Source organism: Periophthalmus magnuspinnatus, chromosome 9 (genome assembly GCF_009829125.3).
Source record: "Periophthalmus magnuspinnatus isolate fPerMag1 chromosome 9, fPerMag1.2.pri, whole genome shotgun sequence".
Classification (NCBI taxonomy): Eukaryota; Metazoa; Chordata; class Actinopteri; order Gobiiformes; family Gobiidae; genus Periophthalmus; species Periophthalmus magnuspinnatus.
In genome coordinates this window covers 20,325,082-20,458,823 of record NC_047134.1, presented here as the reverse complement: position 1 = coordinate 20,458,823, position 133,742 = coordinate 20,325,082, and the positions used below count along the sequence as shown (strand labels likewise).

The following is a 133,742-nucleotide window of genomic DNA, read 5'->3' as shown; positions in this document are numbered from 1 at the left end:
GTCAACATGGTAGTACTTTTGTACAAACATTTGTCCTGTAACCAAAGGAGTAGGCTTATCATTTTGCAAGATAACCTAACTATAATCCTTAGCTGTTTAAGTCACTGTCGGCATGTTACCGAAGTCTTCCTCCTAAGTGACAGAGTATCCAAATAATCTACTTCCAACCCCATGTGTCACCCATGACCTAATCCATGCTGTTGCTCAGAGTTGCGTCACCTGTTGCTGGCTGCTGTTGGATATATGTGGCACGCTGTTGACATACTGTCAATTATAAATAGGTTTAGACACTAGCAAATCCTACCACGTGTGATATCACCAGGACAAGGCCTGTATGGAAACAAACAGCATTTCTTTATCTAGAATTCAATGTTATAGGCTTAAATGGCTTATGGCTTAAAATGTGAATGTCCTATACATAATAAGATATATGCAATTCCAAACTAATCATACAATGTAACCTATTGTACATTAATATAGGCTATAATAATGTATGTATGTATGTATGTATGTATGTATGTATGTATGTATGTATGCATGTATGTTCATTATTATTATTATTATTATTATTATTATTATTATTATTATTATTATTATTATTATTATTATTATTGTTATTATTATTATTACAGTTATTATTATTATTATTATTATTATTATTATTATTATTATTATTATTATTATTATTATTATTATTATTACAGTTATTATTATTATTACAGTTATTATTATTACAGTTATTATTATTATTATTATTATTATTATTATTATTATTATTATTATTATTAATTTATTTGCATTCATTTATATTTATTTATATTTATTTGTGTTTATTCATTTACTTAGATCTTAACTTCTTTGGGCACATAAGTTTTATCTCTCAGATTATTTCATTATTACCCAAAATGTCACCTTCTCCATCAAGATTTTCACTTCTTGACATTAGAAGAGGCCTGCACTTGTTTTGGTTGCATGTTATTTTTTGTCGTATTTATTACCAGCAAAATCCCAAAGAAAACATTACAGATGTGTTAAGTGCCCCCACCTTTATATAGGGTTCTTTTTAGTTGTATTAACATTTTCCATATGACAAGTTGCATTGCATCATGCAGTAATTTATAGTGTAAGACGACAATGAGCTCTCTCATCAAAAAGGTCGACCCTCCGGAGCTGAATAAAAGTGTTGAAGTCATTGTCATCAGTATGACATATGTTTTTTGCTTTTCCATCTTTTTATCCAAAGACACGTCTTCCATCACTGGTCAGTTGGCAGCAGAAACACAAGTAGACAAGTCATTCAGATCAGTAAAAGATGCAATTAAACAGTTATACTTACACTACACTATTATTTAGACCTTAATATGTCCATTTTGACCCTGGTACAGGCTGCTCCAACTCTCTACTGACTGCAAATAAGAACCAATGTCCAGCCATCCCAGTCCTATTACGTTTTCATAGAACTCAGGTAATTTGTTCTCTTATAGACGGTTCCGGATACTTTAGATCTAGTTTAGACCCAGTTTGATTTCCTGAGGAGCTACTTCTGAGAAGCAACGAAAGCAGAAGTAATATTTAGAGAGTGTTCCATCCGTCTGCTGAAGATGGGGGCAGTTTGCATGAAATGAAATGAATTGAGTTTGAATTTAAAACAGCAGCATGTTGATGTGCTTAGTCAAGTAAGTCGACTGCACAAGCACTTCTGCAGCCTGGCAAAAGATATTCAGAAATGTGCACTGCTACACTATCCAAGTATTTACATTTGAGGTTTGAGAGTGAACTAGTGCCAACCAACTACACTTACATTATATTTTTTATGCAAATTCATTGTATGTTTTAGTGAGTGTATTTGATTATTATTTGCATGTTATTTTTAACGTTATAGGCCAAATTCATTTAATACCACACTATGTAACTTTTATCCCAAAATTTAAAAAAAGTATATTTTTGTTTATGTTTTTTTATTTCATTTTGTATGTTTTTATTGTGCTGAAAAACTTCCTTCTGCCTGATTCCATGGCAATGTTCCTTTTGCTCTAATCTTCCACAGTATGCAATAAACTCACCTATCTTCATGGAGAATGTTCCAGAGTATGGTTTTAATTTTCTATCTCCATGGAATCCTGCAGGTGATGTGCCAACTCCAGAAAGTTACATATATGTTCTTTTAAATCTAGCCTGACATCAGTGTGATTTAGCTGCAGTGGGAAGGGCAGAATTCATCACTACACACTGTGGCAAATCCAAATGAAATAAAAGGGAAAGTAAAGTATACAACCATTGGATTTGTGGGTGTTATAATGTGGGAACATCATCCTGTTTTATTTCTCTGTGGTAATGTGGGAGTTTTTCAGTTGTAAAAGGAGACAGTTTGGGGTTTCCTTAGAGAAGCAACATAATAATTCATGAGCACTGCAGTCTTCTGATCTGTGTTTAACTTGTAGATTTATAAATGACATACATGTGTTTATCCCGTGCATCCCTCTTTGTATGGAAAACAACAAGTAACAAGTAGGTAAGGTGGGGGCAACAATTAATTCTCATAAGAATGAGCAAATTCATACTTTTTAAGGCTATTTACTGAATAAGAAGAAATTCATTAAGTGCAAAAGTTAGCTTCTGTGGTCACTGTCATGTAGCTTTGCGGAGATTCCATTACCTGCTTATCTCCATGGAGATGTCATTGTTTTATTTGGTTTGTTCCACAGTATGGCATTAAACTTATATATCACCACAGTCACAAGCTCATAACAGCAAAAGACCAAGTGCTGGGTCAAATTGTTGGAGGCCAACCTTGCAATAAAATACCCAGTTGATCATGTGTAAGGTAGATCAGTTTAATGCTGTACTGTGCAAAATTCAGGCTAAGCAAAACATCTCCATGGTGACAAACAGATGGCATACTGTCCACCAGAAAGTATTTACAATGCACCTTTATGTGTGTAAACATAAGCATTGCAGGAGAACTTTCTCACAATTTATAAGATAGTGCTAAATGCTAAAAGTGACACTGCTCTAGAAACCTTTTAATAACTACTTTTAAAAACTCCAAACAGTTTAGCACCTCTTCAATCAGAAAACTTTTATAAACTCTTTAAATATTCAAAGCATTCCACGCACAAGACCTGTGTGTGTCATTAAAGTAAAAGTTACTGTTTTGTAAAAATAAAACACTATATTTAAATTCTCAGTGCTGCTCGACATTCATTCGGGGCACATTGATTCTTTCACTTTCATAAAATTACAATTCTAAATAGGTTGACCACAGAATAATTAGTTGAACCTACTCTGACCTAGAGAAATGTAATCTAAATAACTGTATCACAAAACAGTGTATTAGACTTGTCTTTGATTCGGGAAGGTCATTCAGGTGTAATAGAGTTGAAAACTTAGCAGCTTGGTGGAAATTGCTTAAATTGCTTACATATTTCTATTATCTTGATTTTGGTCCAATTTTATTTTCACAAGACCCTCATGCTCTCTGCGGAAACAACCTCCAACTCCAAAACTTCTTCAGTATATTGCTAAAGGAGCCGTAGTAATGTTGAAAACAATAGTAAATTCACATTTGCAGACTTTACCATCTGGAAAATCCTGTGTGGATTCTGTAATGTCTCTGACTTTGGGCAAGGTAAAGCAAATACTTAAGTCAGAGAGAACTGTATTATAAAACAAATGCCTTGTTTGTATATGGGCCTGATTATAGTGTCATTTCTGTTCTCTTAGTGGAATGGTGAGAAAGTGCCTATGCATTTTAATAGGTATTTTATGGGATGAAAACTGTAGTGAAACTCTTATTTTGGCCAAACGTATTACGTGAAAATCATGGGGATGCAACTTCCCAGGACTATCCCACACAGTGCATGTCCTTTAAAACTCATTTAATACTTATAAACAGCAATGTAAAGTACATAATTGATTAGGAAACAAAAACTTTTTTTTTAGCAGATTAAAAAAAATGTATAAATTTAATGAGTTATTGTGAGTTAATTTTGGGTCTGATAAGTATCACTTAAACTACTGATTTTTTTTCCTAACTTGTTTATAGACTTTTGGGGTATAAAATAGACAATGGGGGAACTCCATATGGGAAACACTGCATAAAGCCATTATCTTTTTTACAGTCACCTGCTGTATTTGTGCATCTTAGTCATGCATCTCATCTGATCTTCAAACTAGAAGTAATAAAAACATTAAACAAAATCTCCAGACTCAGGGGAAAGTCCCTCACTGTCCCTCCACATGTTTCAAAGTCAGACCATATTTAAACTGTCTTTTCTAATGAAACCAAACTACTTTCCAAATGTAATACTCTGAAGATGAATGGACTGAATCTCAGACCAAAGTGACAAATGCTCCTGTAATGGTTTTGAGAGAACGTGAAATGGATTTTTAATGGGGTTTACACTTTGGAGAGACCAGGGCAGTGCTGCGAACACGATTAACAATTGTACAGAAATAAAAAAAGATATTGGAAATCTAACTATATTATAAGTTTATTTTATAAGAGGAGACTTTTATAATCAGGTGGAAATGAGGCAGGTGTAGTAATTGCTTGGATATATGTATGATAGATTTGAATGTAAAAAATATGTCGCCTCATATAAAGAAGAGGAGCAGAATTGAGAGGTTGAGGTGGCTGGTGGTTCTGCTGAGGCGGTGGAGAGGTTATCATAAGGGTTGCTGTGATGATACATAGGTGAAATATCTGAAATCTGGAGGAGATTGAGAGTTTAATGGACATGGTTTGATTTTGAAACTTTTTTTTTTTTAAGGAATCACTCAAAATATGATCTTTATCTCTCCTCCTCTCAAAACATCTGCCCCTGACTGCTTTACATCAAGCAAACTATGGATTCAATGTGGAGAAGAAATAGGAGTTGGGCTATTGCCATCTGGTGGCATTTTTATCGGCTTAGTCTATTTTCTCTACATAAATAATTTTAATTAAAGAAAATACCACGGCAATGGTGCAGTAGGTACTGTATAAAATAGGCTCTTTATATTTATTAGAATTTATTTAGATTATTTACTTAATAATTCATATGTTGAAACAATGTTTATAGTTAATATTTAATCACCTATCAAAAGATAAAGTATTGCGTTTTGAACTGGTAATTGCTATAACAACGGTTCCAACTCATCACTCCTCAAGACTACTCATTGTTTGAATACATAATATTTTGATTGATTTAACTATCTATGGATTTCAATAGTCAAATCAACCAAAATATTATGGATTCAAGCAACAAGTAGTCTTGTGGAGCAGCACAAGAAATGCAATCACACATTTAAGACAATGCATAAAAAAACATAATATTTTTTATAGCAAAGAAGAGCTCTAAATTATCAACCAGTGCTGTAACTACTTTGTTAATATGTAAAATTGCTTCCTTATGAATATTATGAGGTTTACACAACTTGATAATGCATGCACAGAAACCATGCACAACATGGGTGTCTGAATAAATAAGTATTACTTCATCTTTGTTTTCCCTTTTGAGCGAAGCGACTTGTTTGAATCCAATTTTGTAAATGTGATACATTAAAAGTACATCAAATAAATCATCATCAAGTATTCAGTATAAAAGCATAATTATGTATCAGAATAGGCAGTTTATTGTTGCTGTTAGATGCATTTATCTGAGTGCTTTCGAGGGCGAGACAGTGAAATATGGTGCGCTGTTGCATGGCCTTCCACGTTATTGAGAGTGACCCGTAATTTCATGGCAGTAGTTTTTCAGTGAAATGAGAATAATGTGTTTGAGGGCTACGCAAGACAATAATATAGTGACACCCGAAGCTCTATGTTTTCACAAAACACTTTTAATGTTGTCTATGTCGACTCTAGTGCACCAGCGGACTCAACATCAGGATAATACAACCATTTTCTAATACGCATAGGCTACAGTGGGAGAGACAATTGAGTGAAGTGTAATTATTAGCTTTGTGTAAAGGTATGGGTGAAGATGTTCCGTTCACTTTCTACAATTTGAAATTGTTTGTTTGTTATTAGGAACTATTAATGTTAATAATTTCTGAGCTACTGTGTCCAAGTAATTTGCCAGTTTGTGAGTCAATAAAGTTTGTCGAAGTCTGAGGACCTGCGATATTGAATGCTTGCAGTCTATATTTGTCACTGACCACTTTTTTATGCTGTAGTGGTGGGAGATAGAACTGCCAGGCCAGCCAGCTATATACCGAACAATAGTAGCTGTTAGAATGTTCGCCACTGATCCGAAGGTTGGTGGTTTGAATCCCACTCTCACATAAACATCATTCATTGGTTGAGTGGTCAGATCCATTGACCCACTGGATGGTGATGTGCGTGAATGGGTGAGTGGTTCCTTGATGTAAAGTACTTTGAGTGCCTTGGAGGTAGAAAAGTGCTATATAAAAATGTGACCACCATTTACCATTACTTTTCTTACTGGAAGTGTAGTCTGGGCCCGGGTCAGTCAGAGTGCAGATGGATGTGATTCATAGATGGTTTAGCCAGTCAGAGAAATGCAGTATTTGCAGGTGTAACTAGGGGAACAAACTTGTAAAAAGTCACACGATGTCCAATGGTGGTGCATCAGTAAACACACCAGCGGCATGGTGTACTTACATCCAGCATCAACTCTTAAAAGGTGTGCATGCCAGTGTGCTAGTCATTTTTGGGGCTGTTGTGTTGGCTAGTCATGTCTGGTTGAATACTAAGGTAAATTCTTTTGCTCATCTTGTGGTTGTGGCTTAATATTATCGTATTAAGGCCACTGCTGTTGGATTTTGCTCTCATTTCTCCCTCAATGATATTGGATTTAGTGTTTGTACTTGCTGTAGTTTTATAGTTGCTTATTTATAATGTCGGAAATTAGTAGTACAATGTGGGATAGCTTGTTTCAGAGTTAGTAAGACACTTTATACTTGGTAGGTTCGCAACACGAGGCACTTTAAACATCTAAAACCCAGTGCACTTTAGCCAAGTTACACTTGAGCACTTTATACATTGAAGACCAACTACAGCACTTTAAATTGCATTTTGCACAGCATTAGCACTTTGGTCTACTGGAATAGAGATTTATTTTTTTTTGTTTGTTTGATTAATTTTTGGTTTTGCATTGCTAATTTTTGTTTAGTTTTGTTGTAATTTCCTTTTAGTAAGATTTGGTTAAATTTTATATTTCAGATCTTATTTTGTCCTTGTATCATGATTGGGTAAATAAACTTTGTATGCTTACGTTGACTCTCAAGATGGCGTCAGCTTGTTAGGTTCATTTTTCGCTCTCTCTCTGCCTGTCTCCTGAAATCATAGCTGTGATTCATCCAATTACATTTTTTCCCACACAGTAACATGCAACTTGCACAATGTCTAAAGGTATAACACACAAACAAACATGGGCTGAACCGTCTCATGAGTCTACAGAGGATGTTTTTCAAGACAATGCCAGCTCCACCATCACCACGGCTGAACTTTTCAACTGAGGCCTTGCTAAAGCACATTTCTGACACGATTGTGGCAGAAGCAACGCATACTCAGACTGTTATTGCTAAGTTATAATTGTCACTAGATGGCAATATTGACAACATTATTAAATGTATTGATGAGATTGCTGCTTCTTGTCACTCCATTGGAAGTCGCCAATGTCATATAATAAAATTATGGAGCTTGAAAGCTGTTGAGACGGGATAATATTCGCCTCGTGAACCTAAGGGGGGGGCTGCGGAAGGGGCAAACCCTATAGCATTTTTTGAAAAGTTCATCCCCGCACTCCTGCAGCTGCCCGTTTCCAAGATCTCCTTTGACCGGGCACACCAAGGATTTGGTTCCCCCCACAGCAGATGGCCGCCCTCACCCCGCCATTATCAAGTTCCACCGCTCCTATGGGTGATTTGCATCATGAGGATTGTCCTCTCCGCATCGTACCGGAAAACCACCTCCTGTATAATTCGCCAGGAGAGCTTTCAACTCAGTCTGTACTGATCTCATCAAGGGGAATATTCAGTTTCGTATGGCATTCCCTGGAGTTTTGTCCTTGGAGATGAATGGGGTTAAGAAGTCTTTCACAGAGCCCAAACAGACCAGGGCTTTTTTGAGAGCTCTATGAATCGCAGTGATGATGAATAATGTCACTATGTGGTACGTGCAGTGATGGTGAGTGTTTAACTGACTTTTATGATCTATGGACTATGTTTTGATGTTCTTTCTTGTAAATTTCTATATTCATTTGCAATTTGAATAGCACTGAATCATAGTAAAACAGGGAAGGGATACTTAATGTTGTGGTTAAAAGTAACTTCTTCTGAATTGTGTTTTGTTGTAATGCCCTATCTTCATAGAGATAGACTTTTATATACTCTTTGTATGACAGGCAGGAAAGAGTGATTTATGTAGGTTTGGGATCCTTTTGTTTGTTTTTTTTATAAGCATAGCCTGTTTGTAGGGGTGCTTTTTTCCCCTCCTCCATGGGAGTGTTAGATATGGTTGATCCTTATGCTCTCCTCATTTTTTGTTTGTATTACTGTATGGTCCATGCTCATATTTTCGTCATGTGTTTTGTTCTGGTCAGGTCCAAGACTTTTTTTTTTACAATGTAATCAGTGCTCTGATGTTCTCACTTTACTACTTAAATGTCTAATACCACTTATTTGAAAATATCAACTCTTAATCTAGGGGGTCTAAATAATCCAGTAAAATGAGTGGCTATTTTAAATTATCTTCATAGTCAAGGTGTCCAAATTGCAAGGCTTCAAGAGAACGGGATATAAACCGTCTAGCAAACAAATTTTATAAGGTTATAGCTTTTTATTTCACATCCAATAAGTCTAACGGTGCGTTCACACCGGGGCGTCAGGGGCGTCCAGTTTACATTCAAAGTCTATGGTGGACGTGCATCTTGGGCGTCCTGCGTTTTTGCGGCTTGAGTGTCCAGGCATCGGACACTCATGACGCATAAAGCTTTAGGTATACTCATTAATAAATGCTCTGTGAAACAATCTTAATGCAGACATTGGTATGACAGAGGTATATATTCAGAGGTATAACAGCTGTTTAAAGTTTCAGTGCAGGTTAAACCCTCTCTTCAGATAGATATAAGGCCGTGTCCACCAGCAATCTGACCAGAACTGAAGAAGCAGCTTGGATGAGCCGCGAAACATCTTCAATCCTACAATGTTTTGTCCAGTTGACAGATTTAACTTTGTTTTTTACTAATGATATTGTTTATTTAGAGTTGTCCACAGAGCGCATGCATAAGCCACCTTGTTGTGATATATATAATAGGCCATTGAGTGGTTAAGTCATATTGTTATCAAAGTTTGTCTAAGTCTAAGTTTAATGTGGTATGTGCAGATGTGCACAAATATCCTTTTTTAAATTATTTTTGTCTTGGACCTGTTATGGTTATGTTTATGTTTGTTTGTATATGGTTTAGTTGTTATACCAAAAATCAATAAGCATGTGGTAACAAAAAAAAAAAAAAAAAAAAAACCTTGTACGTTTACCACTGTATTCTCCCTTTGTCCTTTGTTTTGCCAGACTTGCCTGTTATTTATTTTAAGGGGACCTTAACCGGGCTGCACAGGTAAAAAAGAAAAGGGAAAAACAACAAAACAAACAACACAACACTAAATGCCAATGAGGTTGTTTTTCCAAATTAGAGTGGCAACCATATTGTAAACCTCCCATAGAAGATTGCATTCTGGATTTACCAGGCAAGAAAGAGAGAGAAAGTGCAGAGTGCAGCTGACAAAGACAAGTTATAGGGTAGGAACAAAAAATGGGAATATTGTCTGAAATACAGTTTGAATTTATTGTTTAGACTGCCTTTTAGCATTTATTTACATCTCAATAACTGTCAGACTATGTGATTTGTCTAGAATTCTGCCAGAAATGTGCTCTGAAAAGTACATTTAACAAGTCACTCAAGTAAATGTAACTAAGTACCCACTTCTGCTATTGACACAGCATATAGTTTTACTTGGAATATTAAATTGTTCCGATCAGTGTTTCTCACTGTATGACAGTCACAAAACTGAACGCTGTTGTCCTTGGCTAAAATTATGTAGTAAAAACAAGCCTTCTTTTATGGAGGAGGATTCTGGACACAACATTGTAGAGGAAATAGGGACAGGAAGTTGTGTAGGAGACAGCAGGAGAAATGGCGGCGCCGGCACTAATAGAGCTGTACTTTTAATTAAATATAGAAACTTCCTCCACTAATGCTCATTATGGCTGTGGTTGCTCTGGTGCTTTTAAATGACCGTCGGTTACAAAGGAGAAACTGAAGTGAAAAAACAGGTCAACATACTCATTTTTGTCTTTGCCGGTTTTGTAAGAATAAATACATAATACATAACATAACTACACAATACATAACTAGCCAGTGTCTTTATTTTTTAAGGCAGCCATATTGTATAACTGATAAGTCATTATTTCACATTTTCTTCATTATACACAGCAATAAACTGATTCTGTTACCTGGCAAGTTCAGAAGTTCTGCATTTATACAGAGGGATATCAGTCTAGTCACCACTCGTTCCTCAATCCAGGCTCAAACACAGCCATGGAGTCAGTTTATTTGAGTGACACATGTGAAATGAAGGAGCTCATTGGACATCTGTTATTTTGAACAAAATCAGATCTCACCTCACATTTACAGAGTTTAGTGTGTCACTCATTGATTCTGCAGAAATCCGTGATGTTTTTCAGTCCCCAATGATATTATATTTCCTTTCTTTTTTCCTTGTAAACAGACATATTTGCTTTGATACATATGCACTAATTTAATTAAAAAACATTGTGACAAAACACTGTGGAACATTTGACCCAGGGTCCAAATTTTTCCTAGTTTAGAAGTAAATACAAGCTTTTTGTGCTTGAAATCAGTACAAAGAAAACAAAACAGCCACAGGAATCTAGAGCAGCTCAACATAAAATGTTGAGATGTGGTGCAAGAGCAAGTAGAAAAATTACCTGGGCACTATTATTGATCAAACAACAGATGGATCTCACAAGACTGGAGCCCAACTGGGAGCAGCAAGATCTGCCCTAAGGTCCCTCACCTCTTGGTGGTGCGATGAAGGTCTGTACAAGAGCACCAAACTTAGACTTCGGAGAATGCTGGTGTGGCCTGTGGCACTGTATCACTGTATGAGACTTTGACCCTACATGCTGCTTTCAAAACTACATGCTACAGATGCATCCTGAGGATCCCATAGACTATCCACCAAACAAATGAGTGCAACACTCATATCAGCTTTAAGAAAAACAAAAATAGAGTACTTTGGCCATATCATCAGGGCTCAAAATCTCTGCACCTATACTGGGTACATGGATGGCAAGAGGACGAGAGGGAGACAAAGGAGACAATGGAGGCAATGGAGCCATGAGTCTAGTAACGCAGTTCATGGAGGAAGCTTGTCGAGATGTTCATGATCCCCAACCCTCAGAAATGAGTATGGGCAAAACAAATGCAAGCTTGGAATAATACAAGGTTCTATTGGTTAGTTTATTGCATGTTATTATGATTTTTTTTTTTGTTTTTTAATAAATTGTAAATTTGTGCATATATAAAAAAACAACTTACTGACACCTTAATGATCTATTGGACAAAGAAGACATTGAAATACTTGAGCCATTATCAAAAAGATGACATAAGAGTGGTCAAGGGGCTTTTTATATCTCTGTAAAACTTTTGAACCAGGACAGAAGAAGTGGACAACCACCATGTTCTGTTAATACACTCAAACTTCACAGCTTAAATTGCCATGTCTCTTCCTCTTTTGGAGTGAGCTGATATTGAAAATGGTACTGCTACACAAAGGGTTTGGAGGAGGTACACGGGGTTCTGACTGCATGGTATGAAACAGTGCGAGCAGAGCAGCATAAAAGCATTAGCCCGCAGTCAAATGAATCACAAGTTATGGAGAGAACTGTGGCGTTTGTGAATCTTGGTGCGCCCTGTGAACCTAATGTGGTAAATGAAAGTCCACAGAGCATGAAAACAGCCGTCTGCTCATTTTCTGAAATATGTTTCCGATACAAAGCCACGGGCGCCTCTTTTGTTCTCAGCTGGAAGATGGAAAACGGAGAGGCTTGGGGTGAGTGCTTGTTGTTGGTTGAATTTGGTTTGTTAAATCAGAAACAAAAATGAAAGGGATTTCCTGAAGTCCCTGGTACAGTCGGGTTTACAGTGCACAGGTTTCCAAAGTTTGTGTCCAGAAAATATGTCCTTTGCAGTTGCGCAGTTTTTCTATCAGCTGCAGTGAACAGCATTGCGGCACTAAACTCCAGATATTTTAATGACTTGAACATGATTTGATTTGAACATGATACTGTGCCACACATCACTGAGAATAAAAAAAGTCAAGTAAATGTGAAGTGTTTTATTAGCTTAAAGGCTTGTACCTGAATTTTACTGTCTTAAAAATGTGATAAACAGAATTTGTTGTTATGCTTCACTTAGGTATTCTGAGCATCCTAATTATTCACCACGATGAGTTTACAAGCACTTTTCACAACTCTCAGAAACCAAAGCAGAGTTATGCTGGGACTATAAAGCTAACAATAACTTCCTGATTATTAGCCAATAAATCGCTTCATAATTAGATGCAAACAGCATGCAGCAGACTTTTTGACCTAAGGAGCTTCATATACAATATGTCTGTACTGAGCAAAAAAATTCTGCTCAAATACATGGGAAAAAACGGGTACAGGGCCTTTAATTCTTATGCAGAAATAGTGAATAATTGTAAAACAGTGATTTTTCTTTTCATAAAAACTGTAACCTGTAAAATTTGAATTTGTTACATCCATAATTGAGAACCATGTTTTTCACATAGTAAAAGTCTGAATAGTAGCGCGATGATGTACCAAGCCCAATCTATTTTGGAGCAGGTTCAGAAGGAGTACCTGTATGTTTTGGTCACAGAGCACCCTGATAAAACCTAATAGACTCAAAACATGTAAACTCACTAAGAAAGATTCTTTTGACAATCCTCATGGCCATTGTCTCCACAAGAACTCACCCACAGGAGCTGACAGGCAGACACACTGGTTTGAACCACCGTTTGACCTTTCTGGTTTTGGATAAGACAGGTGATAGGCCAGTACTTGCTATTTTCTTGGCATGCCTTATACATCCAACAACAACAACTTAAAACCACATAGTCTCTGAAATAAATCATTACTTATTGTTTCTAATGCCAAGAACACAAAATTTATGTATTTTCATGAGTCCATAGAGATGTTTCTGTTTTGCCCATAGGTGTTATACATTATGGCATTAAGCTTGTGAATCTTGCATTTAATCAATTACAGGTGTTTTTATGGCCGAAGAAAAGTTCCAAACTGTGCCTTTAACTTGAGTAATACCTGGAAGACTAAAGAAAAGAGCGAGGGGCCTGGTCCGGACATATGGGGAACAGTGTGATTGGTCGTCTAACCGATATCTACACTTCAAACTTTATCCTCTGCAGCCAAGTGTTTGCAATCAGAAACACCTAGCTGTAATTAGGGCAGTCCTGTGAGATGTCACATAGTACTTGAAATTGCAGTAGCCACTGGAGGCAGCATGCATTCAGCCTTTGCCTGTTTAATACAAAGCTGCAAATTTACCTAGTTTGGACTAGAAAATGACTAGGAAAAGTAGACAATGCTATTAAAACACCATGTGCACAGTTTAGTAGCAAAAAAGTTGGTCATGTGTTTAGTTCTACTTTAAGGAATCATGTACTTCAGCTTCCCTAATCATGGTTAGGGGGTTATAGACAGAGGCAAGAGTTTTCCCTGTTGATTACATATTTACACACATTTAAAAGGTAAATTCAAGGTAAATTCTGTTAGTGATTCAATAAGAAAATCTCAGTAAATCTTTAAAGCAGGTGTATGTGTATGTATATTATATGTAATGTATGCAGCCCTTTGAGCACATACATTGACAGTGAAGGAAATCTATCCTGTCAATCCAAGTGAGACATCTGTGAGAAAATCATTCATTATTCATTTCCTTCACAGCGATTTTCAGAACCAGGCCCCAAACATGTTTATACTGCGCTGTCGGATCAGCCACTTCCGCTTGCATATAAAAAAATATTAGGCCTCACATAACCTTCATTTGATACAGAGAATAAACAGGAATGATGGGGACGGGGGGAATGACATGAAAGAAAATGACTGAGCACTTATATGAACTGCAGTTTGTTAACTTTTGAACTGGTAAAAAGTATAAACACTAGACTAATTAATCCAGCTATTTTAATCTTATTACTAAATAAAGATGCCTTTTGTTGCCTGCATTACCAAAACAATATCTCTCTGCGATTTTATAATGAGTATCAGTCTGGTCCCAACTCCTCCGTCGCTTCTCGAGTCTTTTGCAATGTTTTTCAGTCCCTCCTAACATGTTTTTCCTTTTTCTTTTCCACATGAGTATCCATATTTGTTTTGGTATGAACGGGCCATGTCTGTCCCTTATCCGCTAATCCACCTGTCAATCACACCCATCTGAACTCAGGGAGATTCACTGGGGACCAGACTCACATCTTTGTAAAGTGTTGAAGAAGTGTGTGTTCTGGATCCCAGGCAAGATTTTTGCACTAGTTTTGTATGTCAGTGGCCTTATTCCTTGTGGCATGGTGGCATAGTGGTTTGCCTTTTGCCTCTCAGTGAGCTGGTCATTGGTTTTACAATGCTGGACCTTTCTGTATAGAGACCTGCTTAAAGAATGTGGAATTTTTAAAAGTGCACTATGTAACTTTTTGAGTAGAGAGTCTGCCGCATGCTTCTTTCCATAAAGCTGTTATTGTTTTGCCTAAAATGTTCTCTATGGAGACAAGCAGCATCTGAAACCACCAGGGCAAATTCCAGGTCAGATCTCTGGAGAGGCAAGCTCACTGACATTAAAATGCCTGTAATTGAACAATTATATGAATAGTGTAATGCTATTCTTGGGAACATTCCAGGTAAAACACATGTCTATGGAGACATACCAAAGTTACATAGCGCACTTTTAACAAAAATAAATAAATAAATAAATAAATAAATAAGGCACAAAACACAACAATACCTCAAAAGACTCCCTCTATTTTATGTCAATATTTAAAAACCTGTCTAGCCAAAAATGAGAATTCACTTCCCAGGGTGAACTGAACAATTCACAAGTCATGATAGAGGAATCGCTGAATGACAACAAAATTCAGTCCCCTGTGCTCCCTTTAAAAAAAGAAACAAACTGCTATTGCTTTTTAGATTTCCAAGAAGATGTGAATCTCTTCTAATGTGTTCCATCAATGTCTAAAGATCTCTCTCCTCCTCACGTCATGTGTCCCCCAGGGGCAGTGCTTCAGAGCCACGATGCCCACTGAACAAGCTCATTACAGATATGTGCGTGTGTCACCACCAGACCCTCTTAATGCTTTTATAACAGCCTCAAGAGGTCCTTCCTACACCTCATCGCCCATGTCATTATGATGTGCAGGAGCTTAAGTAACAGCAAGGGGTGAATATATAACAAACTAAAAAAGATTATTGATTTCTTGATTTCATCTAAAGGAAATTGAGTTATGTCCTTGTGGTGAGGAAGAGGAATAAAAATATCTCAAGGCAAGGATGACATGTAAGAGTTATATGATTAGATTAAATTAAAATATAATTACACAAGAAGCAAAAATGTCTTAACGTGTGGTGAAGCCTTGAATAAGGTTACAAACAAGTGAGGTGAAGTGACTTGTTCAATGTCCCTATAGTGTATTAAAATAAAACCCTTTAGTTATTGCACTCTTCAGATTGCTATACCAATGAGTTCATGGTTTAAATGTCATCTAATTGTAAATAAATGAGCAAAGCTGTGCATGTTTGTAAACGTAAACTGATTGTATAGCAGACATTAATACAATCTTGTATAAGGCATATAAGGCCTTATACAGTATATTGTGTAAGGCATACACTACATTCCTTAAAATGATTGCTTCCTAATTTAATTTCCTGCTCTTGTAACATGTACATGTACATGCATACGGTAATCAACTTACGTTTATACGTGCTTTTCAGAAATGTGGATCTCTTTGAGGGCTCTTTCCTTCACCTGTCTCCTAATTCACAGGTTATTCAGCGGAGCTCTCCTATTGGACACAGAGCTTCACTATTCACTTTTAGCACCGGGAGCAGGAGGAGCGAACACAGAGCTGCCACTAGAGCCGAAGAAGACAGAGCAGAGCGCGAACAGCGTCAGACACAGCCTGGACACGGAGAGCGAGACGCGTAAAAGGCACATTTTACGCACGGCGCGGACTGAACAGTTTGCGAGTAGATCGTAACCTGTTACCTTATATTTGAACTATTTCAGTCAAAGTCTGTTATTTCCGAGACAGTTATGTAGTGTATACTGTGCGTAATCCACTAAACGATTTAACAGCACATTCCTGTAACTTAAAAATGGACATTCTCTTCAACAGTACGGGGGCGCCTGTCTGGACCACCAGCAGCCCCAACGACACCCACAACGGGACCGAGTACTGGAACCAGTTCGTACAGCCGGTGTGGAGGATCGTGCTGTGGGCAATAGCGTACAGTTGTATTGTCATAGTCTCCGTGGTCGGTAACGTTACTGTGATTTGGATTATCATGGCACACAAGCGCATGAGGACCGTCACGAACTATTTCCTCCTGAATCTGGCGTTTGCCGAAGCGTCGATGTCTGCTTTCAACACCGTTATCAACTTTACTTACGCCGTGCACAACGAGTGGTACTTCGGGCTGGTGTACTGCCGTTTCCACAACTTCTTTCCCATCGCTGCGGTCTTCGCCAGCATCTACTCCATGACAGCCATCGCCTTGGACAGGTAACGCTCTCTTGATTCACGCACACCAGCAAGTAAATGAATTCATACTGTGATAAAGCTGGCTCTTGTCCTGAATTAGAACATTTCGCATGACAATTGTTCTTTTCAATCTATTTGGTTTTCACTCTATTTGGTATTTTTGGAGCTATTTAAGAGCCAATGGGGGAAAGCGTTTGTAGCGTTTGTTATAGGCCTAGAACTTAAACTTGTAGGAGACGCATCAAGGCTTAAGTGGAAAATGTAAAGATGCTTTTTCATCTAAGTTTAGATGATCAGTACATTTCCAGTTTTGTAACCATTTAAATAAAAATGGCTAATAGATCTACTGAATATTTTCGCTGCATGTGGTTGCTCTATTAAAAAAGAAAAAAAAAAAAAAAAAAATCCTGTTCTTGCACGTAGTCAGACATGGGTTGTCAAAAACAGGTCTATTAAAATCAGATCAGTACTAAAAAAACAGTACTGAGTCTAAATATTAATTTGATGTATCCATACAAAAATAAATTGTCATTTATCAGAGCTGGTAGGCATAAGCGCATGGTGAAATGGCAGTCAAGTCAACTGTTTAACAAAGAGCATGTTTAAATGATCATTGTGGCTGTCATTGGAAATCTGTATTGAGTCTTTTCCTTAACATCAAAAGCGAGTTTGATATTTTAGTACCAAACAAAGCTCAATTTTAAACATATTTTCTGAACGTTGAAATCCAAAATCTTCCCCCTCACTGCACTACGTCAATTTGCCTTGTATTGGCCAGTGCAGCTGTGAGAAAAGCTCTATCCTGTCCACACTGACTTGTAGTCTTCATTAATGGGCGGTTGCACGGTGGATTCACACTAGTTCAGCATGTGGCATCAGGCGTGCACTGGTAATTGTTCAGAGGCACAGCAGGATGTGGCTATAAAGGACAGCAACTGCAAATTTGTAACCTTATGTATGTATATGTCTTAGGAAATAGATCACGGTGTATAACAAAAATAATAATGCAGCAATGTGTCAAGATAGGGAAGAGGTGGGTTATGACAAAACATTTATATCAAAGACAGTTTTAGTTTAAGTTTTATTGCCATTATCAGTGAACACAATTTCAACCTGAAACAATGAATAATAATAGTAAATTGAAACTATGATAAATAAAATAAAGGGCCACACACAATGGTTGTTTGAAGAAATTCACTTTGACTGAAAATGAATGCAAATTATTCACATTTATTGGAGCAAGAAACAATTTTCATATCATGATTTCAATTTTATAATGATGATGATTTTTTTTTTTTCTCTATTGTATTTAAGAGAAAAGTCATCTGCGTGCTCTGAAAACTCACACTTCACTGTGATTGGATAAATCCACCTGTCACTCACTCAGAGCTTTACAGAGGATAGCCAATAGGAGAAGTGGGTGGGAAAAAGGTGACCAGAAATTGTCTTTTTTTGTTTGTCACCCAGGCATACATAAAGGGTATATATTAGCTATTGTATTACACTTTAATTGAGGTCTACATTACATTCTTTGGAGTGGAGTCTGCACGTCCTCACTGTTTTACGTGGCTTCCCAACACACGTAGCAAGAGAGTGATTTTGATTTCAAATTGTGGTACAGTTGAAATTCTGTTCATTTCATAATCTGTTTTATTACAGCTGAAATGAAAAATGTTGAAAATGTACTGCTCCTGGGTCTGCTTCACCACTGTTTTAGACCTGTTCTACCTGAATGTATTTGTAATTCACTGAAAACGATACATAAGAGCGATATATTTTCTGGGATGTAGTTGATGTAACTATGAATTCTTAAACATTTGAATGAACTGAAGAGACATCATGGCAGAGTGGTTAGCCAACAACAACCTTAGGGAGTTTGTAATGTTGTTCTTGATTCTTTCAGAGCAAAATACACACCAAAGACACACAAATTGTTGTTTAGTGAGAATTATTAACGCAACTGTCTCTCTCCATACCTTTTTTTTTTTGCACCCGAGGCCCATAGTTACAAGAAAAAGCTTTGACCAATCAAAACCTCACATGAACAGGTGAAAGCATTGCCTATGAGTCAACCAATGTACGAATGCTAGAGCAATGCTTTATGACAGTAGACAGACCTGACTTGTGTTACATAGCTAGTATTATGTAAAGGTTGTACAGCATAAAAATAAAACACCTTGAAACTGCTGGAAAAGTCATGGCTTCAAAGTAATTCCAAAATAATTTGCTGACATAAAAAAGTGGAAAATGTCTCCTTTGATGTGACTCCTGACTACAATAACAGGGTTGGTGCATATTTTACTGTGCCAACCTTTTCAAAATAAAACAGTTTTAATCAATTAGAAGTACAAAGTATTTATCCAGGGTATTCCAGTCCAGTATTTGGGGAATTACTAGTCAAGCATGAATAATTGTATAATAGTAACTGGATGTGATCTGATTTTATTTAATTGAAATGACAAAATATTAAAATGCATGTACCTGATTTTTTCCTTGTATTTGAGAAAAAATTGTCTTGCTCCAATACAGAGATAGCCTATTGCATAAGCATCTCTTTAGGTCAAAATAAGTCTGCTGGATTTAATTATACAGTAGCTCACTCAGTAGATGCTTATAAACTCTTTGCAGTTAACAATGAGGATGCTGGGAATTCATAAGGCAAGTGAGGAATGACCACTGCAAACCATTTAAACTAGTTTTGTTTTTTTTTATATTTGCAATAAAAATCAGGTAAAGCAACTTTAAATAATGCACAAATCTAGTGTTTTCAATGGATAGACTACAGTAATCCAAATAACTCAATCATATCTGAAGGACTGTAAAGGAAACACAATTCTTTATTGTCATCATAAAGCTTTTGTCACTTATAGACTTATCCCAGTACGAGTCTGATAACTACTTTGTTTTTCTCGTATCATGTAGCCATAGAATTATCTTCTTATGTGGACCCTTGTAGTGCATAAATAGCTTAGTTGTATTTCATGTAGATTATTGCGTATTCAGACTTCAGACTGTTATTATCTCTGTGGGAGTGATCATTAGTGTATAGTAGTTGAGGAGTTTAACAGTGGGGGATAGAGATGGGGTTTGATGCTGCTGTTTAGTCATTATTTTAAATAAATCTTTACTTGATGGATGTGGTGAAGAATGCTAATTATCCATATATAAATCCAAGAAAGTCTAGAGGTCTACAGAACTGGAAAAAGTTATGCTGACAAAGTTTTTTGCTGTAAGTATTCAAATAAAAGTGTGACTCTTTCTTAACAAGAAATTCAACTTGGTGGACTTGGGGTGGACAAATTGACTTTTTGTTATCCAAACCAAATGGCTGGAGTTGGAGAAGTACTTTCACTCACCAATAAATTGAATCTATTCGACTTGGCTGACAAAAAAGGCTTTAAAAGTGCATGCAACATTTATTTCTTTTTTTGAACATTATAATGCTTAATATATTCTAGATTTCTCCATCGGCTTATAAAAGATGTAACCCCCTTCACCCAAAATTATTAAAATGCATGTACATAAGCTGAACTATGGACTTATGGAGTGTCTACCACTTATCTTTATGGTTTGCCTGAAACATTCCACAGTATGGCATTAAACTTATTGATCTTACCTTTATTGAATTACAGCAAAAAAGTCATATAAAAACTCTTACTTGCAACTTATCAGGCTCGTGTCATCAGCTTGTTCATGGAGATACGTTTAATGTCATACTGTGGAACTTTCCATGCAAAGGAATAAGTATGTTGGACACATATTACATATTTACTTTTAGCTGTATTTCCATGATCGTTCAATTTGATTCATGCATGTTTGACTAATCCTTGAGTGTTACAAAAATTTAAGTTTTAACCTACCCCCTAACCCCACCCACATCCTTGTAAAACCTTGTCAAAACAAAATGGCTTTATTCTGACTGTATTTAGACACAAATATGTACTAAGAATAACAAACTCTATTGTGAAAACTACAGTGTCTACCATATCTGTCTTTACCATACAACACCATGTAGAAATTGAATCTAGTTAAAGGTCCATGTTGTCAAGCCATAATTCTAATTCGAAACCTTTTTCGTCTCTGTGCAGTGCCGCATTTTAGGTAATAATGGATCGAGATTTCCCAGCATGCATCACTGTTAATGCACAGCTGTGAACCTGACCTTTGCTTAAATTAAGTAAAATCTTAAGGAGGTGAGAAGAAAAGAGGAGGCTGCGTGCTATTACGATAACTGAAAAAGCAATGAGAAAAGTTATGTAAAGGTTTATGGAGTATAGAGTTGGAAGAGGGAAGCATTTAGTGGTATCTTATCAGGGTGAAGGAAATTCCTCAGTTCGTACTGTCAGCAGACGAGCCGTTTGGAAAATAAATGTAAACTGTTATCAAAGAGGTAGAAGGGCAGACACTGTCCTCCAGCATTTAAGATAAGGCTATAAATTAATCTAGAAAACCTGTATTCAAGCACTTACCTTATCATTGCTTTTTTGCATATTTAGGGAAAACAAGTATAAGTAATTCTAAGCAAACCAAGTGCTATGTTAGTGCAAGTACTGCCCCCCTGTTTGTGCACCGAGGAGAGCAGTTCAAATGAGACTGCCAACTAACAAACTGCCCACACTTCCTGTTTGAGATATTCTAATGAACTCGCCCCCATCCATTTGTTTGATCGGTTAATATGCCAGTCAATTTCGTCAATAGACATTAAATCCATTACCTTGTGTTATAAAAGGGGGGTAGAATTTTTATTACAAATCTCATAAGCATTACCTAAACATATCTGTGTCGCCGGATATGTTATGTTCAAATCAGATATAGCTTTTACTGTAATAATAATGTTTTCAATTAGTGTTTTGGTTTGGAAGACGATTATCCAGTCCGAAAGCAGAATGAACCCCACGCAAATCTCTCCTGAGAGCTGCCAGTTTCAATGCTGAAATTCATTTGGTTTAAACTGAAACTAAACTCTCTCTGATCTGAATCCTCACTACCTAAACCCCAGCACCTACAGCCCATCATAAATCTGTGCTAGTACAGCCTCTGCAGCTCAGTGAGTGAATTCTGGAGGCCCTGAGCTTTAACATGAGCCATGGCTTGTCCATATCCCTGGATTTCAGAATAATGAAAAATTAGGACCATTGCCGTAGTAATCAACAATTTATTTTTGAATCTGAAAAAGCTTTAAAAATGTTTTATGTAATAGCAAGCATAAAATTGTGAATGCTGAGAATGAAAAAAACTGGTGTGTGTCACTATATGCAGGTTTAATAACTGGCAACCCAGGTTCAGTTGTGATTGTAGTTTCTTTTTTAAAACTGTAAGAGCGCAGGCTATATACCTTTACCTTTAAAGCTGTATATTTTTACTACTCTATACCTTAAAGTTGTATATTTTTACTAGTCTATACCCAGCACACTTATTTCACATTTAATAAAGAGCTAAAACAGCAGCCAACAGCATCTTAATGGCTTGCTTATGGGCCAATGCACTCCTGCTAAACTGCTTATTAGTTCATTTATGTTTGTGAGTTAGCGCTTACTCACCAGCCAATTTAGGATTCATCAATTTATTGCCCTGTAAATTTGGTGCTGTAGGCTTAGAGGACACACTGATGGATATTATAATAGGACCAAAGCTTGGGTGTGCTGAGCGGGCTACAAAGCAAGATAAATAATACAAAATCATTATTATGTCATTTGGTGAAGTTGATTTGTCTGTTGTTCAGTGCTGACTCTGGGCCTTTTGATCGAACCGTGACCGACATCCTTCTGCGTTGCATATTGTTCATAACAGGTTCTGCTTGTCCACAATATCTGTGAGAATGCATGACTGCTCTTTTTTGAGTGTTTTAGATGCGCTCTTGATTAGCTGGAGGAGTGGCGCACACAGCCTCATGCAAATCACCGCATACAACATGGACAACAACATATTAGCATAATTATAGTGAGCAGAAAGCAATGTTCTCTTCAGTAGCGATAAAGGAAGCTAATACAAAAATGTTTTCTGCTTTAACGTGTTGCTTGAATTAACATGGGTGTGTTTACTCACTTGTAAGTGGTGACTATGGTAGTTCAAAGTGCATCACTCATTTGGTGCTCTTTAATGCAATTTATAATTAGATGCAAACAGCACACAGTGCACTTTATTTGACTTCAAAAGCTGCATATACAATATATCTGCACTGGAGATGGAGTAAAAAGTTTAACAGAGTTTATTACAATCAAGAAAACGTAAATGCTGGTTGGAGGAGCTGGTAGTAGGAAGCTGGATCAGAGGCTGACGTGTGCGAACCGGTCGTAGGAAGCTGGGTCGGAGGCGGAGGTGCAAGGTGGTCCAAGAAATGGGATCTGGCAAAAAAACTACTTTGAACATAACCAGAAAACAGACTGAGCCAAGCAGAACAGTACCACAGAGGATACACCGACGATCTGGCATCATGTGTAGCCATCAGCAGCCCCTTTGTACTCCAGAGGTTGTGGGCTTGTTTGCTGATCAGCTCCAGGTGTGTAGTGGGTGCTGCCAGAAACTCCGCCCAGCTCCAGGCACAGACACAGAATGGAGGGGGAAGACGGCACAGAAAACACAGAAAAAAACTCCAATTCTGATACAATCTCACATGAAAGAACTGTGTGAGTCACTATATGACACTTTGGGCCATATAATATGTATAGTGTATGTGTCAAAGAGTTTATGTGGAGTATAGAACAAGTTAGATATTTAAATAACTCCTTGAGCTTGATTGAACTGAAAATCAGGTACCACAGCTTTAAATACATGTGTTTTAAAACATGGTCATAATTATGGTTCTCATATTAGACGTGTGTGAGCAAAAACACACCAGGCTAAGCTGCTCTCCCCTCCCTCTATGTTCCTGTTGTAACGATCTACTGTTTCAGTCAACACAAATGTGAAAGAAAATACCAAGGAAAGTGCCCCATAATACAAATTATTAATAACACATTTTTATTTTGTAAAATCTTTTTTTTTTTTTTACTGTGCACAGATTTTCACATAGATCCTTTTTTTCCAAGTATTATGACATTAAAAGTAATGATAAGGTCACAAGTCAGTGGTATGTGGAGGAAACAAGAATGCATTCACAAACTTTTAAAGGTGCACTGTGTAACATTGGTGGAGGATATGTTCCCCATTGCTTTTTCTCTCCACAGATATGACCTGTGACTTAGCATGGCGGCATCACAAGCTTGTCTCGATGGAAATAGATGCCATACTGTGGAACATTCTATTAAAAGCAATAACATCCTCATAGAGACTAAGTGGAAAACCCCAAATGTTATTCCAAAACACAATGAATGGCACACTGATTGCACCAAATATAGCCTACTGCATCAACAATCAGACTTGGAAATACAATCAGTACTACAAAATATATGCAAAAATGTTAGATGCTTACTTTCCAATTTCAATAAATACATTGGTAAAGAAGGAGGCACTAATCCGATTATGTAACTTCTGTTGGAGGGTCTGTTACCTTCTTGTCTCCATGGAGATGTTGATGCTTTGCTTGGAAGGTTTCGCAATAAACTCATCTGCCTTCCGCTGTAGGTTTTATTAATAATCACTTGCTTTGTTTTTTTTAATCGAGACCTCCACAGCAATTCCTCTTTATAGTTGTGATGATTTTTTTTTTTTAAATGGTAATTATGGGGAATAAAAAATAGACAAAATATTATAGACAAAAGAAAAATGTCATAAAAAATTGTGATCAATCAACAAGGAAAAAAACTGGGGTATTTTTGTTTTGTCATATCGCCTTGCTCTACCTGTTTGTCCTCACAGATAAGTTTAATGCCATACTGCAAAGCAATAATATCGCCATGGAGACAAGTAGGTGGCAGACCCCTCCACTAAAAAAGGTACATATTACTCCTTTAAAATAACCAACACTTTCTAGAAAACACAGAACCATCCTTTTAATTTAGTGGGTGACAACACAACACAATGCTTCCATATTGCACATTATACCTTACAAAACAAAACTATATAAACAGCTGCAAAGGCCTGGACAGTGGTAACAAATCAAAGCGTGATTGGTGGAGACAGCCCTTTCTTTCTATTGAATAAAACAAAACAATCACTATACTACCATGCACCTCCTCCATCGCTGTGTTGGTCATGGTATATCTCATATAATGTGTATTCATGCCTCTTTATGTTCACCTGTCTTCTCTGGCTCATCCTGGCCAGCTGATTTACATTTCTCTGCACACTTTTCTTGCGGCTTCAGTGGTTCCCCAGAGGCATGATTTTAGTGAGATACAGTGGGTTCAGACCTGGGCTCAATCTGCTAAACTGTAATTCAGATCCACTGCATTAAAGGGCATAAGGAGTGGGAGCTAGAGGGATTTTGTGTCAGAAATACAGAGCAATGAGAGGTAGTGTTTAAAGCTGCTGCACCTGATTTTTACTGTCTTAAAAAAGTAGCTTAAACAGTTTGCAGTGGCTCGTAGTTATTTCTCACTTACCTTATGCATTTCACGCATCCTAATTACCCACCACGATGAGATTATAACCATAGTTTTGCCGTTACTGTAAAGCTAAAAACAACTAGCATGCTAACCTCGCACTTCCTGATTATTAGACAATACAACACTTTCTAATTAGATGCAGAAAATACTCAATAGACTTATTTTAACCCGGATATACATTATGGGAGGGCTCAGAGACATGGGGAAAAATTGAGTACAGGTCCTTTAATTAATAATGAAAATAATTTACTATATGTTTGTGTGACATTAATTGGCATCATCAACAAAATATGTCTTGTCCTCTAAGAATTATGTGGTGTATCTGACTTTTTTCTTGATATATTTTGTACACTAGGTTGTATCTTATAAGTTTTTTTTTTTATATATATATATATGAGCAAAACCTATTTACCGATTCCACTGTGCTCTGTATCCCCTCTTTATTGTGAGTAGCATGAAACAAGAAATATTCCAATCAGGACTCAACTACAGGGTAATTACAGTTTGAAGGATGGCAGTGGCTCAGTGGACAGAGAACTTCCACACTAACCCAAAGGTCACATGTTTGATCCTAGCTCAGATCAGTGCCGTTGTGTTCTCGAGCAAGACGCTTCATCCACATTCAGTTCTCTGTGTATGAATGTGGTTCATGAGTGATCAGTCTACTACAAGGCTTTTGAGGCTGCACGAGTAGCTTATGTAGTGAATGAATAATGACCACAGGGGAGCGCTCTGGGAGGCCTGTCAAGTGCAATACAAATGTGAGCTATTATGGACTAAAGTACAAGAATGTTTATATTAATTTGACTCTTTAGCTTTAATAGCCTCAAAGTTTACAACTAATACCATGCAACCTGTACATCAGTGGAGCGGAGACTTCAGAGTCATCCAAATTTTAGGCTTTTTACTTAAAATTAACACAATCTGAGACACAGCTATAGTCTCTAGTCTGTATGAGCAATATTGAGCTCACTTTTGGTGTCATAATATAGATTTTGTCTCTCTAATAATCCAAACCTAGCTTAAAGCCCCACTGTCTAATTTTTTAGCCAAATAAACTAATGCTAATATAAAAGCATATTTTTTCTTTTGGTTGTTTTTGTTGCACTAATATAAAGAAAAACATGCATCCTCACTGTGAGCGAGCTTGCATCTTCAAACCTGACTCACATTTGGCTTGGAGAAGGGCTTCCTCCTCCTTATTTTCAATGAAATCTTGCCCTGTTGGCTATAATATTCCACAGTATGGCACAAATGTCCATAGATAATATTTTAATGTATGGTTTTAACTTTCTGTTTCAATGGAATCATGTAGGTGAAGTGCCATTTCCTGAAAGGTACTGTTTGTGCTAATATTTAACCTGAAAATAGAGATGGGGAAGTTTGTATTAACAAATTCATTTTTAAATCTCTGCACGGTGCAATTTCATTTCAGTGTTTTTTTGTTTAGTTTTTTTTTTTATAACCTTTTAAGAAATTGATCCTATAAAAGTCATAAATTGAAGCTAGGCACTCATTTAGACCATGTTTTTTTTTTACTAAATAGTATACAGACTCTGCTTCATATCACTGTATATTTGTATCACATGCATATGTTGTTGAAAGACAGCATATGATGTGTGTTTGAGCAGATGCCTCACAGTCATATCACTGTGTAGTGTAAACAACAGTCTAATCAACACCTGTCGTTTCTGTCACATTGGTTCTGAGTGGAGCGAGATACAAGCCTGCAGGAGTGAAGGAGCCTGTTTAAGCTAATGGAAGGTGCCTTTGCCCTCGCTGTCTCTCTCCCTCTTCACAGCAGAAACTCAGTCCCTACAATCTACAAAAAATTGTTGAATAAAACTCACCTTTTCCATATTACATACAACCTCCAATAATGCATTGGTTATTTTGTGTATTTCGATGAACTGTGTTTTTCTTGCTTTTGTGGAGTGCACAAATGACAACAGTATAGGAAGAGACTGGTCAAGCTTATAAAGACTAAAATGTAAGTAGTAATGTAATAATACTGATTACAGGACAGTTGTAGAAACTGGATGAACAGTGGCGATAGACATTCAGCAACACTCAAATTTATCAAATAACACACTATAACAGTGTAGTGAAAAATGGTCTTGTCTTCTCCTCCAGCCATTTTATGTTATCGAATACAGTTGTGTCTATTGACTGTATACCAAACTGTGTCTGTGGCCTCTTGCCCTGAGCATAACCTTCATCTAATTTAAACCATAAATCAAGTCTTAACTGCAGCTCGGCGTAAACAGGATATTTCCATTAAGAGATAATAGTCTCACGGGCGAGAAGCAGATCTTGTTTATTTTAAAGGAACAATGCCTAGACGTACAAACAACCACTCTGAGCTACAACTCTGTGGACATTTCTATTGACTCTTTGTCATTTCCTGATGGATTAAAATAACAAGGAGACCCAATGAAATGATATTTTTCCTGCACATCCCATATTGTTTTATCTTGTTTGTTTATGCCAAAGACTGTCCTCCCACGGTAGGTTTATGTAAAGGTTTACTTCTAATCAATGGTAATTTTAACCTCAGGGCCATAGTTGCCACTCACAGTCCTTATGAGTTCAGTAAACACTGCATTTATATTACATTCTGATAGTGGTGTTGGTTAAAGCTATCGTTGCCACTTTAAAGGTGCAATATATCACTTTTCTGTTAGGTAGTCCACCACCTACTTCTATGCTTAGAAACCGTTTTGTTTTTCCTGGAATTTTTCATAGTATGGTATTAAACATCTTTGTAGCATTATATATAAAACATGCATTGTTTACAAGCAGGCTTGCCTCTCCACAGAACTATTCTGTAACTTGGCCTGGTGACTCTGCTGCTTGTCTCTATGGAAGATAATGTAATTAATACCAAATAACATCTCCATGGAAACAGGCAGGTGGCAGACCCCCCAATTTAGCACATCAGCAAGAGTGAGCCTCACATTCATAATTACTCACCCCAGTTTCAAAACCTATTTTATAATTTCGACTTGTCTGGATGGTGGAAGAAGGAGAGAAAGAAACGCAGCAAATGCTAACCACTCTGCCATTTTGTTTCTTCATCATTATCAATACATGTTTGTATATGTACAATAAGAAAACTGGCATAGCTGACACCCCAAACATTATGCCAGTAGGATAAATGTATATTCAAATACAAGAAGAAAATCAGGGAATATTTTCCATGATAAATTTGGCTGGTTGCAATATTGAAAAAGGAAAAACAGGGGAAAAACTCAAAATGTTTCTATAAAAAATAAGATGATTAAATGATGTAGGGTGGCATCTATAGATAGTAAATTTCCTCGACTGGCCTGTGTCTACCTTTAGGGCCACGTGTGCTCAGTGCATTATTTTATTTTTAGAGTGCATTTTTCTGAGAGTGCCGCAGCACACAAACAAACCTCTTTTTTCAATTTTCACCTTCAAACCAGGTGAAAATAACATAGGACACAATTCATGAAATTACAGCTCCACTTTGAACAGTAGTTGTGAGGAGACAACAGAGAAAACAATACATCAGGGAGGTGAAGGAAAGGTCTTTTAAGCTTTATAGCAAAATTCATGTTGTAAGTATGGAGTATCACAATCACAATCCAATAGCAGAAATATAAACTTAAAGGAACTGTATGTTTTGATTTCAAATATCCTAGACCTGTCACCCAATGTAGAACAATCATGTGATTAATTCTTAGTTACTAAAACACTGGACATTGGAGTTGTTTATGTTAGTTTAAGTTATAATTTTATGTATTGGTTCTTAAGACGACTCTCCAATCAGAAAGAAGAATGAGTCTCTCATTTTGGTTGCCAGTTTCAATGCTGAAAATCCAGTTGGTTTATACCTAAAAATACTGTCTCTGATCTAAACGTCACTGAAGCTCAGCACCTGCAGCCAGTCATTAATCAGTGCTAGTGCAGCTAAGTGAATTATGGAGATTCTGAGCTTCATCCTGTCCATATACACACATACACAGAGAATAAGAAAAATGTGCATGTGTCTTCTATTTGTAGGTTAAGGCACTGGCAGCCCAGGTTCCACTGAGATTGTATCTTTAAAACAGTAAAAGCGCAGGATACATGTAGTTCCTTTAAAGCAGGCATGTCCAAACTGCGGCCCGGGGGCCAAATGCGGCCCTCAGACCAATTTTTCTTGGCCCTCAAGCTTCCAGGTGAATTAGCCTGTATTTCTTTAAACAGTACTTTTTACTGTATATTTCTGAAAATCTGCTTTAACAAGCCCTTATCAAATATTTAATGTGTCCCATTGAGGATGTAAGCATGAATTAAGGTCTAGCGGTTCAGTCTAACTTGTAATAATAACACACATTTGAAGTATTCACTGTATTGGCGACCAGTCTATGGCCCTCAGTCGGCCCTCGGCTTTGTCTGTGATTTTATATGCGGCCCTTCATGAAAAAAGTTTGGACACCCCTGCTTTAAAGGGATATCCGATTTTGTCATGTAATAAAGTAAAAGATGTTCTTCCCTTGCACAGATATATTGTAAAAGCAGCTCTTAGGGTCAAAATGAGATTGTTGTGTGCTGTCTGTGTAATACTGCCTTCATGGGAATTGTGGTAAATACATCTTGTTGAGTGTAAATTGCACATGAATGCCCCCTCATGTCATATTTTCTCCTGGAGATCCCCGAGTTGCCAGAATGAAAATAACCTTTGACCTACCACCACTGCAGACAGGACTACATTTTAAAAACATGTTTTACATCACCTGGTTGTTTTTCATGCTTGAGTAATACTTCAATCGTCCAGGACTGATCCATGAAAAAGTCAATCTTGGACAAACTGGACAAAAAGTTGTAGATGTGAAGTGTGAGCAAATCATCTTCACTCCTAAAACTTTTTGTCGAGTTGACAGATTTATCTTTGTTTTTTTATGCTTATATAATTATGCGAATTCACAAGTCAGATGAAGGGAGCACAATTATTTATCCTCAGCAAACCAGGAACGGTACTGTTAGCATTCTAATTGTTGTTAGCATTTAAGTGATACATTATATATCAATTATATATGATGTGGCGATATACAGCAGCTAATGGTTATCTCATGAGGCATGTATCTCTGCTCCTGTTCTGTCTCCCTGTGTGCTCTCCCCCCTCCCTCACCTGCCTGAACCTGGAGCTGGGCGGGACTCTCGGCTCCTCCCGCACGCACCTGTGTCCCATCAGGGTAATCATCACCACCCGCCGTGGATAAGAGGAGCTCGGAGAAGACACTCGGTGCCAGATCATCCGCGTGTCCTCGTGAATATCTTGCCTGCTTTTTTCATGTATCCTTGCCTTTTTGCATCCTGCTCATTTTGGATTTTATTCTCACCCTCAGATCCTGTCTCCTGCACTGCTCCAGCTCCTGCACTCCCGGCTCTGCTCCCGCCTGGCTTCCCCGACCTGGTATGGTATTGTTTCACCTTGTCTCCTGCACACTACGCCCCTGGACCTCACCCTGCACCCTGCTCCTTTCCCTGGCTCTGGTCTACTGGTCTTTACCTTTGTGGCTCACGTTCCCGGATCCCGGCTCGCCCTCTGCACCGTGCTCCACTCCTGGATCCTGCCCTGGACTCTAGCCCCTGTCCCCTGCTGGATTAATTATTGTGTTTGAACTGAATTTCACTATTTTGTAAATAAACACTGTAAATCTGCCCCGAGTCTGCACGTCTTTGGTCCACCCAACCCCACTGGTTACGACTGATTAATTGAGCGATTGTATTTTAAAGCAGGAGAGTGGTAAATAAAGGCCTGTACCTGATTTTTACTGTCTTAAAAACCTGCAAAACAGAATTAACATGGTTCACTTTAAATGGTTTGCAGTGGTCCAAAGTTATTCCTCACTTACCTTTTGCATTTCAAACATTCTAATTACTCACCGTGATGAGTTTATAAGCACTTTTCACAACTTCCAGAGACCAGAGCAAAATTTTGCCGTGACGATAAAGTTAACTGATTACCAGACAGCAGACTTATTTTGACCTCAGGAGCTTCTTATAGAATATATGTGTGCTGGGGCAAGACATATTTATCTTGAATGCATGAGAAAAATCGTTTACAAGGCCTTTAACGTATTGAACCACAGTTAAAATAGACTCCTGCAAATTTACAAAGGAATTTACCACACTGGCTTCTCCACTGTGTTTTTCTCCAATCAAATTACTACTATTGCTCAAACAATGACCAGACTATATCAATAATACCACCATCTACGAACTATTATTTTCTACCTAGTACTTACAATGTTTCAGTCAATATCTTTTGGAAACAAGGAAGCCATTTTATGAAAACAGTCTTTTTCACAGACAGATCACTAAGGAAGCACTGCGATGTGCATGGGAAAAATATAATGAAAAGTGCACCGCAGCAGTTGTTCCCTGTCCATGCTGAGGCAGTGGCTTTTTGGTTAATGAAGCCGGTGATTTATAGCAGACAGGAGCAGACTCTGTGGACTGTTTGAAGGAGAGGGTCTAATCAAAAGTATAGGCTACCACTAGAACTCAGGCCAGGAAACAAGTGAGCAAAACTAAGATGACAGATGAGATAGTGGGAAATTTTAGGTTTGAATGAAGTAAAACAGGGATCCATTCACATAGAAAAACAAGCACTTTAAATGTTTGTACCAGTTAGTTGTATTTTGATTGCTGATGTTGCTGACAAGGTCCCTTAAACTACACACTTAGCTATTTTTGGTATTTTAACTTAAAAAGTCACTGAGTCATGAGTACAGTTCTAATTAAAACTTTCTTCAAGGTGAGCAAGAAATTGCAATTTGCATTTTAACAAAAGTAATAATCTTTTCCTGAATAAAATCAGTCTTATAGCGTGTTGTCATCAGCAATCCATATAGTGCATTTGTAGTTTCATTTTGTATCGTTTCATAAAATTTAAGCTTCACTATGTAACATGAACTATAACAAAAGCATTTATTTCTATTGCATAAAAATACCTTGACGTAATGTAACCTTGCTCTGGGCTTGCCTCGGCACAGACCTAACTTGTAATTAGGTCTATTAGTGGCAAAAGAATGTTATTTTAATTTTATCTGAAATGTTACACAGTGGGGCTTCAAGTAAACTATTAAATATTTACACCCAAGGCTATTTAAATCATTATTCAAAATGTGTTTTTAAAGGGCACCTTTGTGATTCTATTTGCAAATGCAAAACTTGAAAATTACCAGAATAGACTTAAATACATTTAACCAAAGCATTTGTGAATGAGGCTCCAGCTCACTATAAAACACCGGTTTATAGAGACAGAATGTGGAGGTGCACACTGACATTTTGGACCTTTTTCAGCCCGTAACTCTGCCTAATGTTCTGGCACCACACTGGATTTCAGCATTTCCATTTTAGGATCCCACTCGGATGTAGCTTTGGTCTCTATAGAAATAACAACTCATTTTGTGGTCTACCTGAATCCAATAGAAAGGAAGTCTGTCTGAAAGTTGGATTTTTTTTCTTTCTTCAAAATTCTTAATAATCTCCTTTTGAATATTTAGATTTTCTTTTCATTTATTTATTTATTTATTTATTTATTTATTATTTACATGGAATGTTCTTGCTGACACAATCCTAACAATTTGGTTTACTGTGGCAATCATAAAATTGGGTTCCATCCAAGCACAAAGAGTATATCTGGATCTTAATAAATGTTGACGGCAGTAACACAATGGGACACAGGATTAGCTGTTTTGTCAGAATAATTGAATTAGAGTGTATGTCTTTATCAATTTCAAAACCAAACTTGCCATGCCTTATCACAGTGTGCATCATGGTTGAGTTTATATAGGCCTGTCATGGTTCTACTTGAAAGCCATTAACTTGCCAGGAAACATTAAGAATCTTCAACATCTAGTATTGCTATCACAAATTGAGCACATAACTGGAATTGGAAGTTTCTGTTTAGCCTTGGGTACCTGATTTACAAAACTCAAAAGTAGAAAGTTGCTGTTTAAATCCATAACAATAAAAAATTAAATTAAATTAAAAAAAACTTGAATGCAGAGAACAATTTCTCAAATTAGCATGAATCCAAATGAAATACAACACATTTACACTGTTATAACATGGTTATAAACAAACAAATGTTGATTTTTTACTTAAGTCCTCTTTAAAGAAAACTTTCTTAAACTATTCAATTTTTATTGCCTAAAGCTTGCAGACTCTATTTGTTAACGAACCAAAAAAGTGCTAGTCCTGTGAGAATGCACTAATTGGTCTGAGACGTCCCTGTCTCATGCTGGTATCAAGCTTCAGGCTTCTCAAACTATTGAGACTTGAGTTGATTTTATTTGTTTACAGAAATAGAGACTTTGCCACTTAGGGAAAACCTCGAGGAAGAGCTGAAGATTCTTGGTAATGCTTTATTCAGGGGGGAATAGACTGGATTACAAATAAGAACCTCAGATGTTCGTGGACGTCTACAGAGGAGGACTTGTGGGAGAAGCACTAGTGCATTGCATCACTCCGACAACTCCATTTATACGTCTGGTTGCTTCAGGAAGGGCATCTGGAGGAGAAGAATGATACTCAAAGGTGCAACTTTTCTAATGTTATTGCTTTGCCTTTTTCACAGTATGGCATCAAGCTGTCTCAGTGGAGATAAATAAGTGTAATACCATGCACCGCCAGAAAAATTACATAGTGCACCTTTTAAAGGAACTGTATGTAGCCTGAATTCTAACAATTTTGTATTAAATCAGAGCAGAACCTGGCGTACCAGTGTCTGAACCATCTCCATATAGAGGACACATTCAAGTTTTTGTCAGTATATGGCCAGACCATGCATCATGTGAAAGCTCAAAACGTATAAAACTTCCTCACTGAGCTGCAGAGGCGGCACTAGCACTGATTCATGATGGGCTGCAGGTGCTGGGGCTTACATAGTGAGGAGTCAGGTCAGAGGGAGTTCTTTTAGGTTTAAACCAGATGGATTTCAGCATTGAAGCTGGCAACCCTAATGAGAGATTCATGTGAGGTTCATTCTACTTTCTGACTGAATAATTGTCTTGAGAACCAAAACACCAAATGTCCAAGCTTTTTGTAAATAAGAATAAATCAGCATTAAAATTGTTATCAGTAAAAGCTATGACTGATTTGAATATGTTCATATCTGTGAACACAGAAATATATTTTTTTACATAGAGTTCCTTTAAAACGATGAGTATTTTGTGTGGTCCTCAAAAGCCCTGTGTCCTGTTTTCACCTCTGTCCTCTGCTGTTTCTGATATCATCTGTTTTTGATGGTCCACTCACTTTTGGCTGCAGGTGTGCATTTGATCCAACCACCAGTGCACCCGCCTCACAAACCCAACTCTCAAAGCAGAGCACCCACACGCGCACACACAGACACACGCACACAAGGACACACATGCATGCACACACACGCGCACACACACGCACGCACACCCCCACATGTACACACACACACACAGAGCTTCATATCAAAGGCCCCTGATATAATTGAGTAGGGACGTCCATTTAGCAGATTAATTTGTCCTATTAGCAGCATTAAGCTGTTATTTACACCTTGTTAACTCTGTATGTCAGAGGCTCAAATGTGATCCAAACACATGTACAGACCTGACTGGCTGGTTTGATTTGATATGATATTCATAGATTTATAAATAGGCTTGTTTGATTTTTGTTTTTTTCCCCGAGGGCCATATTTATACCCAAGCATGTGGTGGACAGCCTGACCAACGCAATATATATAAATTATAGGTTACCTGTTACTATACGCTATACTAGTTATTGCTGGAGGGCTGGATTAAAACAAGCCCTTGGGTTGCAATTTACCCAGGTCTATTTTCAGTAAACAAGGTTTCTGACCAAAAGAAACCTTGAAATGGTTAGAAATATTTTATGTAAGAGGTAGTAGTAGCAATTCGAATAGTAAAAATTGTTGAAGTAATGCCTATACTGTGCAGAGCTGGTGGTTACTGGCAGTCCACAGTTGGTAAAGTGTTTGTAATTTTAATATTTTTTGCATACATAAAATGAACTGAATCTGCTTCTGTTTGATAAATATTTTTTCTTCTCCGAATAGATGGATGCTGCTTACTTTTTATTATGGCCTCCCAGGGTTGCAATGTATTGGTGACATTTCAAAAAAACTAAACAGAAACAATATTTAGAGGCTTCGCATATTAATTCTGTCTATTGTTACACTTGGTTGGTTGTAAACTGTTCTCAGTGACTTGTCTTTACTGCAGATTGTAAAATTGATTTAAGCCAGGAAGACCACCTTAAACTACATTGCGTTTTACTGTTATTTCAGATAATGGTTTTGCAATTTTGCAATTGCAAACTTTTAAAATTTGTACTTTTAAAAGTTTTTGTCTGCTATCTTGTTGACGTTGTTATTTTTTCTTTTGTATAATCTGTTCAGTCCTTGATCTGAATGTTACCTAATTTCAATATTTCCTGAAGTATTAAATTAAGAGTTTTAATTACCGTATTCCCTGGTGTTGGTAACATGGTCACAGCCTAATCTTGGTTTATTAAACGAGTGAAAATGGAATTAAAAGTTGAAGCCAGTGTGTTCTGATGAGGCCTGGTGTTAATGAAGTGAATGCAGAGGCTTTATTCATGCTGGTCTGATTGTCCCATGAATATTACATACCCAACTGATTGATTATAACATGATGAATAATTTAAGTAAATGCTAAGTTTAGACTTTGCAACTCAATTTTAGATAGTTGTTAGGGTATAGTTTTGGGTGGCAAAGTGGTTAGCAAAATTCCATGTGCAGTGTTGGGATGAATACTTTGAAAATGTATTTAATTACAGAATGCTGGATATCTGCATTAAACTGTATTTGCAATGTGTTCTGTTAGATAGCCGAATCAGAGTATTGTATTGTGAATGCTTGTGAATATTTTTACATTGAGTAGTATGGGTTGAAGGGTTTTTCTAGTGCAGAGAACACATTTCAATAGGATGAAATCTATATTAAATCCTACATCATAGATGTAGAACAAAAACACCTAAGTCGAGCTACCGCTGTCTGTATACAGTATTAAAGAAATCCATTATGTTTTGAGTAGCACATAGCAGTTATGTTTGGTTCACATTAAAATTCAACTAAACGTAACTCATCACAAAATCACATATTCTATTATTCATGTACATTGTCTATTCTCAGACCAATATAGACCAAAGGAGTCCATATCTGTTGTTTGTGTTGCAGCATGGGCGTGTGAGTCTTTCTTTCCTGCAGGTTTTGTCGCCTCTGATCCAATTTAACAGATCTCTATTTTAAGTTCATGACTTTCACACAGATTTGTATCTTTACACTTCATCTTCAGCAAGATGTTCACAGGCAGAACAAGGGAATACAGGCAGAACAAGGGAATCTTTCTATAAACTCACTCATCCTCAGCAGCTTGCCTAAACAGAACCATGGCCAATGCGTAACAATGCCGTAAAAACTAGCATGGTAACATGCACTTTCTGATATAATTAGATGTAGACTGCAAACATATTTCGACCTCAAGAGCTTCTTTCGGGGGAAGACAATTATTGCTCAAATACATAGGAAAATTCAGGTTTTCCCATGTATATATGCTCTTTCTGTTCACCCTCAAACCCAACCCAAAGTTTGATGGTTTCATCCCAGCTCAAATTAGATTGTGCTGTTGTTGTGTCCTTTGGCAAGACACTTCACCCACTTTGCCTTGCCTAATGAGTGATGGTGGTGGTTGATGGCACGGATTCGCAGCCTTGCTTACATCAGTCTATCCCAGGGCAGGGGCAAGGACTATAGAAGCGGTTTGTATATGGAGTGAATGAATAGTGTGAATATTAAGGCATTATATCAAAGTTATTATTATTTTTGTTATATTGTTAAGTGAAGTGTCTTGCCAAGGGATACAAGAGACAGATTAAATTGCATACCCAGTTAGTGGGTTTATACGTAACCTGCTGCACCACATTAGCCCCAAATGAAAACTGTTACTTAAATATTTGTTTGTACAATGTGCCTGACAGTGCAGTTACAGGATTGATAGCTAAGTCTTTGTTGTGTTAATCTGTATTTGTCCCTCAGCCCTCCTGTTTATCTGTCTGCAAGACTCAGAGGAAGGTTACAAGCACAAGGCGGCCCTAACAATTAGAGCTAATTAAAAAGTGTCAAATGTTCAGAATGGAGTCAGACATCCTTGAAAACTCAGTGAACTTGGATATCACCTTGAAACAAATAGTTGGCTGTGCTTTGTTTGACAGTCTGCTAGAAAGATAACAGTTGCCAGTTTTTTACAATTTCAGAATCAGAACGAGAACCAGTTTTATTGCCATTGTCAATGAACAAAATTCACAAACTAAGATTTTGTTTTGAGGTTATGTTGCAACGTTAAACAAAGAAATCATAACTGAACCTGGGTTATTTAGTGCCTTACCCTGCAGCCAGAGGACACTGGGAAAGATTTTCACATTCACAACATATGGACAGACCATGCCTCATGTGAAAGCTCAGAACCTGCAGACTCACTGAGGCTGCATGCATGTTTATGAGCATATAGTTTGTTTTAAGGCAAGCCCAGTTATTGTTATCTTAAAAATGTGGAAAAACAAACATGTTCATTTAAAACAGTTTGCAGCGGTCCAACATTATTACTCACTTTCCTAATGCATTCTTAGCATCCTAATTATTCACTACAACAACTTTATGAGAGCTTTTCACTACTTTCAGAGACCAGAGCAGAGTTTTGTGTCATGGTAATGCTAAAAACAACTAGCATGCTAGCAATGTACTTCCAGCTTATCAGACAATATCTCTTGATGCAATCAGCCTACAGTGGTTTCATAAAACAATTTTTGCTCAACTACATGAAGAATAAAGGAAACTCCCACACACTGTCTCACTCTTAATGCAATTTTATTCCACACAACGTTTCGGTTGCTCTGACCTTCCTCAGGTATGAGGACAGCCCCCTTTAGTTTAATCAACCAATAATAGTGAGACACATATATTCGCAATCAGACCCCAAAACACCCGCAAGATTGTGCATAATTCACTATACAAAGTTTTTTGTGAGTTAAAATGCATGGATAATAACTAGAAAAATATAATGATTATTATCGATCAGAAAAAATAGCAGATATATACCATGATTTTTAGATTTTTGTAAAAAAACAACATAAATGACATAACTGACACCCCCAACAAGTTCCATTTCATCTCCCTCATAACTCAGAGGGAGGGCAAAAAACAGCTCTCTACATGTCCACATCACAACATTACATTAAACAACAGTTCATCATCTAAACCCTTTGGATTAAGAGTTTGTAAGATAAAATCCAATAGGCTTCGCATCTCTTTAACGCGCAGTTGTGGTCGCCACCCCTCCGCGGAGCAGGCACCTGTTCAATCCCGCAAAAGTGAAGAGAAGACACATCATGTTTTACCAGGTTAAAATGGACAGCTACAGGAGAGTCCTCATCTTGGCGTCTTATCGCGCTTTTGTGTTCACTGATGCAGGTTTTTAGTTTTCGTGTGGTTTTTCCCACATATGCAAGACCACATGAGCAGCGCAACAAGTACACCACGTGGGTTGACGCACACGTGATGACACTTTTGATGGGAAACTTCTTTCCAGTCAAAGGATGGCAGAAATGAGTAGTATTATTAGTAGTATTATGGCACTGTGCGCAACTGCCACACCTATAGTTACCATTAGGAAGAGGGGCAATAAGAGTTTGCACGTTTGGTGTGTTTCTGCCAAGAGAGAAGTCTGAACGTACCAAGGTGTCTCTCAGATTTCTGCCTCTTCTATATGTGAACAGCAGTGGATCTTTGAATATTTGTGTCAATTCCAGATCAGTCTTTAAAATGTGCCAGTGCTCAACTACATGAACAATCAGGTACAGTCACTTTAAATCAGATAGTATACGGTTGATATTTCACTAACTTTGTCAAACTTCATTGCAATACAGCCTTTAATATAGCCTATTGAATTTCATCTTTATATTTGAGCTGCAGTACGTTATAGCTTTATGGTGCCTCTCAAGGCTACACCGCTTCACAGACACTGCTGTAAGGAACTGCATTACCGGGCACATATAGCAGAAGTTGTGCCCAGATACCGCAAACCTTGGTCACTACATTAGCCTGTGTTTTGTGTGACAGGTACATGGCCATCATCCACCCCCTGCAGCAGCGCATGTCGTCCACGGAGACCAAGGTGGTAGTGGCAGTGATCTGGGTCCTGGCTCTGCTCCTGGCCTTTCCGCAGTACTACTACTCCAACACTGACCAGCTGCCCGGCCGAGTGGTCTGCTACATCGACTGGCCCAATTACACCTTCTGTGACTTCAAGAAAATGTGAGTGAGCTATAGTCAAAGTGATTAATAAACCACAATGTGTACAGATGTTGATATGAAGAAATTAAACACAGAGAAAATGAATAAATACGTTGCCAAGTTGGTGGTCTATTGGGTGGTTTACGGCACATTTGGTAGGTTATGAGACTGAACCACAACTCATTTATAAAGAGGATTCAGAATGGGACTGCACAATGCCATTATCATTACAAATCAACTTCATTATGAGTACATTAACAAGGTGGTGGTCTCTAGTGGAAAGGTTGAAGCACAGAGTATGTTGCAAGACAATTTGGTGAATGTTTCTCCACACTCATCACCATATATATTATAGTACCATAATATGGTATATTATGGTATACATACATAATATATTATCACGTATGTCTAGGGAAGTTAAACAGAGATTCCCTAACTCTCTTGTCTCACCCCACTTCGGTGTGCTTTATTTTTCCAGAATGGGCAACTGACTCAACATAAAAATACACAAAGCAATAGCACCTTCAAAACCACTTGACATGACATTCATTTGCATGTACTTTGCTACGACTTCTGCTTTTTTTTTACAAGTTAATACATAAGAAAATTACTTGTTTCAAATTATATTGCACTTGAAATCCTTGAAGTCCACTCCCTTGCACTGTGGCTTTTCTCACTCTTGTCGTTATGTCCTTGCCTTCCATAGAGTCCCCCTGAGTAGCACTTTAAAAGCTTGTAATATATAGGTCTACTTAGCACACACTGGTGAAGGTGTAGACCATATGTACCCGTCTGCACAGATTTGGCTGCACCTGGCTGTCTGCATTTAGCAGGTGGGATCTGGCCAGGGAAATAACAGATTTCGCATTCAAAATTTGACCATGGTGCTTAGGCATTTAGGTTTTTGTGAAAGAAACAGCTTACATTCACAGGAAAGCAGCAATTTACAAAGCCAGGTTTTTATTGTCACCATCTGTTTTCTGTGTTGGGTTCAGACCTTGAACAATCTGCACTAATCCTCCTGTATGCACTAGAATGGCAACAATACATTTCTCTGGCTGGCAAAGGAATTTTAATATGTAACACTGATCATATTACGTAGCATTATAGAGTAGCTTTATGGAGAAAAGCGTTTTTGAAAGGAATAAACTGTACTACATCTTTACAATGCGCAAAAATAATCTAGCGACAACTAAAATGGTGACAGCAGAGAACTGTAAAATCCAATGGTCTTTCTACTGTCATATTTTTATAATCTTACTGAAGCAGGTATGAATTATGTGGGGAAAAATATATTGTAAGCATATTTCATGAGTCTTAAAATCGCAGTGAGCATTACAATTAAGATTAGATTTGGAATATATGTTTGGAAAATTCATTTAGTCTTTTTCTTATAACAAAGTGGTATTATCAGAAGGAAATGCAAGATTAGCTATTTTAAAAGTATATTTCTATTCACAGTAACACAAAACATGTTCAGGAGCATTAACATTTGAGAAAAGATTGAAATATGAACTTATAAGAAATCATAAAAGAATCACATGTATGTCAGAACGTCTTTGTAGAAATATAATCTATAAGGTATAATAAGACAGGATATTTTGCCGTTTACTGAGCAAATTATGAACTTATCTTACTTACTGTTTATAGTCATTCAAATTGAGATTTTAATTTGACTGCCATAAATCAGGGCTGTTTGATTAATTACAATCGAATAGAAATCAGAATTTGAATGGATGCTAGTAGCAAAACTGCCAACCCTGTAGTCCTGAAATGTGATTCTTGTGTTAGTTTCAGTTCATATTTCAGTCTTTTTGACAATTTTTCTGGATGTGTTTAAAATGAAAGATGAATGGAAAAATCGAATCACAATACTTGTCAAAAAAATCACAATTAAATATTTTACTCAAATGGTTCAGCCCTACCATAATCTGTAGTACAGTATAACAAACCAACTGGTTACATTATACAAGGATATATAAAGAGGTTACAAATATCTGGATGTCACAAGAGTATCCTTCCCTCTGTTCTATTCTTATTCATATGTACTGCCACATTATTATTATTATTATTTTTTTTTTTTTGTACTTCCAAGAATCAGCTCTTTTGAGTACCAAGACTAAATCAGAATTAAACATGTACTAAAAAAAAGCTGTAATGTGTCCAACTTAAACCCAGGACCAAAAATAAATAAATAAATAAAATTATATGATAAAATATCCACTGACAGAGTTCACATTTAGCCATGAAGTAATCAAAGTTTTTCACCAGCTATTATCCAAACTGCATAGTGCTGGTCCCTTGTAAAGCTGTGTACATTTATGTGACCCTGACTGGGCACGCACTCTTCTCCTGTCCCCTCTGCTCCAAATATCATGTTTCACTCACCACCCAAAATAGATCAGGACATATTTTTATATCGCACTTAATACACAGCGTTAAAGTTATGCAGACTACGATTTTTAAGAACTCCCTCCATAGTCCATTCTGAAGAACCATTTCTGAGTGGCACTGAAGGAGCTGATTGACCACTTTAAAAAGGCTTGTTCTTGATTACAGGCTGCACTGGTAAAAAGCTTCTTATATTCAGCAGAAAGGAGTGAAAAGAAAGGTTGTAGGAGTCAAAACAGGAGTACAATTGTAAAAATAATGATGTACTTTATTAAAACCACATGTAAATAAAGATGTAACTTTTCTGGTGGAGGGTTTGCCATTTCTTTGTCTCCGTGGAGCTGTTATTGCTTTGCCTGGAAACTTATCTGATTTCAAGTAGACTATAGTGTCAACAAGTTACAGGTTACAGTCTGCCTCAGTAAGATTGTATGTTTTTAAGGTTTTAGTAGTAATAACAAAGATAGACGTTTAATGCCATTCAGTGGGACATTCAAGACAAGCCAATAACATCTCCATGGAGAAATGACAGACCTTCCACAAGTTACATGATGCTTTAATAAAGGAAAGGAAAGTTTGAAGTTTTTTGGACCTGAATTGTTTGTGTGAGGTTCTATGTTTTACACACTGGAGGAGATGGAGAGACTGAGGTGGCTGATGGCTCTGCTGCTGCTGCATCTGTAGAGGTTTGAAGGGGAAATAAATGGTTTTGGAGATTGAAGTTTCGCACTTTCATTACTACATTCTAATACATCACTTTTATTGTGTCCTTTGGCAGAACTGTTATCGTAAATATCTTCAACATGTTCTGTATTGGATCAAAATCTTGCAGTCCAAACTTAACTCGTGTCACCACAGTACCTTTTTTATACAGTGTACTGTGAAAATTACAGGTGTAAACTATGAGTGTGTGGGGGCATTTGGCTCCTTGATCACTCAGACTCCTGAGTTTGTTTATGTAGCACAGAGAAAAACAGTCATAACCTCTTCTTTAATATGTTTGGTCTCTGCCCTAAGATGGATGATCAAAGCTGAGCAGGGAACGAGAATTGTTGTGTAAATGTTGTCGACTTAAACCTGTCCTACATCTTCCCGCTCCTCCTGTTTCCACAAACTACTCAGAAAAACACGATAAATGCATTTTGCCCCTGACATTTTCCAGGTAACCTAATCATATTTTATGACTGTGGAAAATCTCCTTCTTTGGTTTCTTAGTGGATTTGTCCTATTAAGATTTCAAGGGCATGCACAAGACGGAATAAATGGTATGATGATATTGCAGAACTGTTCTTGATTATGGTTAGTTTGAAAAGACTGCACAAGAACATATATTAGAAAACATATAAATTTGCTTGGACCTCTGACAAAGCACTTATATCTTGCCATGTTGAAGATATGGTTCTCTGAACATTATTTTGTGTTTACTTATGTATTTACAACAAGAACAGTGCCCAGATTACATTGATCTCAAAGAGAAGATATGCTCTGTGCCAGATTTTGCTTCAAGCTACTTTCCATCTGCAATACTTGCATAAAAGCACTTCTGACAACAACATTTCATCAATGGCAATCCTTCCTAAAAATCATCATGAAGCATTTCAAATAGTCTAAATTCATTAAAACTATTTCCCACAAGATAACAAGTTTCAAATTCGTCATTATCTTCTAAAAATACACAAAAAACAATTCATAGTTATCAATATCCTCTAAAAATTTACAGTTTAATCACTATTATTAGTGGCTGTAGTAGTATCAGTCATAATATTAAAAAGTAAGAAGCCTAATGTTGACCCGTCTGCCTGCTCAGAAGCCATTGTTTTAGCCTATGAGAAAAAGTCTGGTAGTTTGTACAAGTTTTGAGTTAAGCTGGAAACTATATTTCATTTTTTTCCCCACACATCATTTGAAGGGGCCAAGTCAAACCTGCATATATTTGCTTTTGCAAGACACTCCAATCCAAATGTTCAATCCTGTTTCCCTAACACTAACCCCAACAGCAATTTGACAAATAAAACTGAACTACAAGCCATACAAAACTTGTACAATTTTCTCTTGTCAAATCAAATTCTTGTCATTTGGAAGAAAATTACGTTTTACCAAATACATGAGTCAATTTATGACTCTACTGATAATATATATTCTATTGCAGTAATTAAAATGTTGTCTATTTAGTAAGCTCGGGGTTAGGTAACACTTTTGTATTTCTCATTTTATTTGATTCAAGAATGTTATTATTACTGAATGATTTCTCTTAGGATTCCAAGGACTGCTCGACCACTGCTGTCCATTGGCACAATAGTGAAGACTCCCACACACTGACGCACATATGCAGCGAGTCTGGTCAGCCGGCTCTGCTCCACGCTGTCGCTCCCAACCTCCTGTCTCTGTCTCTCAAAGAGGAAACCATTATGTGGCATACAAAAGCTGCAGCTATGTGCACAATGTGGTTACCGTCCACTAATTATGAATGTTTTAATGACACCTGAGGGAGTGAGTGAAAATGGCCTTAAATTGGAATTGGTACTAAAAGTTTGAGGATTAGGAGTGTATTATGTGGAAATGACTGGAGCTTTTAAGCATGATATAATGTTGTTGTTTTTTAGTGGCTTACACAGAGTTGTATATAGATTCATGCATGTTTGAGTTATCCTACATGGCCCTACATTTGAGGTTTGGAGGCTCAGAAAATGTCAGTTTTCACCTACCCCCTATCTCAGATCTGTACTAATTGTAACTGACTCAAGGTCAGACTTAAGGTACAAAAATGTTACATATCCATTTTGAACAGCTTACAGGAAAGAGGGTATTGGGTTTTTCAATCAAGTAACAACATTTTAGATACAGATTTTGTATGACTAAATATTCTTTATTGTCATCTCTGTCAAAATGTGGCTATTTCACAATTTTCTACAGAAAAAAAGTCATCACTCAAACTCACCGAGCTCGAGTCATTTAAATGTACATCCAGATTTATACAGAACAGTCATGACATAGTTGCCATTTTATTTAATTTATTGTGCTGGTGTCTGCTCTATAGTTATAATGTACGACACCTGTGGATCATTATAATGTTAAAAAGGAATTTAAAACCATTTAATGAAAGAAACAAGTTAGAAAACTGCAGTTGCTGAATGGGAGCTGACGTCCCCGTAAACGTCATCAAAACAAAGAGTCAACACCTCCGATGGATAGCTGCAGATCACACTAGCGAGCAGCTGATTTTTTTTTTTTTTTCATCTGTATCAACATGACTACACAATACTGGAGAATCCCGTGCGTATCACTGAGTAAGAAAATAAAACTGAAGAACAAGTACACAGCAGATGTATGCAGGTGGCAGTGAAAACAGGGCTTGATCTGCAACGTGGCGTCTTGAAAATAAGTGCTTAAAGATTTTTCAAACATGCACAAATCACTTCAAATACAACTCTGACTGAGTAGCTGGTGAGAGGAAACAACTATAAGGGTAAACGTGCTACAAAGTCGATTGTGCGTAATAGGTCTGCTTTAACACTGGAGAGTTATTGTTTGTGACACAAGGAAAAGTATAACAAAGTAAAAGCTCATATTGTAATAGCACTGATGTGTAAATGGACATATCATCAGGATGTCAAATAACCTTCACTTCCACATACTGCTGGTCTTTTGTGGCTCTCATCTCCCACATATGGCACAATATTTATATGTTTACTCAGGACTTTTGAAGCTAATGCCATCATCTGGAGGTACTGATGTAAGTAAATACCCCTGACCTCCAGAAGACCTTATAGATCCCTCAGCTTGGCCTGTTTGATGATTGATGTAGGGTTTATGTAAAGATTTGTACTGTCAAACACAATAGGGTAAGTTATGGTTGTACTGTGAACAAGACATTTTCAAAGCGTAACTTCCTGGTAGAGCAATAGACTTGAATAGTAAAGCACTCATTAGGTGGATAAGCAGCCCACACAAACACAAGGAGAACATGCAAACTCCAATCTAGGGCTGTGTAATTTTTCAGATTTGAATAAAGATCGAGATTCAGTCATCTGTGGCAATCCTCTTTCAGTAAAAACATGGGATTTGGAGTTCAGATTTTGGATGAATTAATTGTGTTGACTATATGTGTTAAATGTTAAATGATGAGAAGTGTACATCAGGACTTGAACCGGGGACCTTCCCACTGTGAGGTACCTTGCCACTGCTGTTTACTATGCTGCCTTGAACAATAAATACAATTACAAAAATACAACTGCTTAAACCACCTGACAATATGATAGAAACGTGTCATTCTTTTGCTCTTCCTTAAAACAAACAACAATCACTATTTCAATATCCATCATTCTATACTGTCAACACAGCAAACAAACAAGTTTTAAGTATATTCTTCAACGTCTTAGCAATGTTTGGCTAATATTTTGTTTATCCTTTAAAAGACAGCTAATCGATGCTCTAAAACTACCTGGAGGGCAACTAATCTACATGGAGGGCATGACCGGGAACACACACAAACAGTTAATCAATAAAGGCCAATGAAACTACTCCGTGTGTTTACCTAGCAGCCGGCCCACGGACTTTGGGGGGCAATAACAGAGGTAGCTTTCACACTAAATTGGCTTGTGTGTCAGGGTGCTGCAATAAGTGGCGCCCTGTTAGCTAAACCACGGATAGCTCTAGTCAAAAGTACTGCTGCCCTCTGCCAAAATGCTCATTAATAATGCACAGGTCTCAAAACTCCCACATGGGCTAAAAATCAAGGCACCTTTACAAGTTAATTACGCCTGTAAACACCTCTGAAATATAGTAGGGGACTGAAAAGAGGTGGGAGGACATGACTGCATGGTAGTAGTGGTACCCATGTGGAGAAAATACAATTGCACTTTACTATCTGGTATACTTTTTTAATGCAGAAAGAAAGTATTTCTTAAGAAATTTGCACAAAAATAACCTTTCCCTCATTATATCCTCCGGTCACACTTGGAGAGAAAAAAATGCATCGTTTGTCCTTTTACCATAAAATAAATTCAGAAATTTAGATAATATAGTATAGAAAGTCACAGTATGTAGCTTTTTAGCCAAAAAATATACTAAAATAAAAGCATGCTGTGGTTTTTTTTTTCGTTTTTTTTCATTTTGGTTGTTTTTAATTTTACAAAAACATAGGTTTTTACTCATAAATCTCATCTATCTACATGGAGAATGTTACAACCTATATATAATAAGTACATATGGCTAAAAGTGGCCCTAGGTATGAGAGTGACTGCAATGAAAGAACTACAATATAACCTTCCATAACAGTTTCAATGTCTTTGCTTGAAGCTGTTAGGAGAAAGTATTATTCAGTTTTACGGTTTATAGATTATGAATGAACACATATGGTTTTAGTAGCCCAGACGTGCATGCATTAACTAGATGAGTGGTTTCCAATCTTTTTTCTCTAACCAGCTCTGCGTGAACGATAGACAAGGCTGCAAGGGCTGCCAGTCCAAAACTGCACAGATACATCACATTATGAAAATGATGACTAATTCTAATAATTAATACTTTCTTTGGGAGATTTACTATTTACCATTATAATTTTTTTTTCTATTAAGACTGAAAAGATGTCTTATTTTATCCGCTCTTATCTCGCAAAGACAGAATTTCTAACATAAAATTGAAACAATCTTCTGCAATGGACGAAGCACTAAACACTGTTAATCAAAGGTGACCGAAGTTTGATTTTGTTGTAATCTGAGTCTGTTTGCTTCTCATGCCCATCAATGAAATAAGCTAACCTGATCACACAGCAGCAGAGAAGGTTGTGACCAGACTGTAAATCCTCATATATAAAGATACCACAGAGATTTTCAGTCTGACCGTGAGGCTATGTTTTAAGCACCATATAAAGCTCTATTACTAGATAGAATTGTGTTAGACGTACTATCTGAGACCTGAGCCTGAATTGCAATCAAATAAAATCATGTGACAGATTCCTTGTATACAAAGCCAAGTCTCCTAAATGAAAGCATCCCTTGTTCTATGTGTCACTTAAGCTCTTTTCTGTGACATATTGATTCAGCTTATATATATGACAGATCCCAGACAGTGCACAGCCACCATCTACCATCTATCACTGGGACAAACGCTTCAAATATGGGCCTATGGAAGCAGTGTCAGCAACCTGCTCCATCATACAACACCCACTGAAGCTAAATTGGCTGTCTTTGTCCAAATGGATTGTGGGTAATTTGGAAAGGGGGGAGTGAGTGAAGACGTGTGCCGACAAGTTTTATGGCGTGTTTTGGAAAACAGAACACTGATGAGAAGCAATATTTGGCATGCCGCACTAAATTTACAGCTGGCATTACTGCTTACTGGGATCATTTAGAGGCTCGTTTGAGAAATAGATTTGTGGAGTTTGGAATGCAGCCAATAAGAGACATTGCTGGCTAATGATAATTGACTATTGCAAAATAGTGAATATTGAAGCCTTGATAGCAATTAGTGGTATGGTGTAGTATCCTTGCCAAGAATAAGTAAATATATTTAGACTTACTTTATTGATCCACAAGGGAAATTATTTTCACCATAGCTCAATTGTCCAGGGAAAGCAAATTGAAAGTAATTCTTGAAATATGTAAAAATTCTATCCAGCCTTAACACCTATAACCAGTGTACAGGACTTGTAACTTCACATTAACAAAATGCTAATGTGAATGAACATCCTTATTGTGAGAAAGCTTGCATGTCCACAAACCTGACCACTACTTGAGGAGGGCCTCCTCCTGCTTGTTTCCATGGAAATGTTGTTCATTTGGCTGTAGTATTCCACAGTATGGCCTAAGATTTCTTCCACGGAGAATGGAGAATTTTCCCAAGTATGGTTTTCACTTTCTATTTTCATGGAATCATGCAGAGTAGATAATGTACCTTTAAAGCAAAGCACCTGTAATTAGACTGACAGACATGCCCCTGTTGTATTTTCACATATCACTACAAGATGATAGCTACTTTATTTATTTATTTATTTATTATACTGCTGTCTGATAGTGTGCCAGATTTGGCCCGTCAGAAAGACACCAGAGAGCACAGGTGAGTCTGAACAAAGGCCAGGAGAGCAGAGGGGGAGCAGGTTTCACATCTGCCCATGTTGGGCAGGTTATAAATAAAAATAATACCGGTAATTGCAAATTAAGTGTCTCTATTTCATATTTTCAACAAGTTTCTTTCACCATGAGTTGAATGGCAAAACTAATACAATTTTAATCATAGCAAGCACTGAACTGAATCTGCAGTTCTCCCATTGTAATCCAAGTCTGTTGCCAAAAGGAAGTCACTCCCTTGACTGCAATATAAAATGTGCCTCACCTTTTTCCAGCAATGACATACATACATGATCATTGCTTTTTGGATTCTCTAATTTAATTCTCAACTTCTTTTCATTTTCCTCTTTGAATGTTTGTTGCACCCAGACAAATGATCCATGACAGGGGTGTTCAATACGTCGATCGCGATCTACCAGTCGATCGTGAAGGCATTTTGGGTAGATCACGTCCCGTCATCCATCCAGTCACATGACTAATATACAGGACAACCAGTCAGATTACACCTGACCCTAGGTCACATCATGGGCACTGCACACGCATAAACAAGCGCGAGTTAACTTAACCCTATAGCGTCGGATCCTATCGTCGCTGATAGAGCGCGGTTGCAGACTTTCCAGCAGCATATCTCCGCAACTAGTTGTGCTCTCATGTAAATTCAAACGGCGTCTCAAAGCGGAGACATCTAAATATTTTACCGGCATTACGGTAATCTGCCTCTGTTGTCCCTCGAAGGTGACGAATGAGAGCGCGGGTGCTGCGGGGATTTTCCCAGTCATTTATTCGATGCATCAAAGAAAAAATACGGATGGATACTTCGTTTAACATGATTTTTATGGCTATAAAAAAAAGACAAAACCATGATCAACGGGGCGACAGTGGCTCAGTGGTTAGTGTGTTGGTCCCCCAACCCGAAGGTCGGAGGATCGAGTCCCGCTCGGACCAAGTTCTGTCGTTGTGTCCGAGCAAGCCTAGTATGAAAGTGGTGTGTGTGCGAATGATAGGTGGTGGTCGGAGGTGGTCGGAGGTGGTCTGTCAGTCTGCCCACAGGGCAGCTGTGGCTACAATAGTAGCTTACCATCACCAAGTGTGGAAATGAATGAATAATGACCATAGTGTAGTGCTTTGAGAGGCTTTGACAAGCCTGTAAAGCGCATTACAAGTGTAAGCCATTATTATTATTATCAACATGATTAGCTCAAATAATGATTACCTCAAACGAAAAATGCAATTTTAGTCCTGGCTGGCTGTCAGAAGCTACTGCCCGAACTATGCATCCCTCACTTCCATTCAGTGCAGTAATCATCATACAAGTAATTATGAACATGTAGGAAGTTCAATTGTGTTGTGCAGTATTATCTCATGACGTTGTGCACGGTACATCAAAATGCACTGTACATGTAAGAATTCATAATACATTTACAAATAGATATATGTTTAACATTTTTGTATTAGGTAGTAGATATTTCAGACACGATCATTTTAAAAGTAGCTCACATACTGAAAAAGTCTGAGCACCCCTGATCCATGACATAGCACATTTCTTATTATGTCATACTACAGTGAACACAGAACCCAACAGACACTCCATTATTCAGATTTGATGAGCTTTGTGGATCTACCAAAAAGTCACAGTTTGAGGCCAAAATTAGAATTGGTTCTCTGCTATTCAGGCAGGGCAACCAATGTGTGTTTGGCTCAACTTCATTTTTTGTAGAAGCAGAGATATATACCATAATTGTTTTGCCTGGGATCCAGAATGCACACTTCTTCAAAACTTTATGAAGGTGCTGTATCACTTTGAGTTCAGATGGGTGGGATTAGCCAATTAGGCACATGCATGGTCTGTCTTTATAAAAACAAATATGGTCGCATACAAGGAAAAAAGAAAGGAAAAAAATATTGCAGGGGACTGAAAAAACATTGCAGATTTCTGCACAATAAATGAGTGAAGTGAGAGAAATACGATTTTTTTCTAAATGATAGATGACCAGCTTCTCTTGAAAAAAAAACAAAACTAACTACACTGATTACACAGTACTGTCTCAATCTGGCTGGAGGTGCGATGGAGGGAGTGGTGGCCAGACTGATATGCCTCTGTATAAAAAATACATTATCATTCTGGATTTGCCTGGCAAATAATTGGGATTAATGAGCATCAGAAATGCCAAGAAACAGCAGGTGTGAAAAAACTTCAAACCCATGATGAAGTCAGACTTTGAACTCAAAGCCTTGATTGTGCACGTCCCCTGCGGTCAGAAATGTGTCTCTTTAGGAGTTCAGCTAATAATCCAGCCACTCTCTTCAGAAAGCCACATTCAAAGAATGACTAAAATTAAAAACACATCAAAATTGGGACAAAACTGGGACTAAATCCAAACTCTGAAGTAGAGCAGGACTAAACCAGGACTTCAATTTGACCAAGCCAAGTCAACATCTCCATATGATAACATCAATATTCTCCCCATTCTTTGCCTGGATTTTACATGGTGCTTTGTTTTGTTTTTTGTTTTTTTCACAGGACCTAAAACAAACACGTGTAAATACTGAGACCAAGCCTTTGTCACTTAGATCAGGTTGAGATCTGCTCTGATTAATGGGCTCAGCACACAATGGGCAAAGTCCTTCTCCAGTCATTCCCAATGAAACTTGCAAAACAATGTGAAAATCGCCTGTCTCCAGTCAGCTAGGTGACAAGTGGAAGTAATGCCCATGAAATTGTCCCACTTGTGCATGTCGATGTGCCCAAGCATGTGAGCCAACGATGCCATAATGTGACAAAAGATGAAAAATGTTCAACATTTGTCACTGTCACCTACACTATAGCCAATCAGTGCAAATTTCTGTGTCAGAGCAAAGAGCTGACATGAGAATAGTCCAATTCTAAATCAACATGGAGAAAAACGTGCCTGATTTTCCTCATAATTGATTTGTCAAAGAAAGCTGTTGCTTTCCAACCTAGGGTTGTCTTTTCCTTTTAAAGTGAAGTAGAATCAGCATGATTAATTCAGTCAGAGCAAAAACCTTTTAGGCCTGTTTCACTAATGCTAGTATTTTAAAACCTGAGAATTCCCTCAAATTTCACAGCCAATCAAAATAGTAAGAAACACACAATGTCTACAATACAGAGCGTCTAGTAAAACTGCCACTCAACTCTGCAGTTTATCAGTGCCTCGAGTGTGTCGAGCCCATTAGTCTTGGTTTAATCTGTTTTTTCACTGTTTTGGTTTTGATTATGAGCTCGCTTGTCATGCTCTACTTAAAATGCCAAGTATGGTGTGGGATAACCACCAGTTTTTCACACCTGATTCAGGAACCCTCAGCAAGGGCTAGAATCATTAAAAACAACTGTACAATCAAAATCAGATCTGTGTTATAAGTGTGAGAATGACCTGTTGGCTGTTCTGAAACCTGTTATAAAATATTTTGTGATTATTGAGCTGTGGTATAATACACAGCCTCCTCCAGTGTCCTGCTGAGCTCCTTGCAAAACACATGGCTACCTAATAAAAAATCAATACAGCTCCCAGATTCATCAAAACATGCTATAGTGGCTTTAGATCGTCCACGGTGCACAGCTGCTCTTTCCCCCAGGTATGTTTAACTCACTATCGACATGTCTGACTCTCACACTCTAGCGTGTGATATCATACTGCAAATAGTGTTGTCTTCAAATCAATTCTGAACAAAAAAGAATCCCCAGACTGTTACTGGACTAAAGGAATTATTATTATTATTATTATTATTATTATTATTTTATTTATTTTTTTATTTTTTTTAACGTATTGTATCTCCATGGAGACAAGCAAGTGACGGCGCCAGGCCAAGTTACTGGTCAGATGTGTAGAAAGTCATCCCTTATTTGCAATAAAAAAAAGATACATCTAATGCTATACTGTGGGACATCCCAGGCAAAGCAGTAACGTCTTCACGGAGCAGCTAGTGGACTCCCATTAGAGAAGTTACAAAATGTGTCTTTAAATGAGTATCAGAAATGCTCATTTAAAGGCAATTCCTGTTGGATTGTTGTTGGGTTTTTTTTTATTGCAGCCTCCTTTTTATATCTTGCATTATTTAATTATAGGTATTTTTAATTGCTTCAAAAATATCTTGAAACATGTATTCTTACTTTGACTGGGATCGCCTCTGTACAAATATGAGCTGTTACATTGCTTACTGATGTCATCTCCTTGTGCTCACAGAAATAGATATGTTTAATGCCATACTGTCAAACATTCCAGGCAAAGCTTTAACATCTCTATGAAGACAAGATTTATGCATAAACATGTTGATTTCCTGGCCATTTGGGGTTAGGTTGAACGTTTTATTGTTGTTTAGAGCTCTGCCTGCAGCTGTTCATTGTATTTGGAGAAGAACTGAGAATGGTGTGTGAAATGATCAGGTGGCAAGCTCTCAGACCACCTGCTGCTGTCGACGGAACAAAACGCGCTCAGACTGAAACGTGGGCAGTGCTGGCTCTGAGCTCCAGTGCAGATGTAGCATTATGTGCCTAGGATAATCCCAGGATAAATATAGTGCTCTGACAGTGGCCATATATCACAGAGTATAGATCGTATACACACATGGACTTATACAAGGAATCTGCTCACTCCACTGAGAACCAGTACCGATACTGAAGAATACCCAGTACCACTTTATAATAATTACATCTTATTTAGCCTTTGTAAAGCATGAATATATTATTATTATTATTATTATTATTATTAGTAGTAGTAGTAGTAGTAGTAGTAGTAGTAGTAGTAGTAGTAGTAGTAGTAGTAGTAGTAGTAGTATTTTTATTTATTTATTTATTTATTTTTATACAATATATCTGTAATTTAAGTTTTAGTTTAGTTACTTTGGTTATTTTTATTATGTACCTATAGCAAAAATATGTCATTGACAAAATATTTTAGTCAACGAATTAACAATGAACAGATATAACTATTTGTTATAATGCTTCTGTCAAAATTTGAACAGTTTTGATTTTGGCCTTCCATTCTCCTCTGTTGGTCTGTGCTCTGCCCAGAAACAGCTCTTGAATCTGTCTGATTGCAGTGTGAGTATAAAATCAGCACACTGCACATGCATATGTATCCACTGCTCCAGCACAATCAGAACCACTCTCTGCTGGCACTTTCAGACAATGGACTGCTCACTAGGGCTGAGAGCATGCTGACGAAGGATAGTCTGGAAGTCAACTCCAACTATGTCTCAAAACAGTTAAATAGTTCCATTCACAAGCTGAGAAATTCCTGCAGCTCTATTGTATAAACGGCATCAGAGACTACACACTTGAACAGACTTTAACATTACAGGTGATGTTTATGATGTTACATATTGGGGCTTATTTGGCCAGGACTATACAGCAGTCTACCTCTCTTCATAACAGTGGAAATGGCCGTGGTGCAAAGTGCTTATGCATAAACTCATTTCATCATTGGTGTCATAGTGAAACAGTATGCAGAGTATGTTTCAAAGGCACATCCTGTCAAATGCACAGTGAGGCGAGCGAGTGGGTGGCGTCGAGGAGGGAGTCCAGGTGTCAGATCCATACAGTAGCTTAGAGACCACATCAGAATGAACATCTTGGAGATGACTAATGGCACCGTGGGCCTTCTGCAGATGATGGACAATTTCAGGGTCAGCGCTCAGAAGTGATTATTTGTGGTGGCCCTCATTATGTCGCAGCATCACCCTCATGAGCCCAAGCCAATTATTTTATGGTTATTTGTCAGGTCACAGATCCAAAACTACAAATTGTGAGGCTCCAACATGTTGGAATTTCCCGATTGTTGCTTGTGATAAACTTAGCAGCCAAACAAAGCAGCCAGTCTGTGCCAGTACCAAAGATGTTCCAGCAGAATGTTTCTGTGATCCCATTCTCACACTCCATTTTGTGTAAATGTATCCTGGCCATTAGTGCTAAATACACAAATGCATTCAGTGTGATGCATTCGATTATCATTCTGGCTACCACTGATTTCATAGCAGATGACAGCTGTGAATGAGCAGTCATTTTTTTCATCCTCCTTCTGTCCTATTAAGAAGACTCTTACAAATGTGCATGTATTTAACAAACATCAAAACAGCCACTTCAAATTGCCCTTGAACCCTACCATGTACATTTGCAATTACTTTCTCAGCATTTTGGATAATAGCAGTACTTAAAAAGATGTTCATTTTGGTCTTCCAATATTATTTCCAAACAAATATTCTTTTTTAAATATATTTTATTTAACTTTGTGTTTTCTCAAAGTTGTGATTTGGTAAGAGTTTTCTTTGTGGTGTGCCGTGGAATCTTTTTAAGCAAAAAAGTGTGCTGTCACTTAAAAAAGGTTGAAAAACACTGGTCTATGCAATAAAAGTGCATCTGAAATGTGCCAAAATTTCCTTTTGTTTGTTTTTGAAGTTTGATTATTGTGTTTATTTATGTATTTTTTGGTTCAGTTATTATTATGACAGTTTGGAAAAGCAAATTCAAAGCATCACAACAGGAAAGCAAGTTGATCAAACTTTTGCTAAATAAAGCTCTCACATCTTTCTCATACACAAAAGCCCAAAGCACTTATTTTCACATTTAAGGCTTCCATTGGGAATCCATAGTTCTGCTCAGGTGTTTAATAATAACTTTTACAGCAGTGGACCTAAAGGAATGCAGCTGGGGTTTCAAAAGTGTTTGTCCAAATTAGGTTGGGTTTAGGTGTCCTTGTTCCTGCATCTCCCCTGTGTATGTTTTAACTCTGTCTCCAGGCCTATAGCTATCGGTTTAGGACATCATTCACACATTCATCACGTGACTGTCAATAAGGTTTATTTCACAGTTATGGTAGAAACTTGTTTTTGGTCTTTTCTTCATAATAGGAGTTCTGATGCTATGGCCAGGGGTTATACCCCCCATCCTATTTTGGCTGCTATATAGGTATTGCCCATGTTTAGTTCATCACATAAAAATAAGAATAAATAACCAAACATAAATACCAATAATATCCAAGTATTTCTCAAATAAAAGTATTTTTTAACAGACCAGTGTGTTGTTTACACGCACCTTTTCATGTTTCAGAACATGTCAAGGTGCGTGTAAACAACACACTGGTCTTTTAATACTATCCAGGATCACAAGTTGACTCAGGACATTGTGAAATGGTAAAATTACTCACTTAAATCCATGTCATTCTGATTCAGAACGTTTTCAATAGATTTTTTTCAAGGTACTTGTGACAGTACCTCAAGGCACACTAGTGTTCCCCGGCACACTGGTTGAAAATTATTTGCATCGACCACTTAGCTTTATCTCACCCCTTAACTCTGGTACTAAGCAAATACATCTGTTTACTATAGTTCCATATTGCCAATAATAGCTATTATATTTTCTTATTTTAATTATATTGATGTTCAATCTGGAAGAAAGTCTTTCATTTCTTTTTTTTACTGCAAACTGGACAGTATGTGAGGATCTATTGTAGATAAGATTGTGATGTCCAAAATCCAAACTCAGATTGTATATTAAATTTCACCTTATTTTAAAATTAGTGCATATGTAGCCCCGGTCCCGTACCCCTGGTTGCGAAACACTGGTGTAGACTACAGTTCTTACAAAATTAGTCACATATTCTGATTTGATATATTATATTTGAACAGTGACAGTGCAAAACAACATTAATCAAGACAAAAATCATAGGAGAGATGCTGGTTCCAGGTTATAGCATTAATGCAGGTTGGTGTAAATTCCAGGAAAGCAGATAAAATGTGTATAGCTCCATTGGCCACAAATAAATTAAAAAGACCTAGGGTCACATATACCATTATAAGCACATACATTCTTACCCACTCCCTTTAGACTCTCCCACCCTCCATCAATTTTACTTAGGGTATTAACTGGTAACACATAATACATTTAGATCACTATGTTACCTTTTATTGTTTTGAAAATGCTATATTCGCCCAAAACAATGCATTAACATGTTTTAACTTTATCACTCTATCAGTCTCTCCTCCCTTTGCTGCCCGTGCTAATTTACTCCCCCTTCAGAGCGCTATCACAACACAATCAGCGTGCATCCCACAGTAATAAAACTACTGCACGTCGTATCAGGTTTGTCAAGTTGCTGTGTACAGTTTTGCATCGTTTTTTGTATATTTATGGAGAATTGTTATGTGGGACAACGTATAAAATTACTGAAACATGCATTGATGGCATCTACAATCTCTTTAGGCATGTTTTTGCTGAGGGAACGATATTATAATATAGTAGTTTCATGAGTACAAATGTGTTTAAAGGGCCCATACTACTCTATTTTCTGATCTATGTTATTAAGTTCCTCTCCTAATGTTTCCTCCTCAAAAACATACCTGGAGTTTTGTTTCATTCACACGTTTAACACACAAACCCTGTATATTTGGGAGTTCTTTTCTCAAACAGAAAGCACACTGTTGCACCTCGTGATGTCATGTGGTAATACAGGAAGTGCTTCACTGTGTTTTTAGTCCATACACTTTCACTAGAGTCATTTGGATGATTTGACCCCTGGAATTGCCCATCTCTACTGAACAAAAGCTGGTGGAACAGAGCGTTTTGAGCTTTGGAGATGTAGGCAGAGTAAAGACAAAGGATTACTCAAACCTCCAGACACCTCCAGATATGATTTTGAGGCGGTAACAACATTATAACATGGAACCAAGAATCCATTTTTGTGTAATATCTTTAAAGGTCAGCCACTTCTTTGTCAGGTGTGCAAAGAGGTGATACCAATAACATTTCCAAACCTGTGTGAGTTAATAATTTAGTTAGATTTAAAGGTCTTGCAGAAACAGTGGAAAAACTGATTTGGTGTATGTGATCTTATTTGGGGACACTGCACTATCCACTAGAAACTGAGCATGCTACTTGAGATGAGCTCAGTGAAGCAAAACCTTTCAGAGGAAGCACAGCACAAAGAGTTTTGAAAAGTAGATACACATTAGCATATGACATTCTCAAAGTTTTTTTCACATTAGACATTTCAGGTCCAAACAATAAACCATTCCTCTTCAGTGACTGCTGTGTGCCTTGAGCTTCCACAGAGGGATTATCCATAAGAGTCTCTGTAAGCTCTGTGCTCCTATATGGGCTCTAGTGCATCTTCTGTTTGCTCTCAATCGATTTTCTACGGCTCCACTGTGAAAGAAGACTTGAGCATGCTCCCTGTTCCTCTGTGGGGCTTAACAGTGGTTCATTATAGCGCCATACTGCACTTAGAGATTAATTAGACCGATTAGATTAGACCTGATCACGCATAAAGATGAAAAACTCATGTGGATATTGTAAAAGATCCAGTGGCTTAAATGTGAGGTTTAGAGTTCCGGTTTAAAGTCTCGGATTAGTCTTGGATTTGACTTTGATGGAGATGTGTTCTGGTTTAGTTGCAATCTCACATGGAGCTTTATTTCAAATGTTTCGAAATCTGACTGATTAAATAAGATGAGGGGAAATACATAAAACAAGACATTAACTATTAGTTTAACTGAGAGTATTCACATTTTTACCTCCTTTGGGTTAGTCCTTGTTCTTTTATTATTATGTAATCCTATTATGGCTGCGCTGATTATTGTCCATACAGTTTCAGTCGATACCAATATCTGATACTTTGCTGACGGGGTCGATAACTGATATTTGACATGAATACTTTTGAATTTAGTCCAGACCCACAAATTGACTCAAAGTTGTACTTCAGGCTGCTGAATGGATTCACCTGAGATATAATACAAACTGTGAATGACACACAGGCACACAGAGATTGGGAAAGCTTAGAAAATGAAAATATCATCACTATATATCAGGGATTTTTTTTCATGCCTAACCAAAACTAAAAATAATAATAATAATAAAATAAATATATTATATGCTATAAATAATATAATAAAACTCAAAGAATTTAGACAAAACACAACATTGACAAATTAACAAGAATTAGGCTGCGCCCCTCAGCTTGTTTTATTGCATGTTACCATTTTCCTGCTGTTTTTGAACTGTGCGGTGCAATACTGGAATTTCCCCACTGTGGGACTAATAAAGGCATATCTTATCTTATCTTTAAAACCAGATCATAGACTATATAAAGAAGTGGACTGAGTAATCCTGTGAGACTGCTGAAGGAAATGTCGAGCTTGACAGCAACATTTACGGAAACAGGGGTGACAGTTTTTCAATAGAAAGTGAATTGGAGTCGATGGAGCCGGAAGCGCTCCCATGGTCACTTCCTATATGGAACGTGGCGGCTAACAGGTTAGCTATGTCCATTTGTACATACAGGCTATGGACATGATTTAGTTCTGTAGGTACTGACAAAATATTTCTTAGGTGGTTCTAGGTGTGATACAAAAGGGAACATGACACAGCTTAAACACTACTAACAATGACATTAAATGAAAGGCATTATGGTACTAGAAAAGGTTTAATTAAAAACCCTAATCAAAAGATAAAAGTCAGTGTTAATTTAAGCGTGTGTTTATTTCATTTAATATGTGTTAAATCTGTAATATTTCCATTGTGTGCAGGTACTGGATTTACATAATTGTGCTTAATTAAACGAGAATTGGTCCACACTGGGCTAACACACTATCCCTATGAGCAGCTTTGATCTCCCTGAGCACTTGTACTATGTGCATGTGGAGGATTTAATGGACATTGTCTACTTTGTAAAGCATTATCACACTGCAGCTAGAGAGGCTATATGCAAATAAGATTGGACATTTAAGGCTGAATTAATCTGATGAAGCAGATAATTAGCAAAATATGCAGAGTGCTAGTTCAAATTTAACGGTGAACTGTAAATGAACGGCTGAAGGGACAGGATGAGAAGAGGAGAGGTCTGAGGATAACATTGAAATTAGGTAAATGGTGATTGACTTTCACAAATGAGTATTTCATTACGTTTTAGTGGTCCTTTTAATTTGGTGCGATTTGCTCGGCACACTGACTTTTAAGAAGTTGGATACACAGTGTAAATGACATGGCCTGAAGTCATTCTGTGTAAGTTGTGAAGTTCAAATTATTATTATTTTGTGTGTGTGTGTGAAGTTAATGAAGTGTTTTATTTGAGCAAACTACAAATATGGATTAAAGGTGCTCTATGTAACTTTTGTAGAGGAAAATGATGGTGATGCTATTGGTTACCTGGAAAAACGTAAGACATTAACTGAGCAACTGCAATATAGGTAAGTGTAATGCTGTACTGTGGAACATTCAAGACAAAGCAACATCACTATGAACCAGAACACCAGGCTGATCAAATAACAACCAGGTGCTCTGTGGAATCTTAACAGGCCAAAATAACTATATAGACAAAAACAGGGCCAACAGTATCTCAGTTGGTTGTTCTGTTTGTCCTCTGATCCTAAGGTTAACAGTTCAAATCCTGCTCTCAATATAACCCTCATTAGAGAGGTCAGATCTATTGACCCACAGGTTGGCGGTGCAATTCCAGCTCTCACAGATGAATGCTGTTATTGTCTGCGTACACTGGTGTATGTGTGTGTGGGTGAGTGGTTCCTTGATGTAAAGAGATTTGAGTGCCAAAAAGGTGGAAAAGCACTATATAAAATGTGACCATTTACCAACACAGCCTTAATATTATCTTTCTCACAAACTGGAACCAACTATATGGCTATGTGAAGTTTATTGGACATACACTCTGAGGCACAACCCCCCTGGAGTGTGAGGAAATAGATTTTTACACATTCATCTCTTAGTGCTTTAGTTCTATCTGCAGGGTGAATTATGCCTTTGAGTTAAAATTGTGTCCCTATATTAAGAGCCTACTATTCTATTATTTTATTCTAAGATTTGTTTGAATAAATGTCATGTCAGAATCTGAATAAGCGTTACTGCCATTGAAAATGATGTGCGCACTGTTGTTTTGGTAATAATAACTATTCATTTTATTTATAACCCACTTCAAATTACGAAGAATTCTCTGAGGACTAAAAAGTTGGTCAAAACCGATAATAAAACAATAAAATAAGCCCCATCAGCATTCTTCACTTAAATGTGCATTATGTTACTTTTCTTATGGAGTGGACGACCACCGCTTGTTTCTAAAGAGAAGTTCTTTGCCTGGGATGTTCCACAGTATGGTATTAAACATATCTTGCATGTATTATTTAACAAGTTTTATTGGTCAAAAATGCTACATAACACTTTCCATTGTGATTGTGACTATTGTGACTGTTCTCCATGCATAGTTGTATGCCATACTGTGGAATAGTAGAGCCAAAAGAATAACATTTCCATGGAAACCAGCAGGAGGAGGTCACGTTTGTGGAGATGCAAGCCTGCTCTGAGTTAGGATGCATGTTTTTCAGTGCAATAAAAGGATCCAAAATTCAATGATGTGTATTTATTTTAGCCTAAAATGCAACATACTATGGCTTCATACTGTCAAACACTCGAGGCAAAGCAATAACATCTACACTGAAACAAGCAGGTGGTGTATAACCTTCACTAGAAAAGTTACATAGTGCACCTTTAAGTGTTTTTACTGCTTCTACCACCTCCCACTTGTTTTCACTTACTGACTTGGAACTTGCAGAGTAGTGATTTTGATCTACACTTCATTACCCTTATGTCCTTAATAGACTTTTCTTCTCCATTTATTGCAGGTACTATGTGTGTGTGGCTATCCTGATCTACTTTCTGCCACTGCTGGTGATGGGCTGTGCTTATCTGGTGGTGGGCCTGTCTTTGTGGGCCAGTGAGATCCCAGGAGATTCCTCAGACCGGTACAAGGAGCAACTGACTGCCAAGCGCAAGGTGAGTCCTGCCAAAACAATACAGGCTTATCTGATGTGAAGGGGATTATGCCTAAAAAGCCTGGGGAATAGGAGAGAGAACAACTATATTGGTGTAAAAATTGTGTGCTTGTGTTACAGTCTGCCCCGTGTAATTTTAGCGAGGAAGGTGGCACGGCTTAAAAAGGTTAAAGTTCTCTGCTGGAGCATTTAGTTACAATAAATATGTGCAAATTGCGCTGAAGTGTGTTGTGGCGGCTGAGGTGGATTTGAGCCAAAGGAGCAGCAACAGGGTGTAGGAAGTGTAGGTCACTTTTATAGGTGTGCATCTGGGTCGCCTCCAAAAACAGAAACAACATTAGTTACTAATAAAAAAAAATTAAAAAAAACATGGCACAACAGGAGCCATGACAGCTACAAAACATCCAAAGATATGAATTTGCCAAAACAATGTTAATAGTAAGGTTGAATGATTGATCAGAGAGGAAAATTACTTTTAATACTAATAATACAATATAAAAACACATTTGAAAAGCAAATAGAACAGTAATAAAATATGGATAACAGGAGTAAGAAAACATAAGTTTTTTGTTTTGTTTTTCTTAAATAAATAGTACCTGTTTTTAATTGACATGATCTATCAAAAACGTTAACTCTTATTGCTATAATTGAGTACACATACAATCTTAATTGTATGTATTAATATTAGGATGGCATTGTTTCCTCTCACTCCTGTGCCACTCCTGTCAAGTGCTGACAAAATAACTTCATTCTTACAGAAGTATCTGTCTAGTCTTGTCTGTGACGCTACAGGTGTTGCTGGTTATTATTAGTTTGACCAGTGACTATTGACAAAATTTGCACACCAAGTTCCACCAAAGTAAAGATTTCCAAGTATTAAACCAAATTTCTAATGGGACTATTCTAGGGTTAAATCAGATAGGACCATACCAAATCAATTCAATTCCAGATGTTTATTGTGCTAAAATACCTGTGAGTGGGGTTGTCTCTCCACAGATCTGAACTATAACAACCCATCATCTGCTTGTTTCCATGAAAATAGATTGATTTAATGCCATGGGAAAGATTGTTGGCCAAGTAGTACCATATCCTTAACCAGAAAAGCCACCTTAAAATGAATATATGAATATAGTGTCAGTGCCCTGTTTTGCCATCATTCCATCATGTTATGTCACTGGTTTCAATAATAGCATTCCCCTGTACTAAACCGGATTTCCATAACATTGTCCAACTATATGCGACATCCTTAGAAGCCTGTGGATATATTCAAAATGAGGTTCAGTAAGCTAATAATTGTCGTCATGTGGAAATCGAATGTTTGGTGTTTATTTAGAGCTGTGTTTTTGAAATCCTTAAAAAATGAAAGGGAACATGTGGGATCCAATTGCCACGATGAAGTGAAAGGCATAGTCGAACTCCAAAGCTATTGCCCCAAGATAGACTAAGCTAGAGACATATGTTTTAGATTATTAGATTTTAGTTTCATTTTGAGAATAAGTACAGTTGAAACCATAAGTTTACATACAGTATAAAAAAAACCATACACTTTTTTTTCTCTCTCACTGTCTGACATGAAATCAAACTAAACTTTTCCCATTTTAGGTAAATTATTATTACCAAAATAATTTCTAGTTGCTAAATGCCAGAATAATGAGAGAAGGATTTTTTAAAATAATTTTTCATTACTTTCTTCAAAGTCAGAAGTTTACATACATTTCATTAATATTTGGTCCCATTGCCTTTAAACTGTATGACTTGGGTCAAACATTGTGCATATCCTTCCACAAGCTTATCACAATAGTTGGCAGAAATTATGGCCCATTCCTTCTGACAGAATTGGTGTAACTGAGTCAAGCCAACTGAGCCTTTTCAGGTCTGCCTATACATTTTCAATAGGATTGAGACCAGGGCTTGTGATGGAACCTCCAAAATATTGACTTTGTTATCGTTAAGTCACTTTGTAATCAGTTTTGCAGTATGCTTCAGGTCATTGTCCATTTGGAAGATCCATTAACACCCAAACTTTAACTTCCTGGATGATGTCTTGAGATGTTGCTTCATTATTTCCACATAATGTTCTTTCCTCATGATGCCATCTGTTTTGTGAAGTGCACCAGTCCCTCCTGCAGCAAAACAACCACACAACATGATGCTGCCACTCCCGTATTTTACAGTTGGGATAGCGATCTCAGATTTACAATCTTCCCCCTTATTCCTCCAAATGTAATGATGCTCATTATGGCCAAACAGTTCAATTTTAGTTTCATCAGATCACAGGACATGTCTCCAAAAATTACAGTCTTTGTCCCTGTGTGCATGTGCAAACTGTAATCTGGCTTGTTATGTTTCTTTTGGAGTAATGGCTTCTTCCTGGCAGAGTGGCCTTTCAGCCCATGTCGGTACAGTACTTGTTTCACTGTGGATCATGACACACTCTTACCAGCTTCAGCAGCATCTTCACAACGTCTTTTTCTTCTGTTCTTGGGTTGATATGCAGATTTCAGCCCAAAGCACGTTCATGTCTGAGACTCAGAACCTGTCTCCTTACTGAGTGGTGTGATGGCTGGACATTCCCATGGTCTTTATACTTGCATAAAACTGTTTGAACAGGTGAATGTGGCACCTTCAGACATCTGGAAATTGCACCTGGAAGTCCACAATTCTCTTCTTGATATCTTGGCAGATTTTTTTTTACTTTCCCATGATGTTAAACAAAGAAGCAGTGTGTTTCAGGTGTGCCTTCAGATACATCCAAAGGTGTCTCTAATGTGTCTCTCTAATTAACTCAAATGTTGACAATAAACCAGAAACAGAAGCTTCCAAAGACATGACATCATCATCTGGGTTTTCCCAAATTGTTTAAATACAGGGTCATTTAACTGTATGTAAACTTTTGACTTTGAAGAAAGTAATGAAAAATTCTCAAAAAAAAAAAAAAAATCTTCTCTCATTATTCTGACATTTAGCAAATAGAAATAATTTTGGCAATCCTAACTGACCTAAAACAGGAAAAGTTTAGTCTGATTTCATGTCACACAGTGAGGGGGGGAAAAAAGGCATATGTATCTTTTTTATATAGTGTATGTCAACTTTTGGTTTCAGCTGTATGTGTGAGGTATAGGTTTTCATAGTTTTTCGAAAAAGCACAGACAACTTCTACTCAAGTAAAAGTATTGTTACATACCTAATAATTAATTGTTGCCAAAGTTGTACTCAAGTAAACTTTTAAAAGACCTAATTAGTATCTGACATAATTTAAGAAGCATTTTAGATCATGCTTTTATATATAAATAAAAAATCTCATTCTCACCCTCTGCCTGTGGTCTCATCTTTTCTTTTCCAAGCTTGAGTCCTTTACAACAGGCCTGGGAGCGTGAGGGTTCTGTGCAGTATCTTTACTGTTCCTAGTACTGCGTTTTTCTGGACTGAGATGTTTGATGTTTTTCCTGGGATCTGCTGTAGCCACTCCGATGACCATGGGCACCACTGATACCTTCACCTCCCAGGCCTTCTCCAGCTCTTCTTTGAGCCCCTTGTATTTCTCTAGTTTCTCATGTTCCTTTTTTCTGATGTTCCCATCACTTGTTACTGCGATGTCCACCACAACGGCTCTGCTCTGTTATACGCCAGTTGGTTCACCATAACTATTCTGTCAATCTGTATCTGGAAGTCCCACAGGATCTTGGCTCGATCATTCTCCACTATATTTGGAGGTGTTTCCCACCTTGACTTCAGGGTCTCCAGTCCATACTCTGCACAGATGTTTCTGTACACTATGCCGCCACTTGGTTATGCCGCTCCATGTATGCTTTCCCTGCCAGCATCTTACACCCTGCATTTATGTACTGGATTGACTCAGGGGCCTCTTTGCACAGCCTACACCTTGGGTCTTGTTTATGTACATTGAATTTTATCATTTTAAACTACAATTTATATCATGGAAGCACATGTTAGCATGCTAGTTGCTATCAGCTGTAACGTCAAATCTCCACTCTGGTGCTTATAAACTCGTTGTGTGGTGAATAATTAGGAGCATAAGGTAAGTGAGGAATAACGTCAGTCCAATGTAAAACTGTTTACAAGGAATTAGATCAGCTCAACAGTAAAAATTATTTACAGCACCTTTAAATCTATGAGGCAGATGTGTTCTTTGTTTAACACTCAGTTCTGCTTTCTGCTCATATTTTCCTGTTTGAAAACTGGTTGCAATCTAATACAAACCATGTACAGCAGAAACCTGATCATATTCTCAATGGTCTCATCTCGCCTATATCGATGACAGGTGTCCTTGATCTGGCTGTAGCTGTACCTTATGCCCAGACTCTTGGCTTAATGAGATGACCTCCACATCAAATACAACTGTCCAGCACCACAACCCTCTAGATTCTGTGTGTGTCCACTAATGATGTCTCCACTTTCTTCAGGTGGTATTTGATTAGAGTCACTCTTTAATGCAGGAGAGTATGATAGCCCCCTAAAAACACTATATACCATATTATATGAGAATAAAATATTCGTATAGAAATGTTCCACCATAGTCTGAACAAAATCTAGAGATGGTTGTTATTGTTTATAATCACATCAGGCTTTAGATGTTGTTTAGATGTTAAAGGTGCACAATTATATATAACTTTTCAATCATGTGAATTTGTTGCTGTGTTCAGTATTAAAGAAGTGCTTTTGTCTGTAGTTGTAATCTATAACAGATCATGTGTTGTACATTTTAAATGTTGCTAAATAAAAGAAACAAGTCCACTGACTAAACAGCATCACAACAAAGACACACAAAAAACACAAACGACAGTGTCTTATACAAAAATACACTAACAACATGCACAGAGTCTGGATTGTACTGTCAACTTTTGGATTAGGATGAACCATAGGCCATTACTCCTCCAAGCACGAATTATTATTATAATTTTTTTCTTTTCATAACACAACCTAACAACCCCAATGTATTTCTCCTTTTATTTAATATTTACTGAAATGACACCACCCCTTGGTTTAATGAGTTTTCCTTTACATCAAATACCCTGCCCATGTCCAGCACCTACACCTCTACAATCTATGGTCACTATAATGACACCTTTTTTGCTTCACATTTACATCTCAAACACTGCACTTCAAACAGGACCCAGGCTGTTATGTGGATGTATAGCTCCTCTTTTATTATTGGGGAAGGGGAGGTGCAATCACCTTGAATGCATCACATCATACCATTTATCTTTCATGACACTGGGGGCAAAGGAAGAGAGATATTGATGCTCACAACTGGTATAGTGAAACCTAGGTGGGCTTGCCAAATTTATCCAGTAATGAGATATATTTTGGGGCTGACACGAAAGATGGCAGCGGAGGCTTACGCAAGAGGTTTTCAACAGCTTACCTTACAGCTCATGTCATGATTTAGCAAGTGCTTCTGGGAACAAAGGCAAGAGACATTATCACGTGACACAGTTCTTTTTAGGAGAGGTTGCAAGCTCAGAAAACAATTTAAAAGAAGTAGTAATAGTTATAGTATGAAAAAGTAATAGTAATATAATGTCTAAAATTGGTGTAAATGGAGAGACTGAAGACGTTATAGCTCGTTAGCAGTCAGAGCTATCGCTTGGCACCATATTGTACTGAGTATGGATTCAACAGCCTCTCTCCATCAATATCTTTATACAAAACCATTTGACTGTATAGTGTGCTGGAAGGAACTTACTTGGGACTCTCTTGTTAAAGATTTGTCCCCACTAAGTGATTTTTTGGCTCTGAATGGCAGACAAAAACATGCATAAACTGAAAAAGTAATGACTAATGAATGATCTGTACATAATGCATTGCTTCTTGGAACTGCTTAACTTCCCTGTGATGTTCTCTGTAGCAGCAGAGGTTCTGGTTTCCTCTTATATAATTTATAAACTGTATGCACTGAGATGAAAACCAAACCAGGTTTTAGAGCCGATAGATCGCAATATAAATTAGCATTTTCTCTCTTTCTCTTATTATTACAAGAGAAAGAGAGAAAATGCAGAATTATTATTCTGCAATGTTTGTATTGCTATCAAAGAGAACATAGTAAGAGACAAAATTTAAATCTGTCAACTGGACAAATCATTGTAGGAGTGAAGACGTTTCACTGCTCATCCAAGCTGCTTCTTCAGTTCTAGTCAGATTGCTGGTGGACACTGCCTTATGTCTGTCTGAAGGGAGGACTTAACCACACTGAAACTGTAAAGAGCTATTGTCTCCAGTTTCAGCCTTAACAACCCTATTCAACCTGTATTGTTCTCTTTGTTCCTGTCTGTTTTGGGTCTGAGGATAGTGTTGTAGATCTGTGTTGTAGATATATGAATGAGTAGCATCCAAACCATGCAGATCATCCTTTCTGTGCATTACTCGGTTAATCTGTAAGGTTGAAGAAAATACAAAGAAAAAAAAAAAGTTTATTTACCAATGTTTTGGGTAAATAAACCATGCCCACTTGAAGACTTTCATCTTATGCATTCATCTTTGCTACCACAGCATATGCTATAAGTAATGGACTATATAATTTAATATTTTGTTTATTTTGTTTGTTATTTTTTTCTCTCGTTCTCTCTTTTTATCCTACAGACAAAACTATTCATTTTAAACCCCACAAAATCCCACAGTATTTCTTCTTTGATGGCCAATACAATAGCTCACCTAACTTTACTTACTGCTCAAAACTCTATGTTCTAAACATTTATTTTTGTCATACAGTTGTCCTTGTTACTTTACATGTTTTGTCTACTTCCATTTGCCTTCCTGTTGATGCTGTTATGTCATGCTTGGAGGTTGCTTAAATGGATTTGCCAGACTGTAGAGAGAGCTGTCCCCTCTGATTACTTCCCAGGTGTGCAATAAGTGTGTGTAAGCAGTGTATGTTCCTTTGTCTCGGATCATAGATTCCATACTTTCAAAGGCTCAGAACTGTTTTGCTTGACTGCCTTTTCTCCTGTGTATAATCGCAGCTGCACAATATGTTGTATATGAATTGAAATTGCATTTTATGTTCGCACAGTTATCAAATCACAAAGACTGCAATAATTAATAATGTCCTCTGCAAAGAGCAACTGTCCTGTCATTTTATAGAAAAGCAGTGTACCTGTAGGCAGTGGTGGAAAAAGTACTCAATTTTATTACTTAAGTAAAAGTACATATACCGGAGCAAAGAAATAAGTAAAAGTATCACCACAAAAATTGACTTAAAATATTAAAGTACCCCTTTAAAAATGTACTTAAAGAATAAAAATTAAAAGTGTTTTGCACATTATTCTTATAGGGCTTCAAATGTAGTGATTGATACAGAATTTTCTTCAACAGAAACAATTGTATCCATGTTTTGTTCTGTTTTCATTTGCATATTTTTGTTTGTTCAAATTATGAAAACCTCAGCCTTTTCAGCAGGTCTCAAAACAATAAAAAGTACTTACTTTTCAGTCCATTTAAAAAATGTAGTGCAATAGAAAGTTAAAACTATCTACTTTAAAATTTACTAAAGTAACATACAGATACATAAAATTTGTACTTAAGTACTTCACTACTTAAACTTTCCACCACTACCTGTAGGGCAAATATGTTCTGAATTCATTGGATTCTTCTTTTCAGTTTAGATCTCAGTCTTCCCTGAAATGGTAAATTTAATTGCAATACTCCTCTGTTGCAGACCATAGCTGAAATTGCTTACCGATAACCATCTGACATCATATCTCCTACAACACACCACTGTAAGCCCACACTGTTTAACTTTATACCTCCTTTGTTTTGCCCTTCCTCAGGTGGTGAAGATGATGATTGTAGTCGTGTGCACGTTCGCCATCTGCTGGTTACCATACCACGTGTATTTCCTGTTGCACCAGTTTTTCCCAGACATGTTTGAGGAGCGCTACATCCAACAAGTCTATCTGTTCATCATGTGGCTGGCCATGAGCTCCACCATGTACAACCCCATCATCTACTGCTGCCTCAATGACAGGTCAGACACACACATGTCTGCCAGATAAGTCTAATGGGATTTCTGTGCCGAGTTTGGATTGTATATCTGTGTGTGGGATTCTTGTGCTCCAGCCTATCCTTAGGAGCCTACTTTTTAACAAATCATTTCTCAGTTTCTTTTTTTTTTTGTCAATCCATTGGCTTATCTCTAGTATGAGGAAGGTGTTTCAGCCAGGATATCCTCGTTTTATCGACAGCGTAATCTGTTCATGGTTTTTAGCTTCCATAGCTTTTTCCTGTTCAAAAATATAAAATTTTGCTTTAAATTCTTAATCACTATGGTAACAGTTCTCATCATTCTGAAACCCATGGATATAATTCTCTTACCTCAGATTATCAGTGGTTATGTTTACAAACACATCAAAAATTTGATTGTTATCGGATTTCTGGAGTAATCAGATTATTGAAATGCCATGTGAACAATTATATCTGATAAGAGTAATCTGATTTCTTTCTGATTTTTCACACTTGCACAGGCTTGGGTTTGCAGAGGTTTGGGTTCTTTTTTGTTTTTTTGTTTTTTTTGCCATGTATATGTACCCAGTGTTTAGTTTTTGCCTCTTTATTTGGAAGAAGTCTCCACTTTTTGTTAGTAGCATTGGTATTTTTAAATATTTCATGCTGTCTGCTAGTACACAAATCTAAACCAGAAGGGAAGATACTGGCCAGAGCAGCTTTTGCAAATATTTTCATCACACAAAAATGTTGACTAAAATCAAACTATTTCAACTGAATTCAGTCATCTTATTCTTTATTTTGATCATTTGAACACCTTTTGAAACCTTGACTTCCACATCTTACTTCCCCGCCACACATCAGACTGAGAAATCCCATCATGCTCTTCTCTCACTGTTACTGTGACAAGGTGCTGCTCCTGGAAGAATCTTGTCGCTTCCTGTAGAGAAATCCCACTCTGTAAAAAGACCTCGTCAAACTCCGAAGCTGAAAAAAAGTTCTCAGGGGACTGAATGGTAGACTTGAGTTTACCCACCTGTCGCAGAAATGGCAGCACATATAAACACACGGACATGAAATATCGCCAGTCACATGAGGGTAGCGCAGTTAGCATTCTTGGTGCTATAAGTAGCTCCTTGCACTGCAACAAAATAATTATATGGATTCATGGTTAGGAAACATGCAATCTAATTGTGATTCAGTGCTTTTAATGCAGCATCCGTTTTCTGTACTGCAATTTTACACAGAGTAGGGTCATATAACTCTTGGGCAATTCACTGTTTTTCAAATCATGTTTTATCATTTTTGATGCTACAACATTAATTTATTTTTGCTGACAAAAAAGACATTGTTGTTTTTATAGCTCCAGTGGCACATTAGACTTTTAAAATGTTCATGAATTGTGATGAATTTGATTGTGACAATGGATTCAACAATCAAATCAGAATTCTTGCCATAGTTTTGCCATAGATGTATTGGTGATTTTTACTTATTTATTTTATTGAATGAGGTGTATTCAGAATTATTATACAAGCTGTGTAGAAAAGTTTACTCAGCATGTCAATCTGAAAAAAATATCTGTTTGTATCAGAAAGCTTCAATTCAAGTTTATTTATATAGCAAATTTAAAACAACTTAAGCTGACCAAACTGCTTCATAAAAAACAAAAAACCCAAATGCAAAGCAAAAAAAAAAAAAAAAAAAATCTATTCTCACTCAGCACTCATTAAAGACATGATCATAATAATAGCTCCCTCTGTTCTCCTATAGGACCATTTTGCTGTGTTTGACAGCAAGAGGAGGTGACATTTCAGCCCGAGACTTTTTGATATCGATTGTCTTGTGCCAGATGATTGAAGCAGAGTTGTGATCGATTGCTTCCCATCCTGTCTCCTCCTGTCTCGTCACTTCACTTTGAGAGACTTCTAACTCTTTCACCTTTGACCTTTGCTGTTTTCCTGCCTCCATTGTCCAAACTTGTACACATTATCTACATTATTTGTCATTATTTATGTGGACCCTACTTTAACGCAGCTTATGGTGAAGGGCTGGTCAAATGTGTGGTTTCCTCTAAAAGGTCAGAGCAAATGTGTGTATTGACATTTGGTGCTAATTACCCTTACGGAACAGACTGATGGACCACAAGCTCTGCCAGGATTATTATTATTATCTCAATTATACACAATGCACTTCGCACTCTGCCTCATGGCGCCAGTGCAAGACCTCAGAGTTTGACTACTGATTAAACAAGACTGAGCTGTGTTGAAATTGGATTGGGAATTGAATATGAAATATGTGGTTCTTCAAATCAAAATTCATACTTGTAACTATTTTCATAATCTGAAATGCTTGCAGTGCACTGAGAAGAGAGAGAAGACATGTTTCCCCATATTTTTTTAAGCAGCATCATTTTGTCCATATTTTGAAGTTAAAGTTTTAACTTTAATTTATGTTTGACATAACTGACACCAAAACAAGTAACTATACAAACCAGTCTGGACATTTGCCATGATGGTAAAGCTAACAACTAGCATGCCAATGCATACTTTCTAAATATTGGACAATAAAACATTTTATAATGCTCAAATACATGGCAAAACATGGAAAAATGCAGGTACATGCCATTTAATTTACTTTTTTTTGTATATTTATTGCTGTGCCTTCATGTGACATAGATGATTTATATTTTATTATGATCTTTCTAAACAAGCACATTATACTCACAAATTGAATGCACAATAGACATTTGAGAATAGCCAATCCATCTAAGGCAATGATCCAAAGGTTAATGAAACAAGTCTGAGCTGCAGCCTGCAGGATGAGAGCCAATCTGGCAGCCGCAGACCATTTTCACAGGGGGAAGTTTTCACTCAAGTTTAGAGTAATGTGTTATCACCCAACAACAAAATATACCTTGACAAAACCACACACTGCATTTTAATGTGGCAGTTTCACACTAGGCAGAGATTTAGGTTCAACCATTATTCCAAGACTAGGAAGGCTATTCTGACCTTAGGGCTACAACATGAATTGCAGTTGAATCAAAATCACAATTATAATGAGCACCATTAGCACATTGCAAAGGCTGAGATTTTCCACCCTAACAACAACATAGCCGGGTTTATTCTGCCTAAAAACTGCTGACCCTGTAGTTTATAACTGTACAAACATGTTCTGAAATGTGTTTGTCTTCTCATATTTCAGTCTTGCCATCAATTCTTTTAGATGTGTTTAAAATCCTACATACATCTCAAATCACAATTACTACTGTTTTTGTGCCACTGGGCAAAGCACGCCACCTGCCTTGTGATTGTGACAATAATGTAGTAAACAGCTGTGGAAAAAGGTAAAAACAAAAAACAACATACACACACAATGCTTGGAGTTTAAAAGTGACATGCAGTTTAAAAGTCACAAGACACTTTTCCATTTCTTCTTTTTTGCAATGTAAACTAATAAAATTTCTTTCCACCAATTAAAGTACTTATGAAAAGAAAGACATCCGGCTTACAAATTTGACACCTCACTGTGCTGTTATGTCAGAAGATCCCACAAACGGACCATGTAATCTGGATAACTTGAGCTTGACTGAATAGAGCCCGTGTGTGCACATGGAACAGTAATGTGCTTGATCAGCTCTGCTCCTTCACCTGTCTGAGCCCATGGTGGAGATGTCACTCATGTGGACACGTTTTTTAATGAAGAACATGTACCTGAACCATGTGAGCTGACCTTCTCTAGCAGATACAAGACTCCATTTCATGATCTGTACTTTTGATGTAATATGGGCTGGGCTGGTGGGATGTGTAATACAGAGTGAGGGGGGGATAGGTTAGAAGACTGGCTTGTTATTTCTAGAGCAGAATCTGAACAGTCTTAATTACGGTATGTGTCAGTTTTTAGTAATTGGTTTGTTGAGTGAGTTGTCATTAAATTAAAATTATCATAAGCAAAATAAAATGCTGGCAAGCTTTTTCGGGTAAATATGTATCTTGTTTTTGTGGGTGTTCTTTTAGTTTTAACTTCACATTATTGAGAATGTGGACTGTTGCCTTATTGTAGTTGATTTGTTTTAGGTTTTCATCTCATGTGATTTTTACCATTGCATGTTTTCACAGGGTATCTACCCACCATAAAAACTACATTTTAACAGACCCAGCAAAAAAACATCTCAAACATTTCATTGACATTTGCTTTGCAGTTGAAAAGAAATCACCAATATCACATTTCTATAGAAATCCACTGGTCTTGGTCATAAAATACATTACATAATCAATTCAATTCAATTCATTTATTTTTGTAACGCCCAAAATCACAACAACAGTTGTCTCGAAGGGCGATCGCAGAGTATCGCAGCTTCAACTTTTAATTACCAGCCACAGAAACACCATTATTGGCAGTAATGTTTTCTACCATCTATCCCACTTAGTTTTCTTCCTTCTACTTTGATCTTATATTGTCTTTTTTTCCCCACCAGGTTCCGCGCCGGTTTCAAACAGGCTTTCCGCTGCTGCCCATGCGTCCCCCGTGGCTCCTACGAAGGTCTAGAACTCAAGTCGACCCGGTACCTCCAAACCCAAACCAGCGTCTACAAAGCCAGCCGTATGGAGACCAGCGTGTCCACCGTTCTCCAGGTAGGGGATGACGGGGACCAAGCCAAGGCTAAATCTGTCACCGCCTCTGGGTCAGCTCTCCTCAACTCCTCCCTGGACCTCACCTCCAATGGCTCCTTGTCCCGGAGCATGTCCAAAACTGTATCGGAGGCGTCCAGCTTCTATTCCAGTAACAACCTTCATGACTAGAAAGGGTTGGAACGATCTGGAGAGAGTGAGATTGTACTTGTCACTGCTTTGGCGTTGTCTAAAAATCCAATGTGAATTTGTAAAAAAAACAAAAAAAGTGGCAATAGATTTGTAAATATATTGGATTAATGAACCCAGGTTATTCACAGTGATTTGTTGCTCAAATGTTTAGAACATTGCTTTTAATGGCAGTATTTGGCTCACGTCGTTTTTGTTTGTTTTTTTCATAGAAGTTATGATTTTTCCTACTATACATTGATTAACCCACCACTTATTTTAGTTTCAAACATTAAATGTTCTACAGTTTTTTATCATTTGAGAGTTTGAAAATTAGTGTGACGCTAACTTTACTTAAATTTTACCTGGCCAAAATGAATCAATGAATGAATGCGTGAGTTGTTGTACATTTCCAAGTGTTATCCCAATCAATGTCTTGTCTTGGGAGTCCTGTCTGATGCCCACCTGGGATTGATAAAAGAGACTTTAAGAAGACTCCCACACACTGTCTCACTCTTGGTTCAGTTTTATTAGTGCAATGTTTTGGTTCCTCTGACCTTCCGTTCAGTCAAGTGCCTCTCCTCCAACGCACCTGTTGCCCAGTCAGTTGTGTAGTCTACTCAGAAACATTGACAAAAGAAAAAAATCATGTTATTCATTTTAGAGCTTATTCATCCATTTCCTTCCACTTATCGGGGGGCCGGTTCGCAGGGGTAGCAGTCTAAGCAGATTCCCAGACTTCCCTCAACCCAGACACTTCCTCCAGTGGGACCCAAATGTGTTCCCAGGTCAGGATCCTGGTGGGACATGCCCAGATACCTGCTAGTGCCAATGGCTTAAATTGGTACAAAGAAGCTTTTTAGTAAAAGTACTGGACATTATAAATTCAAGTCCCAGCTCTGATGAATGTTAAAAACTCTCTCTCGTACTGTGCAAGGGATCCCCAGCTGCTCAAGTCAAACCACGCCATTCCAATCTGAACTCATTTTAAATTTTGGATTGAACAAATCCATTTAAAATCCCAAGTCTCCTGCTCTCTTTTCTCTCTGTTCTCTCTCTTTCTCCCTCTCTCTCACTCACCAGAATTACACATCCTCATTCACACTAGCTCCATGACTTCACACCATCTATTTTAGATGGAGGCTCCGACATGTAATTGAAAAGTCATGAACACACCGGCAGCCTGGGCTATGTCTTCTTTGAATTCAGCCCTCCCCAGGAAAGAATCAACCTAAAACATTTGTCATTTGTGCTAAAAAAAAAAAAAAAAGTGAAAAATTGGTCTGAAGTTTATCGGGGGTTTTTTAAAGCTTTTTTCTGGGTGTTATCAGGAATTTGTCTCAGCACAGTTCTGCCTGTCTGCCAGAGTCCCATATATTCAGGAAGGAGTAATTTGATTTTTTAGAAGCAAAAATATAGAGGCAAATTGTGTATAGGCATTTAGTCATATGGTGGGTGTGAAAGATAGTACAAGTTTAAATTTTAAAGTTTACTTTCTTTGGTACATTCTTCTCTCATTTTTTTGACATTCATTATAACCTTTCTGGTGGAAAATCTGCTATCTCTATCGAGATAATATTGTTTGCCTGGATTGTTTTATTGTATGGCATTAAGCTTTTGGTATTTATTCAATGTTTTTATTGTTCAAAAATGCTTTGAAAAGATTCATTCTTATCATGAGCAGGGTTGTCTCTTCACAGATTCTTCTTTTGCCTGGTGGCAGCACACCTATACCTGCTTGTCTCCATGGAGATAAATTTAATGCCACATTGCAGAAGATTCTATCTAAGTAAAGAAATAACATATGGAGACAAGTAACAAAGTTAGTGTACCTTTAAAATAAGTCATTATAAAAAGAAAAAAATACTTTTTTCAGTGCTGGAATATGAATTGTGTTGCAACTTGTACTTTAGATAGTGAGATGTTTTCATGCCAAATGCAGAGTGGATAGCACTCCTGCAGTGAGATGTCTGCTTGTTCTCCTTGTGAGTTTTTTTCTTGCTTTGGCCATATGCTGCATACAGTTTTATCCTGATGAATACATGAGTAAGAGGGTGGATAGTTGTCTATTGTTTCTCTGTATGTCTTATGTGACTTAGCCCTGCCAGGCCCACTGCCCACTTTCATGTTGAAAGTAGGAGCAGGATTTCTGCTGCAAAAACAGGGTGTGTAAACAGTATAAATACTCTGTTTGTGGGTACAAAAATATGTATTTCTCTGCATGCATACATCTTCAGTTTGTTCAGACAAAAAGCCCAGAACCCAGAACCTCCACTTCTTTCAGATACCAAGACCCTCCATGTGCATGCTGAATATACTGAATATTGTCATGGTAATAGGTCCCATAGTTGCTACTTGTAACCCTCAAACATGATAGTCCACCTTCACTACCATCCCATCCTCCTTTTTAGCTTTTTTGTGTACTTTAAAAAAGTGGTTTTCTGAAGACTATTGAAGACCATTACCTAAATCCTAGACTCACAGGAGCACCCAGCTGAGGACTGTTAAATGTCCATCTGAATAACTTTAGGGTCTATCACTGAGCGGCTGAAAGGCTCCATCAGATGAAGAGGATGAGGAGGGGAGCGCTCACTTAGAGACACAGGAGAGAACCAGAGAGTACATATGCTGGATGAAGTTCAAACTAGTAAGCTAATACATTGTTAAAGAACTAAACTGTGACAATCATTTATCTAGTTACTTATTTTTATTGTTGAAAATTAAAAAAAATAATAATCACCCTGACTGACATGTCAGAATAATTGGCATAAACATAAAATATAATATTGTTCATATTGTAAAAGACTATCACTTCCTGGTAATAGATAATAATGAAAAAAGGTTATCCAGTATCCATCTATAATCATTAATTAAATACTGAAATATAAATGTTTTACTCAAACTGTATAATTAAAGTTGCCAGTTCTTGCATATGTGTTTGTTCCAGGTTGAATGACACCTTAAAAGTCCTATATTACACAAAATGGACTCATGTGAGCTTTAAGCCAAGTTATAGTGTTGTTATCTCCTCATAAACATACCTGGAGTTGTGTTTTTTTCATTCACAATTGGATGAGTAACTCTTTATTATTAGTCTGTCTACATCTCCAAAGCTCAGAATCCTCTGTTCCACCTTGTGATATCATGAAGTGGTTGTTTTCAAGTTAACAGCTACCGGTTTGGCAATTTCCAGGGCTGAAATTATCCATGATTGTAGTGAAGGTGTATGGAGTTTACACACACAGTGGAGCATGTCCTGTATCACCACATGACATCCCAAGGTGAAACAGTGTGTTCTCTGTTGGAGAACTCAGCCTAAATATGCAGGATATGTGTGTTAAAAATATCTAAATGAAACAAAACACAACTCCGGGCCCTTTAATATAACCTAGTAGCTAATGGCAACTTAATCTAGCACCTGATCTGTTAACATAGCTATAATTATATTTTCTCTCTCAGTGGAGCTTTTCATCTATTTTCCTTGCATACACATTAGGATAATGCATTTCACACAAGAAAGCTTTCCCTTTCACTAGCCACAATGCAGTGCAACTGGTTACCATAGTTGTCTTAGCTGCATTAACACTCTATGTACACATCTCCATTCCCAAGTCTAATTTGTGAGCATGTTTTTGTTGTTGTCAGTCCATGTTTGAAAAGACTAAGAAGTATCTGTGGTGTGTTAACGGCATTTCCAAAGCACCTTCTTATTCCTGTGTGCGTGAGCCGTGCCAGGTGTTATTGGATTTTTAAAGTGGAGCGGTGTGCTTTGATGAGTGTGAAGTTTGTAAAATAGCACATAGAGATCAGTATGTTCTGTAGGAGACAAGAGGAGGGAGGACACACAGGGACGAAGTCTGCAGTGTAACTTGAGAGAATCTGCTAGAAAGAGGACAATCAGACAAGGCATTGGTCTTACTCAGTAGTATAACATAACTGGCCTATTCCTATTTAAACCGTTTTATCAATATGCATGTAGGCACAGACTAGGAGAGGCGTTCAACTGCACGGAGTATGAAGCAGGCAAATATTAGTTTGTGTACTTATTTTAGATCAACAGACAAACTACAGTCCTTCCACTGCGGTCTGCCACATGTGTTTCATTGTTTTGAGCCGCTACGTAAACATGAATGCAAAACCTACTGGACCTTCAATGTGTTTACAAAACTTCTAGCATGTCTGAAAATCAAATGCTCAATTTAAATGATCTTAGCTCCCTGTTCACGCCTATTCAGTTCTTTGATGTGCATGAAGACTGGGACAGAGTGCTCTGACAGGTTTTGATCATATGAATTTTGGTTGTTTAGCGCATTCAGGGTTCTGTGTGCATGTGAAAGTAGTGGCTGTTATTTGAATACTTGTTTCCATTAACTTGAGAAAAAGTAGTCAAAGTTATTCAAATCATGTTTTTTTTTTTTTCTGTGCAAAAAAAGTAGTGCGGCCAAGACACTGACCGAAACTGGACTGGTTTTCCTTCTGAGGCCTTAGGTGCTCTGCATATCTTTTCTGGTTGCAGGTACACTTGCTGCCCCTCTCCATGTGAATGCTTTGCCTGGTATGTTCTAAAGTATGACATTAAACTTATTTAGCCTTTTTTTCACTATGGGTATTTTTATTACTAAAAAGTAAATTTATTACTAAAAATACCTGTGTGACCAGATTTCAAAAATTAAAAACTGGGACACACCAGGGTTGGGATGGTTGGTGTATAATCTGAGGGGCTTGTTGCCTTATGGTCATTTTCATTACTGTGCTCTGTAGCTTAGGTTAACAAATTACAATATGTCCCTCCCTTTACTGTTGGCGAGTATCAAATTGGTAAAAAATGGGAAAACCTGGGACATTTCTTGCATAAAACTAGAACAATGATTTTGGATAAATCTGACGGGACAGGGGGCACAGGGCTCAAAACTGAGACTGTCCCAGGATGTCTGGTCACCCTACACCTGTATGGCTCCATGCAGGAAGATAGGTTCAATGCAACATGTGGAACATTCCAGGCAAAGCAATAGCATCCACATGGAGACAGGTGGCAGAACCTTCACCAGGACAATGATATAGCCTTTAACAGCGGTTGTAATGATTAATGTAAGGCTAAGAGGTTATAAGAATAAGACCAATTTTAGTGGAATTTTCAGTCTGGGCATGTCACCATTTTGTCCTCAATATCGATGCTGATGAAAAAAATATGCTGGCTATAATGATTACACTGTTCTGTGGACTAATTAGGGGTTTACTATTTGTGGAACATGAAAATGCTGTCGAATTTTGATATATTTGACAAGGGACCAATTGAGATGCCTGTCTAGTCCATCCAAACGCCAGCTCTTGTGTTTCTCTCTACAGTGCCAGACAATCAAAAATAGCAGGTAACCGTGGTAGACGGTGCACTGACAGGTGTGGAAAGTAAAATACAAAATCTTAAGGTATATTACTTCCTCCTTCTCATACTACTACTACTTTTACTGCAACTACTATTTCCACTACTACTACTATTACTACAATACTAATATCTCCCTTTTCAGTCTGTTGTGTTAGCGTCTTCACAGCAGCTGATGGTGGAATGCATAACAAGAGCTTTTGTGCTGGAAATAGCCGTGGAGCTAAAATGGGGGCGGGTGTGACTGCACCAGTGATCAGAGACAACAGGTGAAGCCTCTCTGTCTCTGCAAAGACAGATAAATCCCATCCAGTGCATTAGCCTTTGTCTCTGTATTCCACATTGAAATAACCATATTACTTAAAGAGAACATATTATGCTTTTTTGTAGTACTTAATATTCATAGATTACTTAAAATTTTGTTCATCATAAACTGCAAAAAACAAAAACAAACGCTGTGTAAAAAAAAAAAAAAAAAAAAAAAGCAACACCTTTCACCGTAGCAAGCAGCAGATTTTTAGGTATTGTTAAAAACATTTCCTTATTGTTTACCAGAGTCCAAATTTTTTATAAACACTAGTTAGTATAGGGAAGTGGGCGGATATAGCGGGTAGGTGATATTTGAAAATTTTTGTGCATTTAAAGTGATGCAAAACTCCGCTCACTGCCATGATGCAAATAGAGCTGCTAAACTAAGTATGTAGAGGACTAAAGAAAAGAGAGGAGGAACATATGAGAAACTGCGTGATTGGTCTTACTAGATATCCACTCCAAGTGTGTTGTCATCAAGTACTTGAAATAGCAGTGGTCACTGGAGGAAGCGCAAACTTAGATTTATGTGTTTGACCAGAAAGATGCAAATTTGGTTAGTTTGCACTATAATTGCAAAAAAAGGACTAATGGTACACAATACTATTAAAACACCATATACAGTTTAGAAGCACTTTAAGCCCCAGATGCAGAGCAATGCAGGATTACCATACTGTGAAGTGTTGTAGCCAAAGAAACAAAAAGTCATCCCTTGTATTTGACCCATCAAGCCAGGGACCCATCTCAAGTTCCAGAGCCAGGCTTGGTCAGAGCTACGCCTTAGTTGGAGGATCTTACCTCACGTGCACATTTTTAGGTTCATACATTTTGGCGGACAAGTGGTGGACAAGTAGACTAATGATATTAAATGAAAAACATGACTGCACTGTGCAGTTCAAAAAGCTTGACATAACTGAAACAAACTATAACAATCAAAACAACATTCAATTTAAATAAAACATGTAAATGATTGAATGATTTTGTACTAATTATAAAGAAAGTATTGAACACCAAACCTTCCTTAAAAAGAAAAATTAAATCAATCAATCTGGTTTACAATAGATAGTAGCTGGTGGTGGGCGGTACATGCATGTTGACCTGCTGTGTAGCCATTAAAGTCCCGGTGGGAGATTTAGATTATCTGCCTAAATTAATTACCTTCTCTTTGGTCATAAATCAACAGTGAACATAAAGCAACTTTGCCTTTCGCTAAATCCCTCTAAATGAAAACTTGCAAGTACAGAGCTGTTTATACATACTACAAGAGAGGGTGATTGTCAGGCCTGGCTCCAAAGATGGCCCCAAAGGCAGGTGATTAAATACAATTAGAGATTAGTTTTCCATGACCATGTAAAACAATCAAGTATAACAACCACCTGGCTGTAATGTAAGACCATATGACAGAAAGCAGGTAATTTGAAGTTTTCATTTTTTGAACGAAATATTCACTTGCGTCTCATCCATGTCTGTGGCCTTAGTGTCTGATACGATCCACATATCGGCCATTTCAAGGTGCACTACTAGTTGCCAAGATTTATTCAATTATAGTGTATGTATTTGCTCAAAACTACCTTGAAAAACCATAAAGAAAAAACGGCAATGCACCCTCCACCAAAAAAGTTACACAGTGAACCTTTAATTTATCAACAACACCGTTTTCTTGCATTTTCAAGCTTTAATTTATTTAAAATGTAAACAATATTATATATGCTTGTATTGCTGTTGGGATTTGGTTAGACCTAGTTTTCACCCAAAAGTTATTAATATAGTCCAGATTTTAGATTATTCCTGGTTTTGTCCAGATTTAGTCTAGGTTTAGTTCTGGTTGTTCTTGTAAATACTGTGTTGTAGTAGAGATATTTTGCAGTAAATAGTTAGTGACCCACTCCCATAGGGTTTGCATAATACCAAAATGATCTAATTTATGATGGGTAGATATATGCCAAAAATTCAATATATTGATAGCAAAAATATTACAAAATACTTAAAATTACAATAACACTAATCAGTTGATGCATTACATTGTTTATATTTCAGTTTCTCTGCATATTTATTCAGTTTTTAGACCAGTTCAAAGTAGGATGGAGCAAAGCTAATGATGGCCTCTATTCAGCAAGGTAAAAGTCTTTATAATACAAAGCTCATTGGCATCGGCATTGGAGTGATATTTTCCATAGTATTATATGATATCGAATTGAAACAAAAATCACAGCCATAGAATATAAAATCATCCCAAAATATGAAAAAATAAAAACATATAATGCCTTATGTAACTAAACTAAAGTCTATTTGTCCATTTCTTGCCTGGTGTGTATCCAAGCAGAATTGAGTGCTGTGCTATTTCTGATGTTAACACAATATCATTATCAGATTACACTAACAGAGCAGCTGTAATTCACTCTTCTGGACTGACAAATGTTTCTTGTTCAGTGCTGAAAGTCAATTAGACACGTACAAGTCTATGGGATGGATGCACATTAAAAACATTATTCATAAGCATGTAATCAGCGTGTCATTGTAACCAATTAGCAATTATAGTCATATCATTTGTTTCTTATCTGAAAATTATTTTTCATTTAATGTAGCTCATCTGTTAATCATTTAAGGCTAAAACTATTTTCACTTGCACTGCCAGAGGGTATTTCTTTGCGTGGGATGTTCTACAGTAGAGTATAAAGGTACATGTATTAAATCATGCATGTTTTATTGCTTAAAAATATCTTTAAAAACATTCTCATATGTTAATAACTTTAAAGCCATACTGTGGAACATTGCAGGCAAAGCAAAAAAATTCTCTACAGACACAAGCAGGTGCATAGGCTACCTTTAATTTCCAAATATTTGTTTAGAATCAACAGAAAAATTATTCAAAAGAAAAATATGATACAAATACATTTTACTGTATTTATTTTTCCTTTTGGAGTTTGTTGAGGTATATATTATATTACACAAAACTGACTCTTATGTGTGAAGTTTTGTTTCATTCACACAATTTTAACCCTTTATTATTACTCTGTTTAAATCTCCAAAACTGAAAATGCTCTGTTCCACCTTGAGATGTCATGAAGTTTTTAAGCTGACAGCTATCTTCTAACTTTAGTTCAGTAGAGATGGACAATTCAAGGGCTGAAATAATCTAAATGATTCTAGTGAAGGTGTATGGAGGTTAAAACCACAGTGGAGCACTTCCTGTATTACCACATGACATCACAAGGTGGAACGGAGTGTTTTCAGTTTAAGAGAAGAACTCACGCTAAATATGCAGGGTTTGTGTGTTAAACGTGTGAATGAAACAAAACACAACTCAGGGTAAGTTTCTGATGAGAAAACAACACTGTAATATAGTGTGTATAGTGTAATATGGGCCCTTTAAACCAGCAACTAACTCACAGTTGTTGAGTTAGAAATAGAACAGCAGCCGTATAAGAACCGGAGTGAGTTTGAAGAGAGCTAAACTGTGACAGCGAGGCGACTATAGGTCAAAGGATTTCCCGTCTGCAGTTGCCAGTATGTATCAAAAGTGATCTAAGAAATAGACAGAGGTGAAACCAGGAGGCAGTGAAGGCCTGGCCATGTGGTCTACTCCTAAACTAAAATATATGAAAACGACAACGCAGCCAGCCCATAGTAACTGAAAGGAATCAAAAACTTTGCAGAATCAATGAGCCAAAAACAAAGTGCTAATCTGATCATTTAACCAGTGAGCGTGTCCGTTTCCCCATGTGTCACTGATTTAAACAAACCAGTAACATTTTAAAATAACTACATGTTTAATAGCCTTAATAAAGCATGAAAAAAGACTTAATCATAACGAATAATGTGTTTATTAAGAATGATTCAGGATTAGCACAGAGGATTTACAGAGAATTTAATAAGCCAGCACTTTTTTTTGCTTGATCGGTCAATTCCTTTTAACATTTCCTTTGTGTTAAAAAGTACCAGTTAAGTTTATCAGTATGGCTAAACCCACAGTGTCCTGTCAGCCGTGTCGGATTCCAGTGTAATTTTAGGCTTAACAAAAGTGATTAAAACCCTGGACAGAGATGCTCTCCAAAAACAATGGTCTCATCCCTCAGCGTGTTAATTAAATCCGACTCCAATCACAATCACCCTCCCCCTGTGCTCCTGTCCTGAAAGAAAAACGTCCTCTGTGCCGGACACCCCAAGAGGAGAGGGGCTGATTTCATGAATATGTAACTACAGGTCAATCAGTGCTGCTTAAAAAAGATTGGGAGGCAATGAGAAGGGCTGAATCTGGGTGACTTGATGGGTGTTATGTGTGGACTGGAGGGTTATTGTTAATTTTAGACAAGTTTATATTTGTATAGCACAATTCATACTCAAAGTAATTCAAAGTGCTTTACAGAATAAGAAAGACACTAAAATCACAGTACAACAGATCAAAGCATAAACAATCACAAATAATCTCCATAAAATTAACATTAAAGGAGAATAGTGCAGAATAAAAACCTTTCAGTCATAAGCACAGGTAAACAGGACTAGTTTTGAGCCCGGTTGCTCAATAGGCAGGTGTCTTTAAATTCTTAAGGCAAAAGTCCAGATGTTTTATTGTTTTTCCTATTCATCTGCGAATTATTTCATTTTTTTCTTATTAGTTTTTTGAATTTAGCATAAATTGTGATATTCTCAGTCTGAATCCATGTTGGAGCTCTGTATCACTTCTGAGATAGGGCAATGCCTCGATGAAGTATGCATATATTTCCAACTTCCAATCATTATACCAATCATTATATAAGAGTGATTGTAATTTAGCTCTTTTTACATGTGGATGTCTAGTGGAAATGGGTAATGAAATGAAAAGAGCTCCTCAGACACACGAGGCTCCTCTCTGCAGCAGCAGCTCTGTGCTGTCTGTGCCTTACTGCAAGTCTCTAATCAGGATACAGGATAATCACACCAGTACCAGGCAACAGGCCCATGCAGAATTCTCTTATTACACTCATACTGGTTTGGCTCTAGTTTAATTAATTAACAATTAGATTTATATATCTCTTCTCAAGACACTCAGAGTGCACAGTGCATTAGTCATTCACCCCACATTCAGTGCAGGTTAGTTGCTATTGTAGCCACAGCTGCCCTGGGACCGACTGACGGAAGCAAGGCAAATCTGCGCAATCGGTCTCTCCGACCACCACCAACACTCACTCACATTCATAATAGGCAATGTGGGAGTCTTACCTAAGGACACAATGACAATGGCACCCCACTGTGGCACCTAATATTCCCAGCAGTCTCCCATCAAAGAACTAACCAGGCCCAGCCTTGCTTAGCCTCTGAGATCTGATGAGATCAGGCTTTGACAAGCATGTATAGCCACAAATGTCCTCTTCTACTCCTGGTTTTATCCTGGTAGTGAGGACAGGGACAAGCACATCCTTCCTTAAAGCAAATATGTCGGATCCAACAAGGCAACTCCTAAAAGGAATCTCATTTTGACTGCTTCTATTTAAGATCATGTCCTTTCAGTCATGACACAAAGCTTATGACCATAGGTGAGAGAGGGAACATTGAGAGCCATCTCTAAACACTATCTCTTCCCTTTTTTATATTTATTTTGCATAAAATATGGAGACCTTTTATAATTGCCTCTATGTGTATGTAAGAGTGAATGTTGTCTGTCTGAAAGAGCACTCGCCTGTAAATCCACCAGTGACCTAGATGCACAAAATCTTCTATAAGAACCATTACTTCCATTTTTTCTCTAATTCTTTCAAACTTTGTTAAATTAAAACTCAACTTGCTACTGCTCCTTTCCTAGTCCATTTGCAGGCTTAACACTGTGAATAACCTGGGTCATCTGGTACACCGCTAACTTAGTGAAATGCAGTCAATTCAAAGTCTCTCATGAAGAAAACAATGCTTTTTGTATCCAACGCCAGCCATTTTGCAGTGACCTGTGCCCTGAATGTGAAATTTCAAGGTGGAAGCGCCTTGAACTGTGTTACAAAACATATATATATATATATATATATATATATATATATATATATATATATATATATATATATATATATATATATATATATACATATATATACACATATACACACATATATATATATATACACATATACACACATATATATATATGTATATGTATATATATATATATATATATATATATATATATATATATATATATATATATATATATATATATATATATATATATATATATATATATATATATATATATATATATATATACATTGTATTGTAAAATTGTCAAATTCCATGACTGCCTTTCAAATTCTGAAAAAAAAATGAAGAAAATGTGTGTTGTTTTACAGTATAGTGCCTGTGTTAAGTACATGATAAAAACGTGGACAAAAGTGTTTTAATGTAAGCGTTTGGTTCTGTTGAAATATTCTTGTACATTCCACTAATGCTTATCATTGAGTGGAGACCATGGCATTTTGCTGTTATCAAAATTAATGATTCTTTTATGTTGTAAATGGTGTCAGATATGAGCTATAACATACATTCAAAAGGCAAGCAATGCTGCAGTTTTTCCTGTATCACTGCTTGTTCTGCATTGGTTTCCAAGAGTGACTGACACATCCATTTGAAGTGTTGTAGATAAACTGGTATTGGAGATTGTATTTACTGAATGATGTGAATGATATAAAATTTTGTTTTTTATCGCAATCAAAGTTTATCCCGTATATGGAAAATAAGCCAGACAATAAAAAAATGTGTAACTGGTATATCTGCTTATAAACAGGTGGGTAGAGGTAAGACAAAAATTTACTCAGATAAGAGTAATGTTCAAGAAACTGCTCATGTAAGAGTAAACAAATATTTGGGAAAAGTACTACTGAAGTAAGAGTAACATATAGAGTAACTGTCTGATTTATAATTTGAGGTTAATTAAGGTCATTGGAAGAACAAAGGGGGTATTCTGCAAAATTTACTTTTTGGAGCTTTCTACCATATTATAACGTTACCTCATTAGCAACATGCCTGCGGAGGCTTTATAAGTCATCCATGTTTATTTGAGTAATCTAGTGATCTCGCCCTGGCACTATTGGAACCCTCCTTACAATTAGCAGTGCAGTTCTGTCCAATTTTCTCCACAAGCCTAATCACTCCTGCTCCCACACAGCCATTTTTCATACATATACAGAAACTTGACACAAAACAATACACTACAACTTCACAAAGCTGATACGATGTGCAGTAGTTGTAATATACGATGTGATTGCAGTGTGATAGAGCTCTAAAGGGGGGTTGACTTAGCATGGAGAGCAAAAGACTAAGAGCATTAAAAACAAAACTGAAACTTAGTAAACATTTCAATACTAGCATTTTCAAAACAACAGTGTAGCATGGTGATCTAAATATGTTGTCTGTTAGCAATGAATACCCCATAGAAGAAACGTAATACCCCATGGTTAAATAATGCACAAAATCTGCAATTTTTAAAAGATAAGACACTCTGGAAGAGAGGTGTAATAAATACGAATGTTCAAATTATTTTAATACTGTCAACATAAAGCTTTTGCTACTTGTAGACTTGCTCATGGTGGGAAGAGTAGCCAAACTGTTAGTTCAATAAAATATTGCTCAAGTAGGAGTACAAGTATGCTGCTAGAGAAGTACTCTGAACAATTACCCACTTACCCCCTTCTGTCTGTACCAAATCAATGGAAATATTTTCTTTTTTAACTAAATGACTAAACCAACACTGTAATGTTTGTGGCTAATTCTAGGGCAGTCTGCATGTTCTTTTCTGTTGCTGCTGAATGATCACTGTGCTACTTACTGTTTAAAACCCATAGTTGCTGAGGAGGAAGAGGATGATTGACTTAGCATATAGCACAGCATTTAACACACTAGGCTATTTATAATCCCAGAGACTGCAGATGTATTAAGAAGCAAATTAGCATTGACTTTAATGCAAGTATCATTTTATTCACTGATGGAGCACCCCCAAAGGCTCACACAGTCTTGTTCATTAACACAAGTGTCTCTGTAGGATCCTCAAACTGCCCACGGTCCATTATAAGAGTATACAGAGATGCATATATTGTTGAATACTGAGCCCCCACCAAATATTGTATATTTAACATAGTATAACTTTTCTAAAAGCAGTGTTATTTTTGAACAAATTATTTGAAGTGTTGTGGTATCACCTTTTGAAAGAAATAGAGACTAAAGTTTACATGTTGATGCAGGTATTCGTCAGTGTCATTTTTGTTTGGATAAAGGATGGTTCAAAAATGATCATCTTTTAATGTTTTTTTGGTCTATATGAAAATTGCAGAAATTACAAAGATGTCTATATGTAAATGAGAAGAAAAATCCTTTACCACTCTTACATTTACAAGATTTACAACCTGGCATTGGAATTAACATTTAGACATTCTGTAACCTTAGCGTTTATGTATATTTCTGTACTGCAATATGCTTTACAACTACAATTGAATTTGACCATCCCTGCTCTGGTATGGTCTTGTTAGTAAAGGGACGTATTTCATGCTTTACACATGAACAGAATCTTATTTTGTTCTGTTTATGCCTTTGTTGTACATGAAGTTTACTGTACAGTGGATGTATATTTATGTGCCAAAGTAATGTACCTGTGTGTAAATGTCTCTATTAAAGAAAACAAGTATTTGCATTCATTATTCTTCAGTGTCTGTATTTATTTTACACCAGATTTGGTTTTCAGTATGTGGTTAATAGGCCTACTGTTGTTACATGTTATTTATAAGTTTTTCTGCAGCTTTACTCAGTTTTGTTTCATGTGTTTAATATTAATTTTTAGTCATGTTTTGCTCTTGGGTGTTTTTTTCTTTTTTTTAAGTCAAATTTCATCATCCTTTGCTCTTATTTTACACTTGGTTTAATCCTTTAAATTTAAATTATTTTTAAACCTGCCTGATACCATCTGGTTTCATCGAAGCTGCCCTCGGGTAGATTGATGGAAGCGAGGCTGCCAATCTACACCGTCCGACCACCACCAACACTCGTGCACACACCACTACAAGACAACATGGGTGAAGTGTCTTGCCTAAGGACGCTGGCACCCCACTGTTGCACCTGATATTTCCGACTGCCTTACCAAGCTTCTGAGATTTGATGAGATCATGTTGTCAGGTTTGGTCAGATTTGCTATTCTTAAAAACTGGATCAGCTGAACAATCAACTGCGAGTTTTAACAATCAATATCATTAAATTGGGACTAAACACCTTCTCGCAAAACCTTATTTCAAATAGAGCTGCTAACTTTTGCAGTACCTGGAGGACTAAAGAAGAAAGTGAGGAGAAAGGAGAGGCATGGTCTGGAGGTATAAAGAACAGTGTGATTGGTCTGACAGGTATCCACACTGTCAGACCACAGCCAGATATTTGTAATCAGAAACACCTAGCTTCAATCAGGACAGTCCTGTGTGATGTCACAGAGTACCTGAAATTGCAATGTCCACTAGAAGCAGCTCACCTTTGACTGTTTTTGAACACACAAAAAATTACCTAGTTTGAACTGAAATAGCCAAAAACACTAGGAACAGTAAACAATACTATTAACCCACCCTATACACAGTTGATTTAGTGTTTATTTCCACTTGAAAAAAAAAAAATCAAGGTTTACTCCTGACTTCCAGGATTATTATGCAGAGTGCAGGGGACGGGGGAGTGAATATACAGTAATACTTCAGCCAGGATTGGAATGAGAAAGGGAACAGTTAGACAGAGAGGCTATAAAACTGAGCAATCACTCTGACTCTGAGTTAGATAAAAATTGATTAAAATCATATCATCCTGAGTGTGCAAAACATTTTTGATTTTATTTTATGACCATATCGACCAGCCTTTCTGGTTTCAACTTGTTGTTGAACTGTTTTCTTTTCTAGTTCTTTAGTTCTTTAGTTCTTTAGATCTTGTTCAGCCTTTACTGGTGGTTTAGTCCATTTTTAGTCATAGTTCTACTCTGTTTTAGCCTGGTTTAGTCTTGGTTTGGACCCGGCTCTGTTTTAGACTCAGATTCTTTCTCAATCCTATCAGGGACAATTAGTTTAAACGGTAATAAAGCACTATGGTGGACAATAAACAAACAGTTCTGAGATCAATCATCTATACATTAATACATATAACTGCAATTTAAAAGGTAAATAGCAGTAAGAACACAAGATGTTAAATACCTATTTGTTTTAGAATAGAAAACAAAATGGCGACAACATAAGGGCAGTAAAGAAAACTAAAACACAGTGTGTGTGTTCAGATTCAGTCCTGGCTTTAAACTTTAAAACTCCCATATCTTAGTCATGCACACTTCATATAAGAAGTTTTTTCACTGGACCAGATCAAACTGCATTTGGCAGTGGAGGATGTGCATTACGCTATAGTTCAGCTCAGACTCAAAGGCAGTGGTGAATTGACAGTAGCTCATTGCAAATGCTCCTCCGGGTTCACAGTAGGTCTTTGTTATAGCTAACACCAGGACTGAGACAGGAGGTTGCGAGAGGTAATCATAAAGAACACAAACATGGTGAACATAGCAGGAACATAACGCATATACAAATAGAGAGGGAAACAGGAAATTAGATGTAGCAGAGGATTGCAGTGGATGTCAGAAAGTTCCTATATTTCTCCTATTATTATTATAGACTCAGACAAGACTGAAGTCGTAGTCTTTGGCCCACAGTCACCTCCAGTCTCTCTCTCTCGAAGACCTTCAAATCAGGCTAGAAATCTAGGGGCAATAATGGACTCACACTTGAACTTTAATAGCCACATCAAATCAATAACATCTGCAGCTTTTTACCACCTAAAAAAACATTGCAAAATCAAAGGTATACTGTCGAAACTAGACTTAAAGAGACGTATCCATGGGTTTGTCTCCAGTAGGTTAGACTGCTGTAGCAGCCTGTTCACTGGCCTCACTAAATGAGAGTTGAAACAGCTGCAATACATCCAGAACGCTGCTGACTAGAACCAGGAAGTACAAGCACATAAGTCTTGTGCTCAGGTCTCTGCACTGGCTCCTGGGGTTCAAAGAATAGACTTTAAAGCAGCTCTGCTTGTGAACAAGTCTCTCCATGGCCTAGCACCAAAGTACATCTATGACATGTTAGTGCTAGAGGAACCATCTCACACTCTGAGGACTTCAAGGACCGGCCTCCTGCTGATGCCCAGAGTCAGGACTAAACATGGGGAGCCAGCGTTTCAGTTTTATGCAGCTAAAACCCAGAACAATCTTCATGAAGATGTGTGACAGGCCTCTACTTTGACAATGTTTAAATCCAGACTCAAAACAGTTCTTTTTAGCTGTGCATATGACTGAAAGCCATCTGCACTTTATTCTGCACTTTTCAGCTTTAATGTTAATTTTATCATGATTATTTGTGATTATTTATGTTTTGATTTGTTGTATTGTGATTTTAATGTCTTTCTTTTTCTGTAAAGCACTTTGAATTACCTTGTGTACAAATTGTCCTATTTGATTTGATATGATATTCAAATAAACTTGCCTTGTCACTTGTGTTTTGTTTTTTGTTTTTTTGGGGTTTTTTTTTAATGACACATTTTGACAATTTCACAACTAGGGCAGTAGTAGTAGAAATTCTAGGTCACCAATAGACATGTCGTGCTGATCCATTATTGGGGGCGTGGCAAAAGCTCTCAAAGCAATTACGTATCTCTATGCATGTGAATGAAACCACACTCACACTTGAGGTCCTGCAAGAAGAACAATTTATGCCGAGAAGTACTGGGAAACAATACATTTCTGTTAAGAGAAATTTGTGAATCATGAATTTAATCTGCCTTTTTACATGTTACAAAATTCTAAATCTTCAGCTAACTCACTCCATACCTTCTTTCTACAGTTGTCCCATATAAATCCTTTGATCCAATCTAAATCAAATGAATAACAATAATAATGAAAACTGCAAGCAGTGATAAAGGCCCTCACCACCCCTTGCGACCGCGGGGTACATGGCACCATGGAGCCTCTCATTCCCGCTTACATTGCCCCTCCTCCCAAAATCAGCGACTGTGTAATACTGCTCCATTCATTCCAATGAGAGCATTTCTGACATTTCCATGTGTAGCAAATTTCAATAGTCTATGACAAAGTCATTTTTTTCATCCCAGTTAACAAAAAACCCATGTATTTCAATGAGAAATGTCAGACGTTGACATGGCAATGCACTTTTGAATGGAGCTATGTTCTCATTGGATTTTTTGTTCAGTATAGGAATGTCCATGCCCAATTTCAAATGTTTTTGACAACGTAAAGTTTTTTGGATCCCATTCACAATTTCAAGGGGGCGCTGTGGAGCAATGGATTGTCTAAGTTATGGACATTGTATATCATTAGGTTCAGATCAACAGTGTTACCAAAATGTATATTAATGCCGGTTTACAGGGCACAGCATGTTTGAGTTAAGTGCAAGTAAATACTAAACGCCATTTTTGTTTGCGTGTTGGCCACACCGACATTTTATGGCAAAATCCAAAAGAGTAGCCAATTTGCAAGTTTCTTGAATGAACATCCGTGGCATAAAAATTCAAACGTGAGAGTTAAACGTTTTTTTTAAAAATGGGTTCCGCCCACAATGGCTGACTTCCTGTAGGGTTTAGGGTGAAGTCATAATAGATTTTTTTACTTGCCTTGACATGTTCTATGTTTGTACCAAATTTCATTTGTCTACGATGAAAGAGGTATCTCATTGCCGTAATGTATTTTTATTTTTGAGGTGGCGCTATTGAGCCATTTTGAAAGAATAATCTTTGTGAACATCAAAATAATTAATTTTTCACCAAACTTGAAATTTAGGTCCAATAAAATTTACTTTTCATTAACATTCAGGGGGTCAAAAATGGCCTCAAAGAGGTAAGTACAATAATAATAATGGTGATATAATAATAATTGTGATGAAAACTGTGCGAGGAGATGTCCTGAATGCGAGGGTGTGTGCTTTTGTCAATTCCAGGTTTGATCCAATATGGCCGTCTTCCTGTACATTTTAGAGTGGGGCCATAATATAATTTTTGTCATGTACCGACATTACTATTTACTATTTTTTTATGTGAGTTTCGGATTTTTACGTTGACTTTTTTCCAGGTCAGGCTCCCATTGGCCCAATAAAAATGAAAGTTTGAGGGGGCGCTACTAAGTTGTCTTTCATTATTTTTTTTTAGTAAATATTAATAATATTAGTAAATAATAAATAACTAATTTTTGATACCACTCACTGCCATGTAGGAGCATGTTTACTACTTGATTTTTGACATTTTCCGCGCTCTGGACGCGGTTTTAATGAGTCCCTCGCTGGGACGTTGTCCCAGGCTCGGGCCTAATAAAATGTTTGGCCAACAAAGACACCATCAACTGATTAATCTACTAAACATCTAAAGAACTACAGCCTTGTTCACTACACGTCTGTGTACTTATTTTCAGTTGTGGAAAAGTATATAGTCAATTACATATGCAAATACTATATTAAAAATACTATTACTACTTTGTTATGCAATTAGTGGTGGTACTTGTAAATAGTTACTTTCCTCCTCTGCTTATTTTTCATTCTCATTCCTGGTAAATGGAAAAGATAGTGTCAGAGTTGTTATGCAGTGAAAATGTCTAGCACCATTATAAGTCGTGTGAGTTGGTGTGGCAAGACTACAAGAATATTTGTATCTACCCAAACACCCAAATTAGCAGTTTAAGTGTAGACAAAATGGCACCATTGGCAGTGTTAATATTTCTGCCTTTACTGAAACAATGAAAATACAAAGGTGTACTTGATTTTATAATCCTTGCAGAGGAGGCATCACATTTTCTTTGTTAATGAAAGAAGCAACAGTAAAATCTGATACATAGCCTTCCCAAGTGCCGCCTTTAAACGTATAATGGAAGTGTTTTACGGGGATGGTCAGTCTGATTTCCCATTTGGACCTGTCCTGTGTGCAGCTGCTCTCAGTCCCTGTGTCTTTATCTTATGTGTAATTGTTGAGTAAAACAGCTTTTTTCTCATGCATTCATTAGTTTCTGCTTAGTTAAAGACCACACTTGAAACAGAAATAAAATCCAGAGAATTTACGTAATGAAATACTTGAGCAATGCTTGTACAAGGAGTCTGTTTTGACATTCCCATGCAGAGACTCAATGTTTTTACGCCTATACAATGAGTTTTATCCATAAACTACAATGGGAGGCTACCATGGTTTAGACTTAGCACCTCTTTGTTGGTGCACAGGTCAGCCAGTCCTCTTGGCACATTGCACAATCCAATCAGACTGCGACGAGTATCCTTCTGGGGTGTGTCTGGGACACATCATCCCTGTCAGTAGTTCTTGTTCTATTTAGTTAGTTTGCCATTAGTTAGACTGGAATATCATATATAGTCCTGACATATAGTCTCACAGCTGTGATCACAGTCCTTGACCTCAGTACAATAACAATGCTAGTGGATATACAAAATAGCTAGAACACTTATTTATTCTAACAAAGTAAAGTGGAAACAGCTGAGACCAGACATGACCTGCAGAAATGACCTCAAGAGGAACAATAACAACTTTAGCACCCACCATGTCCAGTATACAATCTGACAGTGGTTTACTTTAAGCGGGTTAAGGGGTTGAACTTAATATATTTCGTGCAATAAAATAAAAATACCCAACGAACTAGGAGCGTCATTTATCAAGCATTTGCACAACAGCTAACCACACTAAAAGTGGAGCAAAAACCTGAAACAGTTTCTCCCAGAGACACTAAAAAGACACAGTGCACCTATGAGTGAATAAATATGCAAAACAGGGCGTTTTTGCCAACATGGTCAAAATGTGAGGCAGGGGAAATGCAAATGAAGTTGTTTCATGGGTGCTGCCAAATGTATTACAACTATGAGTATAAAAGCTGCCTGATAACACTGTACGCTAGGGAGACAGGTGCAAACTTTTTACAAACAATAGCATTTGGATGCTTTAAAATGATCAACAAGGTCAGATAAGATAATAACATTTACCTGCAACACTGATCTCACATCTAGCAGTCTTTCTCCACACATACAATTTAAGGAAGTCATTTTTGAAAATGCACACCCACTTGTTCCTTTTGTGATAATGTTTGATTATTTTTTGTAAGTTGTTTTTTCCTTATCACAAGTATACCTCTATATTTGCAGATTAAACTTGAGCTAAAGATAATCCTTTTCATGTTTTGAATTTTAAAATCCAATCTTGACAGTGGCATGGTTCTGACACATCTATTAGCAGAGCGTAGCCTCCGAGTGGCTCTATGAATGCTGATGCATGGTGTCAGCAGACCAGGTGCTGCCAGTCCCTCATTGATTTGATTCTGTGATGTAGTGATTAGGAGGCGACCATTTTGATTTCGATTAGCATGAGTGACGCATTTTATAAAAAATTTTTACAGTGCACTTTACTCACAGCGTTCACATCGTGGAGGTGCTGAGGACACTTTGATGCGGTCGATCTTGGTGACGGTTGTGGAGAGAAGATCAATAACGCGGTATGTGGTATGAGAGAGAAAATAGAAGAAAAGAAGTGACTTATTGGACACGTCGTTTGTCAGTTTAGAAATGTCTGGCAGCTAATTCAGGCTTCTGGTGTGAAGTGTGTGTGACAATGATGGCTAAGACTATTGGACCTTGAGATAACTAGCAAGACCAAATGAATGACAGAATAGAGATTTAATTTAAAATATGTGTAAAAAGTGATTGACTTTTGTGTAAAACAGTGGTAGGGCTTATGTTGGACAGTGAGAAAGAGGTGTTGTTTTTGAGATTTGCTAGTTCATGATGAGAATAAAAATAATTCAAGTAGTCAAAATTTAACATGAGGCTTATTTAACATTTTGGATGTGTATTTAACAGTATGGAAAACATGGACACAGAATACATTGTGGTGTTATTGTCCACTCAAATCTGTAGGGAGTATTATATCCTAAGTATAAGTATATTGTATTATAACTTCCGATGATGTATGATAGGTTATTCACAAAGAAATGTCTACCAAGACCAACCTGGAGGTGTCTTTGGCAGAGTAATGCAATGAATTATGATGAAGAATAGTGAGAACGCAAATTAGATGCTTTAGAGAAAACAAATGAAGTCAGTAATCCCACATTGACATGAGGTTTGGATTTAGAATAATTGATAAACCTAAAAAAGGAACAAAACTGCTCATCTCACCTGCCTGCCTTTCATTTGAGAAATTTGCATGTTCACTAGTCTCCAGAGTTTCCCAGTCTGCACTGAAGGATGGATCAAATGTAGAGGACACTTTTCCCTTAATATTGAACTTCTAAGTTTAAAAGTTATATTTTTTATCATTCAATCTAGCCACATATCTTTATCTTTTTCCCCCTACTGTTGCTGCCCAGAGTTGGCATCTTTCATCCATACGACTTGTCATTCCAGAGTAAACAGTTCAGTTTAAATCCCTTGAAAGGCTCTGACTTACCTTGAAGTTGAGGCCTTGAGCGTGTCAGTGCTGTGAGCAGGTAATGGTATGAGCAAGGGGAATGTGACCACTTTAGCTTTGGGATTCATAGAGTCTGAAAGAAGTCTGAAAGATCAAATGTCTGATGCTTCCAAATATTACGCAAAAGTCACGTTTAAACTGTACAATAAAATGTGATTTATTAAAGTGACAGTGCCCATAACATGCTAATCTTCCACTTTTACCATTTCATTATTCAGTGTTTGTCTTTCGTCTCCATATCAGAAGTGCATGTTTTCTGCCACATAAACTCAAGATGTTTACGTAGAGTCATCTAATCAAACCCTTCCCTTCTGTTTAATTAAGTAGATTCATCTTGGGTTTGGTGCAACTGTTTACATTTGCATGTATCAGTTGAAGAAGCAATTTTACAGGTCAATTACATGACTTTGCTTTTTTGTATGTTTCAATGAAAGAAAAATATATGTTGTTATGATTTGTAACATCAGAAGTTTCGAAACACACCTTGTTTAACCAACAAAAAAGTTTCATTAAAGCTTGTAATTGAATACATGCAATTTATTTATGATGAGTTAAATGCAATATTGTGGAACAGGCAAAGCAATCACACAAGAGAAGCAGGTGATGCAGACCCTCCACCAGAAAGTTACATTGTGCACCTTTAACTTTAAATCAAATAAAAGGTTGTTAACTTTTAGGCAACCTCAGTGTATTTGGATTTAGATGTAAAATTGCCTATACATACACAGAACACCTGTATCAGCCTAAATTGCAACAAGTAGTACATTTTATTACAACCTCATCTGTTTCCATCACAGCTGTGATATATTGGCTTGAAACAGAGTTGATTGTAAAGTTCCAAGCTTGTACTGGCTTTTTAAAACAAAGGAAAATGATTAGTGAAAGCCTTCAACATTAGAAGCACGAAGAGCTTCACATGATGCAATAAAGAATGAGCAAAGTCAGAGCTGTTAATGTCAATAAAGTCCTATCATCCTTTGTTTTTGTCCTAGTTCTTATCTATCGTTCTAAACCAATGTCAGCCTCAAGACACCAAAGCACATTTTATAACCTTTAAAAGTATTCTCGTTCTCAAAAACATCTTACTGCATGTTTGAATTATCTTGTATTGTCTGGCTTGAGCGCACCGGAAAATTTTGTCTTCCCCTACCCCCTTTCTCCACCCACTGCTCTGTACTTACTTTGGATTCATCAAAAAATTCAGATTAAAAAATCCAGGTCTTAAATGTAGGGTTTAACTCTCGCAAAACTATTTTCCAAAAAAAAAACAAAAACAAAAAACTGATACATGTTTCACATGTTACAACCAGCACTACGAAGAGGCAAGGTTTCTCAGGTCTGCAGTTTTGAACAAGAAGTCAATGAATTTGATCAATTTTGGTGCTTTCTATACTATTTATCACTCAATATGATGATGTTAGATTTGAAAATCTGTGTTGGAAAAAACTGAGCTCGACTGTTGGACAAATACATAACAACAATGAAAATATATGAGACTTGTTGAATGGTCAGTGCTTCCTGGTTTGGGAAACTCAGCACCAGGCAACACACAATAACTCAAATGTAACAGTGAATGAAAGAAAATATATTCAAGATTATCAAAAACATGCTGAAAAACCTCTTACTAGCTTGACATTTTTCACACCTTACAAAGTGTTGCCTTCATTTGAACCCAAGGACAAGTCTCTCAACAGGAGCAGTTCAAGGCCTTTCTGCTGCTTTGTACCTTTATCCACCTCCCGCTAACTTAACCATCTCAGGAGAGAGAAAGAGGCTAACCCTGCAGCTATAAAATAGCAGCCAGTTTTATTAAGAAATAGTAGCCAACTATGGTAGTTTGTGCAGGAATGTATTCATCATTTTAACAGTGATAGTAATTGCAGTAGTTGTACCAAGTACTTTGCAAGCATGTTTATGGTATGATTATACAGTCACAGTGGCTTAACAGTAATAATTATTGTAATAAGTAGTAGCTTGTCTTACTTACATTTGCTACAAATGTACGTTTTAGCCACATATTATTCTTTGATTAAAATATAATGCTACTAGTTCAATTGGAAGCAGGCTGGTTATGATTTTTATGTAACTTATCTATTGCTTTGTTTTGCTTGGAATGTTCCACAGTATGGCATTACACATATCTATCTTGCATTAATTAATTGCATTAGAGGTGTGCTTATTGCTCAAAAAAAGATCTCCAAAGATCTATCCTGTAACTAGGCCATATGGTATCACTTGCTTGCCTCAGCAGAGATACATTTATTGCCATTTAATGTGGCACATTCAAGACAAGGCAAATACATCCCCATGGAGACAAGCAGGTGGTGGGCCCTCTGCCAGAAAAGTTGCATAGTGCACTTTTAAATTATTAGGTGGGATTGATTGACAATAGGCAAAGCAAACAGACATTTCAAATCTGTAATTTTTGTTATTTAAGGTCCAATATTACACAAAATTGACTCTTATGAGCTTTAAGCCACGTTATAATGCTGATACCTTCTGAAAAACAGACCTGGAGTTGTGTTTTGATTAATTCACACATGTTTGAGTAACCCTTTATTATTAGTCTCCAAATTAATCTCCAAAACTCAAAATATCCTGTTCTACCTTGCAATGTCATAAAGTGGTATTTTTCAAGTTTTCAAGTTAGCAGCTACCTTTTACCTTTTGTTCAGTTGAGATGTATCTCTTTGAGAGAAGACCTCAGCCTAAATATGCAGGGTTTGTGTGTTAAACATGTGTGAATGAAACAAAACACAACTCCAGGTTTGTGATGAGGAAACAACATTATTATATAAATCACAAAATTGCATAATCTAGGCCCTTTAAAGTGATACATACTGTTTGTAACAGAGACATGGAACAGTGATAATTATAGATGTCATGAGATATATTGCCTGCATATCCCCCATGTTAGCTTATTGGGTGAATTTAAATGTCCTCAATAAATGAAAGCGGGTGGGGCTATTAAAAAGGAATGTCTGTGTGTGACTGACATTAAAACGGAAATTGGTCAGCTCCTTGTGTCGCAATTTAACCATTTAATAAGTAAATATTCATGCGGTAATGACGTAAGTAATACAGTTTTATCATGTAAGAGACAGCTGTGGTGATAGACCCCTCTTATCTATGCTCTCTAAAAATCAAAGGCCATGTGTGGTACTTTCAATACCCCATGTCTAATTTCTGAATTTCAATCTAGGTTACTTTCAGGATTAATTAAGTCATCAGGGGGTTATACAGCTGGATGAGAAAAAATATGACTAGTTTTATCATCTCAAATCAGGATGCTGTCAATCATTCATTCACCATTGATTAGTGAGACGGGGAGGTCTATGGGAACTGGCATCCCCCATTGCAGCAGTTTAGGGACTGGTAGAGATAGAAATTAGCATCATCTTGTTTGTATATGATCAAGTATCGGTTGGGTAGTGCAGTTTATGACAGAAATGTGAATTGCATATGGCAGCAACATCAACTATACCCCTCCCCCTTTTGCTATGTGGTGGTGTTACACTGACTTGCATTCATTTCCTGCAGACTTACCCTAACCTTAACCCAACATTCATCTAATATTTAAGGTTTTACAACATGGAAACCAGATTTTTGGTGGTGTACAGATAAATTTGCAAACAGATTTCAGTCCCAAAATTATGATGAATACTGGCCCACACACACAAAAATGAATAACTTTTACTATGCCTTTTATTCATTCATGTTTTAGGTAGAATCTTCAAAAAACAATTCAAATGCATGATCATGGTCTTGCTGTTTAATTAAATTCTATAGATTTTATAGATTTTTATAGGTAGTTTTCAGTCCAGAATATGATGGAGGAAAATAGCCATTTTTACGTATTAATAACATTGTAATTTGCCATGAAATATCCAAAAGGTAAATTCATAGATGTTGAACCTGATTATTTCTATCAGTGACTAGCCCCAATAACTCACTATATACTTCAACAAAAATCTGTCATCTAAGACCCAGACATATGTGTGGAATTTATCACCATAACTGTGTGGAGAAGAGGAAGAGATGGAGAAGCTGAGGAGGCTGAGGAAGCTCTAATCTTGAAATGTACTTTTTGCATTACATAGTGTAATTTCCTGGTTCCTTAGTTTCTTTTTACTCTTTGAACACCATTTGGCCATCATTCCTTATGCTTGTTATTGATATTAAAATATGAACAAAACAAGGTCTGGGAATTGAACCAGGGACCTTCTTGTTCAAACGTGTAGGAGTCTAGCAGCCATTATAGCAATGTGCAACATAGTGATAAAACCAAATGCATTGACTGGTAATGAGCTATGGCAGCATGTAGGTTTCTTAATGTGATAATTACACAGTTGTCAGTCTGCTTTTGTTGGGTTTGTTTCTGAGATGTAAAACCAGGGATAGTGAGGTGGTGGTGTAAAGTGAGTACTGTATAAGGTTGTGTATAAATGTTTGGTTTATTTGGCACTGGGAAGTGTTGTTTACTGTCAAATACTGTTATAATTATATCTCATTATGGAAACAGCTTGAGACATGAGTCACACAGAGTATATATATATATATATATATATATGAGGCAAGTCTACATTACTGAAATGTGCAATTGTCATTAATGTTTTATTATAATGACAATAATAAATAATAATGCATAACACTTATATAGCACTTTTCACGATAACCAAAGAGGGGTGGAGAGGAAAGGAGAAGAACAAATAAACAATGATGTGACCTACAATAATGAATTTCCTATAAAAAAAAAAAAAAGTGTCACACTTAAATTTAAAATCAGTTTCAAAAAAAGTTATCATACTTGCAGCTTTACTCATCAGTGGTTGTCATATGAAGGAAATGTTGTGCTCTATTGTAATTGTTGTATGAGAGTGTGAGATTTAAAACCAAAAGCTTCTGGTTGGAGGGCGAATGCTTACCAACTGCCCTACTGTTTTAGTGTAGTTACTTTATTTTCCTTAACCCTACTTTTCACTCAAATTTATCCATTCTTAAAATCTCGTAAACACTTTATTGTTCCTGTCTACACTGAATTTCGCTAATGCTTGCGCAATTTTTGCTTGCACAATCGTTTGCCAAGTCCTATACCAAAAACACATTCATGGCTTCTTTGATAACAACAGTAAAACATACAAATGAAGACTATAGCCATCTTGTCGCACCAACCTTCACACAAGCAGCTAATCAATTCTATAATAGGCTCTGAAAGTCACTGAGGAAAATCCACGTGGAGAAGGTGGGGACATGAATTATTACGGGTGACCATGAATGCATCATCTGTCTGACCTTTTGAACCTAACGTGATTGACAGGAAATGATGCTACCAAACAAGCCATACAATTCAGTCTCCGACAGCACGATCAGATACAGGGCTAAACATAGAAGTGGTCTGAGAGAAGGATGACTCTGGGAGGATAATTGGAACCAATGGGTCTCCTGGTGGTGCGTCAGGCTTATGGGAGGGTATTTGAGGGAATTGCAGCTGGCATTGTTAGTCATCAAATGCACGGTGGTGAATCTTTAAAATGGAGAGGAACACTTTATTACTGCTTGGGTAAATGTAAATTATATCAGATTTGAGGTAAGTCAGGATTTAAAGTTTTACTCCTTTAGCTATACAATACTGGACTGAGTTGACATGAAATTGATGTGTTTAGCAGGTGGCCAGTGTGTCACTTTTTTATTGTATTTATAACTATCTGTTTGTTTGTTTGTTTTTTCTGCATGGCACCCCAGCAAAAGACACTTTCTTTTCCTTTTTCTTTAATTACTTCTCACAACCACAAGCATTGGTTTACATAGCTCAAACTTGAATAACAATTGCATGATCCCGGCCTGAATTTAATGGATAAATAATAATATGACCAGTGTACACTATAGCGCCCTCTAGTCTATTAACATTATCTGATTTGTAAGAAACTTGGGGATTCAATTCTATTCATGAGAGGAATAAAACAAATCTACCATTATGAACATAGGGCATTTTTCACAGTCAGTCAGCAGGGGCGCAAAAACTCAGAAAAGTCAATTGCCAAAGCTGTAGTGTGCTCAAGGTTGCTGGTTCAAAGCCATGGACCCCACCAGTATAAAGCAGACTGCACTAGAAATATGGTGACAGGGGGCAGATAAGGGCTCGAGGGCCATCATCACCACTTGCAGCTTTAATAATTTACTTGTTTTTATGTTTGATGGTTTATGATTTTTATGGCTGCATGACATTTTTTAATCCCTTTAGTTTGGTCTCCCCAGAGTTTGCCTACATAAATTGAGGTACTAACTCCAAAGAGAAAGTAATTTAAATGTTTCCCTCTTTTACTGCAGTAGCTTTAATCTTTTTTGTCAGCACATCAAAAATTACGCAAACAATAACCACTTTACAAACTATGATATATTACCCTATTCCCATAGCAGGACAAGCACTTTCAGATTTGCAGATTGAATTTAGATTTATTTAGATTTAGTGAAACTAGCAGCAAAGCTCTTTTATCTGTTGGTCAGTTTGCTTCCGATATAAACTCAGCTTTCACTTAGAAGCAAAGACTTTTTTTATTTTATTTTATATGGTTTATTATTTCACTGAATCAACGGTTGTGCTGAATTTATATAGCCTACTACAGGACATTTTCTCAAAATGCATATTTTCCCCACATAGAGACATATAAACACCAAATGTTTCACTCTAGTTTCCCCTTTTCTCAATGGCTTAAATGCACATGCTCTGAGGAAAACATCTCCTCTGCTCTTTTCAAAGCTATCTTAATGCATCTGTCAAAAATCATTTATCGATTCATTTTAATGTGTTAGCTCTGGCAGCAATTGATGTCCCTTGGCTATAATTGCAGCTTCCTGTCATCAGCATCTATTTATCACAGTTAAACGTTAGTCAACATCTTGCTTTTAATTAAAAATGTTACCTCCCTTCATTAACACATTTGACATCAATAATGTGCATGCCCTTGATTTTGGTTTACTTTCTAATCAATAATTTCATCTTGTTTTGAGGTTTTAAAAAAAAGCCAAAAATGTAAAATTTTTGACAAAATTAGCTTTTATAAATACACTTCTATGCTGACATGGTTTAAGGGTGACGTAAGGTTTTGAATATACTCTGATGGTTTATGGAGCTGAATGAGACTTTATTCTGACAAAATCATTTCCGTCTCCAATTACCTCAGCTCTGCTTTCTTCTATCAGAACAATGAAAGACCAGGCGGTCTCCAAAATCATATAAATGTCATTATACCAGCCCGATTCAACAGGAAGTCTAGTGCATTTCAGTTGAGCACTGTTGTGTTGATGTTTTCTTAATAACATTTTGGTGTTGTGGTGCAGTAGGTTAAGTGTCTGCCCATTAATCAGAGGGTAGAACATTTATTTAAAGGTGCCTCCATGGAGATGCCATTGTTTTGCCAAGAATGTTCATTTCTATGGTATTGAACAATCTTGCATTTATTGAATTACAACCATTTTTCATTGTTTAAAACTAAAATGGCCTTGTGGTGTGACATCACCTGCTTATTTCCATGGAGATAGAAGAAAGAAGTTTAATGCCATACTGTGGGAAATATTTGGAATGCATCCTGGGATGGCATTAAACAGATCTATCTCCATGAAGACAAGCAGGAAACAGCACCAGGGCAACAGGCCAAGTTACGGGTCCGATCTGTGGAGAAGAGACTCTACTCATAGTATGCATGCCTGCTTTCAAGGGTTTTGTGAGCAATAAAAACACCTATTATTTAATAAATGCAAGATATATTCCAACAAAGCAATATTACAGACAAACATGCGGCAAACCCCACACTACAAAAGTCACATAGTGCACCTTTAATGCATTACATTTACATTAAGCTACTATAGACATGCTTAACTTAAAGCAACTTACTTAAGAATTGGAAGTTAACTTTGCAGAATATTACTCCAGATCAGTAAAGCGTGTCCACCCACAAATGTAATTCACTTTGATATCTGCAGTCTGACAGTGTGGCTGCTGTTAAAACTCTGATTTGGATCATCTTTTTTCTCTTTCCCCTCATTTTTTGCTCTGATCTGTGTTGAACTGTAGGTCAATTGGTTCGGCTCGGGTTGTGTTCTTGTCCTGCTCTAGCACCCATCAGAGGTAATTAACAGGATCCCTATTCATGATCTTTGAACTCTACTTTCATCAAGTGCTCAGCAAAAACTCAATAGGTCAAAAGCAAAGACAAGAAAGAGTGGGTAGAAGTGGAATAATAAGTTTTTTGGAAAATATCAGAGTTGGATCAAAAGTTTCTGACATTGTTAAAGTGAAATGTTTTGACTTTGACACAGTTTTAATGAATTTTAGACCCAGCCTCTACTATTTAGAGCAGACTATTTCAGTTCAGTTTCAAATATTGACAAAATTACAAAAACTTTATTTTTGTACATGCACATTGTACCCAATTTATGAAATAAAGTCAAAATTGTTTAGCATATACAAATGCACTGTAAGAATAGCTTTCAGGGTCAAAAAAGGGTGTGCATTCACAGACCAGGAAGTAATGCAAGTGTTTTGTTAGCATGCTAGTTATTATTAGCATTACCATGGCAACCAAACTCCACTCTGGTGCAATGATAAAAGTCATTGAGGTGAATAGTTAGAATGCTAGCAATGCGTTAGGCATGAGGAATAACTGTGGAACTGCTTAAAGTTGTGTTTTTCATGACAGCAAAAATCAGGAACAATGCCTTTAAATATCAAGCAATTCTTATAAAATGCATAATATATTTTAGAACGCTCATTGGATGTTTTCAGAGTCTAGGACTTCTTGTGTTATTTAGCAAAAATTAATTATAAAATGTATTCCTGACAACTCATACCTGTAAACTGACGTGGCTCTCCACATAGGGTTAGGGTTAGGAGACCTCATGGGGAACCTCCTGTTATTCGCCAAGCCCCATGTTGTGCGAGTACAATTATCCCTCTAACCTACAGGGGCTGGAAATGACAAGGGCAGAGCAGGAGTGACATGTGGATATGGGGGGTGGAGCAGTTCAGGGAGTGGGTGAAGCTCATGGGGAGATAATCAGGGTGGAGCAGTGGAGTAAACAGCTCTCAGGCTAATTGTTGTGGTGCAGCCAGGCTCAGGAGTAAAAGAGTGAGAGACCACACACACCACATTTACATGCACACCAGGAAAACCATGCCATAACTGGCCTAGTCCAATTTAAACCCATGAATCAAATATCAAAGATCCCAATAATTTATCTGCAGAAGCCAGTACGTACTCAAATATCCAGTGCATGTAACCGTGAAGTCTGCTTTCATTAGGTGCAGCGTAGGAGAGGTGTTCACTGCATGGGGGTAAGAAACAGCCAGGAAAATAATAAATATGTGTTTGAACATGTACTCACTCATTTTAGATTAATGTAAACGTAATGTTGCTTATGTGTTTCCGCCAAACGTTTGGTTATATGTAAGATAGCTGAAAAGTTTTAATAATTGCACCTAAATGCCTCATAGTCCCCTGTTTGCAACTACACCTATACAGTTCTTTGACTTGCATGTAGGCTGGGGCAAAAAGGGTGAAGACAATTTGAATTTGGTTGTGTAGCACACTCACATTTCCCTGTGCATGTAAGTGATAAGTCAAATGAATGGAGCTTGAATGGAGAGCTGAGACTAATAAAACTTAAAAACTGTATTAATAAAGGATTAGGTAGGCTGCGATCTGAACTGCTCAGGCTTCCCCTTTTCCCATCCCATACCTTCCTACCTACCAACATAGACACTTGCAACCTGTGAAAAGCTGCTGGTTAAAATAGGTGTATATATTTAAAAAATAAAAACACTTGAACAACTCTCTCTGACAGACTCATAGCTGCTGGGCATTTCACATTTTCTGGGCCTGTCTTGACCAATTTGAACATTTTGAAAAAGAAAACATTCAAAGTAAAAAATGACAACTTTCTCTTCTACCTGCCGCTTGAAATGCTTGATGTGTTAAAGCTGGTTATGATGTAGACTTACTTCGACAAACTCATATGTCTCCTCCACTCCTTGCAATTTATAGATATTTAGCACCTAGCTAGTATATTCAAGGAAAAAATAGTAAATTTTCTTTTTTTTTTTTTAGTGCTCACCATTTTGACCATTTTTGGAAATGACAGAAAGTTTTGATCATCAAGGTGATCAAAATTGAACTGGAATAAAGGGAGGATGTTTGGACCTATATTATCTAAGGCTAGATTTTGTTTAACATCTAAAGCCAAGAAGCAGCTTGTCAATGCAACATCTCTGTAGATCATGGACTATGGTTATATTTTGTATCCAACCCAGTTTATCTGTATAGCACATTTTATAAACAAAAGTGCTATATATGCACTCAACAACTCGAAAAGTGTCTCTTACATGGCCATCTTAAACCAAATACTTTTAACAAAACTTCACAAAGGCATGCGAATCTTGAACCATATCCTGTTCCTTGATTTCAGATGGGCATGACGGACAGGCGGATTAACCAATCACAGAAATGCATGGTCTGTTAGTGTCAGAAGAAACATGGCGGCTTAAGAGTAAAAAGGACGACTGAGAAACAGCATAGATTTCTGCAGAATCAACAATCAAAGTACCAAACTCTTATTTATCTCAGGTAAAAAGCAGAGCAGAACAGAATGCAGAAGGGACTGCCCTGTCAGCCAACAGTGCTTTCAGGCCGTAAACACGGAGTTTCGCTGCTTATTGCACCCGTGAACTGAGTGGTTCTCACTCTCCAGCCGCCACTGTGAATCTTTTCATCTATGAGGTGATGCCGGGGCTCCTATCTTTGTACCTGTGTGCGTACCTGCAGCAGAGGACCATATGGGACATATCATCTGCGCTCTCAGGACTTGTATGTAGAACTGCAGCTAAAGTCCTCCTGAAAGACTGTCTGTTGTTTTTATCCTGGTTAAATGAAGACTTTAGGATTGTTGAAACATACACAAAGAAAGATTAACACTGTATTGCAAAAATGCTGTGATAATATTAGATTATTTAAGATAATTGATTTGTTAAATTTTGTACAGAAACTTAGTTGGAGCAGAATTGGAAATTGTAAGTACTATTTTGTTAAATAGAACTTTTATTCTGTATGTAATTTTTTTTTAGATTGATACACTTTTTTCATTTGCAGATATCATGCACTACCTACAACGCCTCACTCTTCAGCTGTGCAATGGGTTTAAATAAGCAATTTTATCTATGAATACTATAAAGATAATATATGGCAGGGTCTTCACTCAAAAGGCCTGAGAGGCTCTATACACAAGAATGAATTAAAATATTTTCTTAAAGCTACAGTAGAATGTATATAAAAGGGTTTTCCTAGATGAAAGATATCAGATTTACCTGTTTACATGGCCTTGCAATTATCTGATGATTCCAGAAATCCGATAATGATCAGATTTTCAAAACTCATAGCTTCACCAAAACAAGGGTTATTGTGGGTACCACAATGCATTTTATTTCCATAATCAAGCCACATTTCTAAAAACTCAAAAGCTACTTCAAGTGTCAAACAACTGTTGATTCTGATCATACACAATCACACAAGATGTCTTTGACTGTGACTGAAACCATTCAATAATTCTTGTATTTAGCAGCATGATGAATATTCATTTTCATATGTTATGCCCAAATGGAGGCGAGGCTAAAGCAATGCTTAGATGCCTATACAAATCTATAAATAATCACTGAATATTACATGTCCTCTGTACCCACGGTCATGTTGGATAATGGTTAAAAAGTCAATCACCAGGATGAGCCTCCATAATGCAGATAATAGCAGATAAATTTTAATTTTAGGCCATTGCAAACACAAAACATCTTTATCTTTTGACATGGCATTACATGCACAACGGTGAGTCTATTAGCTGAAATATAGCTCATGTAATTTATGACAAACCCTGAAAAGAGCATTGACTATGCAATCAATGAGACAGTGGTTTATGGAGGAACAAGGGTGTAATTAATCAAAATACATTATTATATGATTTGAGCATGTTGTTTGTTGGTAATTTGTTACATTCAAAAAGACAAGGCACTCAATGTCACTAAATATTTTCAGCACTGATAGTGTTAGATGTAACAAAACCCAAAGCCGGTTCAAAGCCTGGATAAATGTAGCTTCAATCAGGCTAGACAGGGCAGCTATTCTGTGACAATAGGGACAATTTGATAGGAACGCCATATTAATAGGTGAGAATTTGTGGTGATTAATGGCACTGTTTCTCCTTTTGTTTTGTTTGTTTTTCTCATTAAATGAAATGATTATGATGATGTAGAAAATGATTTATCTTAAAACTAATCCAATTAAACATTAGTGACCCTTACCTGGCATGGGTGTAATTTTATAGACCACGTAGATTGCACCCTAAATCTGCACGATCCAAACATTTGATTTAACCCATGTCTGTGTAATAAACACAGAAAACATTGGTTTATCTTTAATTTGTGATTTAACTTTTCCAACATTGACATTTCTAAGCAGTCAATTAAATTTATGCAAATTAACAGTGGGATCCTTTCTCCACAAACTACTCTCCCTGATTTAATGCTAATTGACAATGTACACACAGTTTTTTAGTTGAGACAAAGATAAAGTCATTCAAAATATAACCAAAAAAAATAAATAAATAAATAAAAACAACGTTCTTATCTTAATTAATGTATGGTTTGATTACCTGCTAGCCTGTTTAGCTGCAGAAATCCACTTCCAGCATCAATCTGGTGCTTTGTAAATCTGATAAAAGGTGCAGGCTTTCTTCTACCAGTGTACATTCTGGTGTGTAGTAGCAACAGTCCTAGTGAAGAGTTGAAGAGTTGTACAGAAAGCAGCAATATAATTACCTCAATAAGGAAACACATTGCACATTTTGGAGAAGCACACAGAAGACCAGTTTTGTCCATATAAATTTAAGTTGCAGCATTTGCTCAGTGTTTTTTAGATTTTGTCTAAAATGGCAAAAAAGTTGGTATGTCTAACTAATGTAATTACTCACCACTGTGTTGGGTGCAGCCCTTCATCAGACATCCAATGGCTTCTCTCAGTTTACTTCATGACCGCTGTACCTACACCACATCAACAAGAATGGTGTGAATGAATAATGACTGCAGTGTAGTGTGTTTGGACACCAAATTGTGTTTGCCAGGGCCCATTTGCTTGTAAAAGTTTTTCCTTTAAACTCAACTTTATACATAATAAATAAGTGGCCAGCACAATTACTTGAGTATGTCCAGTTTATTTTCAGTGATATTGTTCCTGTTAGCTCCTGTTAACTGCAAAGTAAAAAGTTAGTGGATAAATAAACTTTAAAGGTCATGGATGTATTCCCTTACAGCCTGTGGTCTAATGCTTTTACGCTTCTCACCCTGCCCCAAAAATGCTCTCATGACAAGCTAACTAACTAAGTTCTCCTTAGATTTCATTTCTTTCTGAGTAAACTTCTAATGTCCTTCTTTAATTTTATGTCATTCTACAGCCAAGTGTTTATGTTGCAACACTGTCAATAAACATCTCTACTTTTCTTTTTGAAATATGATTATTCAGAATAATCCGATTTTACAAGAAGCTAATGAGCCAAACCTTTAACATTAGCTGATAAAAACAAATATTTGAGGGGTAGCTCTAAATATTTCCTTGTGATGAAATTGCGCTGTTGCATTCTGGGTAATGAGCTGGGAGATTGGCTCACAGAAAGGGACAGTCAATAATCAGACACATCTACGGGGAGAAAATCACCTAAACAATCTTGCCTCGTATCACCCCCTCTCCTGTCGCATTGTTCACAAAATAGCTTGTTCACAATGAAAGGCAAAAACAAAGATCATCTATTGACGTCAGCAGCTGCAGTGATTGGGTGTGACATAGGGGAGTGCTCGGAGCATGGAGCCCCATGCTAAGGCCACATGAATAATAAACACAGTGCAAATGATACATGAATAATACAGGCTACTATTAATCTGCCAAGCAGCAGCATCTGTCCACATCTGCATCTGTGTGAACACTAGCCAAATGCATCTGCACCACAGCTCTAGCATCTCTGGTAATTACACTGAGAAAACAAATGAGATAATCATAGTTACATGTTGTTGACGTTAGTGAAATATATAGTATTGCAGAGCCTTAATTAATGTATTTATTTTTAATTATTCAATTATTTTAGCTTATTGTTATGGATGTTTTTTCAAATACATTGAGCTGCAACTGGCTCTGTGCACAACAATCTGCACGACCATTTCCGGTGTAATGTAATCTTGGGGTTGCAGTTGCAGAGTCGCGCTAAAAGCAGTAAATCCTGACAGATCAGGCAGAGGACAGGGAGCTGCGGGTGGATGTCACTGACAATGTGGTAAATACTGTACAAATACAAGGAAAACTTTACTGATGGATACTTCTGCTTTTAGAAAGGTACGTCTTTGTGTGTCAGTGCTAATGCTAATGCTCATGCTAACTTTTATTAAAATGGTAAATGTTACGTAACAGCAAAATTGAATTTGTTGTAAGGACAACCCTTTTTATTTTTAGGTATAGATTATTTCAGTCAGTGGCGTTATTTAAATATTTATTAGGATCCGAAATTAGCATCACCATTAGCTCCAACATACAAAGACATACCTTTGTAAACAAGGAAGTGTACTTTGGGGAAGTTTGTAAAGTGTTTAACACATTGTCAGTGAGATCCACCTGCGGCTCCCTGTCCACTGCCTGATATGTGAGGATTTATTGATTTTAGCGCAACTCTGCCAAAACTTTATAGACATTACATTATGCCGGAAATGGTCATGCTGATTGTCCCTCTGATTGGGATTAGCTGGCTACCATTGTGCACAGAGCCAATTTATTGTGTTTTGTTTTGTTTTTTTCCTTTTAGGATTCTGTTGCTCAAGCTGCATCATGACAATGCATTAGTAATTTTAAAGGTACAGTGTATAACTTTCTGGAGGTGCCATGCACCTGCATGATTCCATGGAAATAGAAAGTTAAAATCAGATTTTGGAACATTCTACACAGAGACTGATATGTTTCGCCATACTGTGGAATATTATACTTTAAGTCATAGGAACATGAAAAAAATAAATACATTTAAAACAATATTATGACCATGTCCACTGACAAACCGGAAATTGGCCATCTTAGAATGAATATTCCAAAATCCTGAGTCAGCATTTTCGCTGGCATCATATTTTCATTATCTCCTCTGAGGGTTTCACTGACAGCCCTGAAAATACATACAAAGTCCAACTGGGCTCAAATTTGAATCAGTTGTAAAACATTCTTGCCTAAACCTACTCAATGTGAAAGAAACAAATTGCCACAATAGCAAGATTTTACTGTTGTCACAGATCTGACGTGTAACTTGGCCTAGTGGCATTACCTGCTTGTTGCCTTGGGGATAGATCAGTTTAATGCAACACTGTGGAACATAAAAAGCGGCATCTCTATGGGCAGACTTTCCGCAAGAAAAATCTGGATAATGCACTTCACTCTCACAAACCATCTGAGCAATTTAGACATCTCCCTCTGTTTAGACAAAAGGCATGCCTCTTTCCATGCTGTGCCAGCCTTGATGGCTGCACATTTCAGTGACCACCAGTGACAGATGGTAAGAGCATAGAGGCAGGATAAAGAAGCATGTCCATTGTCCAAGGCCCACTCGGCCCAGGGTAAGTGTAAGGTATACATTTTATTGCTCCATATGGGGAAATTTGTCCTCTGCATTTCACTCATCCTTCAGTGCTACTGGGGAAACCTGTCAGGAGCAGTAAGAAATCATAGCCCCGGGGTCCCGTCTCCAGATCTTGAGCTGAATAAAGAAGTATGGGCCTATGGGTTTTGATGCACACAATAGAACTTTTCAACCTGAATGTACAATTAACTTTGCAGTCAATATCTGGAAATCTCTGCAAGTATTTAATATTTAATTTGGCACTATTCGCACCCACCTCTTCATTTAAAGGTGCTGTACCTTTTCTGCTGAGTGGTATTCACTCTTGTCTCATTTGAGATCTTACTGTTTTGTCTGGAATGTTTCCTAGTATGACATTAGGGTAATCTATCTAAAAAGTATTAAATTACACATGTTTTATTGCCTATGGTAGTGGGTAAAGCAATAGCATCCATATGGAGACAAACAGGCAGAGGTCCTATTTATTGTTCAATATATAATGCAATGTACTGTGATGCATTTATGGGCTGATTCCATATCAGCTCATATGTCACCCACAGACTCCAGTCAGATGAAGCTCATCAAAGCTAGCAGTTATAGGGGCGAATTTGGAGACAAGTTTCATTAGTTGCTTAGCAATGCTGTCAATCAAATCTGTTTTAATGCTTGCAGGAGGCACCTGATTTGTCAGTTATTAATGTTCAAATTTTGATTTAAGGACAAAATAACAAAATAGAAATGGAAATATCAGCAGACCATACACTGTATAGATAAATGTACATAGCTAATCCACAAACTGTAGCATTCCAAATAGGAAGTGGGCATGGGCACGCTTCCAACTCCATCGACTCTGGCTCCTATTCACTTTACATTGAAAAACTGTCTCTCCATAACTGCTGCTGTCAGGCTCATCATTTTGGTCTTAAAATGTTTGTATTAACCCACCCACCTGCTGATGCTGATATTTCTATTTTGCTATTTTTTCCAGATTTGATTGACAGCATTGCTAAGTACCCACTCCCTGCTAAACTAGCGTTGTGGGAGGGAATGGGTGTTACTTTAAACAGCCTCCCTCCAGATTGGCTTTTTGGTTGCTAAAATATTCATGGTCAGAGTTCCAAATATGAAACCTGGCTCCAAATTCACCCCTATAACTGCTAGCTTTGATGATCTTCATTTGACTGGAGTCAAACGCTATGGGTGACATCACACTCACTCAGTGTCTTTGTACAGTCTGTGCAGGAGCAGATCTCTACTGTGTCACATAAGATTGCTCTTTAGCTCATGTCAGTTTATGTTTTTTCTCCACCATGAGGGTAATTAGCCATTACAAATAGGACTGCCTGAATGAATCCAATAAAGTTTTCACATCACTGTAGTTCAGTGACATAAAGTGAAAGTTAACAGTCTATTGAACCCAACTACCAAAGCAACAACTGGTAAAAGCATTTATTATAAGTAACCTGAATAAAATTTGTAGGGAGTGTATCTACTTTATAAATACAGATGTAGTGCACATTCTGTTTCCTGTTTGGAATATTCCAAACTGTAGAGATTAATCTGGCTGGACACAGGCAGAGAAGACAATAGACTTGGTATGTAATTTTGGCGGTTGAGGGCAGTGTGGTGGAGCACCAGTGCAGCCCTGCATCTGCAGGATGTGGAACACCTCTCATTCACTACAACAGGTGCACAATTGCTATGCAGAGATACATGATGTGGAATCAGTCAGTTAGACATATTGCAAGTTCATTTTTCCAATAAAAGAGCAGGGAGAAAAAAATCACTGTTATCCACTTGAAGTGTTTGATGCCTAGTTTGTTTGCACTGTTGGATAGGCTGGGCTTTTTCACAGTTAAAAATACTTCCGGCCTCAAACATGACAACTCACAACACTTGAAACATTTGTGAACATTTGTTCTTCATTACATAAAGCAAAAACAATACATGTTAATTAACCAAGACTTAAAATAATCAGTGTAATAATACAGTGGCAAAGAACAGCTGCCGCTTGCTTCATTTGTACAAAAGCCAATTGTTTTGAAGTAGAGGATTTATGTTGGTGCTTGACTCAGTTCTCCACACACAAGATGCTGTGAGGAGGCCCTCAAGCTGCAGGAAGAGGGTATAGGCTTTTCATTAGTGCTCTGCTTCTATGGGATCACCAGTATAGAGCAAATGGTGCGAGTTAGAAACGCAGCAGAGGCAGTTAAAGCAATACAATCTACAAAAGAGGAGAACAGCAGCTTCCTGCTACATTCACACCAACTATAAAATCAAGACTGTGCGGGAGAATGGAAGCCATTTTGTTCTGGAGTGAATACATCTGCTGGACATGTTGTTTTGCTCACAATAATGCATATTTGTTCAAGTATTTTTTGCAATAAAATGGCTATACAATGGGATTTGAACCACCAAACTTTAGAAAACATTATCTATGTTTGTATGATGCCCATTGGTTACGTAGCAGGCCCTTGTCTATGGCCCTGCCTGGAGCCTTGCTGGGAGCATGGAGACACAGCTTTGTTGAAGGTGGGCACAAGTGTACTATGCCCATGGAAGACTATTGTGCATCTTTAATTTTATGCTGGACCTGTGCGTTTTTCATTGCACTTTTCATATTGCTCTGTTTGTTTATACCTTTGAATTCACCTACAGGATAAATTATCTGTGTAATCCTACAGTTGTCCAAGTCTGATCCACGGTAAAAGAAAAATATAAAATCTGGACAGGACAACGGGGAATCTGATCCAGTATAATTGTTATTTATAGGCTAGAATGCTAGCCACATGTTATCCTCGTTTAATCTCAATTGATGGCTAGTTTAGCTTTAAATCATATCTCAAGAAACTAACGCTGTAAATTTGCTTTGTATTACCACTTCTACACTATCGATTTTTGTGCAGCAGTGTCATGGTGTTATTTGTAACTGGCCTGAATAGGTCAAATCGAAGCATAAATTGAACTGAGAAGATAAATTAAAAGTTATAGTTTCTGTTAAGGGCTGATAACATGAATAAAATATGCAGCCCTTTTCCTGCTGAATTAGTTTCTCAAATATATTGTGACCTCAGTGATCTTAATGCATAATTTCAGTAAGTGGAAACTATAGACACTATATGAATGTAATTCGTTTTTTGAATCTTGCTTTGTGCCTTTATCAGCAGCAGTGGTGTTGTAGTTAGCACTATCTCCTCACAACAAGAAGGTCCTGGGTTTGATTCTCTACATAAATCTACAAGCCACAAATATTTGTCACAGAAGGTGATAAATTAGGTATTTTTTTAAGGGGCAAATATGGCAAAATGGGTTAAGCTTTGCCCACCAACTGGAGGATATGCAGTTCAAACTGTGGCATTGTGCTGTTCCTGCAACAAAAGTTCCAAAAGTGCATCTTTGCATTACTAAAAATAAGGTGCTTGGCTTGCAGTGGTTTAAGCTTAGACATTTTTTTCTGAATGTCGCCCCGACTCGTCCCTCTCATTTCACATTTTAGTTCTGGCCAATATGTCTATGACCGAATATGTATACACAACTGCTGCTCATAAATAAATAAATAACATAATGGAAATGGTATGCAACTCACTGCAACAAAAAAAGCACCTGATATTTAAAAAATCACAATGATCCTGATGAAATAAGGCATCAGAACAATCATAATGGCTTGTGCTGGTTATAGCACTAATAATATCTTGTGGCAATAAAACATGGTTGGGAAAAGCATTTCCATAGAAAAAGCAGAGTGAAACAGCTGAACACTGTCAAAATATCCATATATAATGTTTAACTGGGGCCCAGACCTGTCAGCACTTACTGTCAGTGACCAAACTTTGCTGTGACATGGTGGAAAATACAGAGAGATATTTCAGTTCAGTGGCATCATTCAACGGTGTCCATCTCACATGTGGAGAAAAACAAGTCATGGAATGACGTTACAGAAATTTAAGTTAAAGGTCTTGTATTATGCAGACTTGACTCTTATGAGCTTTAAGCCATGTTATAATATTTTTACTTAGAGTTGTGTTTTGTTTCATTCACACATGTTTTAGTAATCCTTTATTATTAGTCTGTCTACATCTTCAAAGCTCAAAATGCTTTGTTACATCTTGTCATGTCATGTAATGGTAGTTTTCAAGCTAACAGCTACTTTTTACATTTTGTTCAGCAGAGATGGGCAATTCCAGGGCTGAAAGTATCCAAATTATTTAAGAAGGTGAAGGTGTATGGAGTTTAAAAACACAGTGGAGCACTTCCTGTATTAGCACATGACAGTGGTAGAGTGTGTTTTCAGTTTGAGAGAAGAATTAAGGGTTATGCAGGGTTTCTCTGTGTGTGAATGAAACAAAACACAACTCCAGGTATGTTTTGATATGGGCCCTTTAATCAATGTACTTTCATGTACATTTCATTGAATAACTTAAAGTGCAGGCATTACAGTTAGACATTTCACTAAAACAAACGTAGTTAACATTGTCATTATTATTTTTATAGACACACAGCAGGAGTCCACTTTGTTTAATAAACTGATAGATACTGGCCAATTGTTTATATCTTAATTATTTTTTAAGATGTTCCTGCATGTGGTTATGGTTGAGTGCTGTTGAATTAGGTAATGTTTTCTCACTCCCCTGTGGTTTCCCTATTCAAAAAGAGTCTGTGTGAAGCCTCTTCAGCTGGTTCCATCTCTGTGGGACTCAGTTGATAATTTTACATTTTTTGTCATATTTATTTAATCCAGCAGGCAAATATTAACATACTGTTATAATCGCTGTATGTTAACAAATTAGTTTGGTTTTTGCAAGTCTGGTATTGCACTCATGGCATTCAGAGATTTTTTTGTAGCTATGCTGATAATAAACCCTTCATAAAGTTATGAGAATTAGATGTATAGATAAAGATCATTTCTGTAATATAATCTTAATCAGACCTCAAGGTATATTTTGCATAACACGATAAGAAATATGCCCCCATACATTAAATACTTACACATACTGACACCTTGTAAACAATTAGCAACTCAAGTCACTGCTGCTTCTGATGGTCTGAATATATATTGAAGTGTGTTGTGTATGTTTATTAGTAGCCTTAACATTGAACTGTTTTCTGTTGCTCTAACAATATCTCTGAATTGACCACTTTCCCAGTTAGAGTAAACTTTGATTCAATGGGACGCACACTTACTCCGAAACTGCTGGATTTTGGCACTTTTCACAAACTTTTATTTCTTTAAGTCAACCAGGTATTTCTATAAAAAATACCTTGACATCCCGCCACGCTCGCATCCTAAATTGTTTAATCCTGTTCAAGATTTACTCAGCCCACCTACAAAACACAGACCCAAAACATGTCAAAATGGCAGATTCCTGTGGAGAGAGAGGGGGAGGCAAACTGCACTGCCACCCACCACTGCTGTATATAAATGTTATATATAAAAAAAACATGGCACTACCGTCATAGCTGTTGATTTGTGCAAGTGAAGAAAACAGCAAACCAAGGGCAGGAGTTTGACATATTGTACTGTAGACATGAGTTGGTGTTGACAACAGATTGAGAAAGCGCTGTGTTCAAGAGGAGGTGATGGCCCTGTAGAAAGAACGTAACATGTTTTTAATGGGGAAAAGTGGTCATCTGTCCATTCTTGAGGTGTTTGACACAGCAATGGTGCAGCTTAGTGATAGAGAAATTTCAATGCTGTGCTGTGACAGCTGATGCTATCTTGGCCTATGTCTTCAGAAGTAAAAGCCAGATTTACAGTGACGACCAATGAACTAACTTACATACAGTGACATTTTATTGATCATAAAACCTCACAGGGTGTAGTAGGAACTTGGCTGAACTTGGCTTGGTCCTGGTTTGGGGTCAGTTTGAGTCCTAATGTAGTCCATGTACCCTTAAAGTCTCAGACACTTTGAATTGCATTTTAGTGTCCCAGATCTTTCTAAAGTATTGATCGCAAACCCACAATAAAGGGTCTGATGTGTCACTCTTTGCTTTGGGGAAAGGTGTTGATTGTGCAATGACAGCTTACCCCTGCTCTGTTGCCAGATGCATGTAAATACTAGCGATGTTCTAAGTGGTTTATGAACGCTATAAGATCATCTAAATGACTGTTTGAAAATCAAGCAGCTTCAAAAAAAATTTAATATATCGATATACAGGATATACACTGCCAGGCCAAAGAAAAAAGTTGCCTCCTGGATTTAACTAAGCAAATAGGTACGAGCCTCCTGCAGTTGGTCAGGTCTAGGTTCAGCAACAGTCTGTGCTCAAAGGATGTGGTCAACTGACACCTGAATATACTGAATGACCAGGTTATTCCATCAATGCATTTTTTCTTCCCTGATGGCACGGGCATATTCCAAGATGACAATGTCAGGAATCATCAAGCTGAAATTGTGAAAGTGGTTCAGGGAGCATGAGACATCATTTTCACACATGGATTGTCCACCACAGAGTCCAGACCTTAGCCCCATTGAGAATCTTTGGGATGTGCTGGAGAAGGCTTTGTGCAGCAGTTAAACTCTACCATCATCAATGCAAGATCTTGGTGAAAAATAAATGCAACACTGGATGGAAATAAATCTTGTGACATTGCAGAAGCGAAATCGAAACAATGCCACAGCGAATGTGTGCTGTAATCAAAGCTAAATGCCGTCCAATGAAATATTAGAGTGTGTGACCTTTTTAATTTTTTTGGTGGCAACTTTCTTTTTGGCCAGGCAGTGTATATATACTCTGAATATTGACAATTTTCCTGTTTAAGACCAAAGAATCGTTATTACCACATATCAGGTATTGTTGAATGGTTCATTTGTCCTTGTGAAATCATGAAATCTGCTGTTTTTGATCACATTGTGAAACAGATGACATGGGCTAAAAAACATGGCAAGAAATTTAAAACCCTATTGTCAGTCGTCTGTCAAGGGCAAAGTCTTTGTCTGCCAATTTTACAGCAGACAAAAATGGCTGGATTTCCGTTACTGGTAGGAATAATTTGCCTGAATCCCATGAACAAGCCTGGCTAAATAAAATTCTTTCAGGGAGGGCATCTGGCATGGAAACTTCAAAATGCACATTAGCATAATTCTTATTCAGTTTCGAAAGATCTATTGCTGTATTACTGCAAGGGTTGCACTAACTCTAACTCACTTTCCACTCCACTGATAATATCATAAGCACTTCTCATATTGAAAAGCAACTCGTTTTTAATCATGCAATCATCTCTACCTTCTCCCCCATAACTTCTGCATTATGCACGAACCACAGAGGAGCAAGTTTACTGAACCAAAGTATGAAAACGGATTCCTCTCCACTGTTGAAATTCTTCATATTTCCTGTCTGTTCGCTAAATATTTTCTTTAACAGGCTCTTCTCTCTTCAACAACTCAAGGCCAAAATGGAAATAAAGGTCTACTATTGTTATTTAGTGTACAGTACTTGTTGTTAAACTTCTAATGACAAAGCTCTGTTTGTGTACTTGCAGTCATAAAGGTTTCAATAGATTAACAACTAAGGCTGTTGTACAATAAACTGAAGTAGCTAGAGCTGGGAGAAGAGACACAAGGAGAAGTTTATTTACCCCTACAGGACCTGGAGACATGAACTCTCAAAACATTGTGATAGTATTGTCTAGTCCAGTCTAGTCTAGTCTTTGCTTCCACTGTAGGGAGTATTATACCTCTGATGATGTAAGCCAAAATAGCAAGGACTGAGCTGGTAGTGTGGGGCTGGCATAGCACAGAAATGCAATCAAAGGCACTTTGGCTTCTGTCCTTTTTCAGTTACAGAGATAAAGTTACATTGACAATGCTTATTATTTTGTGCTGCAGGATGCTTGCAGTTAAACACAGATCAGCTCATTGTCTTGGTGCTCAAGTTAGAGTCTATTTCATCCACATTTTCAACATTCCAACATCCATGTTATCCATGTATTTTTCTCCAGACTAGACTACTGTAATGGCCTGCTCACTGGCCTATCCAAACAAGCGTTAAGACAGCTGCAGTTCATCCAGAACACTGCTGCTTAGATCCTGACTAGAACTAGGAAATACAACCACATAAGTCTTGTGCTCAGGTCTCTGCACTGGCTCCTGTGGCTCAGAGAATAGACTTTAAAGCAGCTCTGCTTGTGAACAAGTCTCCCCATGGCCTAGCACCAAAGTACCTCTGACATGTTAGTGCCATATAAACCATCTCACACTCTGAAGACTTCAGGGACCAGCCTCCTGCTGGTGCCCGGATTCAGGACTAAACATGAGGAATCAGCGTTTCAGTTTCATGCAGTGAGGAAAAAAGAGGTGAGACAGTCCTCCACTTTGGCAATGTCTAAGTCCAGGCTCTTAACGGTTCCGTTTAGCTGTGCATTTGATTAAAAGGTTTTATTCTGCACTCCTCTCTTTTAATGTTCACTTTATAATCATTATTTGTGATTATTTATATTTTGATTTGTTGTATTGTGATTTCTTATTCTGTAAAGCACTTTGAATTACCTTGTGTACTAATTGTCCTATACAAATAAACTTGCCTTGTCTTGCGTTGTCACTGTAGGCTCTTGTAGGAGAGCAGCCCCACCACAATACTGCGCCTCACAGATAAGCCCAGTGGCCCAGTACACCCTAGAGGAGAGCAGCTGGCAGTCAGCCTGCAATACCACGCACAACACTTTGTCACCAGTGGCCTATGGCCGTGTTGGGACTCGGGCCAAGAGGATGTCAAACTGCTCTGAAATGTCTGGGGGTTTTTTTCCGTATCAGCTGCTTAAAGATTTTAATGAGTTGATTTGAGATTGCTTTGTGGCTCGCTCTTCCCCCCATGTGTGGAGCAGGCACTAGTGCGCACTGTCAGCCAATAGTGCTGCGTATCTCAGCTCTAAACCTCTCTCTCATTGTGATTGGTCAGAATTACATTGTGCGCTAAAGGAAGCACTAGCTTTTGTAAACAGTGTTTGGATCTGTTCCTATCAACAGAATACATACTTTTAATAGTTTATTACTCTGTTAAATGATTAAATCGAGCTTTTGGCACAAACATTTGACTGCTGACAGACTACAGTCTGGACTAGACCAAGCAAAAAACAGGATTTAAAGCCAGATCAACAAGTAATGTCTCTTTGCAAGTGTAACATGTTCTTTCTTTTCTTTCTTTATCCTTTTTTGTCAGGGACTATGTACAAAATAATTTATCTTACAAAAGAAAAGATGATTTGTATCAGATTTAGCTACTACTGCTTTCCATCTGCAGTCCCTGAGCAGGTGAACAGACATTAAAAATACACATTTCATTACAATTACTTTATAAGACTAACAGTTCACCATTGACATTAGCAGTAAAACACATAAAATGTCCCCATGTCTAATACATGATGTTTATACAGTCCATACCAACATAAAAATTATTATGTGCAGGTTTTTACAGTGAATACAGAACAGTACAAATGAACTAGACTTATGTGGACACATTTGATTGTCTAAAATATACTTTTTCAAATTTGTAGTAAAATTATTCAAATCTACAGACAAGTTCAGACTGTATGGAGTTGATTCCACTGTCTGATGGTTTGAAAAGAAAAAGCTGCCCCAACAAAGGCTGAGGATCTTTTTAGAACTATGCAATTTCAGTTCACAGAGACCAAGTGGATCGGGGAGTTTGTTCAGCACAAAGTTTAATACATTTTTTTCATTGTAGGCGGAGCTTCATTATTAATATTTTTAAATATGTTTTTTAGATTTTAATACAAAATTAAATTGCCGTAACTGAACATTTTGTATTTACTTAGAATATTACAGTGGTGATAACAAAGGGTTTTGTTGACACCTATGCCATAGTTTGGGAACCATTGATCAAAAGAGACAGACTGATAAAAAGAGATGGAGAGACATTGATAAGAGAGAGTGTTGGGGTGTATGGTATTTTTGGCACATGTATTAACCTGGCATTACCCCCTAGGTACTATGTGTTGTGGAATTTTGCATCCCCTGCATAGTCTTAGCAAGAACGCCTGCTGTTCATTGATGACATTTCTCTGTGGTTTAGCTCCGACGTCCTCCAACTATTATAGAATTTGTCCTTCTTTAACATTATCAGTTTCCTTGGTCAACTCGTCTCACAGAAGCAACCTGCTATGCACTTCTCATTTTATCTCTGCCAGCTTATCTCCAGGCTGTCCTTCTCCTATTTAAACTCCTTGTGTGGAAGCATAGTCAAGCTTGAATACTAACAAGCAGACTGATGGTAAATAAACTTTTCGTGCTTCAGACATCCAGAGCCTCCTGCCTCTCTTTACAACTCCAGGACTTGTTAGGACAACACTTATTTTCCCTAACACTACGCACTCCTAAACTTGGAAGCCTAGAATTGCTGCTGACTATCTCTACTGTATAACAAACTAGTTAGCCTACATAGATCATATCATCGCTGCTTAAATGGGCTTGTGTGCAAAAAACTCCCAGAGCATCCTAATTATTTACTGCAATTTCAAAACTTTCAGACGTCAGAGCGGGGTTTTGCCATCACAGTAATCCTAACAACAACTGGCATGCTAAGCATGCTTGGACAATAAAATCCCTTTACAATTAGATGCAGAGAGCACACAGTGGATGTATTTTGACCTCAAGAGGTGTTTATCAAATATTTTACAAATTACGCTCATGGAAAAAGAAAATAATCACATTTACTGGAAGAACAGAGATTCAGCTTAGCACATACCAAGATAAAAAATGTGAATGACCGTGGATCTGAAAGAAGTCAAGGCATTCTTGTGTAGAAAAATGAAAAGATTCTTTCAGCTCCACTACCATTCACATTTTTCACACTTCTATCTGACTCACTACTGTCCAATTGACACACTCACCTAATCTCCTATTTTTATAATAAAATTGAACGTTGAAATTTAATTGAATTGCAATTTAAACAGTAAATGAAGTAGGCTTTATTTAGTTGTTTCCCCATAGACATTGGAGAAGACTATAGATCCAGTGCAGGTGGCTAAGGGTGTGCTGTGGTCCTCATAAGCTGCTGCAGATTGCATTTTTATCTCCCGGATCTGCTGTCTGTATTCACCACCAGAGCGAGCAGAGCGTTCAATGGGGAGTGAAGCCAAGAGCAAAAAAAAATTAAACAAATCTAAATGACTGCCAAATAATGTCATGTTTCCCACCACAACCAACATGACGGATGTTTTTGTCCATATTTCACTCATATTTGTTCTCTGCTGTGCCTTTCAAAGCCCATCTGTTCATAAATTGTTTCTGTGCAGGAGAAAAAGTCAAAACTCTTGGATGAAACATTGTCAAAACACAAGCATCTTTTTGTTTTGTCTCAGAAGAAGAAAAGAGAAAAGATTTGTTTTTCCCCTGGATGGTTCGGCACAGTGTGAATAAACAGCTGGATTCTCTGTTCTAAGTCTTTTTTGAAAACAAAATTGATTTTGTTCAACCACAACACAAAGACCATTTCATAATTCAATTCAAAAGAGATTATTTGGAATTCTGAATGACTGTATTTTTTTTCATAGCGTCACTCATAAATGTATATTGTATTTATCCTATTTTAAATTAAAATGGAAATATAAAAATTCTCTTTTATTTTTCTCTGAGTTTATTCATCTGAAAAAGTTTAACTGTGCACTATATAACTGTTCTAGTGGAAGGTCCACGGTACAAGAAATCATACAAATGTGCAAGATACAAACTGTCATTTTTAAATTTTTTTTTTTCTCTCTTGCAGAAGTTGCATGTATAACAGAAAGCTGAAACCCATAAATACTGCTTCTTTATAAATGCAATACAGCCAATACAACTTCAGTACTACTTAATGTCAGGTCTACTCAAGTCATTTCAATTTGATGCCCACAATATTGAAAAAAATTATAATTTCTCCCTCTATTATGCAAAGTCACTATTGTTTTTCTTCTGTAATCGTGTGGCTGTGTGAGTTTTGTGGAGCAGTGGGAATGAAGTTGTCTGAGGCACTTAGAGTTTTCATTAGACTTATACACCTGTCTGCTCCCTCCCCTCTCCCAGACACAAATACAGGAGCAGACCACAAAACACCAATAAAAAGTCTACTCTGAAATGAGACTTTAGATTAGATGGACTCTGACCGACTGCTTATTACCTTGTAAACCAAACATTCCATAAACAAGTGCCACGGTAAGGTAGACAATAATATTTTTTTTCTTTTGTTTTTTACGTTTTCCCTTTCAGATATATCTGTTCAAACTAGACAGGGTAAAACAAAAAAAAAAACTTTGTCTGTCACATTAGCAGATGCATTATAGAAAATTCAAAGTTTTAAGTGCATATTTTTAAGTATAATTGCTCACATTTTGTCAATAATAATAATTTAAAAAATATGAACAAATTCTTAAGAATGATTCAGGCGTAGAACTACTTAATTAAAGGACAAATCTTATGCAAAATTGACTTTTTTGATGTTGATGTTTTAGTCATCATATAAGATGACTTTTGCAATGGGACTATTGTTTTTCAATGGCTGGATGTAGAGCCAGAGCACCATTGACCTGTTACTGTCCTGAAAATGACTGTCTAATCATCACAGGAATTATAACAGTGACTCAAAAACAAATAAAAAAGGAGTTAGTAAAAGATAAAAGTGTGGTGAAAGAAAAAAATCCCAAGCAGTTTACTTCATACACTGCACTGTCCATGGTTCTTAAAATGCTCAAGTCAAATCAAAGTAGACCAAACCATAAAATAGCTTTTACTTATAGCTCTTAACATGCAAGATTACACATTAGTTTATAAATAAGAGGAAGCCAATAAATCGAAAGTTGTGTCAGTTACTTTGGAATATGCAGTATGCATAAGAAATATTTGTACATGCTAAAAATACTCTAATTGGCCCTGTGAACTGATGCAATGGACATGAAATCCACCTAAATGACTTCATTGTGGCTTTTCATTCAGTTCATTTTGAGGAGTCACACAAGGGTCAGTTATTTTCAATGTGTTTCTTTCTGGAAGCACTAGCTCTACTATTGTTCAATATAGCTACTGAATTTTTTATTATGGCTGTCGCTGTCCTTTACGCCCCAGTGTGGAAGGTGTATGGTGCTTGACAATGAGCTAAGTCAAGGCTGTTAAACACTGGGCCGTCCCTGGACACATCTGCTATTCCTTTCCCCTCCACTGGCTGAATAAAATGGCTGACTAAAAAGATGAATGTGACTGGACTAACCCCATCATAACTGGATATTATCAGTAAGTTTCAAACAGTTGATGAGTGTTAACTTAAAGGTGCACTGTGTGACTTTTCTGGAGGAGGGTACTCCACCTTTTTGTTTCCATGGAGATGTTATTGCTTTGCCTGAAATGTTCCCAGTAGTAGTATTTTGTCAAGCGTCCATTGATTGTAGTTCACGTGTTTTTATTGCTGAAAAAATACCTTGCTAAACATTCATGCTTACAGTGAGCAGCCTCGCCTCTCCACGTCTATGACCTGTAACATCTCCATGAAGATAAGTTTAATGCTATAGTGTGGAACATTCTAGGAAAATCTGTACTATTTCCATGCAGGTCCACCAAAAAGTTACACCTACGCGTATCACCAGTTAATAGAGATGGGACAAGATCTTGTACCACAAAATAACAAGATAAAATTGTCACAAGATTTTGCACATGTGACAAAAATGATCTTTTGTCCAAACCAAATGTAAACTCGTGGACTAAAAATCTCAAAACACTGAAAAAATGAAAAGAAACAAAATGAAAGGAACAACATCTATTTAAAATTGTAAGGCCATAATTGTGGATTAATTACACAATTTCTCCATTTTAAATGATTTTAAAATCTCATCTTGTCTCCTAATCTCCTGTCTTGTCTTGTGGAAATTGTGTCTCATCCCACCCCAACAAATTAAGAAAATAAAATTGTAGAGCAAAGTGCCGCACAGAGGGCATGTGTCCATGTGCCAGTGGCAGTGAGTTAGATCGGAGCAATGATTTCTTGAATACAGTATAATAAAGATTACTCTTGCATGAATCACTCTAATACTTCAATTAGTTATGTGGGAAGGGGAAACCATTATAAAGCTCTAAAAAGTCAATTTTGCATAATAAGTCTCCTTTAATAGAATTATTAAGTCATTTTAGCTGAATATTGCGATTTAATATGTGCAGATTACAACATAATGAGCTGCAGGTGTCATAGATTATAACTATATAGCAGACACAAACACAGTATGTCTTCTTTAAAGTGAGGTGTTTTTGATTACAAACACCAGACTTGCAGGGGTGGAGTTTAAAGTGTAAATGCTTACAATCACACTGGTCCTTATACCTCTAGACCCCACCCCTTCGTCCCTCTCCCCCCTACTCCTCCAATCCCTGCGGCTGAGTGAAGGTTTGGTGTTCACTCCCACTTCATTTTCCTAACTTACCACTTGTCTGTCTTTGTCAGTCATCATAACCTAACCCTCAACAATCCAAATAAACTCTTTGTCCATCTATTTGTCCTGTCATTTCAGTTAAATTGTACACTTCACCACTGTCAAACCAGCTACCTGAAACTTTCTCTCTCTTCATACAAAAAAGATCTAGACAATGTAATCAAACTCCAATCAAAACTTATTTTTTTGACAAAATACAGTAGCTATGACTGGTGAATATGTCATAAAACATCATTATCTAATACAGCTCATTTGTCAAGTTGCTGTGCATTTGTAAACAGAAAGCAATTTACATTCATCAAGAGCCATATTAATTCTGTCAGTAGAGCCATTAAGGGCCACTTAACCACATGATGGATGTGGTTTTAATGGCTACATGGAAAATCAGTGCAGTAATTCAGAGGTGGGTCAGTGCACTTGAACAGGCATTAGTAGTTTAGCCATTATTCGAGATGGTTGTCACTAGAGATTGTGAAGTGATAGAACCAAGATTACAGGTGCATTTCTGGGAATGTTCCAGAGTGGCAATACAAATTTTTATTTCAAGCAAGTGACACTATCATGCCGAGTCATTGCTCAGATCTGTACACTCAAAATCTGGATACATTCGATTTTTGGGGTTGTAAAACTGTTAAAATGTCACATAAAAAGCAAAATGTAATTTCTTTCTGATCATGGTCCAGATTTTAGGATCTTAAAGTTCCAGAAATCAGATTCTAATCAGATTTTGTTGTGCATGTGAATTTATCAGTATCTTGTATCCCGAAGAAGCTGCTTACACGAGTGATGAAAACTATTCACTCCTAAAAAGTTTACTTTAGTTCAGCTTTTCACCTTTAAGAACACAATATGACAAATGGGAGAAGTGACATCAAAGAAATGAAACACATTTTATAGAGCTTGCTCTAAAAAAAAAGTATTCCCCCAAGAAGTTCCCATTTGTTTAGAACATGCATATATATTTTTTACTTTGCCTCCTTGTCCTATGGATGCGCAGGGCCTCTTGTGATGTGACAGACTTGCTACGGTTTCATCAAAGGTCCATATCAGTATTCACTCTGCTCTTTTTCTATTATCCAATCTCATCTAAGTTTTATAAGGTCAACTCTATTTGTTATTCTGTTAATTCCTATCAACACAAAGTCAACAAAGCCCAAAAGGTCATAGTGTATAGGTACATTTTTGCATTTAGCTTTTATAGCTTTATGCACAACCTAATGGAATTAAAATGGTTGTATCTTTTTAAAGCTCGCTGGCGAGACTAACACACTTTGTTTTACTGCTTACTCCTCCTTGTCCTATAGGAAAGTTGAGTTCATCATGCTGTTCTCTTGTCTGCCTGATTTCAGCTTAGATCTGCAGCAACTTGGACCTCAGCCCACTGTCATTCAGCCAACAATGAAACGCCTTTATACCCTTGACATTTGAAAGTTAAAGATTAGGCTACTCTGAGATTCAAAATATTAAGTGAAAAGGTGGTTTTAGTTAAGCCAAATGTTGAGTAACATTTATAAAATAAAATAAAAAAATTGAAATAAAAAAAAAAAAAAAAAAAAAAGGGGCGGGTGCAAAGAGATCCGGGCGGCAGTCGAAGGCGGGGACCCCGACGACCGGATCTCCGGACATGGAGACTAGCTCTGGGGACGTGGAACGTCACCTCGCTGGGGGGGAAGGAGCCTGAGCTTGTACGGGAGGTTGAGCGTTACCGGCTAGATATAGTCGGCCTCACCTCCACGCACAGCTCGGGCTCTGGAACCCAACTTCTTGAGAGGGGTTGGACTCTCCATTTCTCTGGCGTTGCCCGCGGGGAGCGGCGGCGAGCTGGTGTGGGCTTGCTCATTGCCCCACAGCTCAGCCGCTGCGTGTTGGGGTTCACTCCGGTGAATGAGAGGGTCGCGTCCCTGCGCCTTCGGTTCGGGGACAGGTCTCTCACTGTTGTGTCGGCCTACGGGCCAAACAGCAGTGCAGAGTACCCGGCCTTCTTGGAGTCCCTGGGAGGGGTACTAGACAGTGCACCAACCGGGGACTCCATTGTTCTCCTGGGGGACTTCAACGCCCATGTGGGTAACGACAGTGACACTTGGAGGGGCGTGATTGGGAGGAACGGCCTCCCCAATCTGAACCCGAGCGGTGTTTTGTTATTGGACTTCTGTGCTAGTCACAGCTTGTCCATAACAAACACCATGTTCGAGCACAAGGGTGTCCATCGGTGCACATGGCACCAGGACACTCTAGGTCGGAGGTCGATGATCGACTTTGTTGTCGTGTCATCTGACCTCCGACCACGTGTCTTGGACACTCGGGTGAAGAGAGGGGCTGAGCTGTCAACTGATCACCACCTGGTGGTGAGTTGGATCCGCTGGTGGAGGAGGAAGCCGGACAGACCTGGCAGACCCAAGCGCATTGTGAGGGTCTGCTGGGAACGTCTGGCGGAGCCCTCTGTCAGGGGGGTCTTCAACTCCCACCTCCGGGAGAGCTTCTCCCTGATTCCGGGGGGAGGTTGGAGACATGGACTCCGAGTGGGCCATGTTCTCCACCTCTATTGTCGATGCGGCTGCTCGTAGCTGTGGTCATAAGGTCTGTGGTGCTTGTCGTGGCGGCAATCCCCGAACCCGGTGGTGGACACCGGAAGTAAGGGATGCCGTCAGGCTGAAGAAGGAGTCCTATCGAGCCTTGTTGGCTCGTGGGACTCCTGAGGCAGCTGATGAGTACCGGCGGGCCAAGCGTGCCGCGGCTCAGGCAGTCACAGAGGCAAAACTCGGGGTTGGGAGGAGTTCAGAGAGGCCATGGAGAAGGACTATCGGACGGCCTCAAAGAGATTCTGGCAAACCGTCCGACGCCTCAGGAGGGGGAAGCAGTGCTTCACCAACACTGTTTACAGTGAGGGTGGAGAGCTGCTGACCTCGACTGGGGATGTTGTCGGGCGGTGGAAGGAATACTTTGAGGATCTCCTCAATCCCACTGTCACGTCTTCCGAGGAGGAAGCAGAAACTGGGGACCCAGAGGCGGACTCGTCCATCACCCTGGCTGAAGTCACTGAGGTGGTTGGCAAGCTCCTCGGTGGCAAGGCTCCGGGGGTGGACGAGATCCGTCCTGAGTACCTCAAGTCTCTGGATGTTGTGGGGCTGTCTTGGCTGACACGTCTCTGCAACATCGCGTGGTGGTCGGGGACAGTACCTGTGGAATGGCAGACCGGGGTGGTGGTCCCTCTGTATAAGAAGGGGGACCAGAGGGTGTGTTCCAATTACAGGGGAATCACACTCCTCAGCCTTCCCGGTAAGGTCTATTCCAGGGTACTGGAGAGGAGAATCCGACCGATAGTCGAACCTCGGATTCAGGAGGAGCAGTGTGGTTTTCGTCCTGGTCGTGGAACACTGGACCAGCTCTATACTCTTCATCGGGTCCTCGAGGGCTCATGGGAGTATGCCCAACCAGTCCACATGGGTTTTGTGGATCTGGAGAAGGCATTCGACTGTGTCCCTCGTGGTGCCCTTTGGGGGGTGCTCTGGGAGTATGGGGTCCGGGGCTCTTTGCTAAGGGCTGTCCGGTCCCTGTATGACCGGAGCAGGAGCTGTGTTCGCATTGCTGGCAGTAAGTCAGACATGTTCCCGGTGCATGTTGGACTCCGCCAGGGCTGCCCTTTGTCACCGGTTCTGTTCATTATATTATGGACAGAATTTCTAGGCGCAGTCAGGGGCCGGAGGGGGCCTGGTTTGGGAACCACAGGATTTCATCTCTGCTGTTTGCAGATGATGTTGTCCTGATGGCTTCTTCGAGCCAGGACCTGCAGCAGGCACTGGGGCGGTTTGCAGCCGAGTGTGAAGTGGCTGGGATGAGAATCAGCTCCTCCAAATCCGAGGCCATGGTTCTCGACCGGAAAAAGGTGGTTTGCTTTCTCCGGGTGGGTGGTGAGTCTCTGCCCCAAGTGGAGGAGTTCAAGTATCTCGGGGTCTTGTTCACGAGTGAGGGAAGGATGGAGCGGGAGATTGACAGGCGGATCGGTGCAGCGTCTGCAGTGATGCGGTCGCTGTATCGGTCCGTTGTGGTAAAGAAAGAGCTGAGCCGGAAGGCGAAGCTCTCGATTTACCGGTCAATCTACGTTCCTACCCTCACCTATGGTCATGAGCTCTGGGTAATGACCGAAAGGACAAGACCGTGGATACAAGCGGCTGAAATGGGTTTCCTCCGTAGGGTGACCGGGCGCACCCTTAGGGATAGGGTGAGGAGCTCGGTCACACGGGAGGAGCTCGGAGTAGAGCCTCTGCTCCTACACGTTGAGAGGAACCAGTTGAGGGGGCTCGGGCATCTGCTCAGGATGCCTCCTGGACGCCTCCCTAGGGAGGTGTTCTGGGCATGTCCCACCGGGAGGAGGCCCCGGGGAAGACCCAGGACACGCTGGAGGGACTATGTCTCTCGGCTGGCCTGGGAACGCCTTGGGGTCCCACCGGAGGAGCTGGAGGAAGTGTCCGAGGTGAGGGAAGTCTGGGAGTCCCTGCTTAGACTGCTGCCCCCGCGACCCGGCTCCGGATAAGCGGAAGAAAATGGATGGATGGACGGATGGATGAAATTAAAAAATGTATTCATATTATTATACAAATCTCATAGCATAGAGCCAATATCCGCTAAGACAGTGGTTCTTAACCTGGGTTCGATCGAACCCTAGGGGTTCGGTGAGTCAGTCCCAGGGGTTCGGCGGAGGTCAAGACACGCACCCGACTCATATGATTCGCGGACTGCGGGCGTCTCCAGACGCTGTCCGTGTCCTAATTCACAAATGCACCCTTTGCTGTGCCTATCAAACACTGCTTCCTCCAAGCTGCGCGTGTGCGCAATTGCGCACTGCTGACACGGTCTCCGCGCACAGAAAATCTGTGCTGCGCACAAAAAAATCGAACCGGAGTTGAAAATAAAATAAACACACAACAATTCATTCTGCGCTATTTTACAGTGTGAGTTAGTGAGTGTGACCGGGGACGAGCTGCTCCAGCCAATTATGTGATTCACATACGTATTTGCGCAGCTTATCAACGTCATTGACAGGCGTCCCTCATGTCCCCGCTCCCAGTGTTTTAGATGATGTGGCCGATGTGGAATGAAAACTCGCTAATGATTCTAAGTGTTTAACCCCTTAATGTTCCGACGGCCCGCCCTTGGGCAAAGATCCGCGCGTAAAATTACCCGCGCGTAATTGCGTAATTTTACGCACTGTTTTGCAACAGTTTTGCGTTTTAAACATGACGAAACGGACAAAACAAAGGGAGTACGCGACCGAGGACACTGTGGATGTTTAAGTTAAACTAGAGGCATCTCGGACCCGGAGCGGTTCGTGGAACCGAGTGAAGATCTCATGGTGGACTCAGGGGCAGAGGGACCTTATGATTTGATGGACTAGATGCTGTTCCTGATCGGTAAGCGTGGTGTATTCTGCTATTGACTTAACTGTGGGCCAAATGTGTATTATGTGCAGTCATTAGCATTAGCTAATGCCAATCTGCGCCCCCCCCCTCCGACTACCAATCATTCACTCACACGCCACTTTGGTGAAGTGTCTTGCCTAAGGACACAATGACAAAACTAAGGACACAATGACAGATGTTGGTCCGAGCGGGACTCGATCCTTCAACCTCTGTCACAGAATGACTGTCACATGTACAGTGTATTTTTAGTTTCCAGTGTGTGTTTGTTCACACAATAGCAGTGTGTGGTTTGTAAATATATATTTATTTTGACCTATACCACTTGTTTTGAATATATTTATATATTTATATTTATTTATTTATTTATTTACAAAACACATTATATATTGTGTTTTGATATATGTAAATGTACAGTAATAGAACAGCTGGGTGTGCAGATACAGATTCCTCTCAGTGTGTATTGGTCATTGAATACTGTCACTTCGAACGGCATAAAAACATAAAATGACATAAAAACGAAGAAAAGGAACAGACTTTGCTGTGAAGACTTTTGCCATGAGAGTGGCACTTGCCAAGGGGAAGCACTGCATTTCTGAACTGGTCTCTCAAAGGCAACAGCAGAAGTCACACTGATTTGCAGTAAATATTCATTATTATTGTAGCCTGGTGGAAATTAGGTGATGGTTGTGTGTTAAAAAGTTAAAAATAATAAATAGCATAAATACAATAAGTTCATTATTGGAATACATAATACAATAGAAAATTTAAATTATTTCAGTGTGGTAGTATTAAAAAAGGTCATGTCTTTGTGAAAAGGTATGTATGTAATGTGTTGTGAGTTCATACATTGCATTGGTTTTATTCTTTGAACACAGTGATGTTAATGCACGATTTATTTTGTGCACCAGTAAAACATACATATGGCTTGAATTTGAAAAAAAATATATTTTATTTTTCAATAAAGAAGGGGTCGGTGAATGTGCATATGAAACTGGTGGGGTTCAGTGCCTCCAACAAGGTTAAGAACCACTGCACTAAGATATATTATAAATAATGAATTTTCAACATGACTACTCCTAAGATAATGTTTGAACACCCCGTGAATAGACTCTGTTTAGCACTCAGTGTGACGTGAACTCAGTATGAAGTGTCAGGTTTGTCCTGACAATGTCAAGAAATGACATTGAAACATGAAAGAAATGTGTCCCAACAGTTGTGGATTGATATGAATATTAATATGTAGTGTAGTGTGTTAAATATACACGTTTACATTATACATATGAGGGTTCATTTTCACTTTTAATGTCAGGACCATATATCACTGGAACTGCTGTCTGCTGGGACCATTAAAGACTTCACAGTCCTGCACACAGAGAGAGCAGAGCCAATGATGAAATGAAAAGGAAGACTGGCTCAAAAGAAAGATTGATTTTGAGCTCATTTTAGATCCAAGATCAGTTTGTTTAT

General features: G+C 37.7%; 1 protein-coding gene across 1 annotated transcript; it reads left to right on the top strand.

The window, feature by feature from the left end:
* Nucleotides 1-16,187: 16,187 nt before the first annotated feature.
* tacr1a (tachykinin receptor 1a) lies at nucleotides 16,188-75,868 on the top strand. Its single transcript, XM_033972840.2, has 5 exons — nucleotides 16,188-16,821; nucleotides 39,439-39,633; nucleotides 61,707-61,857; nucleotides 69,644-69,840; nucleotides 74,293-75,868. The coding sequence occupies exons 1-5, from the start codon at nucleotides 16,415-16,417 to the stop codon at nucleotides 74,615-74,617; spliced, it is 1,275 nt and encodes a 424-aa protein (XP_033828731.2). The 5' UTR covers nucleotides 16,188-16,414; the 3' UTR covers nucleotides 74,618-75,868.
* Nucleotides 75,869-133,742: the final 57,874 nt, after the last annotated feature.

Coding starts and splice junctions, on each gene's coding strand:
- tacr1a (XM_033972840.2), top strand. CDS start 16,415: ATGGACATTCTCTTCAACAGTACGGGGGCGCCTGTCTGGACCACCAGC. Junction 61,858..69,643: donor AACTGACTGCCAAGCGCAAG/GTGAGTCCTGCC, acceptor GCCCTTCCTCAG/GTGGTGAAGATGATGATTGT. Junction 69,841..74,292: donor TACTGCTGCCTCAATGACAG/GTCAGACACACA, acceptor TTTCCCCACCAG/GTTCCGCGCCGGTTTCAAAC.